Below are 144,179 nucleotides of genomic sequence, written 5' to 3'. Positions count from 1 at the left end.
CGATGATTAGTTTGCTCGTATTGCCATCCTCAGGATCTATAAACATGCTATCATTCAATTTGTAAATAAATTCCCCACACGAGTCCACACAGATTGGATCTGGACTCAAACCGACTGACAAGACCTCATTTGCGTCACAAGGACCCAATTTCTCTTCAAGGACTGACAGATCTGTGAATTCAGGTTTGAGTGCTTCGATGAGAGCAGGCTTGACAACTAGACTTTGATCGTCGACGAATAGCTTGGCAGTGATTTCGTTAATGTGTCTGAAATCACATATATCGGTGCGAATGGTGCAATTTGTCCACATGACGTAACTTGGTTGCTGTTTGGTACCTCGTGAGAAGAATAAGAAGCTGGTGTAGGAAGTGGTATCATCACCAAAATATGTCTTTAGTTTCTCTTTCAGTATGAACAAGAGCTCAGCATCACATATTTTTTCGTCCAAAGTTGTTTGGAAACTAAATGCAGCACGATATGAGATATTCAACTTTTCTAGCTGTGTTGTATCGATCAGGATGTCAGATGTGGCAGATGCTCCAACTTCGTTCAATGCTCGCAGTTTGTACTTGACAGGGTTAACTGGTTGCGTCCGTAACAGGTTGCCATACAGCTCATTACCCGAGGTTACATTGAGTTGCAACCATGAACTGCAAGTAACTGTTAACTTATCCTCATACAACAAACTGTAAGTGAACGAACGTGAATTACCCGTCGCTTCGTCGTGAAATATGTTCTCAGGAATCATGTACTCCACTTGTTTGCAGTAATCGACAGGAATGTTAATTTCTTCCACCAGCACCTTGATGGTGGTGTCTGGCATCGGTGAAATACTGCTCGAAGGTGTAACGAGGGCGGAAGTCGTGGGCGTTATGGTACTTGTGATGATACCACAGTCAGAGTTAATTTGCATTGTCAGCTCTTTTACAGTGAATTCCGGTAGAAATATGAATGCAAACTGTGTTCGACATTTTCCAGATGGGTCCATAATTTTGTCTTTGATCAAACGAGCTAACGTGTTGTTGCATGATGGTCCGTTCACTGTACAATTCGACCAAGAAAGCTGTAAGGAGTTTTGATTGGATGCAAAATCGATTTCGTTGATGAAATATGACCCAGTATCTCCATAATACGACGCGATCTTGGTTTTCAATCGTTCTTTGTAAGCTTTTACATCAGGGATGTTTATTGGAAAGTTTTTCTTAAGGATCAGAGTGAAATTCTGGTTGATTGTGTTTGGTTTAGGGTCGGATAGAACGTCGATTCGAATAACAAGTGGGGATTGGTTTCCTTCCTTATCCATGGCAACTAAATTGTAAATAAAGGATTGGTAAGGGTCTGGGATGTTTGTCAATTTTGCAGGTCTTCCTATGATAGTTTGAGACTGTTGATCGAACTGAATCCAGCTTCCTGATGACAACTTCTCATCTGTCACTGTCATCAACAGCAATGTTAGATTTCTCGTCCAACCGTCTTCATCGTCATAAAACGTCTTTTCAGGGATGGGAAAGTGTAGATTTGCGCAGCGCTTTGTTATGATGGTCGAAATATAGTTGACTACTTTCGGAGGGCTTGGTAAGGGTGTAGTTGTAGGGGCAAGTGTCGTGGTGGGTTTCTGACAGGGCGTGTTGTAAACGTATTCAATACTCTTCACTCTGTAGTTTGGCTCAAAGCTTTTGGCAAATGCTCCGTTTGAGGATGTAATCTTTTGTACCAACAACTCGATTTGGTCTGTTGGACATGTGGTAAAATCGAACGTGCAGTTGGTCCATTTGAATATGATTGTGCCTATAGATCCTGGTTTTTCGAAGAATTTCACTACCTTGATATTGTCCATGTTGTGATCGCCAAAGAAGAAGACAATCTTGTTGATGATTTGAAAAATATCGTTCAGATACGGCGTCACTGCATCAAAGGAACATTCAATCTCCATTTCAATCTCGAACCCTATTCGAGTGATCTGATCCAACTTTTGAAATGGTAGGATTGTGAATACGGAAAGCCCTTGCGAATCAGAAGCTTCCAGAATGTATTGGTATCCAGCGTCAGGTTGTTTCTCGATGTCGCTGCATTTGATCAAACCATAGATAAGGAATAATTTTGGATTGTATTGAACCCAAGATGTGCGATTGTTGACTTCGTTGCCATAGATATCGAAGAATTGTATCCTCAGATTCCTGGTATTGCCATCTTCATCGATGAAAAGATTATTCGGAATGGTGTAAGAGAATGACCCACATTTCTTGAGAGGTATGGGTTCGATGATCCCGTTCACCCTTGGTGGCTGGTTTGTGGAGATGGAAGACATTGCTGGATACATGGAGCTGGAAGGCGATGGAATTGTGGTGGTTCTCGGTAACTTGTCACAATTGGAGGTGTTGACCAATACTTTCTTGACGATGTAGTATGGATCCATAGCTCGTCTGAAGTCATCGTTGATCTGATCTACACCGTTCGTCGCAAATTTGCGAATATTATCTTGCACCTCATTGTTTTGACATGATCTATCAATCAGTCGACAATTTGTCCAAGATAACTCGATAGTGTTTGGAGTACGCTTGTAGGAAATAGCAAGAACGTTGCCAACATTTTGCTCACCTAAATATGTAGAGATCTTGCTTGTTAGAAAGAGTTGTGAGATAAGTTCCGGTGTGTTTTCATCGTAAAATCGGGTGAATTCGGCCTCAATGAAGTAGGGAACGGTGTCCATCGGGGGTGTTTTCATTGTAATGACGGTGAAAGTGTTGAGGCCTGATCTGTCATATGCTCGCAAAATGTAACTGATGTATTTACTGTCCATGTTATTACCCTCTTGACGGAACTGACCGTAAACCACTTGTGTTGATTCCACAAACTGTATCCAAGACGTGCTCGCCAGTTCTTGGTCATTGAACTGACGTAACTCAAGTCTCAAATTTCTAGTACCACCGTCTTCTCGATCATAGAAGGTATCTTGTGGAATGCGAAAGCTGAATAAAGCACATAACGGTACACTATACACAGGTATTTCTTTCATGACACGTGGAGGCGTGTTTAAACCATGTGTCGGTGTGACTGATGGCTGGGGCGTGACCTGTGTACTGGGCGTTGGTACCACAGTTGTGGATGGGTGTGGGTAGCAGATATCTCCATATTGCATTTGTAAGAAAGTAATGACGAAAGATGGAGCCATGAAGGAAATGAATTGTGGGTTCACTATGCTTGACGAGTCAAACATCAACATTTTGGATTTCATTTTCGACAAGGATGAATTCTTGCAGGTTGTGTACAACGAGCAATTCGACCATTCAACTTCCATGTAATTATCTGTATATGATAACTTTTTGAACATGATCTGACCGCCGCTCTTATCACTGAAGAAATGCTCTAACTTTGCTGTGAAGCTGTTCAGAATGTTCAACTTCTGTGGAACAATGTTATATACGTAACTTCGCATAGAAAACCAGTGGCTTAATTCCGCAACGTTGGCTTTTGTGGTGATTACTAAATCACTCGTTGCGCTTCCTCCTTCTGAATCCATAGCTGTCAGTTTCAGCTCAAGGTTGTTTTGAAACAAATCCTTGACGTATCGGAAATAGATAGTCTGTGCTCCCTTGTCGAAATTGATACACAGTTCGTCTACTTTGCTGTCATCTTTGTTGGTCAAAGAGAGTTTCAAGTTCCGCGTGTACCCGTCTTCAACGTCAAAGAAAGCGTTTGCAGGAATTTGATACACAACTTGTTCACAAACATCAATCTCCACTTTCAAAACTTTCATAACAGTAATGGGTATTTGGTTGACTGGTGGAGTTGTTGTTAGGGATGGTGTTCCAGTGGTCGTAGTGATAACTTGGCAAGGTTGTTGTTGCTCCATAGCTCCTGAGATTAAGACAAACTCTGGAACCATCGATCTAGAGAATTGCTCATTCAAACTGTGATGGTTTTTATCATTCAATAATAAGGATTTCAAATGTAAAGCATCTTGCGAACAGGGATCTTGTATGGAGCAATTATACCATTTGATGGTGATTTGAGGATATAAGATTGTGGTTCGCTTCATGTCAATTAATTGGATATTGTATTCTGTTTCTCCGAGGTATCGTTTCATTCTCTTGATCCAGAGCAGTTGGATTTCTGAATCACTCATCATCTCGTTGACGTAGATGTAACTTTTCATAGTGAAATGATACTTTGGCATCATTGGTGTACCACTTGGTAGAATGTAGAACCGATGCTCCACACTCAATCCACCAGAGTCTTGACAAACCAAGTAGAATGTGAAGACATTGTTTGGCGAACCTTCCAAATCACTGATTTTCAGAATACCATAGATCTTTTGTGTTGCGTGGTTCAAGTGAATCCACGACGAATCTCCAACTTCAGTCTTGTTTTCATGAAGAAGTTTGATATGAAGTTTGGCTGTGTATCCATCTTCTTTGTCAAAGCATGTATCATGAGGTATTTGGTAGTCCAGCAATTTACAACCTTCCACAGTTAAAATTGGTATAACTCTGTTGATCGTAGGAGGTGTGTTTGGAGAGGGTGTTACTTTGGTGGGAGTGGTAGTGGTGGTCGTTGTCGTCCTACATTTGGTATCACCAGTGATAGAAACACTAGTCACGTGAGCAGTTGGGTGTAGCAGCACCATGACGTCATAATTAGGTTGTATGTTCTGCACCATGAGAATGCGTTTCAATTCGATATCCACGTTCTGGTTGCATTGACGTTGACAGATGGACCATTTCAAGTTCATGCTTTTTGGATTGGTTGGATAGATGATCATGGAATGTATTTGGAGGCCGTCTACTGAGCCTTGCGTGAACTTTTGTTGAATGTACGAAAGGAATTTCTGATGAATGAGCAACTTGAGTGCGTTCGTTTCTATCTGTTGTAGTATGGTGCCATAAGTTTCGACCAAGTGACCGTCAACCTCGTTTTGAGGTTTTGAAACGTGAATGGTCAACATTTGGAACACTGATAAACCTGCAAAAGAATGATAATTAAATGAGAAGGGCAAGGGCATTTTTGAGAAAAAAATTTACCACTGAATGCTTTCCGTTTTGCACTGTAAAGTAAGAAAAACAGATAAAATTTATTGAAACAGGAAAGGGACTTATTAAAAATATGTTGAATATTGGTTATAGAAGTCTGGTCTGTACCCTAGAAAAAGGAATGGTAATTTGATGTTGCTTTTTAACTTCTTTCTAAGATTTAATTTCGACAACAAATGGAAGATTGAAATAAAAAATGGAACTTAACCAACCTGCTTTATCAGTAGCCACCACTCGATAAACAAACTGGTTGCTATTCACTGCTTCGGTCAGCGTCAACAATCCTCTCAACGTGCGCGTCGTTTCATTGAAAACCAGCCAAACATCTTTTGGTAATTCTGCTCCATCCGGTTCTTGTATGGTGATCGCCAGGTTCGATGTTAACCCGTCTTCCACGTCGAAGAACGAGTTGTTAGGAATCTGAAACTCGAACACCTCACATGTCGTTGCCGTAACTTTCGCAAACAATTTGAAGACGGTGGGAGGGAGGTTTACGTTTGGTGTGGGTGTGGTAGTGGTTGTTGTGGTTACGTTTTGACATTGTTCATTGCTAGCGTACGCTTGTAGTACTTCCATCTCTGGATAAACAAAGTTCTTGAACAAAGTACTAACTAGTGTGTCTACTACAAACTTCCGTCGAAACGTAAAGTATTGTTGCATGTTACAATAGTCGACGATTTGAGTGGATGCTGCGAATTGTACGGACCAGAAATTCCCTTGCATTTTGATGATTGATAAGAGATTAATGACACCACTTTGTCTGAGGTATAGACTCAATTGGCCAATGACGAGTGCAGTAAGGTCTGCGTATTTAAAGAAGGTGTCTCTTGTACGAAACAGAATAGTGATCGAATGGAATTTCTTCTCTAAGACCGGTATTGTGATAGTGACTTGAGAATAGACCGATCCTCCACCATTAGTTGCTTGTAGACGGTACACATCAGAAGAACCACTGGTAATCATATCCTCAATCAACATTCCATAAATGTAATTATGCTGCTTGTTGAATGAAACCCAAGATCTATTTTCCAGTTGTCTACCCTCTTCTGTTAAGAGGTCTAACTTTAAGGGTGAATTCATTGGGTTGTTAAATGCATTGCTCGGTATGTAGTAGATGAAGATGGCACTTTGCTTGGTTGATAATCTTATTGGAAAGATATTTGTGTTAATGGTCGGAGGTTTGGGTATTGGAGTTGTAGGAATGGATGTGGAGGTTTGGAGATGTGTGGTGGTGGATGATGGGGATGGTGAAATGGTGATTTGTTGACATGAAGGCATTCGTTGGATTTCTACTGAACTGACTGAGTATTCTGGCCTCATGATTGATCGATATCCACTTGATGGTTGGCTGTTGGAGACGAATTTGTCGGTGATTAATTGTAATGTCTGCCAAGGACAGATGTCATCGCTGAGATTGTCCAATGCCCATTCAATAATGAGTTGCTTGATCAAGATGCTTCTGGTGAAAGTGATGATTTGAATACCATATCTAAGGTAGGTTGTGATGTAGCTATTGATCTTGGTGATGAAAAGTATTTGCTCGTTCACCAAGCTGGTGGTGGAGTCATAAAACATGGTAATTGTGGTACGAATCTTGAAACTGTACTCTAGTGATGTGCTTGGACGCTCGAAGATGATTGGAGTTGCTGTGAAAGAGCCTTTGGAGTCAGTTGCTCGTAGCATGTAACGGTATTTGTCAAACGGTAACATGTTGTAATCTTGTAAAGTGTACGAACCGTAAATGAGCAGAGTGTTCTGGTTCATTTGAACCCAGTTATCGGGTTGGACTGTTCCACCATTGTTGTGGAGGAGTGTTAATTGTAAGTGTCTGGCATCACCGTCCTCCCTATCTAGGAATGTTTGAGGACTGATGTATTTGAACAACAACCGACCAAAGGAGATATGTATTGGTTGTATAGGTTGGTTGACGTATGGTGGGGTATTCTGTTTTTCTGTTGTGGTTGGTTTAGAGGTTGTGATCGGTCTGTTACATTGCTTAGAAAATTGAACTTCTGTCAAGGAGACTTGAGGGAACAACTCCATCACCATCTGTGGATGGATGTTACCAGGTGTGATGTAAATCTTCTTTTCTAAGGTTCGAAATGCGTTGGATGAGCAGATGTCGCCAATCAGTGAAGCGTCATCCAGGTGCATTGTGAAGGTGGAAGAGCTGTGATAAAAACTGATCAACACTGTCTCTTTACGGTTCGTTTGGTCGTACAAATAAGAGTTGAGTTTTTCCATGATGTAAATGATTATGTCTACTGTACTTGAAATGGATTGGAACTTGTGCACGCCTGTTAGAGTGATTCGTAAAGCGTCGACAGGTGATTGGTTAATGACTGTCACTTCTAAAGCCAAATCTGTGAACTTCAATTGACTGTTGATCACTCGCAGATAGAACTGGTTTGTCCTGGTGTTTGGAAATTGCATGCTAGAGGGTGAAGCTAATATCACTTGGTTGTTGGATAAAGTGATCCAAGAGTCCTTACGAACCTCCGTTTTGTATTGGTCCAAAAGTTTGAGTTGCATCATTGGTGTAAAGCCATCTTTTGCGTCATAGAAAGTCTTTTCGGGAATGGAGTATTGGAAGAAGCCAGCATTGCTGATGACTAAAGGTTGAATCTGGTTCAATATGACAGGTTGAGGGGTGGACGGTGTGGTGGTAGGCAGGTTCAAGCATGAGCCGAAGGTAGTGATGGTGACATGACTTGCCACCGCTTCTGGTAAAAATGCGAACATAAAGTCAGAATTGATTTGCCCTTGGCTCGTGAGCAATATCTTTTGCAAGTTGTACAGTTCGGTGACATTACAATCGTTGGAGGAATCGATGACGCGGTGGTACATGAACCTCATTCGAAAATTCAGTCCAGTGTTCCTTTGGAAAGAGACGATCTCTGTGTTGTATCGATTGCCAGTGTACTGGAAGTAACGTTGAAGAAGAATAGTAAGAACTTGTATATTATTCATGATTTGATTGAAATATTCGCGTCCAGTAAACTCCACATAGAAACCACCCATTGGAAACACCTTTCGACGACATTGAATGTTAATCACCATGTTTTTAGACCTTGCAAAAGAGTTAGTTGCTGTTAACACAAATTGGAAATTCTCCACTTCTCGACCATTCAAGATGTCAACGTATAAGAAAGCATTGATTTCCTGTGCAGCTGCATTGAATTGTATCCAAGAGGATCTTGGGATGGGTTTTCCAGCGTTGGACGACATACTCAATGTGAGGTAGGGTGTATACCCGTCTGTTGAGTCGTAAAACGTGTTGAATGGGATCTATAAAAAAGTGGGAGATAAGTTTCAGCTATAACTGTTAGTTAAAATGAGGTTTTTTAAACCAGAAAATGTTTCTTGAGACCTCCAAGTTATGATTTTTAGCAAAAAGGGCTAAATAGAAACAAAACAAATTTTGATGATGGTGATGATATGGTTCCCCTTGTTGGCATAAAGATGGACCTACCTTATAAGTGAAATAATTGAGAGTAGTGACTTCAAGCGTCGGCATGTTATTGACAATGATTGGATATGATGATCCAATGACTGACGACGTCGGTTGAAGTGTCGACGTCGTCGTGTGTTGGCATTGTGAAGAAGTCGTCGCTCGGATCTCGTTAATGATGTATTGTGGAGATAAAAAGCGAGCGAAGACAGAATTTGGTTGACCGTTGTCGAGAACGACTTTGGACGCGATGGTTGAGACGTCTTTGTTATGACATTGTTGGCCAGTCAAGGTACAATTGGTCCACGCAATGGTAATTTGGTTCTCGTTTGGTTGACGTTTGAAGGAAATTATATTGATCCAAGAGAACTTAGAAGGTAGTCCAAAGTAAGCAGAGATTTTGGTCAGTAGCATGAGTTGTTCATTGATCTCAGGGATGGAGGGTTGATAGAAGGGCGTCACCTTCATGCTGACTGTGTATAAGATGTCTGGGATCTTTTCTGGTAGTTCCACACTAAATCGTAAAGACGTGGATCCTCCTCTGGAGTTTGTGGCCACCAGGTGGAAGAATGTGTCTTTGTTTGCACCTCCACCTCGTAACTCAATATAATCTTCAACTTTTAAATACCCGTAGATGACTTGTATGTCCGAGTCAACGAAAATCCAGGAAGATGTACTGACAGGTTGATGTCCAGCGTCTGTTAAAGATAGTTTCAGTCGACGCGTTGAACCGTCAACATCGTCTTTGAAAAGGTTATCGGGAATGGGGAAGACCATGAAGTCGCAGAAGGTGACTTTGAACGGACCTATCTGGTAAAGAGCGATCGGGCCTTCGATATGAGGTACTTTGCTTGATGGTTGGGTTGAAACAGTACTAGGAGAGATGTTGTCTATAGTCGTACTTGGATGAGGGTTGATCTTAGTTTGCATCATGGTTGGTTGCACCATAGTCGGTTTTACGAAAATATAACCGTTGTAGTTATCGTGTGTTTGACCAGTGATATCTCGAATATATTGTATGGTGTCTGCAATGAACATATTGGACACTGAGCCTTGAGAGAAGAGTTTGGTTTGTGCGATCAGGAATTGGTTGTAACCTTGTGTGTGATGATAAAATGTTTTGAAAGCGAATGAGAAAGTGATGAATTGTGGGAAAGAACCTGTTCGCGCGAATCCCACAATGACGTAATCATTGAAATTCTTCATACTGTTAGTATTCAAATACTTTGAAAACGTTGTCATGACCAGGTTAAGAATTTCTGCATCTGAGCTCGAAAACGAGTAATAGGCGGTAAAACGAAAACTGAAGTAACCAGGAGGCTGAGGTAACGCTCCTTTAAGATTGATGTGAATTTGCAGCTCTGTCTGCTGGTTTTTACTATCGGAAGCTTTTATGGTGAAGGTTGATTTCGTGGAACTAGGATTGCTTTGGATTTGATAAACCGACAACTTCATGTATTGTAAGGTAGCAATAATGTTTTTACTAGAAACAATGGATAGTTTGAGGTTGTTTGTGAACCCTTCCTCGGCGTCGTAAAAAGTGTCTGCAGGAATTTCATACTGCAATGAACCGTAGTTGTTGATGGTGAGTTGCGGTAGGCTCCTCAACGTAATCGGTGGCGAGTGGCCTGAACACGAATCCCATTTCACCGTGAATCCCAAATATTTGAAATTCGGCGGAAAAGCTGAATGAAATGCTGGATTATTTTGCGATGTCGTTTCGATCTGACGAATCTTATTTAAATTACAGGGATTGCAACTAATTGTGCTATCGCTGAAAAGCAAGGAGAATAGTCTTGAATTGATGGCGCTGTGCTGTATCAACGATTGAACTAAATGTTTGGAAAGTTTTGCATCGTTAAATTGAATGGCCAAAATGTTAACCATGTCTCCCAATAAATGTGTTCTTGGTGTATCTGCAATCAAGTTTGATTCCACCAGTAACTCAAACGCGTAGCAAGGTGGTTGCAAATTGCTGTTTATCTTGACTTTGTAGTTGATGGAACCAGTCGCTCCACACGAATCCATCGCAGTGACCACGAAACTGTACCCATCTTTCGGTTGTTTCATGAAAGTCTCATAAGTGGCCCATGTATACATCAGTTGCAATACACCATTATATTGTAGCCAATCAGAATACGTTATGGTGCGACCGTTCGACCATTCCATGTGAAGCTTCAAGGTGCGATGGTCGTCTTCAGCGTCCACAAACATGTTGGGATCGAGTTTGATGTAAACAAACTTGTTGATGTCCACTATGACGTTGTAGGAAGATGTCTTTGCGATCGGTTTGTTATTACTACTACTGCATGGCAAGCTACGTTTGTTTGTGAATTCGAAGAACTACCCAAGTTGAAGAAGTCGAGAGAAAGAACGAGTGAACCTTCGCTTGTAGTATTTCAAATAGTGTTGGCATGTCGAGTATCCGATAATGTCCGTGTACAATGCTACTGTGTTTAAAAGACTTATCACTTTTTCCACTGGTTGATAATCCGAGTGCGATAAGACGAGATATGCAGGACTCTCTTTCCCGTCGGTTTCTCTTTTGATGCATCGAGTTGTTTCGGACATTTTTGTTGTCAGGGTAAAATTCTGATCGAAAATCTTTCTAGCAGCATTGTAAATATTCATAATGTCTTTCATTGGGAGTTGTTTTTAGATCACTAGTTAAGTATATTATCAATATTGGTAACTGGTGCTCGTTAATCGTCTGTTGAACCTCAATATGAACGTTGCCACAGAGCGGGAAATTAGCTTGATTGTGTGTTGGTACGAAAGCAAGTAGTCCGTCATCTTCAGAATAATGGTGGATATGTTCTGTTGCCAATTTTATGTTTGGTGAATGACCCTGAAATGGATGAAAAACACTTTTGAAATTGTGTGATCTTGCAATCATTAATAAGAAATGTCGTTTGTGGCTTCGTGATGAAAGTCTAGTCAGGATAAGTGAGCACTTTTTGGACCTACCCCGGTGGGATAGAGGTCCTATAAATTAACCGTGTTCGTTCGTTCGTCTGTTACCAGCTTTTCTCAGGATTGAATCATAGGAATCTTTTGATTTTTGGTACAAAAGTGAAAAATGATGGTGGGCAGAATGTGACGGAGCCCGATTTTCGAAAAAAAATTTTTTGGGCAAATTTGGGCCAAAAAACAGGTTTTTTCGATTTTGTGAAAAATTGGATCATTAATTTTTTCTGATTTTTTGCATGAAAGTAGGGTACCATCATAGGTAAAATATGGAAGATTTTTGCAAAAAAATTGTGTTGGGTCAAAAAACGCATGTTTATCTATAAGAATCACTATTAATAAGCAGACATCAATGTTCTTAGGCAAATTACTCACTTTTTTATGAGATTGATGTTTTTTTTGCTCATGACGGCTTACTTTTGAAAAATATGTGTGTTTAGAGATGAAATTTTGGTTGCTTGGCGTGTTTTTACAGAAAAACTGGCCAAATTCGATATTTTTTTATAAGCACATTATCAATTATTTAAGTATTAGCTTTTCTCGAGATTGGCTCTTTCATTCTTTATGATTTTTTGCACAAAGATGCAGAACTATAAACCCTCGAAGGTGACGGTGCCTGATTTTCGAAAAAAAATGTTTTTGGGCAAATTTGAGTTTTTTGGACTTTGTGAAATATTGGATCATTCATTTTTTTCTGCTTTTTTGTATGAAAGTAGATAAAAGATGGCTCAAGCAGATATCTGTAAAAAAAAAGAGTTTTTTCAGCTCAAAAAAGGCATCTTTATCTATAAGAATCACTATTAATAAGCATGCATCAATGTTCTTAGCCAAATTACTCAATTTTTTGATGAGATAGATGTTTTTTTTGCTCACGAAGTCTTAAATATGAAAGAATATTTCAAGAGCATGAAATTTTGGTTTCTAAACGTTTTTTGTAAGAAACAAACAACTAATTTTAATAGACCGTCACTATTTGTGTTCTGAATGATTGACTAACGGTCATGCTCACGTATATATCAATTATATATGTGTTTAATGCATAACCAGGTAGGTCCATAAAAGTATCACTTGTTTGCATTCAATGTAGAAACCAGGTCAGTGGCTAATTAATCTATTGCGAAAAAGTTTACACAAACAGCAAAACAGTACAACTTTTAGTTAGACTTGTACATAATTCGCTTTATAAATCACGATGAAAATTAATTTCAACTAATCAGAAGAATAGTTCACCTTGCAAAAATGTTTCGTTTGTTGGATAAACAATTTACCCACGTGTGCTTCTAAAACAATTTTCTTCCCTTCATCTTGCGCATGCGTCACATATGAAGTAAACAACCAAACAAACAGGAACAAATGAAACAATACGTAAACACGATACATGCTGGTCATGAAAAACAACTGAACCAAACAAACTCATTTCAAATATTGAAAATTGTTCATTTGGTTGCGATATTATTGTACATTTCAATGTTTACAATTTCAAATATTCTTCTTATTTTAAAATATGCTTACACAACTTTCCTCTCATCTGCCATATAAAGTCGAATTAGTGCAAGAAATACCTTCTTTCTTCATTTGATTAATAGTATTTCTATTTGATACCTCTTGAATAGGAGCAAACGCAAAGAAGATAGCATAGCTGCATTCAAATACCTTTTCAATCAACGCATTCAATGCTCATTTCAAAAAAATAGAAGATTCCCAATTCATAAAATCGCTGCAGAATAGTCTATTCATCTAGTTGCTATTAGTAACAGATAAAGATCCATACAGACATACAGGGTTGGCGGTGCACAGTTACTGCTAAAGCATTTATGACAAAACGACGAAATTTTGGATAGTGGTTAATTTTTCATAGGAATATTCAAAACCAAATGTTTTATAAGAAAATATCAAAATTGACAAAAACCAAACTCGAAGTCTGTTTCAAGTGCAGAGAAACGTGGAGAAAGTACTAAAGCGCTAAGCCTACTGTTTTAGTTTAACTACCTTGTATTTTTGTTTCGTACCGGATAACTTCTAGAGGTGCTCAGACTTATTCGTCAAATTCTTTTATTAATGTGCCAAAATGAAAAATGACCAATTTATTAAAATCAATCTCCAAAATGTTCTTATAAAATAATGTCTGCTATAAAATAGTATCCTTTGTTGGAATTCTGTACTTGAAGATATGATTATGAATATTTAACCAACTTGTATCGGATATCTTTATTACTCAGTTTGCACGTTGATGTAAAGTCTAGTTGTTCATTTGATTCGAGCGCTGATCCGTTTCGCGCAGTTCATCCTTCCGATATACAGGCATATTTGTCAAGTTAGCTCATCGGTTATTTCCATGTTCTTTCTATTCCTTATCGTGACGCTTAATTTTAGAAAGATTTAAGTTCTAGGCTAGTATAGGCTCCATCCTTTCCATTTTTGAAACAAAAATTTGAGTCCTTCCACTTCTACAACTGTGACACACACACCTCCGACACGCCCCCAGAGAACTAAGAGAAAAATGGGAAAAACTACAGAATTTTGTCCACCCAATTCCAGAGTTGTTTATTCTATGTTATTTGATGATGATGCTTTATCCCTCTAAGGTTTGGTTAGAACGTGTTGTAGAACATGTGTACATGTTTCTTGTCATGTTTTAAAAATGCATAGACGAAAATCACATATAAGACCTATTCGATACACAAATTTCCTCTGACCATTTATATGGATTTCCAAAAACATCCCCATATACCTCCTTGATTAAACTTGGGGGTTAGTTACTGTACTATCCCCTTGCTTATCATTTTTCAATCGATTTAATCTTTTTTATTCATACCGGTGTTCTACAACGCCTTCAATTATTTTTCAATCGTAGAAATGGTAGCACACCCACTTCACTTAACTACACCCACCTGGAGAAGATCTTAGCGATATCGGCTTTGGCGAGTAAAGCCTATAAAGAAATTTGGGAAAAGAGTTGTCAGGTTTTTAATCACTCATTCATTCTATAGTGGCAATGTTGAATCTCTCAACCTTTCAGCATTTCTCTCGTGCTGGCCATCATGGCATTCGTGCTTGCATTTGTTAGACAAACTTCAATATTATTTCGTTTAATATTATGAATATTATGATAAAATTGCTGATGTTTGCTTGGAAAGTCAACATTTCTTCACCTTCAATAAATAAATAAGACGGTTTCGCTGCAGAAAAGATAGAAGGAGAATTTTGCGATGCTAATTCCGTAAGTTAGTTGAATGGCCTTTTTGAAAAAAGTTTTTTCTATAAAACCCAACTAAGAATACTGCTCAACCGAAAATAACGAACAAACAAATCGTCCCCCTCGTTCTTCTAATTTATACCGTTAGAAGAAATACAGAGGAACCTCTAATTAGCGGAAACCATCGGGAAGACAGGTTAGTGTCCGCTAATTGAGGCCCCCCAGCGGTTGGCGTGATGGCGTGATGGAGGGTTTTTCGTAGCGTGATGGCGTGAAATTTTGGAAAAAACGGCGTGATGGCGTGAAAATGAAGTGCCGGTGTGATCGTGAAATCGAGTTTTTTTAGGCGTGATGGCGTGAAATTTGCAGTTCAGCGTGATCGTGAAAATTATATTCATTACTTGAATCATAATTTTATATCCATTTTAGCCAATTAGGAGGGTCTAAATTTCAAAATTTTCTTAGTCGTACTCCTACAGATCTCATTTTAAAACATAAAAGAATATAAACGGTGCAAACAGTTTTATTCATCTGCCATTTATCCTTGTAACTTCCAATTGTCTTTAGCAGCTGCTAGCTAGTCTTCAAAATAAAGTGGAATGCTATGAGAGGGTCCACGGCGATCTTTAATCGGATTCAATAATGTTCAATTTTGGCTATAGAAAATAATGAATGTTGTTTAAAGATAGGATTTTTTCTTTATCTGATACAGAACAATAAAACGAATATCCAGTGAAAATTTCAAAGTTCTACTCATCGAGAATAATTCCAATTCCGATTTTGAGGGAACACACGCGGGATGTGGATCTGAAGATCGCAGTGGTCGAAAATTGAAAACTTCTCCCGTCGGCGCAAACCATGGTTGCGCTTCCTCCATAACTAACATTTTCCTCTCTTTCTTACTAGATGCTTATTCTTAGATGCATCAAAGACATCAGGTCCTTTATTTCAGGAAAATATGTATTTGTAGCAAAGCCTTAAACAGAAAGAAGCAAAAGGTTTATTATGAGGTGTAATTTTGAGCAGATTGGCATTCTGATCAAAGGAATCCTGTGATGTTAAACCATATTTTGGAAAAAGAGAGTAAATGAGGGCAATTTTAGCCATACTAAATTGAAAATTTCTCCCGTCTGCGCAAACCATGGTTGCGCCTCCTCGTTAACCTTTTGAGAACTATTCACGCCAATTCACAATTAATACCCATGGGTCCCGTCAACGGGGGGACCAGGGGACACTTATGTTTTTACCAAAAAAGCTCTTTGCACTTTTAAAAGATTTCCATTATTTTTTTTAAATTGAATTGAAATGGGTCCTAAAAAAGCACTTTGACCTCTTCAAAATTCAAATATTTTCTCCGTTGCCCAACTATGGTTGGCTTTTTCAATTTACTCAAATATACCTCAAACTGGACCCTTTGATGTGACCCACCAGTTGTCAATTTTTGATATGCATAAGTCAAGATTACGTCATTTTTCTTATCGGAAACACCCGAAAAAATTTGAATTTGACCCCTGTGTATTACTAAAAATAGAAAAACAAATCAAATTCCTTCCAGATTTTTCGGGTGTTTCCGATAGGAAAAATGATATATATATAATCTTGACTTACGTGTATGAGAATGCCGAAAAACTGATTGGCGACCAAACACACGCCATTTGTGGGCAAAAATTAAGTTTATATAACGGCATTTTATCCATACCATGGGCCTAAACGTGGTCTAAAACTGAATTTATCCAGAGAATATGAGCGTGAAAACTAAATTTTCTAGGCGTAATGGCGTGAAATCGAAAAAAATTGGTGTGATCGTGAAAATCAAATTTTTCAGGCGTGATGGCGTGAAATCGAAAAAAATTTGGCGTGATGGCGTGAATTTTGGGTCCGCTGGGGGGGCCTCCTAATTAGAGGTAAAGTTTGATCCATATTACAAAGAGACAAAGTAAATAAGCAAAAAGTCTTGAAAAGTAATCTGTAAATTAAATTATTGTGTGACTTCTTATTGAATGAAACCGGGGCCTTTAAAACTCAGTTTTGTCTTGGCATCATCCGGACGAAACTTTCTATCAAAGAAAATATTCTTCCTTCAAGTTTGCTGCCAAGGCAACCATATCATCGTCTACAAACAAGTTTTGTTGACCACTTTACTTGAGCAAATGTTTCTCTGAAAACTTACCTCCAAACAAACTACAAAAGGATTGGGCAATTCAAGATTTATCTTTTGTTCAAATTGTGACTTTGATTGTCTTTGTTTGAAGAACAATGCTCCGATTTCAAAAATGCACTTCTTGGTTTTGTTCATTCGTACGCCATCTTGTACAAGATAAAAGGCGAGACAAGTTTATGAAGATATTATAATTGAGTTCAGCCAAGGCGAGAAGAAAAAAAGAAGAACAGGAATTCCGAATGTAAGCTACTATCATTTTCTAGCTATTTTCATTTCGACCAGAAAATTCACCTACACTCTTTTTTATATAGGAATAATCTTATTAGACAAAGAGGTTTAATTTAAAAATAATGCTGAACTTTGAATTGTTTGAATTTTAAGCAAATTAAGTGTTGTGTATCGGGTATAAAGCCTGAAAAAATACCCTACAAATATTAAAAGGATAATAACAGTATGAAGCTCAAAGTGTCAAAATAAGTAGAAGAGCCGAGCCTGAATGGCGTGTACTGTGATTCTTATGAAATAATGTGTGAATTCTCTATATCGTTCAAATATCTTGACATAAAAACGTTTTTTCCCAAAAGCCGAAAACTAAAAAAGTCTGTTTTGATTTAGCTGTCATGTATGGATATATATCGTGGTCAAAATATATCGTAGCTATTTTTGAATTTATTACACCTTGATTTAAAAATCTTTGGTTTTGCATCACCTCAAAGTAGGGTTCAAAAGTCTGATGTAGCTCTCTGTTGAAATTCTCTCTTGTTTTAGTACCAACATTTGAAGTCATGCTGTTTTTGCAACTATCATGTATCCTACTCCTGCTATCATCCACCCTGGATGTTGGGTTAGCCAAAGACGTGGTCAAACGGTCAGCACTTGCAGTCACCGTTGAAGGCTGTTTCAATTCACTTCCAGGTTCAGGCGTCCATACCAATATGGGTGAACATGCTTCAAATATTCGCTGTCAAGATTTCTGTAGAGACAAAGGCTATATGTTAGCTGCTACAAGAGGTATTGTAATAGTCCATGGTATAATTACAACACATTAGAATCTATTTTGCCATTAGTAAGCTTTATACAACAGAATGCAACTCTTTCTACCACGAATATTAGCACACGAATATGCCATTTTTAGTATAAATTCTTGAAAACTCGTAGAAAAATGAAAGAATTAATTAGTTCCCTTAATTTTCCTTTTCAACATTCTATTCCTCAGGTGGAATTTGTTGGTGTCGCAATATCTACCCACGAGGAAAACAGGTGGCTGACGACAAATGTCGAACGAGATGTAGAACTTACACTGCATGTACCACTGCACAAGAATGTTGCGGAGGTAACGTATATTTATGGATACACTTCAAATTCACCTTTTAGCTAACAAGAATAACGAGAATCAATTTACTCATGCTAAACTGATTCACTTTAAATGCTTTCGTAGCGATACTAATGCAAGATAAGCTTTTCAGGAGGAGAAATTCAAACGTTTTGAAAACGAACCAGAACATTTCTTTTGAACCAATGCTTTCAACAGCATTTGACGCTTTGAAGGCTCATCTGATGTCCCGTCTGCAGGTGGCTGCTCAAGCTCTTAACTTTGACTTACTAGTTGGACTTTACAAGTTCTTTAATTGAACATATCAACTTTGACAAGCATTCTTGTGAAGAGTCCAATTGGTAATTGATTGTGATTTGTCTTAGGTGTTGGTACGTTTACTGTTTCCGTGGTCGGAAATATTGACGTTGCAAAGCAAGTGGTTCGTCGAATTGCCAACATATGGCAAACCAGTGGAGACTATCGAAGACACATGATCGGAAACGTCAGGAAACCATCAGTAGCCACCGAAAATGCTAATTGGTGGAAGTCTTTCGATCACAAAGGATGGTCAAGCTGTCCCAATGGACTCTACATGACCGGTCTGTACCGTAATAATAACCGTAAAGGCGACAAGGATCAAATCTTTTTGCTCGAAGAAGCAGAATGCAAGAGTGCAGCTTCGCACCTGTATTCAGGAGGAGCTAATGATCGCGATTGTTACAAGTTAAACATCTGGGATATTTGGAATAGAAAGAACTGGGCTGTCTGCAAAAACGGTAAGCTAATGCTTGTAACGATTATACCGTATTTCCTGTAATCTTTGCTGTCCCTTAAATTGTATCGCAAAGGGTAGGCTTTGGTATAATAGAATGAGAAAGGAAAATACAAACCTATATACTTCTTGTAAGGGTAAACCAAGGTGGCTCACACTAATTTGTTTTTTTATGATAATCAGGAGCTTTTGGTCCACTATTTAATATCAAAAATCTTTCTCAGTCCCTCCCCTAATACTCTGCTTGTGGACCACAATATACTGTACAATATAAAATAATGAAGTGATAATTTTCTCTAGGATATTACATGCACGGTATTTACAGGACGAGTGGGAACCATCTGCACAACATTGAAGAGTTCATGTGTTGCAAACCAAAGTCACAAGTGTCGCAATGGAAACATTGTTACAACAAAAATGTATGGAAATCCTTCGACCATAAAGGTATCATAATCTAACGTCTGCCCTTTTATACACCCTCATGCTTTGTTTTTATCTCTATTTGAATATTTAGTTTCTAGCCATTTACATTATGATTTGTCTTGTTTTCCATGAAAAATACTCTCACATTTTTCTTGATCTTCACAGGATGGTCAAAGTGTAACAATGGTTACTACATGTCTGGTATGTTCCGAAACAGCTGCAACAATCTCTATTGTATTGAAGAATTCAGATGCTGTAGTATGGGCCCGAACAATGGAAAATCTTTCGCAGAGAATCCAAAAATATCAGTCCGTATTCGAGGCACCGATGGCAAACTGAAGGAGTGTAGTATGGACGCAATTGACCGCAGTGCATCCACAAGCTCTTACAAATGTAAATCGATCACTGACACAACCAATGGAATGTATTTGGAAGCTCGAGAATTCAAAGTCGAAGATAAGGTAGGCTTCATTTGATATTTAACGCCTTTTTGTGGCACTTTCCCTTCTTACAATCATCATCATATGAATCACATGCTAACAGGAGTAGGTTTCAATTGTGGTACAATAACTCAATAACACTTCCTTTAGACACAACCTACAGTTGCTGCACCACAACAAGTAAAGAACTTCAAGCCAGTCATTTGCACTGCGTCCAACAAAGCATACACGTGCAACAAGCGAGTCACCAGCACTATCACTACCTCTTCCACTCTCAAGATTGGATCCGGCTTCTCAATGGGGGTCACCATCGGCACCAAAGTTGGTCTTGAAGCAAGTGCCTTCGGCGTGAAAGCGTCAACGGAGTTCTCGACTCAAATTTCAGCTTCTTCCACTTTCAATGTGGAGCGCAGTAAAACACATGTACAATCAATGGCAGATCAAACACACGTCACGGTTGATGTGCCAGCTAATGAAGGGGTACAGTTATTTTCTTATAAAATTCGAAATCAATCTCACTAGTAATCTCATTTGTAGGAGGTGCAACTCAAATAAAAATACTGCGACAACATCAAATCTTTTTACTATTGTGTTCTTTGAAGGTGATGATCAACCTCCTCCGTAAGAAAGTGGACATTGTGTACAAGTGGAAAGGTATCTTCCAAATGTTGGGCAAGTATAAACTGTCATGGAACAATGGTGATTCCACGTTCCAAGATGTCACCAGTATCCTAACAGGTTCGTTAAAAGGTTTTCCGATTGTTACCACAAGACTTTGTTTTTTCTCGCTGGATTTTCGAAGTCCTCTCAATACTTAAGTCCTTAAGAATCATGAAATTGTTTCTTAAGAAAACCCATCAACTTCTCTGACTCTTCAATCACATTAAACCGTTCTGACCTTAACGGTTCTATATGCAACCAACCTTTCGCGTTTATTTTTTATCGCAAGGAACCAACCGTGAGATTTATGCGTTCGGTCAATGGAACTACCCAGACACTGATGTTTTGCAGGTCATTGTCACCAATCAAAATTCAGGCGCAAAGAAGCTTGCTTGTCAACATAACTCGGGATCTGGAGACAGCAATTGTGCCACAGCTTTCACCAAGTCAACAAAATAAATGACGCAGCGTGCTTCTCAATATTGTTTTTATTTTTAAGGGTTTATTGATTTATTATGTTAATTGATTGGTGTTTATCTTATTTTGTTTCTTATGATTTATTATTGCAATATTATGATCTTATTTTGAACAATGAACTGCTGCAAATCTTAATTTTCGAAAATAATTAACTCCGTGAAAGACGAGAAATTCGATATCGCTCCAGTCGTTATGATAGATTTTCCAAAAGAGCCAAATTCTTATTATCCGTAGCACCTTTCGTGTGACTCAACTGCATGTGATTAGTTCGAAAGTAGGTAGGATTATGAAACTTTTTTGACAGGGAACCCGCGAATTAGACCTGGCAAAAGTTTATATGGCCAAAAAACTGACGTTGTAAGGCAAAACTCCTAACCCTCAAAATAGGCAAAAAAATGACGACTTTTCAAAAGTTGAATTGAACCCGCTTCTATCTACACGCTTCCTGCTTCACGTAATTGTACCTTAAAAAAGTCACGTGGCTGTAATTTTGGCACAGGTACATCATGATTTCAAGAAGCACTATGAAAAAGGCGACCTTTTTTGGGCCATTTTCCCCGATAACGTCACCTTTTCGTACTAAATCACTGTAATGAAAGTTTTCAAAATATTTTCAAGTATAAAGCTTCGGCTGTTAAATGAACCCAATTTCCCTGAGATCCGTTATCTTGACCTGATGTAAGAAATGGAAACTAAAGGGTCCTCTTAAAGTGTTGTGACTTTAAACGATTTGATCTACCTTATTACATTTGTATAACTACTCAAGTTATTAACGCGAATAGATTACCTCGTGTTAATTAAAACTGTGTTTATTAGATACTTGCGTACATTTATCCTACTTTAATTATTGTTCATGTTCAAAAGAAACCTCCCATAATTTCATCCACTCTTTACTGTTGATCTTGAAAATGCTCGCCATTGTCGCACTCAGGGTAGGTTTTTTCATCTTTTCTATCGATTGTCTGCTAGTAGTATCTTACAAAACTTATCTGAGGGGTTTTATTTTGGCCTGGTGAATGGCAAATTTCGCCGGCCTGAAGACTCTAAAAAAATTAACCGGCCGATGAAATTTTGCTGTCATTTCTATCTAGTAAAAAAGTAAGAGTAAGTACGTTCCTAAACTGTTTGTCATGAGGAAATTTCCAAAAATCGCCTGCGGCGCTAAAGCCTTTATAACATTTAGAGAATTCCATATCCCCCTGTTTCTGTTACAATTCTGTCTCAAGGAATGCAACATATTCTTTTACCATTGCATTAGCTGAGTTTTTCTCACTAATTTTCCGTTTGCATGAGCCCTAAGAAATCAACTGTTCCCCAAGTTTCTTCATGAACCATTATTTCATTCATATTACGTCACGTTATTTTTTTTTTCATCATTAATTTCTTGATCTCCAAAAGTATATTGGTTCTTCTTACAAGAAATTGAAATATTTTATGTATATGTTATGTATATAAAATTCTACGATTCAAACTGATACGAAGTGGATAGCTAAGTGAGTAATGGAAGCTTAGTGGGTTGGTCGGCTACATAGTATTGAAATAGTAAATCAATGGGCAACCTAAAGATAAAGGTTAAAGATAGGTTCGTCGGATAAGATGATATAAATAAAAAATCACATAGGTTACACTATTCATGAACTGGATACCCAGAGTATTCTGGTTGACGTCTTGGAATAATGGCCGTTCATCTTTAAAATTTTGAGGATCGAAAATAATTTCCTCAAAGCAACACTTTTGTAGAGAGCCATGTCAACTGAGTATCAAAAAAACCTTGAAAAGTGCCAAATCTTTTGCCAAAAAAACTTGAAAAACCACTTAAGAATGACCAAAAAAACCTTGAAAACCTTGAAATCCCGAAAAATAATCTGTAGACACCCTGCAGTTTTTGTTTCTCTAAAATATGGAAGATTTGCTAACCAGTATTCAGGGAGAATCGTGATGTAGAAATTATCCGTCAAAAATAAAGATGTATACGTAAAGAAAAATAACCTAGGCTTTCTATATGGATTCTGTGATATTTCTTTATGAAAAAACACAACGGGACATAGTATTGGAAACAGACAACACCCCGGTACCAAGACGAATCTAAGTAAGCTCTAGTTTAGACGGTTCACCTTTCGCCCTACCTATATTCTAATCTAAGGCACAAAGCGGGCACAAAGTGGGCAGTTAAATTCTTTGCTTAAAAAAGGTTGAAAGAAGACCTTGCATTGGCGTCAAAAGAGGGCAATGCATTGACTTTAGACAGCCCATTTTATGCACAATTAGAATAGGCAGGCGAACAGTCGGCTAAGAATCAAAAACTATCTTTTCTTTTTTTAAACATTTTGGAGCAAAATATTACGAGGTTACTTATTTTTCGTCTAGACCTTAAGTACCAGCATGTGGTGGTAAAAAGTGTTTGAAAGAAATGCAAAATATTGGATTGGTTGGGAGCAAACGTGTACAATAATTGAATTGCCACCAAAAAGTGGAGGTAAGCAATTTGTAAGCTTTCGTGTTTTAGTTCATTCACTAATATTCTTTCTTTGGAAAATCCAGCAAGTCACAAGCAATAGTTAAATAGGATACATTAAATAGTTTGATTATGAAAATATACAAGATTCCTTTTCATGAAAATTTATTGAGACGAAAATAGATTTTCAAGTAAGAAAAAAAGCAGTGATGGTATCTCAGCATAGTCCACACGATTTCTTGCACATGCTACCGAAACTGGCGCAAACTGATAAATCTTTGCACAGTGTTGCAGCAAAATCCTTGTTGTCTTCACATGGTACTGCCACTGGAAGGGTGGAGAAAAATTACAGTATTAGAATTTAGGGATGCTTTGGACCATCGAATTCAAAACCCTGAAGGGGCTAGAGATTGAACGCGTAGATGGAAAATGAAGCCACTTATCTCCCATAAAAAAACACGACCATTGTGGTTTTAACACAAACGCTGGATTGAAAGTATTATAGTCTCCGGATTTCGAAAAATGGCGTGCGAAAACAAAGAAAGCGCCAGATTTTAACCATTTAAGTGCCACGGTCATTTTTTTCTAAGTTTTTTAAAGAAAATCGCTAGCTCAAACTTTAAAGGCTTGATCTAGAAGGAGCTAGATGGTCGTTTATAGGATTTAGGAAGGACAGGGTGGGCGGCGGCTAAGGGGGGGGGGTAGGTAAGGGAATTAAGTGCACTTAAAGGGTTAAAAGTGACGAAAAACTTTAAGGCTTCAATTTTTTTGCATGGGAAAGGTTAAAGATTCTAGCCCGTCGGCGGGTTTTAAACTCAATGTTTTATACTGGAAATATTTGGATCAACACATTCATAACAGCCCTTTTGTGGTGCTGGTAGAATGGATGGATGGAGATAAACCCCCTTGCAAAGTTTTAAGCTTGATAAGTTAAAGTTTGATGCGTCTATATAAAAGGTTGAATACTGTAAGTCCAGTGTATTTTTCTCATTTTCTGGGGAAGCTTTCCCAGTATATTTTGAGTTATGTTTCTGCTGCTTTTATCGTGACCAGCGAGAAACTGCGAACAAAAGTTCAAACAATGGGTTCCAGATAAGGAGAAGCTAACAAACCTTTCTTAAATCCATAAAATTTTTTGTCATTTTAATTTTGCGATTAGAAAATTCCCCGGGAATGAAAAAGTTTTAATGTAAGCTTAATTTTTTACTGATGAACATTCTTTCTGGAAGTATTTGTTTGTTACTATGGAAACGTCAGTGTGTATTGTTCGTCATTAAGTAATACCTCTTCATAAAGTCGCGCATCAAATTTCCCTTCACGTGCTGTTATCTTTTTGTTGCATTGCTTCTCAAATTATTCATTTTAAAGATTCAAAAAACGACCTGTTTCACCTGTTTCACCTCCACTATTTCTCCAGTTTTTTAAGTTTTCCTATCTTGTGTCTTTTCTGGATAGAGTCTGTCTCTCTCCAACCCGGTACTTATTGCAGGTAGTTAGATAAATTTTACGTGGATAGACCAGTAATTTAGGACTTTTAGATAGTCTCATCGATTGTTTTCACAGGGTACACGGCTGGAACTGAATAGAGAGGTCGGGGGTGTGAACCACGAAGCACTGGTTTGAGGCGCTGACCACTCGGACATTGCATCGTTAATCTAGTGTATAATTGTATCTAGATTGGAAAATGCCTCCAAAGATTAAAGGTCTCTACTACATGCGCCAGTGTTCTTTTTTGCCACAGAATAGGTTTGTAATTGATGTTTGGGGTTTAAACCTGGGACTGACTTATTCATTCATTCTTGATTCTATTCCAACAAGTAGCAGGATGGCTTGCTCGTACTTTTTGTAGTATCAAAAATATGTTTGTTTTTCAAACATCTAGTAAGATATCATCGCATTTTGAAATACTGAGAAATCTGACACTGGCTGTCTCAAAAGGTTGATGAAAAACAAACTACATATGAGAAAAGGCTTGCATGATTGATGGTTTGCAAAAACTAAAAATTCCTCTTTCGTTCATTGTGTGATTGAGTACGTTATAGGTAAAAAAAAAGTTTTATCACTCCTCCAAGAGCATTTTATTATCGAAAATCTTTTAGCAGGTTGCATTGTTTTGAAAAATCAGCCGAAAATTTCCCGTCTTCTCTGTACTTTATATAACTATCAGAAACTTACCAGGTGCTGTTTGTGGTGGTACTGGTACATTGTATTGAAGCGAGGAAACAGTCGCTGTGTTTCCTTTGGGGGAATATCTACAGACAACAATAGATTCACCTCCATTGCTTGCCAAACCGCATCCTACTTTCGTCGTTGATCTCCAAACAAGCTGAAACGTGATATTATGGTTGATTATCAAACTTTTTCTGTTCTTCTTTCATGACTTCAAAAAGGCTTACCTTAAAAATCCTACATAAATCGATTACCATCAAGGTATAGTGCTGTAACTTGATTTGTTACTCGATTTACCATGATTTATCTCTTCACACAAATTTGCAGGCTACTACAGGAGAGATACTGTATCTCAATCAAAAATCTGTATCCGAGAACATCACGATCTCAATGAGTTACAGTTTATAGCGTGAATTTCAGAAAGAAAACTGTTCTTAAAAGTCGATTTAGGCTTTTCGTTTCCATTGTCGAAATCCTATAATATGACCAGTGAAAAAATAACCGGTAACGGAACCCCAACGATTTATTTTACCTGGGTGTAATGAAAGACAGGTTTTGATGTGCTTGTTGAATCCATTTTGAAAGCCCAATCAGGGTCAGCAAAGTTAATGTCTTTTTCCTCTGATTCCCTGTAAAGTTAAGAGGTAGAAAAGTCTCAGCCGCTTACTGTTACCTAATGTATAAAAGGTACATTCCGTGTTGAGATTTTTTCAAAATTTAGTAAACTTTTATTTCGGCGTATTTTAAGCTCGGGCTTTTTGTATGATTCGGTGAAAAAAGGATGTACACGTTTTAAATAGGATTGAGATCATCTTCGAAAAGAGAATGGATTGATATTGTAAAAGCTTTTTAAGAGGTGTTCGGACCATAAGTCAAGGAAAAGTATTGAGACATTTTGTACTAACCATACTCTGAAAGCGCGCTCATAAACTGTAAGTGCTTGCTCTGATGTCCTTCCATCACTTTTGATAGAATAGATGTTCTCTCCTTGTTTGTCTTTGGAAGGATCACAAGGATGTTCAAGAATGTTGTCGTCATCACGGAGCATTTTGAAAGCACAATCCTTCGCTTTGATTGCCAGGAAGAAATCACCAGAGAGATCAGGTGTTCCAACTCTCGTTCGAAGCTTATTGTGCGTTCTCACTACTTCTTTGCTCGAAACTGAGAGAATATAAACCGTAACAGTAACTTCGGATGCTCAAATTTATAAATCGGCCTAGAGGGGGGGGGCTGTTTCTGTTTGGAGGCCAAATTGTTGGTAATAGCTCCTGAAATAAAAGAGCTTTTGCCATGAAATTTTCGGTAAATTCCTAACTTTTATTTAGCTTCAAAATAAAAAAAAAATTTCACACCTTGAGCATGATGACATTTCTGACAGTAAGGTGTCACAAAAATTAACACTTTTCCAATACTAATTTATTTTTTATGTCTAATATATCGTTTAAAAACCGTAATTTAATGAATATTTAGGATAAATTAATCATTTTATACTCAGGCAACTTTTTTCTAAAGCCTTTGTTAGAATACAATAGCTATTTATAAGAACAAAGGACATTTTCGGTTTTTGCTCACTTTGGGCATGATGAGTGACGTCATCAAAAAAAATTTTTGTCAAAAGTTACCTTATGTGACAAGGATCTTGTGTGCCAAATTTCATCTAAAAAGGCCCACTAGATCAAAAGTTAAGGGGTGGAACAGGATCAGCCCCCTCTAGTTCTGAACCGCCCCTAAAAGCCTAGGTTGAATAGGGTTAAACCATTCATTTGTTTTTTGACGTTTTAGTTTGTAATTTAAGACCTAGAATATATTCTTATAAGTTACAGCTATATCTTTAAAGCTAGTAAAACTTTCTGAAGGAAATCACTTACTGATGTGCGTTGTGATGCTTCCATGACAAAGATCTGAAAATTCAAAAAAAGTCAACGATTATAGTTTTGTAACTTGAAACAACTTGAAACAAAACTTTCTCAACTAATTTTGGAATGACTCACCTACAAGAGCAACCAGCAAAGCCAGAAATTTCACTTTAGAGAACATTTTGTTTGTTGCTTACTGTTGAGTCTGTCCCACCTTTATCGTTCAACACTCTGCACTGTACTCTGCACTGTATGTGTACGGAAAATGAATGAATGCATTAAATAGCTGAGATTACTGTCACGCAATGAAAAATAAGAACGGTGTCAAAGGGTGCGATATTAAATGCTCCTATTTTAAAGCAAGAGCAGGTTTATAATGATCCCTTCTCAATCGTTATACAAGAACCTACCACCAGGATATCACTCCACACAATGGCCCTATTATTGCGTTGTGTCAAATCTGTCTTTGAGAAAATCCTAAATGATCCTATTATTGACTTTTCTAATTGATATTCCGTTGGCTAATCACCTTCATTTCACCATTAATCCCTTTAAAAACAAATCTATTGGATTTTATAAACAGACAGGATTTCTCACAGTTGACGATATTTGAATTTGAATGTAACTTTACTAGTCTTAAAGCCCTTACTCGATCTCTGATAGCTTTCACAATGTATGTACTCAGTATGAAATTCTATTTTTTGCGTAGTATCAGCAAGTTGTCCGACAGCCCCTTATTCATATCCAAACTCGAGGATTGATTAAAATGAATGTTCTTTTGAATGGCTAATAAAGTATGTGATATCTTTCGCCAGAAATTCGATCCACAGAGAAAATCTCACTTCAACTATTTGGTCTGTCGGAAAAAAAAAGTTTTACCGTTCTGCAATTAGCAGGACCAGGTTCTCCTTTCTTCCTTTTCAAATTTTCTTCCATTCTGTTCTTTATTTTGAGAACCATTTTCTTTTGTCACCGACACATTTGACTTTTCTCAATTTTTCCTTCTTCATTATAATAGCAGTTCTTTAGCCTAAATGACAGTTCCTTCCCGCCGATTTCCTCCAATGAGAAAGGAATCGGTGAGTTTCCTTGCTTTTGTTTATTCTTTTACCATCCTTTCATTTTTTACTTCAATGTTTCCGTGTCTTTTTTCAATTTTTCTAGTTCTTGAGTCACCATTTTCTTCGTCTTTTTTCCACCTTTGATAATCCTTTAATCCAGTAACTTTTTGTCCACCGTATTCACTGTAATCTAGCTATTCATGTTCTTATGGAAAGTCAAACACAAATCCCGTTTCTTGGAAAAACCGAACGATTATTATACTATCTGCGCCACTGTCAGATTTTTTTCTTTTCATCTAAACCAAATAATCTTCTCTGTACATCCCGCAATTTTCAATTCAATATGTTTTCTCGCTTCGAAAATGTTCAGACTGATACTTTCACCAAAGCGCTACCCTGTCCCTCCATAATGTCCTTTGTCTTCTATTTAGGGTCGAAAAGTGTACTGTAATGTATCTTCAAAGCACTTTTTTAGCTGTCTCGTATTGATGCGGGGGCGTAACTTAAATAAGTGGTCTTTCGCCTAAGAATAGATTTTCATTGGAGGAGTACTATTATTTGACGTCCTCTGTGGTTTTCCCTTACACACAGAGTTGAAGCAAAAACCTCGATTGATTAATGACTGTGTTGTTTTATTAACTTATCCATACAGTCTAGTGTTTCACACTAAGAAAATTATTGAACACATCATAACTCATGCTTTTTGTACACTGGATTCCCTCTTCATGCTTAAAACTCTTCCTTATCCGTCCTTCCAATATTTCCAGGTTTTGTTTGGGTGGAAAAGGGTATATAGATTGAAGTACTGTACGTCGATAAAATGTTAAACACATTTATTTCATGGATAAGTTATTCAACGGTATTCGATTTATTAATGAAAAAGTCCTGAAGGTATCCCTATTGGATATAATGTTTGAACTGGCCCTTGCGACATTTTTGTTCGTTGGGTTTTTGTCTCAAGCATTTTTTCAAGAGTCTGTTAAAAAACATGTCTGGGCACAATTTACAACTCTATTTCTTCTCATAATAAACTTGAACGTTACTGACGTAGAGATCAGATTAAGCTGTCTGTTTTCGTTAAAGAAATTCTCATCATTTTCTCTGACAGCGTGTTCTACACATTGAGTTTCAAGCCCGAAGGGCTAGAGGTCAATCTCTTTGGTAGGATTTGAAGCCAACAAATCCTACCAAAGTTGCGCGGCCTTGAGCGACCCGACTGGTTTTTACACAAATGACAGATTGAAACTAAAATTTACCGCTTAATTTTGAAAAATATATCACTCGAAAACAAAGGAATTGCTAGATTCAATCCGTCATCAAAAATACGGCGCATATTTTAAGGCTTCAATTTTTCTTGCCTGAGAAAGGTTAGAGATTGACCTCTAGCCCTTCGGGCTTGAAACTCAATGGTTCTACACACCCCTTTTCTTTAGCTTTTGGAGTGTTGTCTATCAATGATTTTGTCAATACATATGCTTCGAACGAACGAAAAGAAATGGGGAGTAGAAGAAGTGTTCTGCTCAGAATTCAGAAAAGATATGCTTTCGTAGAGTTTACTTAATTATTAATGTCACAGCCTTCCCGAAAATTTTGAGACCAAAGTTTTGTTTTATTCACAAGACCTGGAAACTTATTTTCATAAGGGTCTTACACCATATTTGGTCAACTCAACGTCATGAAAAAAGATTCTTATTAAAAAGGGATGTTGCGAAACTTGATGCGACTTTGTAAAAATACGTGCTTTTCAATATTTAGAGTATTTGGAAAGCCTGAAAGAATGTTGACTTTCTTATAGACAATGAAATCAAAGCGTTTTTTATTGAACGAAACGGCTTGTCAAAATAACAAAAGTCATTCACAGCTAAACGCAAAGTCATGGGTATCAGACAGCCTGTATATATCCCGTTTATTTAGCGCAAATTTCTGTCACATCTGAAAATTCTTGTTTTCTGTGCATTATTTTATTTGACCGTTTTTAATCATCCTATAAGGATCTCCCTTTCTCAGATGACCTCCCTTCGTGACATCCAACCTCCAATATTTTCTTCCCTTTTATTTTGGAGAATCAAATACCTGTAAATATTGCATTGAAAATACTTTCTTACGGTGCAAGTTACCGCTCAGAAATACAAGAAATTGCATCGAAAATACTTATGCACGGTTTCATACCTGCCGAATCCAACTACCGCCAAGCAATGGGATCATCTGTTAGTTATTACATGTTGATATTGTGAGATTTTATCTCGTCGTTTGTTTTAACCAGTCATCTCTTTTTGGACTGCTAACATTTGATCCTTCAACAATAAGGGGAATAAGGGGGGGGAGCATTTTCTTTATTACCGCGCACGGTTGTCACACATCACAGAACTTACGAACTTATTTTCTGCAGGCACCCAACCAAAGAAAGTACGTTTCTGTTATAATAAACATCCCCTTTAAACTTTTGTTAAAGTCCTTCGCCATAATGAATTAGAGGGAAGGTTTTCGCTGAAGTACGAATGCACAAAAGTACGCAGTCCTGACCGGGTGAAGAAACATCAATATCAACGAACGCTCTTTTAAAGTGGTCCTTTGCTTGTTACCCCTCCCCCCCTCCATTTTTGATTATTCAGAAGGTGTCATTTCTCGTCACTGTTTCCAGCCAAATATAAGGGCTCATGACGCCTGATTATGTCCCTTCGTCAATCCATGCCCCAAATTAGTTGTCCTTATTACAGGGAAACCAGGCACATGGCAATTTACCAAACCCGACATTTTGTTCTTCTGTTAAGGTCAGTGCCACTGATTTTCGTTTTCTGTAGTTTGGAAAGATTTACCCTTGGATTTTCGTTATACAACTTAGGATAACAATTCAAAATTCAATCACGTACATCTTCTCTATTCATAGTTCTTGGCCAACGACGTTAAAACAAGCTTACGTTATGCAAGCGAATGCTTTTCGTTTCCAGTCCCTAGTCGGTTGGTCTTCTTAAGGTAATCTTTTACACCAACATGGAAGGTTTTGAATCTATCATCTTTTCTAATGCACCCTGGGTGAACGATGGAAACGTTGGAACTTTGTTGACAGATTGATAATATTAGAACCGCTCTCTTTTATGCACTGGCCAGTATTTTTTTTAAGTGGATTTTCCAAAGTTTCGAAAAAATGTTGATTTTCCCACCCGCACCCGCACCCGCCCACTTCTGTGATAACCCTTAGATTTGCTTGTCTTACTGTATATGAATTATTGAATATAACTTATATATAACTACCGAGTATGATTATATCCACCAGTGGAGTACAATGATAATTCAAATGGTGAAAATGTTTTATATCAACGTTCGGTAGGATGGCTAAACTTTATCATTCCGGCTCAGCATTCCTGCCACATTTCTGGGATGTTATTGCTGCTTTCCCCGGGCATGGGCTAAAAAACTTTTCTGCCGCTCAGAAATACGGAGACAATACTGGCTGTGACGACCTAACAAGTTGAGATTGCTTTTTTATCTATCCATAGTCATTTTATTACGTTGTAAAGTGGCGATAGGAAAATTTAACCAACCTAGTACCACATTTTCAGGAGTCACTTGATTGCCCCGTGACTTGACAAAGTACCTCATAAAGATTTGCTGATTCATGGTTTCAAGAGCTTAATTTTACGTAACTTACAAACTTTTGAACGCTGAAAAGAATAATTCCCCCAAAAAGCAATTTCAAGCATTCTTTTACTACACAAACTTTACAGTAAGTTACGTAAATTCCTACAGACCAAGATATCAAAAATCAATGAATATAAAATCGAAGGTTGAATATCAAAGATACGAACGATAGAAAAATAATTTTTGAAAGATTCAATCAAAATTTACAATTGCAGTATTTAATACGTGAATTGGGAATTTGCTGGTACACTAGATACCATTCGGTTATGCCCCTTAATTAGCGATAAAGACTGACGTATCCCTGAATTATTTCAAATCTTTACGAAAAACCCTGCTTTGGCTCTCCGTTCAATATTACTTGCATTTCATTGGTACTCTCGCGATGTCAACTTGCTTTATGCTAGCCCTGCCATATTTTTTAATGTCGGGACATTTCAAAATTTACAAGACTTTTTTTCTACGCTGTTCTTTGTCAATAAAGGTCAAGCGTAAGTTTCGAAATAAAACATCTCCTATTCCATCCGGTAACGAAAAATTCCAGAAATGTCTTTTTTTAATTAACCAAGAAAACTGGTGTCAATTTTTAACGCCGTGAATTAATTAATTAATTGTTAGATGAGATTTTGTTGAGTTGTGTAATTCTGATGAGTTTTAGATGTCATTCAATAAAACCAACATCGATTAAGTTTTTGCTTAGGGGTATCAATTAAATTTTTAAGGGAAGTCGCGAATTATGGAAAAGACATGGATTTATTAAAACGCATTTCACTATTCTTTTGCTCAACTCCTTGTTTATACAAGCTTTTGTAAGAGGGGACCAACTAAAATAAATATTGATGCAAGGATCATATATCATCAAGTAGTCCTTTTTTTGTTTTAGGAGGGACATTTGAGAAGATGGTCTGCACCAGATCTCTGGCATACTGTTCTCTGATTGGACAATCAGCACAATGCCGTGATTTGATTGGCCCATATTTAGTGTGTTGGATCTGGTGACAAGTTTGGTGTTTTTGTGGACCACATGTGACAAAAGTTCAATGCGTATCACAAGATAGCTTCTTGCATTAGCACTCAGAGGTATTCTCCTCGTGATAGGCTAATTTTATCCAGAAAGCGAATCTTTTTGAAATATCGTTGTTTTATCGCCAAGAAGAAGCAGTCTTTCGGCAGCAAAGAATACAACAAAATTGTACAGGTAAATAACTTTCTTTTTCATTTTTTTTATCCTCCATTTTTTTGTACGAGAGCAGAATTACAAGTAAAACAGTTATTCAGGAAATGGAACGCCCACTGGTTGTACATATGATCTTTCACATGCACGCATACCCTTGTTCTTAACAACGCAAGGTGGCTAATTTTGAGCCGTCCAGCACATCATTAGGTAGCTTAAAAATAGGGAATAAAGGTCCCAGGAGAAGGGCCCATTAAAGTGGAGCATAAGGAGTGGAGCATCATCTAATGAGTTTAAATTTTGAAGAAAAAGACGTTTCCCGCTGGCGATAGTGTTTTTTCCTGTTTTATTTTTTATTTGATGCTTTGCAGTACATGGTAGTTTCATTATGTAAGAAATTAAATGTTATGAAGATTTCATTATCTGGAAAGTTTGGAATTTCCATGTCAAAGTTTTTCAGTCGTTTGCTTGGTGGCCTCCTTAATTGCCTCTTTGGGGAGTCGCTATTTATTTGCCATCTAGGAATAAATATTTGTTTTCGGATTGTGAGAAAGCCCAAAATTTGTACTCTACAGTAAACATATCTCATTCATAAAAAGTGAGTGAAAGATGCGCTTTCGGTATCTCGTAGCATTCAAACACTTTGGTATTTTCTATCTATGTGTATGTTAGTTTAAAGCGTATTGTCAGCTAGAGTAAACAGACACGTGTCTTCATCAATAGACGCGCAGCTTTGTGTAACCGGAGTAAGCAAATGTTGCAGGTAACTTATTAAATTCCCTTACCCTCTATTCCCATCCCATCAATGACAGATTGAGTTTTATTTACGCATCACTTTCTTTTGTCCCTTTGTCTGTCCAATCTATTCATACAAAGTCCCCCTCATTTTGCTGATACTTTTGTACCAATTTTTTTTGCAAAGTCACCGTTCCCCTCTTCTCAGATTGAACGTTGCGAAATTCTATCCCCTGATTTTTTTCTTTTTTTTATAATACAAATGAAAACATGCATCTCATATAGCCTAAGTGGTGACCCCAGTGTCATCCAAATGACAAATCACTTCACAGTATAATATTTTATCCTTCATTTCTAATGTAAGGAGATATGCTCAATTTTTTACCATGCTGCCTGCATACCTGCCATTCTAATCTTGCAAAGGTTACATCACAAAGCCAATAGATTAAAGTGGAGATAGAACAGAAAGGAAAGACTTTATCTGGCATTGCACTTCGAGTCAGCTTTTCCTAGTTATCACCTAATACAAAATGCCAGTCAATGAAAATATATTAAAAGGAAAATAAATCCTTTTTCCTATATGAAAGTTTTCCAGCGAATTGGCTTTTTACCCTCAAGAGTGTGTGTCAGTTTTGCTTCACGAGCTTTTTAAAGAAGCAAATTTGTAATCCTTCCGTTTGGATGTAGACATTCTACAGTGGGGTACTTGAAGTGCAAAAAAGAATTGCAAAATCATTTTACCCTTCTTAATCAAAACAAATGAATGAGAACAACAACATGTAATAACAATTTGTGCAACGGTAATCTAATACTCGTTGAAGCTTGTATGTCCCCATACTTAAGTATCTCTTTACCACAGAAAAAAACAAGCTCCATTTTTTACTGGGTAGAATAAGAATGGTGAAAGGCCCGTTTTTCTTTCTCCCATCCCCCTTTTCCAAATTGCGTAAATAGTTTCATGCAATTCTTGAATGTCTGGCCTGCTTCACTTTCTCCCTCTTTTTTTAATTTGGTTGATTTAAAATCACGCTTGTTCATGTATTTGGCAATCCATGTGTATGTAAAGTGGAATTCCGATTAACGTTAATTGTACTTGATGCGTGTTATATGCCTGTATACCTATTTATGAAATCATTTTCGATGCTTTGGCAGATTAACCGAGAGATCAAGTGGTTCGTCTGTCTTTACCTCACCTGAACTTCACGTCTTTACCATATTTTCATTTGCTTTCTCATCTAATAAACTGTTTCGTATTATGTATAAGCCGTCGAAAAAATTAAGTTTTGTTTGTGATCGTTTTGGGGTAGATTGCAAACGATGATGACTTCAAGGCGTGATAAATTCTATTAAGTTGAACATATAATTTGAATATTCACAGTGTAACATTTATCTCTTGCTTGGAATTCGACTTTGAAATTTCTTACTTTTAACCGTTTTCAGCGCTACATTAGCACAGAAGAAGAGGATTGACTTTCTTCCACATTGGAAAATTCCCCACTTGGGCATGGTGACAAAATCCTGATCAACAAACAAAGAAACGAGACGAACCAAAACCTCTGCCCTGTTGAAGGGAGAGTGTTTTGAAGAAGATGGCACCTCATCGAAGAATGATCGCCAGGATACTCATTTTATCCATCACTTTAGGTAAGCTTAAGTTTTTTGTTCACAATTACCTTTCGAGTCTGCATGTTTATCACTTTTACGGCTGCGATAGAAGAAAACATGCTGTTTTTCCTATCAACAACTCCTTTGCTTATTCATTTTCTAGCAAATAAAGTTTAAATATCATATGACCCAACGATGCAAGGCTTCCTTTAATATTTGACTTGAGGACCCATTCTTCCAAGGACCATTTGTATAAGGGCTCTCTTCTCGAAATGACATCATACTTATCCTCCAGATGCGAATCTTAAAATATCACCTCCATAGACGAAATATCAATTCATCTCATAGCTTAAGTGTCTGGGTTTGTCTGGCACGATACATGTCTTTTTTTAATGAGATCTTTGAAAGGATAGTGTGTTTCTGTTTAAAAACACCATTCTTGCAAGGGTACTGAGAGGGTACTTATGTTTTTAGTGATTCGAAGTTTCTAAGCAAATTCTATTTCAAAGCAAAGTTTTGAAATTTGAAAATTCCAGAAGAATGTTGATTTTCAGACGTCTTGAAAATTCCTTTCTCGGACCCTTTTTGCCTTCCGATAGGGATGTCTAAATATTTTTTCAAAAGATGATGAGACCTGACTTTTGTTAGCCACTTTCCATATTTCTTATTGACTTGCAAATTGAAATCGAGCTTTAGTAATTTTCTCAAAAGAAAGTTCTGTTCACACGAAAATGACGTTCAAACAAAGATCGTCTCCTTTAACCTCTTTCTTACGTAAAAGAAGGATCTTGAAAGCGAAAGTGTTTTTTTTTTCATCAACTACAGGAAAATACACTTGACAGCATTTTACTCCTACTTAAACTGAATACTTTTATTACACCAGACAAATCAAGTTGAGAAATTTTCTCTGCAACTCCCCCTCCTAAGAATTAATATAATCTAATTATATAATTAATTCATTTTTTTAATGAAGTAATTTTCTTAATTAATTTTATAATTAATCCTATAATTTTGGAACTTTTTTAGTAGAAATGCCTTTTTAAATAAAGCCTTCCCAACATATTTTCCAATAATTCCAGGAGCAATTATTGCACAAAGCTGTGACTTTGAAAAAGATACTTGTGGATGGACACAAGCTAAAAACGACAAATTTGATTGGAGGCGGCAGTCTGGGAAAACTGGTTCCGGAGGGACTGGAGCAAGTAGTGATCATACCTCGTTAGTGAAAAAATTAAATGGTGAGTAAATTTGCTTCTTTGCAATAAGTTCGTCCGCTATTGACTGTGTAAAGTTCTATTTATCTCGCTTACCTATCTATTTTGAATATCTTTATAATAGCCCGGGCTAAATGTCCTCCTACGTGAAGACAGTCTCTTGTCGAAATCATTGTTTCATCAATTCAATGGTCAGCCCATGCTTTTCCTTGTGTTAAAACCTTGTCAATTAGTATAGTCTGATTAGACAGCAACGCTTACGCAACCATTCTATCTCCTTTCGCTTAGTAACGACGACGAACGGGCAAACGTGTGTCTTCCCTTTCACTTACTTGAAGAAAAGATACAACAAATGCATTGCTTCTGGCTTGAGAACGTGGTGCGCTACCACTAGCAATTATGACAAAGACAATAAATGGGGATACTGTAACCCTGTCGGTAAGTGAATACATCATCTGTTTTCGACTTTCACCATGGAATTATCACAGCAAGAATATCACAGAAATCTCTTTCAGCATTGTTATAAGCCTTGCTGACGCATCAAATCCATTTGCTTTTCGAAAGTTGATTTGTGAATTCTATACAAAAATTTACTGTAACTTATTTTATTCGAATGCTCTTTTTCACAAATGTGCATTAATAACTCCATTTCCACTTCCAGGGTTTTACATGTTCATCGAGGCGAGCAGGCCACGACGAAAAGGTGACAACGCCGTCCTCCTTTCTAAACAACAAACAGGCACCAAATGTCTTTCCTTCTGGTACCACATGTTTGGACCACATATCGATCGGCTCGTCATCTCCACAGTCTCTAGTGGCAAGAGAGGAGCTGCATTGTGGCAGATGAAGGGAACCAAAGGAAACCAATGGTTGAACTCCAACGTCACCATCAATGCTAACAAATCAATGACCAGTTACCAAGTAAGTCAACTTTACTCCAACACATCCGACACAACAGAATTACCCAAGTTATTTTTTCACCCAGCGAGGATCTTGGCTATAAAATCAATTTTCAGCGCCCGCCCCCTTTACCTTTTTAATACAGGATAAGTGTAAAGCTCAAACAGCTTGTAATCAACCCAATCGATATATCACATTCTCCATACGTTTGTGTGGTTAGATTCAAAAGCTGACAAACCAACCAAACACTGCTTTATTCATAGATTGTGATCGAAGCTATTCGTGGTGTAGATTACAAAGGCGATATTTCGATTGATGACATTGTGATGACTGATGGTGATTGTAACGCCAACGCTGGTGGTGGTGGAAGCTCCAAAGGGCTGTGTACCTTCCAAAAGGATATGTGTGGCTTCACTCAAGACAAATCTGATAACTTTGATTGGAGGAGACATAGAGGGCAAACTTCAAGCTCTAATACAGGACCTAAGGCTGACCACACTACTGGAACCACTTCAGGTTTGTTCTTGTCTCTCTTCTTTTTTAACCTTGAAGGTGTTGAGACTAATCAAAATCAATGGAACCTTTACTTGGCCTTGGGTGAAAAGTAATCAGAATTTTTGAACAGCCCTTACTAATCCAGCTTCCTCTCGGTAACTGATTTAATCCAAACCCCAATTTATAATCTATATAAAGACTTTCAAAAAACATTTTTTAGGTTATTACGTTTACGTGGAAACGTCAAACACCGGCGTCAACCAACGTGGACGAATCATGAAGGATTACACTGGGTTGAAAAAAGGTGGAAGTTGTTTGACCTTCTGGTATCACATGTTTGGTATTCACCAAGGAACACTGAAAGTGTACACCAATGCAACTAGCACCTCACCCATCTTTTCCGTCACTGGACAACAAGGCAATCTGTGGGTTAAAGGAGAAGCAACCATTACGTCAACTTCTGCCAAGGTAAATGAAAGCTTCCAATTTCCCTTCAGTTACAGGTTGGTGTTGTGAATTATCTTAATATTCGTGGGAGAAGAAACATCTAATTCTTTCATAGGCGTAACTTACCAGTATATCTCATACGAGACTAACTTATGAATAATCATTTATTTGACTTTAGGTAATTTTTGAAGGCATAACAAGTTGGGGATATGCAGGCGATATGGCTTTAGATGATATCCAAGTTTTGGATGGACCTTGTCCTATTCCTGGTAAGCTAACCTGTCTTTACAGTAGAATATGTTCCAGAAAATCTCAACCCACACGTTCGTTAAGGTATGCAAACAATGTTTTATACGATATGTCACAACTCTAGGTATCTTCAGTATTGTTTCAACTAAATATTTCTCAGTGGGTGATTAATAGAGTCACTACTTTTCTTGTTTAATAGGTCAGTGCTCATTCCAGAATGGCTGGTGTACGTGGTATAATATACCAAACTCGCAAGGAGATAATTTTGATTGGATCATCGGGTCTGGCGGCACATCATCTTCTTACACCGGACCCAGTGCTGATCGATTCGGATCAAAAACTGGTAAGTAAAACTTCTACATGATATGTTACGGTTTCCCGAAGTCCCTAGCTTATAATCACACAGAGAATACTTATCTTTCTTCTGAATTAGCGTAGAGAGCAAGGCTCAATCCCATGTTCTTTGAAATTAATCTCCAACCTTCTTTCACTCGCAGGTAAATATGTATTTTTGGAGAGTTCATCACCACGACGTACCGGCGACAAGACACGCTTGGTGAGCGAAGTGTTCAACCAGACCTCATCCAATGGACAATGTTTCATCTTCTATTACCACATGTTGGGAACCTCTATCGGCTCACTCAACATTTACGTCAATGCCAGCGGTACTGAAAATCTCGTCTGGACTTTGAGTGGTAACAAAGGAAACAAATGGCTCAACGGTCAAGTCAATGTTGGACGTGCTCGGGGGTCTTACAAGGTAATTTATTATTTTCATTGATTGTCACTTTATTATTTTTCATTGAAATTGCCCTGAGAGTGACTTCTAGTGGGGTCTTGGGGCTTTGTGGGCTTTGGTTTGTCAACTTTCGGTCACCCAATAACGTCAACCTGATAGCGTCAACCTTTAAATTAGATCATCATTGAGGGAGTGCGAGGAACAAGTTACACTGGTGACATTGCCATCGATGATTTCACCTTCAAGAAAGGATCCTGTTCCATCGTACCGAGTGACGCCCTGCCAGGACAAACTACCACCACTACCACAACTACTACCATGGCACCCACCACCCTCCCACCAGCAAGTAAGATCATGCTTTTTACTCAACAATGATTGAAAGTGACTGGACTGACTGGAATTCCCATTTGTTGTTGTTTTTGTTCTTTTAATGCGAACAAGCTCTATAATCTACCGATGTCTTGGTGTAAACAGAGCATTAATCATTCTTTTTCTAGCTGGATTCAATTGCAACTTTGAGACTGGTATTTGCAGCAATTGGTACCAAGATACAACTGACCAATTGAATTGGTCCTTGGGACAAGGTCAAACGTCATCCTTCGGCACTGGACCCAAAACGGATCACACTCTCAAAAACGGTAAGCTCCTTCGACCTGTTTTATGAATACTTTTATATAGAAGTTTCTTTGAATTAAAGTTTGACAACATGAAAGACTTTTTCGGGGATTCTTTCTCAATTTCGTTTTTCCCTTTGAACAGCATATGGTAAATACGCCTTTTTGGAAGTTTCCGGACAGAAGAAAAATGCTACAGCACGTTTGGTAAGCCAAAAGATGGCGGCAACCAATGCAAACGCAGGGAAATGTTTATCTTTCTGGTACCACATGTACGGACCACATATCGGTACCTTGAACATCTATGTTGCCGTTGGAAGCAAATTGACCGGCCTTAAACCTTTCTGGTCACGCTCTGGTACTCAAGGGAACAAATGGATTCAAGGACTGGTCACTTTACACGCTGGACAACCTTTCAACGTAAGATTTTTTATTTATTTTGTCATTTCACCGTTCTTTGTTATAAACCTGTTCCTTCAAAATTTCCATATCTCGCTCCTTTTTTTCTTCAATGTCCAAACTAAAGAAAAGAAAAATTAACAAACTAAACAACTATAAGTCTAAATGATCATCACAATTTTTTTTTTTTATCTATAGTATATGTAACACGAACAAATAGTACAAAACTAAAGGTTCCTAACCTCCCGCAAAAGGACCACCAGATCATACCGCCAGGAGGAAGGAACCCTAACTAAGCTAACAATGAATTAATAAATAAAATGGAAAAAAACCTAACTACAGAGGATAAATACTAACAGAAATAAAAAACAAAAACAAAAAGAGCTAGGAGAGCAGTTAGAGTAAAAGACTAAAATAACGGTCCCCCAAAACGGCTTGTATCACAGATAAATTTTATTGTTTTACTCAATATATCATGATTTTGGACAACGCTAAAATTGGGGTCGCCATAAAGAAGTATTCTACACAATGTTTTGGCATTAAATGGAAACAAGGTTATGTCAAGTTGAAGAAGGCTGTCAAACATCACAAGTCTGTTGTTAGAGTAATCAGAGCAATGCATCAAAAAATGCTGTGTTGTTTCTACTGAATTTTGTCGACAGTTGCAGATCACAATGATGTATATCCTTCTTACTATTTTAGACTGTGTTCGAGGCGACTGTTGGTACTAGTTACCAAGGTGACATTGCCATTGATGACATCAGCGTCAGTGATGGAAAATGCGTACAACCGTCCACTACTTGTACCTTCGAAAATGATGCTTGTGGGTACACCAACGATAAAGCTGACTTTAACTGGGCCAGAAACTCAAAGAACACCAACTCTTTCGGTAAGTTATTGTTCGTTCCTTGTTTAACTGGCTCAATACCTAAAAAGTACTCTCTAACATCAGCATTCTAAAACCTGTTTGTTTTCAATGCCTTATTTTCAATACTTAAGTGGCTCCGTGCAACCGTCTTTATTAGCACTAACAAGATCTAACTTTCTCATAGACTGAAAATATTTCAATAATTTCAATTCTGCACAGGTACCGGACCAAAGACGGATCACACCTTACAATCAGCATCAGGATTTTACCTCTACACTGAAGCATCTGGTCGGAAATTCAGAGACACTGCACGCATCTTAAGTCCCATCGAAAAACCAACTACCGCGTCTTGTCTTCAATTTTGGTATCATATGTACGGTACCGGTATGGGTACTCTTTCCGTCCTCAAAAAAGACAGCCGTGGGTTGTCAAGGACTCCATTATGGAGGGAATCTGGTAACCAAGGTGATCAATGGAGAGTTGCTTCAGTCACTATATCTTCGCGCTCTGACTTCCAGGTAGGTCTCCACACACTTCGTTAGTTTGTTAGCCTCGATGAGGTGTTAAAATGTCTACGCAAGTGTCTGTTTTAATCCGTTAAAGAGGTGAATGCTCTTTTTTATCTAAGTATAGAAAGAATTTAAAGTAATACCTAATTTTTACATAACAGACCAACACTTTTTTTTTCGTTTCCTAACAAATTAGAGTACCTCTATCCGCAAAAACTTTGAAATTTGAAAATAATTTTTTATTCGCAAGGGATTTTTTACCAACAACTGTTTTTATGAAAATTTAAAAAGTACGAAAAATTTTCTAAGCTTTATTGTATGTACCACTTCATATTTTTCTATTCACTTAATCCAACTTTGCAATCCATTTTCGTTTACAAGATTGCATTCGAAGGAGTGATTGGACGAAACTACCAGAGTGACATTGCAATCGATGACGTCAAATACACCAGTGGTGCCTGTCCTTCTCCAGGTTCGTTCCTTTTTTCACGTTAATGATCGTCTTGTTATGAGCTCTATTTCTAAAATTTCGTTTATCGAACTTTTAAGTCGTTTGTTGCCTTAAAATTTGCAATGATACGAAGTCTTGTTTTGTCATGTGTCGCATTAAGTATCCGATAAAGAAAAAACCTGTTTCCCTCTGATAATGTTGACTGTCAGATCTTGACTTTGACGGATACAATTTTTCGTTTCAGGTTATTGTGACTTTGAGAATGGTCTTTGCACTTACATCAATTCAAAGAAAGATGATTTTGATTGGATCGTTGGCTCAGCTGGCACTGCATCCTTCTTTACTGGGCCTAAATTCGATCACACTACCGGCTCCAAAAATGGTATGTCTATTCTTCACACTCATATTCTAGAATTCTGAATCATTTAACATAAAGTGCCATATTGGATACACATATAGCTCCAAGTTTTTAAGCGAAAGTCGTTTAAATTGAGGAAAAATTATCTTCCTCTGTCATCTGTTTTAAGGCCCCGAAATATTCAAATTCAAATTTTCTCATTTTTTGATAGGATCTTACGTTTTCTTGGAATCATCGAATCCACGCAAAGCAAACGAAACAGCAGTGTTGATCAGCCAACAGTTCAACGCTGTTGCTGGTCAAAAGCGATGCTTGAACTTTTGGTACCACATGTATGGATCAGACATCGGCACATTGGAAGTCGTGTACAGAGTGTATTCCGGTTCACAACCAGAAAAAGTGTTGTGGAGGTTGAGCGGACAACAACACAATACAGAAAACGATCCATGGAAGAACGCCAGAGTTCCCATCGACATGAACTCCGACCATTCGGTAAACAAGTTGTTTTCTTTGTAATTTTAACCATTTAACTTTCCACAAACATTACGTCATAAAAAAGAGATCATCCTGTGAAACTCAAATAATTGTGATAGCACCATCTTAATATTCTCTTTCAGATTGAGTTCCGTGGAAAGATTGGTGGTGGATATCGTGGTGATATTGCCATTGATGACATTCAGATCACCTCATTAGCATGCACCTTGACACCATCAACGGCCGATCCCAACCCTAAACCAACCAATCAACCCACCACAAAACTACCGGTCACTCGCCCAACCACTGTTGGTAAGCTCACCTCTGACGAATTTGTGAAAAATTGAGCAATGATGAATAATTAATATGTCCTTTTTGCCGACCTAGTTTAAATCTATTAATATCATCAGTCCAAACAATGAAATTCTCTGATCTCTTCATCTCTTTGAACAATCCATGGAGAGGCGTTGTCAGAGCAACAACTAAAATGCCTTTAATTCTTCTATTCGTCTGTTTAGCACCTGGTGTCTTGGGTTGTAACTTCGAGACGGATTTCTGTGGACTAACCCAATCAAAGACAGATTCGTTCAACTGGACACGATCGCAAGGTTTCACCAACACTAAAGGATCTGGACCTTCTACTGATCACACTTACGGAAAAGGTAGGTCATTTATTTACCACAACAATGTCACATTGTGTATTATTACCTTGGTTTTAAACATATTAAGTTTAAAATTGCTGCTGAAGTAAAAGTGCTAGTGATTGTGAACCTCCATTTTTATTCTCCTTTCTCAAGGTGCGGTCGGTCCAGCCGGTCCTGGATCTCTCAAGCACTCCAGTGGATTATGTGTTCACGTTAATCAAGGAGCCTGGGTCAAACCGAAAGATAGTACCAAGTTGGTCATTTATACTGGATGTGGTCAAGATCGTTTGGAATTCCAGCTGACCAATGGAAACTTGAAATTGACAATGTACGGCATGTGTGCTGGACCCAGGGGTGGAGCTACTGCACCAGGAACAGAAGTAAGCTAATAGATCTTTCCCTTGTATTAAGCATTTGAATTGCCCGTTTTGAGCACATCAGTGACCAAAGTGTATGTTTAATCGTGCTTGGAACAAAATTATTAAGATATTGCCACGTTACCTTTCATTTACCCTATTTCTCTTCTAAAAGGTTGTGATCAAAGATTCGTGTACAGATAAATGGACTATGCTCAATAATGGTGCATTGCAGCACTCCTCTGGATTGTGTATGGGACCTAAATATGGACGAACTAATGATGGACAGCTCTTTGTTCTATACAATGATTGCACCAATCCCAACAAACTCTTCACTTTCTCACCCAGTAAGTTCTTCTGTACTTTTTTGCCTTGCTATCTCATGTGGCGTTATCACTTTTGAATATAGAATCCGCTGTTAGAAAGGTCATTTCTCGGGATCCGAATTTCTCTGGTGATCTAGTCACTCTTTTTTTCACGCTTAATCGGTGTATATTGCATTTTTAGTCTCGTTATCACACTTCCATTCAACAATAGCGAGCAAAAGCTTGTTCAAGCAATCATGATTTAATAAGAAAGTTACTCAATATGTTCTTGCCTGCTTAATAGCAATGGGACATTATGCATACATCGAAGCCTCTTCACCACGTAAACCGAATGACACAGCACGTCTTGTCAGTCCTGCCACGTCCAATCCGAAATGTTTAAACTTCTGGTACCACATGTACGGAAACCACATCAACCGCCTCAACGTCTACATCCGTAACCCTAACACACAAATCCTTGGAACACCAATCTGGTCCAAATATGGATCGCACGGTGACACATGGAAGCCGGCTCACGTTTATTTGAACTACCGTGGCTCGTATGTGTACGTAATCGAAGCTGTTCGTGGCAATGGTTTTGCAGGAGATATTGCTATTGATGATATCACAGTTACTGATCAATGCCCTGCTCCACGTATGTTTTTTTCTCTTTTCAGTTTAAATAGACGTTGAGAGAGAAGCTAATATGTTTTTGCTATACTTCCGATGAAAATGGAATATCTTTGTACGTTTTTTTGTTGATTTAATTTTTCTCAAGGGTATCGGGGTAAAGAATTCAAAAGTGGATGATCTCACATTTCTTTTACAGTGGAATGTTCATTTGAAGAAACCAACCCAGCTCTCTGTGGATGGGTCAACTTGAAACAAGGCGACAAATTTGATTGGTCTATCGGTCAAGGAGCTACATCTTCCGTGAAAACGGGACCTTCATCCGATCACACATACAACGATGACAAAGGAAAATATTTGTACATTGAGACATCAGGAAACCTTCGTAAAGGAGATAACGCATTGGTTCAGTCCCCTAGTTACCCTGGTAATGGACAAACAAACGGACAATGTTTCCAGTTTTGGTATCACATGACTGGCTCTTCCATCGGAACTATGAATCTTTTTGTGTTGAAAGCAGGTGGTCAGAAAGGCAACGCAGCTTGGTCGAAAACGGGTGAGCAAGGAAACCGATGGCAAATCGGGCAACTCACCATCTATAGTCAACCTTCATATCAGGTAAAGTGAATTCAGAACATGGCCAAGAAATTTTCAGTTGAGCTAGGCTGCCATTATTCTATTCCCCTGTGGCTTTTGTACTGAGTACGCTAAAATTTACAGCTAAGAACTTCTTTTCTTTTATAGCTCTTATTCGAAGGTATTCGTGGCTCCAGTTACACCGGCGATATTGCTATAGATGATTTGAAAATGTTGGATGGACCTTGTAATAAACTTGGTAAGTTTCACCTACTGAGTCTATTTAATTTTGGGACTATTCTTCTTAGCTTATTAACTTCACTACATCAAATTCGACTAATAAATGTTGTTAAAATGTCCCAGTTTTCACAGTCACGTATGTAACCTGTTTGCCGTTAAGTTTTTTCTAATGTGAATATCAATTATTCCTTTAGCAACATGTGATTTTGAGAACGCTGAGAAATGCACATGGAGAAATATGCCAATGGGCGACGATTTCGATTGGATCGTTGGAAGTGGTATTACACCTTCGGGTTGGACTGGACCCAAGACAGACCACACCCTTCTCAATGGAAATGGTAAAAAATTGAATCCTTTTTCCTGACTCCTAGTGGGGAACTCAAACTTCTCTCTAACTTGCAAATTTAAATTTTTTAATATAGTTCAATCCACAACCCCTCTAATTCAAACATATTGCGATAAGATATTGACTGATATTGTTAACGTTCCCCAATTACCCGGACTACCCAGTCTGTTAACAAACCCTAAAATGTTGCTGTCCAAGTCTATATCAATCAATTCAATATCTTCAGGTAAATACATGTATATTGAGGCATCTAAACCACGCAAAGTTGGAGAGAAAGCCAGATTGAATTCTGAATCACTGAACAAGATGTTGAACAGACGCGTACCATATTGTCTGCGTTTCTGGTATCACATGTTAGGAAGTGGTATCGGAACATTGAACCTCTACATCAAGACTGGTGCAGGATCCACCAATGAGAAATTAGTTTGGTCCTTGTCTGGCAACCAACAAAATCAATGGAGAGAAGGAACAGCTCCCATCTACAGCATGCAAGACTTCTACGTATGCTTTGATTTATTGTCTGCTCAATATTGTATATTGTATTAACTCTTAATAAGTTAATCGTAAGTTCCAGATTTGTGATCTTCTATCACTCAATAAAGGATTAGTTTAAACATTCAAAATGAAGATGAAATTCAACTATACACGTTGTGATATATCAACAATCTTTCTGGAATAGAAATCCGATATTTTGCTTTTATTACTTCATTTCACATTAGTTTTCCTCACTTTTTTGTAGTTGGTGTTCGAAGCGGTGATCGGTAGCAACGTCCGTGGAGACATTGCACTTGATGATATCGTCTATTCTATTGGTCGATGTCCCATTCAACCAGTGGAGGCAGACCCTAACTATGTCACCACCCTTCCACCCACAACGCCCACTACCACTGTTTGTAAGTCATGTACAATTGTATTTGGTAATTTTCAATATAGCAGATATTCCAAGTTTTTTGTTAGCTCTCTAATTACGCATATTTTAAAATCATTCACGATAATAAAAAATTGAGAGTATTTCATTTGAAATTTATTCGGTATGAATCCTCTCTTAATCAACCAATCCCTTTTCCAGCACCAAAAGACCTTTTGGGTTGCACGTTCGAGGGTAACACCATCTGTAGATGGACACAATCTGTCAACGATAAGTTCAATTGGACACTACACAAAGGATCCACTTCCACCACTGACTCTGGACCAAGCACTGACCACACCACTGGAAACAGTACGTATCTCTTTAAGCCAGCATCAGTAAATTTCGTCTCTTTTATGAATCTGCAGAAAGCCCACTTTATTCTTTATTTTAACCTTTTAGACACCTAGTTGAATGACTGATTAGCACTTTTCTTTTTACGGGAACATCTCTCAAAACACATCCTGATTTCCCATTATAGAAACGGGTACCTACCTCTACATTGAAGCTTCCTATCCACGAAATGACGGTGACAATGCGCGCCTGGTGTCGCCTATGATGCCATCAGACAAGACGAGTGGCAAATCACACTGTTTCACTTTCTGGTTCCACATGTACGGCCCTCACGTCAACGCCCTCAATGTGTGGAAACTGACGGGCGGTAATTACGTCAAACTGTGGACCAGAGTTGGTGATAATGGAGACGTTTGGAGATACGCACAAGTTGATCTCTCTTCCAATTACCAATACCAAGTATGTCTGCAAAGAATACTCTCTTTTTTGTGACACACTAAAACAACATACCGGAATGCTTCTTCAAATTGAAATGTTTTTCCATAACTGCCATACCTCTATAGCTGAAACCTCACGTGAATCCAAACGGACTATCCATTAAGTCTCTCTATATTGGAAAGTTTAAAAATAATATTGTCATTTTACAAAAACTAATCTAGCTTTAACTTTGTGTCTGTAGAATTGATTTTGTTCATTATCTTTCTTAATGATAGGTTGTGATTGAAGGTCTACGTGGTACCAGTTACCAAGGAGATATTTCCATTGATGACATCGACATCAAAGATGGACTCTGCCCTCAACCAAGTAAATAGAATGCTTTTCTTTAATAAAACGTACAAGATATTTCTTTCCCTGATGTCATATTTGGCGCATATTTATTAGCCAAAAATTAACCTGTCTACAAATCTGCAAATTACTTCATTATTTGGAAACGTGCAATTTAACTTTTTCGATTTTTCAGCATTCTGTGATTTTGAACACGACATGTGCAAGTACACCAAAGATCCTAAAGGAGATTTCGATTGGACCAGAAACCGTGGCGCTACAACGTCTTTCGGAACCGGCCCCTCTGTGGATCACACTCTTCAAACCAAGCAAGGTTATTACATCTACACAGAAGCGTCTGGTCGACGTCGTTTCGGAGACAAGGCTCGTTTGATCGGACCGGCTTTAACAGACAACCAAGCTTTCTGTTTCCAGTTCTGGTTCCACATGCGTGGCTACCATATTGGAAATTTGAACATTTACGTCAAGGTAATTCTTTACCATCATATCCACCAATAGAATTATAGTTTAACTAGGTTATTTAACAGTAAAATAACATGTCTATTTATTACTATAGTATACTACACTAGCTGAAAAAAGATTCATCCAAGAATTCAATTTAAAAATTCAGCATCTTTATATATATTGACGTTCGATTGGTTAATCTGTTTTAATACCTTAAGTAAAAAAAATTATTATTTCAGACTGCTGGTGGTGGTCAAAGCTTGGTCTGGCAACGTAAGGGTAACCATGGAGATTTATGGAAGATTGCGCGCGTCAATATTCGTCCACGACAAGGTCGTCAAATCATCATCGAAGGCGTTCGTGGAAGATCTTTCCTCGGTGACATAGCTTTGGATGATTTGAAACTAATGCCAGGATATTGTCCTCCTCCAGGTGAATGCCGCTTGTTATTCTTTTCATTTGATCAATTAACTTAACAGTGATCTTGGACACTGTTTGTGATTTGGGTATTTCCAGTCTTGCCAATGCATTCATTCAATCTTCAAAAAACGAAGGCTGAATCACTAGCTCCAAGTTCTCCCTTTTAATTGTTTTGGATTACATCTTATTGAATTGTTTCATGCTTGCTTTTAAGGTGATTGTTCATTCGATGGTGGATTGTGTTCATGGAGAAATGTGAAAACGAACGACGACGATTTTGATTGGATCTTGAACAGCGGAAGCACCGCGTCCATTTTCACCGGACCCACTAAGGATCACACCACTGGAAGCGGTAAGGTCAAAGTGCACTGTGCAGTCTCTACCCTTTCCCACTTTTCCTTTAAGTGAATTTTGGATAGTACGAGAAAAACTTTCATCGTGACATCAATAATTTTGATTTATAATTTTGATTGAGGAGACGATTTACATTATGCTTATTGTATGGGGAGTAGAAGGACAGTAGAAGGGAGTAATTTTTTGCTAAGTTTCAAAACTTTTCTATGGTTTCCAGGTGAAAAACTTTCTTATGCTTTCTTTTTCCCAGGTAAATACGTTTACATTGAAGCCTCCAATCAAAACCAGAACGAGAAAGCACAATTGATCTCGGAAGACTTCTACCCAACATACGGACGATGCATCCAATTCTGGGCTCACATGAAGGGGGCAGGTATCGGAGAATTGAGTGTGTACGTCAGAGGACAGAACGCTACTGCAAACTCCATGACCAAGATTTGGACCATGTCAGGTCAACAAGGAAGTGGTGATTGGTTCAGTTGTCAAGCTCCCGTTGCATCCGCTTCTGATTACCAGGTATGGATCTCTATTCTATACTAAATGAAACTAAATGCATTTGTTGTTAACTGACTTTTGAACAAAAAAAGCTTTATTTTTAATCATTTCGATGAAAGTAATAGTTGAATATTAAAGTAAGTTTGGCTTTTCACCTGGTTAGAATGAAAATCTTGGAAGATATTACTAACATTTTTCTGTAATTTTTTTTCTCACTAGATTGTGATCGAAGGAACCCGTGGAAACTCCTACACTGGAGATATTGCTGTTGACGACATCGTGTTCACCAACTTCCGATGTGTGAACCACCCACAAGGTTCTGTCGCCACCACACCCAAACCCACCACGACCACGACCACCCTTGCTCCTACATTACGTACGTACACACATTATTTTTGTCAAGTACACATCAATAAAGCTCTTTTATAGTATTCAGTCTTTAATACGAATTGAAGGTTTTTAAATCTATAAGAAGTACTATGAATGCAATAAAGCAAAGCAAATCAGGGGGAAATGTTCGGCAGATAATTTCAACAAGCTGTCTTCACTCTTCCTGATAAGAAATTCCCGGCCCAGCATTAAAGGCCGTATAAGGGGTGTGCTACAAACTAATCTATTTTGAATGGAATTCTTATAGCACCAAACCACTACACATGTAACTTCACTTACGACAAATGTAACTGGAAGGATGACACCACAGCTCACTTCAATTGGACACGTGCTCAAGGAAAAACAACTTCTGTTGGTACAGGACCTCAAGTCGATCACACTTCTGGTGCAAGTATGTTGTTAGATTGCTATTTTCTACTACGATTCCTTTTTTTGATTACGTGGAACAAGGCTTTCGATGTATTTTTTCAAACATTTTTTAAGGTTGGAAGATTGGAAGAAAGTAGTCTTACTAGAAAACCGTCACTGCGTCTGCTTAGTGTCGAAGCCAAAACAAAATTTATAATTTCTTAAATCGACTTTAGACGGATGGTATGTTTTCATTGAGACGTCATACCCACGTAAGATCAACGACACAGCTCGTCTCATCTCTGATATGATTCCATCCACCAATCAAATGTGTTTGCAGTTCTGGTACCACATGTACGGAGATCACATCGCCAACCTCACTGTTTATCGCAAAGCGTCCAATCAAATGACAATATTGTGGCAGAAAGCTGGTACCCAGGGCCCAAGATGGCGTCATGCAACAGTTGATGTTTCCTCAGCCTCCAAGTTCCAATTGGTACTTGAAGGAGTGAAAGGATCTGGGTACAAGGGTGATATTGCTTTAGATGACATCACGTTAGATCCTGGAGCATGCCCACCACAAGGTGTGTAAAATTTAGTTTGGAAAAATATGAACTCCAGTTTTATGAAGCGGTTGAGATTCAAGTTTGTCTGAGTAGAAATCGACATTCAAAAAGAACAGCTTGGTTTCAGTTAGAAGATGCTTCTTCAGAGCAAGCAGAATTTATTTGATTATCATTCTCTGTCTTCTGTCTTAGCCGAATGTACTTTCGAAGACCCCAACCTTTGTGGATGGACCAACATGGTAGGAGACAACTTTGATTGGACTAGAGATAATGCAGGAACTTCTTCTTCTTACACTGGACCGAGAAACGATCACACCTACGGAACTGCTGCAGGTTAGACTCTTACAATTCCTTTAAGTAGGTCATTGCACTAGAGAAAAAGAGCTATTTTCTTCCTATGAAATTTTAAAAGCTTGATTTACTTGCTTTTATAAAACCCATAACTTTTCTAGGTATAATTTTGTAACGGCAAGTCAAAATGTTATTGACTACCCGGTGTTCCACGTCAAAAGTAATCTTCTTATACTTAACTCATAAACTCCACAACAATTTGCAGGTTACTACATGTACATCGAAGCATCAAACCCACGATCGAAAGGCCACAAAGCTTGGTTGAAATCCAAAGAATATACTCCATCATTGGGACGTTGTCTCTCCTTCTGGTATCACATGTACGGCGTACACATCGGTGACTTGAACGTCCTCATCTACACCAATGGTTCACGATCTGCTCCCATCTGGACGTTGTCTGGCAACCAAGGAGGCTACTGGAGACCTGCACGTGTTACCATCAGAAGCGCCGTTCCCCATAGCGTGAGTTCAAATTTGAGAATTTCTTTGACTTTTATTTCCGCGGAGAAAGTTCTTTCATAGCCACTGAAAAAGTGAGACAAAGGTTTCTAGGAGATTTTATAATAGATAATTTGTTTATGTACCAAAGAACTCGCTGAGTATTAATTTTATGGAGCCTTATGATAAGTTCTTATTCTAATTCGACCCTCTCTAACCTTCAGGTCATCTTTGAAGGACGAACAGGTGTCTCGTACCGTGGTGACATTGCAATCGATGACGTCATGATCAGTGATGGCCCGTGCCCAGACCCTGGAAATTGTGATTTCGAACGCGACTTGTGTGGGTACACAAACAGACAAAACATCGATAACTTCGATTGGATGTTGGGAAGTGGTAAAACATCTTCGGTGTACACTGGACCAAAGACTGATCACACTCTTGGAAATGCTAATGGTAAGATCATTGTTTTCCTTGCTTTCCCCCAACATTCCTACAATCTGCGAATGTCGAACCTCGGGTTGGGAATTAAACTCTCACTGCTTAATTAGTGGCGATGACAAGTAGCAGACAATGTGAAACTAACTAAATGAGAAAACATCTATTAAGTTGAAATTTTCAGACAGTTTATAGCTTATAAACAAGTTGTTTCTATCTTCTCTCGTTATAGGTCGTTATCTATTCGTCGAATCGTCTTACCCACGACTGAGTAACGAGAAAGCCATCGTGCTCTCTGAGACCATCCCTGTCAAAGGGGACGGCAAATGCGTACAGTTTTGGTACCACATGTATGGAACAGACATTGGTGTCTTGAGAGTGCTCATGAGAGTTGGTTTTGCTATCTCCGAAACGGTTGTTTGGGAACTAAACGGTAACCAAGGAGATAGATGGTACCAAGGACAAGCACCAATGCTCAGTAGAGGACAGAACGTCCAGGTAATTTAAAAGTTTCATTTTTCTCCAAATGTTCTCAAAGCTTCACTAATTAGCGGACTGAATGCTAGAATCTCAGATCGCAGAGCAAATATTTTCTCATTGAATAGAATTTTCCTGGATTTTTCCTGAATTTCACTTTATTTTAAAAGAGAAGAATGGGTCATTCCACTTTATATCCATACAGGGGGTTGGACGAACATTTCCAGGGGGTAATACAAGAAGAATTTCCATTCCAGGGGGTCGAAAATAGTTTTTTATTCATTTTCCAGGGGGTAAACGACTGATTTTAGTTTGTCCTGTAAGGCATGAAAATAATTTTTTTCATGAGTTTTTTTTTCAAATTTCACACATTTCCAAAAAAATTGTCTTGACTTAAAAAGGTTCGTCCAACCCCCTGTATGGAAATTTTATGGTACAGTCCAATCAGATTATGCTGATGTTATGTTGCATGTTGTGAATTAAAGCGCAAATTACGATAACGTCATCCTTCTTCTATTTAGATCCGTTTCATGGGTATCCGTGGTTCAGGTTACAAAGGAGACATTGCGATTGATGACATCACTGTGGTTCCATACGGTGCTGGGTGTGGTGTTCGACCATCCTCTGCTCTGCCAAGAAGCACCAACTTTGAACGTGGATTGGATCGATGGAGACAATCGACCACCGATCAATTCCAATGGACCAGGAGTAAAGGCCACACCACCTCGACAGGGACTGGGCCTAGTATTGACCACACCACCAACACAAGTTAGTCTTTTTGATTTTTTAGTGAATGAATTTGCTTTTTCTCATCTACGCATTATGCTGCATCTTCTTACATTCGGGTTTTTCTCGAATTGTTATTACTATTGTCAGAGTAAAAAAATGGAAGCAAATAGATAGAAACTTACTGCACTGAACTAAAAGTATTTTTTTCAACCTCTTCCAGCCAAGGGTTACTACATGTATATTGAGGCATCTTATCCTCGCAAAGAGAACGATACTGCTGCTCTTGTCTCATCAACTTTCATCGGGAACGGAACCAAGGTCAACTACTGTCTCTGGTTCGCTTATCACATGTATGGACCACACGTCGACACCCTGCGCGTGTACACCTCATCCCAAGGACAGAACAAACCCTCTATCTGGCAACGTAAAGGCTCACAAGGACCCAACTGGCGACACGGTGAAGCGCAGATCACGGTCTTACAAAACACACAAGTGGTCATTGAAGCCAAACGTGGTGTATCTTACAAAGGAGACATTGCTATTGATGATTTGGACTTCTACTATGGTGACTGCGTTTCATCGGGTGTTTGTACTTTCGAAGGAGCAAATATTTGTGGATGGTGGGGGTGAACCCAAGGTTGCCATTGAAATGGACACGTGCTAGTGGATCCACACTTTCAACGGCCACTGGACCAAAGAATGATCACACTTATGGAACCCCACGTGGTACGTATAGTTATCTTTTCATTTAAAGCATTTAATTTATTGAGAAAATCTGATTTGGTAGATCCTGGATTCTGTCTGGTTGAATCAGTATATTTGTGTATTTTGTATCTCAAGTTTTCACTCTTAGGGCATTACATGTACATCGAAACTTCAAATGGAGCTGTCAATTCCAAAGCTGAAATGTGGAGTTCGTGGTACTATTCGAGTGGTCAACATTGCGCTCAGTTCTTCTACCACATGTATGGTGATAATATCGGAACATTGACAGTGTTGGTGTCTTACAGTGGAAGTTCTTTGAGATACATCAAGTTCAGAAAGTCTGGCAATCAAAACGATACATGGAATATGGGACGAGTCACCATCAATCGTAAAGGATGGTTCAGGGTATGACTTTTAGTTTTTTCATCAGCAACCTAAATATTTCCTAGAATTTGGGGATAGCAATTTAAATAAAAAAACTTCAAATACAACCATTTCTCTCTTCGAAGATTTCATTCTGGTACTACTGGCCAACAGAAAGTTTTCTATTTTTAATATTGTCACTTGTTATTTTGTAGATGTTGGTGCGAGCAACCAAAGGGAATGGTTACAAAGGTGATATTGCCGTTGACGATTTCCGTATCCGTGATGGAGCATGCCCAGCAGAAGGTGACTGTGACTTTGAACATGCAGATCTCTGTGATTGGCAACAAGAAACCAAAAACGACAAATTTGATTGGATTATCGGTTCCGGCAAAACGGGAAGTTGGTTCACTGGACCAAAGATTGACCACACCACTCAAAGCTCAGGAGGTAAGGAATTCTAATTCCATTCAGAGAAGGATTCTCTGGATATTTGTCGGCTGTTTACAGATTGCATTTACACAGAGTCTTCTTTATGGCGTCTTAAAATCTGCACTGCAGTCCTTTTTGATATTTTTTGCAACCTTTTACTTGTTTTTCCCAGGTTATTATGCGTTTGTGGAAACTTCAGCACCACGCCAACCAGGCGACAAAGCCATCATAAAGAGTATCAAGTTCGATGCTACTTCGGCTACCGGAAAATGTATGACATTCTGGTACCACATGTACGGAAACACTATCGGTGACTTGCGTGTTTACTTAAGAACATTTAATGGTGTCAACACTTTGAAAACTGATTTGATGTGGAAATTGAGTGGTAACCAAGGCAACCAATGGATGCAAGGACGTATGGGCATCCGAATGAACGTTGAATACCAGGTTGGTAAAATAATTCTTCCCTGAAGTGTGTTGAATCTACTCTTTATGCTCTTAATATTGTCCATTATAGTGTTGTAGACATTACTCTGATGAGATTTGTTTGCTCGAGGTTTTAGCTAATGGTCTTAATAATATTTGAGCAGGAGTGAATCAATGTTGTAAAACTTTTATCGGTAAAACGCTTCACGCTGGTTCAGTTCATGCTTCTTGCGTGAAGGCTTTCTCGTATTCCATTACAACCGAAGTAAAACCCGCTCTCTTTTTCAGATTGTGATCGAAGCAGTGCGAGGATCGAGTTTCACTGGTGACATTGCTGTGGATGACATTGAATTCACCAACAGTTATTGCAACTTCATGCCAATGACCGCATGGCCACCTGGCAAGTCGACACCAATCCCTCCAACCACCACCACCACTGTCGGCCCAACCACTGGTATATCATTATTATTGAATTGTAGCAAATGTAGCAGTACCACTTCATTAATGTCTATTTTCAATATTCACCCTACGCCTATGATCCCAAAATGTTTATTGCATGCATAGGTGAATTCGGGTTTGTCTCTTCTTAAAGTCTAAAATTTAAGATATCGGCAAAATATTTTAACGGGCAATATTTATTCGCCTTAGGTAACACTGGAAACGATTGTAATTTTGACGTCAATATCTGTCCTGCATGGAAAACCAACTCCTCTCGCGGAAACTTCTTATGGAAACGTCATCAAGGCTCCACTGCGTCTGCTGGTACTGGCCCTAAACAAGACCACACTAAAGGCACAGACAAAGGTTACTATGTGTACATTGAGACATCAAGCCCAGCACGAGTCAACGATACAGCTTGGTTATACAATGATAAAGTGGACGATTCTATGGATCATTGCATGAGTTTCTGGTATCACATGTATGGACCACATGTTGGCTCTTTGAAAGTCTACTTGTCGGTATGTTTGTTCACCTTTAGCCATTTCTATTTCCTGGATCAGTCTAAATCACAATTTGGTTAGAGGATACCAGCAGACATCAAGCTGGCACATGATGCTCATCTAACGTTAAATGGACGACCTAAACCAGCCTAAACGTTAACAAGAGGCCCAAGGGCATGAAGGCCCAGAGTCTAAAAACCAATAAACAGGGCTTTGTCATATCTAGTTTGTTTTCGCTAGCCTGGTGAACCAAGCAACTTATTCTCAGTGTATTAAAAATGTAACCGCGTGCGTACAAAATCCGTAAATCATATAGCGCATCGTAGCTTTAAAATCATTGTTGCTGTTTGAATTTTAATGTTTGCTTCGAATAATAATACTTATTCAGTCACAACTTTAACCATCATATTTTTACCAAGTGACTGAATGGTAGCTTAGATTTCTAGGCTATGTTTTCGCTTCCTTGAAGGCAGAGTTTCAATCCTTACTCGCACAAATTTCGCACAGTGGGATCGCAAAAATCATGCTTTGGAAAATTTAGAAGGGAACAGGTACAAGAAATGAGAGTTAAATAACAATATCAATGTATTTATTTCTTTTAAACCTAGCAAACTCAAGGAATTCGGATTGGCTGAGAAAGCTGCAAGATGGGTTGAATTCGCTATTTAAATCTGAGCCGAGTAAACCGAGTAGATGCCGAGTATATCAATGTCAGCCGAGTAAATTCAAGTTTAGCCGAGTTTTCCGAATAAATCAGTGTAACAATTAAACGAGTTTGTCGAGTTAATCCGTATAAACTGAATAGATTCAAGTTTAGCTGAGTTTTCAAAGTAAATCCGTGAAAGCTGAATAGATGCAAGTTCGCTGATTTATACTATTGTTGCACTCCACCTGATGATGATGATGATGCAATGACACCTAAAACAGAAAAAATTCAATATATTAAATGTATACATCCCAAGATCTTCAATTAAAAGGGGTGTGTTAAAATAAAGCAACATTGATCTGTTGATGTGATTCTATGCGATTGAGCTCCCTACAAAGAATAATTACTTAATTTTATCACTGCCAAGGAGTTTCATTAATTATATAACATAAATATTTGTTGCATCTCCTTTCTATGAAACTTTTTCTCTCAGACCCCCCTCTTTTGCACTTTAAAGTCTCTTTTGAAGGAGTTTGGACTATGACTGACTAATCTTGAGGAAATAGACCAGACTGAAATAGATGACTTGCTGTCGCACCACTTTTCAATAGAACAATTCTCTTAGTGTTTTTTATTCTCACTGATACGTAGGATTTAGAAATCCACAGGGTTGATGTCGAAAATTTGGAGGTCAGAAGTTCTCATATCTAATATGACCAACTGGTAGGGCTTGAAGAGTAGATGAAAAAAGTGGCCTCAGTACGCTCATAGTAAAGGTCAGGTATGTTTTTGGAAAAAGTGTGATTATTTAGAATCACTCAAGCGTTATCTTCCACTTCAAACCGAGAAAGTGACAGAGAACTCACCTAAAATTGGGTATCAGTATTGATCTTCTGTTGCCCATGTCTTTAAGGTTGATTGAGCAGACCAGCGCAGGACACTGTAAAGAAAACAAAAAGATTAGTATCTGTCTGAAAATAACAGTAATTGTCACTGATTACACCCAAGTCAGTTCTCACCTAAGTTAAAACTTCTCCTGACTTGTTTTGTGCTACTGCTTTTTTGGACGCATCTGGGATTAAAACAAAGGTTCTTAAATTTTAGGGCAGACTCAAACCCACTCCCCTCCTGGGTCACTTTTTGAAAATGGTTTGGTGAGAGGGAATTCTGGCCTCAGAGTACTGTTGCTCTATTGCCACGTTCTTTTGAGAAAAATTGTGACCTGCGTTTCGAACTAGCCAGTCAAACGACAATCAAACCAATAAAATACCAGCAATACTGTAGACCTTTTGATTTTACAGCAACAATATAAAAAATGTTATGCATCCCCTATTTTGTATCCACGCAATAGGGCAGCAAGCTAAAACATGTTCCGTTCGCGTCATCTTCAAATCCAGTCGGTCGGTCAGTAGTAAATTTTGTCGGTTTTTTTAAATCTAGTAAATCCCGAAGAATCAAGTCGGCAATCAACAAAATCTCTTGCCGCCATCTTTAATTTGCCAAATTAAATGTGCGCACGCATGTGAGAACCTTAAAAGCAGACCTTATTTTTGGCTCTCGGGGATATTGGCCCTACCTCGTCGCCGAATTTCGACTTGAAAATTTCAATAAGGGTACATGAAAAAGCTCGAACGCGACTCAATGTGGGTTAAGTAAACAAAAACTCGTAGCGAATGATGATTCAAAGAAGTGCTTAGCTATCAAAAACTTTTTCCGACATTTTGCCGATTTGTACGACTCGGGATTAATGTTTTGAAGGTGAGTCGGTTGGGCGATGTGAACGGAACATATTTTAGCTTGCCACCTAGATAGGAAAATTTAAACCACTATTGGGGCTGTCAACATTGTATTTGTGCACTGAAAATGTCCAAATTTGGGTTCCCCCCACCCCTGTTCCAAAGCGTATGCAAATGTCTACCATTCCAGTCTGTAAATGGGGGGGGCGGGGTAGACGACACAGAATTTAAGTCTAAATGATTTAAGGAAGTCGAATCCGGTGTCGGAGAAGGATATTTTTTCCCACCGGACAATCAAAACACTGGACATGACCAGTCGCCGGTGCGTACGGTGTTTCTTAATTTTTTGTTTCATAAATGTCCGGCGTCCAAAATTTCCTGTATGTAACACCGGACTGACACTGGACTTATTGCGTCCGGTGTAGCGAAAGGATACTTTTTGCCATCAGACAAATACACCAGAGAGTCCGGTGCGTCGGCACGGTCCTATAAAATCTTGAGAATCAATCTTTGATCGATCTCCCAATCCGGATCAATAAGTAATCCATAAATCACATCTCATCCTATTGAGCGCAGGGGTCTGGAAGGAAATTCCAAGGCCCTGATTTTTACAGAAAACTATGTCGTCCGCAGGGGTAAATAAAGATGACGAAGTTTAAATAAAAAGGTCTAAGTGCTATCTATTTTGACAGCAAGGAAAAACCAACATACCTTTCAAACATTATAATCCTTATTGTTCATGGTACTTGGAAGCAGGAGAGATGTTGCCACAACACGGTTGAATGACAAAAAAAATTAAACAGAAATTGTATACAAGCATCCTTCTTCTTTCTCGATATGATTTTGAAAGGAAGTTTCGCAGAAATCCAACCAAGTTGTTGAGAGCTAGTCTGGGCATAGGCTGATTGAATTATAAATAACGAACATTGTGGTCTGAACGAAAATCTAAGTTCTAAACCAACCTGTTAGTCTTTCCCGAACAAAAAATATATAGCGCGAAGTTGTAGATCTCAATTATTGTTTTATTTATCTGTTCAAGCCTCTCCATTATAGCCAAACAGCCTGGATGGTTTTTTATTATATGACGGAATGCGGCAAATAGCTTAGCGTAACACACGAGCACGACTCTCTTGAAAGGCCCAGTACGCTAAAGCTCTGGGCCAAATATGAACGTTAAGCAATGTTGTGTGTGTTATTCTTATTATTTCTCGTAACACCAAAGAAGTTCAATATAACATTCAAAAAGGATTAATTTCTTTTCATAGTATGCTGGCAACAGGTCATTGGTCTGGCAACGTTCGGGAACACAAGGTGACAGATGGCGACATGGTCAAATCTTCGTCAAGAGAAGTACAAGAAACCAACCGTTGACCGTCATCTTCGAAGGTGTTCGTGGTGCTTCTTTTGCTGGTGATATCGCGCTCGATGACGTGGCTTTTGCAAAGAACTCTTGCCCAATACCACGTAAGGGTTTATTTTCATTTTCATTGACTGCTATGTGTTCGATTATGCAATTTAATTCTATACATAGATATGTATCAACATTGATATCGAAGGATTTAAAAACGATCTCTATTAATACAATAATGACCGGTTAGTAAGGGCTGTACTGAGAAATAATGGCTGAAGCTTGCGTAAAACCTTGCATAGACCGTGTCAAAAAACAAACCGGTTAACAGTATTGATTTATCGGACTTGTGTCGTTTGATAAAATGCTAAAGGCCTTAATCATGGAAGTGCAAAGGAATGCTGATGTCAAAAATATCCGACAACAACATCATAGCTCGTTTGACTCTTTAAATATATTCTTTTTCAATTGTTCAGGTGAGTGTACATTCGAATCGGACAGCTGGAATGATGCTAGCGGATCAAACAACATGTGTGGATGGACACAAAGCAACGCGGATGATTTCGATTGGACCATCGGTTCAGCCAACACGCCTTCAGTGAAGACAGGACCACGTGCTGATCACACGTTGAACACCTCTGCTGGTATGGACGTGTTTTAATCAAATCTTCATCATATCTTTTTCGTCACATTTGCTCTTATAAAAAGTTCTCATCGTGAAAGATGAGGTGAAATTTGTATCTGCGCACATAACAAACCTATATATTTCTTTTATATTTCATTATCAGTGGTGTAATTTTTAATAAAATATTCTTACAACTATTCCCATGTTTTCCCTAGGTCACTACTTGTACATTGAAGCATCATGGCCACGAAGATACGGTCAAAAGGCCGATATCATTTCCAAGCAGGTCCAACCGACCAAAGGACAATGCTTCACTTTCTGGTACCATATGTACGGACGAACTGTTGGTAACCTCACCCTCTTCCAAAGAGCTAATGGTGCAGACACACCAATCTGGCAACGTTCATCGAACCAAGGAAATGCCTGGCGACCAGCTATGGCTACAATCAAAGGAAACGCACAGTTCCAGGTAAGATATGGCTGCTTGGTTGTAATCAAAAACAATTCTTCTATGTTTATAAATCAAAGTTATAACTTCTATAACTTTAAACGGTACTATGTTTATTGCGCTACTAATGGTACTACCACCTAAATAATTCAACCTTCTTTTTTCTCTTTGACAGCTGATGTTCCGTGGTACGGTAGGACGTAGCTACGATGGTGATATTGCGATCGATGATATTATTATTCTGGATGGTGAATGCCCTAGACCAGGTCAGTTGTTTATTTATATCGATTTCGTTCCCTTTGATAAATCGTTCTAATCTAATGTTCCCGTACGTTTTTTATTTTCGATTCATTTTGCTCGATCACTACATAGTACTTCATCGCATTTTCTTTTGGATTTAGGTGATTGTGACTTTGAAAATTTCGGTATGTGTACGTACATGCAAGGAAAGGTGGACGAATTTGATTGGATCAGAGCACATGGAGGTACGTCTTCCTGGAGAACTGGACCATCCAAAGATAACACAAAAGGAGATGCTACCGGTCATTACATGTTCATCGAAACATCTGCTCCACGAAAAACTGGAGATCGTGCCGTGTTGATCTCCGAACAATTCCAACCGACCAGTCGAACGAACGGACGTTGCTTGCAGTTCTACCGCCACATGTATGGTCCGCATATCGGAACTTTGAATGTTTACCGACGTATCGGAGACAACCAAGACACGAAGATTTGGACAGACTCTGGTAACCAAGGCAACTCATGGATTCAATCTCAAGTACCAGTGTTCAGTGACCAGCCTTTCAGAGTAAGTACCTCTCTTACGCAATGATTTTTATCGCTTTTATCTTACATCTATATACCCTATTATCAATCCTGAGGACTCAATATCAATAGTAAATATTTTTCTTTTACTTTCTCATCTCATCTCAGCTTGTATTCGAAGCAGTCCGTGGAACTTCCTACCAAGGTGACATTGCTCTTGATGACATCAACTTCTCCAACAACTTCTACCCGTGTTCATACATCCCATCGGATTCTAAACCACCCACTGTTATTCCCACCACCATCACGCCCGCTGACGCCAACTGTACTTTCGATCAAGGTTTGTGTAAATGGACACAAAGAACTGACGATAAATTTGATTGGACATTGAAAAAGGGAAAGACAGGATCGACTGGTACTGGACCGCTTGGTGACCACACCTCTGGAAATGGTAAGGCTCAATAATTTAAGTTTTTCACTGTGCTGCTTCATATTAGATAAAAGCTGTGTGGTTGGATATATTCACCCATTCCAGGTTTGTCAATAAATGACGCTTTTGTATTTATCCTTTACTAGGCTTACATGTGAGTTAACCACTGTTCTTCAAGCGGTAGGGGAAGCTAACCGGAATTATTTTAAGCTAAATATACGCTATCAATTTAAGATAAATTTGCAAAACCTTCTTTATAAAACTGAATTTCTTTTCAACTACCTACCTTGCAGGACAATACGCGTACATCGAGGCCAGTTATCCACGAAAAGAGAACGATACTGCAGTGTTGAGGAGTCCAAAGATTCGACCCATCACAGGCGGTGTTTGTTTCAGATTCAACTATCACATGCATGGTCCACACGTTGGAACATTGAATGTCTACCGTGTCATCGGAAAATCCCGTGTCAAGTATGATAACTTCTTTTTTTATCACCACTAAACTCTTTTCAGAGATGGTATTATAGCTGGCAGACATTTATTCATATTATAAAATAGCAAGATTAAAATCTTCTGATCTCATGGAATGCAAGTTTTCACATGACCGGAATATTTGGAAACCATACCTTGGTTGATGATTAAATTTCTTTTTCATCTTAGGATTTTCACACGTGTTGGAACTCAAGGAAACGCCTGGCGAACCGGACAAGTTAATATTCGGGGTGTCCGGCAAATCTTCTACATCGAAGTTGAAGGTGTCCGAGGTGTCAGTTACGCTGGTGATATCTCCATAGATGATTTCATCGTATCTGATGGATGGTGCAGAAAACCAGCACATTGTGATTTCGAACGAGACCAATGTTTCTTCAGTAACACCCGAACGGGTGACAAGTTTGACTGGAAACGTTCGAATGCAGGCACTCCAAGTCTTGGCACAGGACCACGAACTGATCATACCACTGGAACCAGTCTCGGTATGATAAGATTAACATTAAAGCTTTTTTTTCAAACCTAGATGGTGATGTGAACGATCGGATACCTCTTCTCTCATCTGAAATTGTTTTCTTCTTTTCCAACCATTTGAACAGCAATGCCAATTACTGGGATTTTATAAATTTCATAATTATATTGAAAATTGGTTTACTCTGTTTTGCGACACATGAAACATATGGCCCATTGTTCACACTAACGTTTATCTTGCTTTCTTCTTCAAGGAACTTACTTCTTCATTGAGACGTCTTATCCACGACGAAAGGGAGACAACGCCATCCTTTACTCCAACGTCTACTTCTCTGCCAAGAAGGGAGCACGCTGTTTCAACTTCTGGTATCACATGCAAGGATCCGGTATCGGAACTATGAACATCTTCCAATACAGTAGGCGAACAAAACCAATTTGGACGAAATCTGGTGACCAAGGCAACAAGTGGATCCATGGTCGCGTCACCATTGGTGAAGGAATGAAATACAATTACAGGGTATGTTTCTTTAGTAACTCAACCTTGCTACCTCGTCGGTGTCTCTTTCTCATAATAGAACCACATCTTGCGTATCTACAATCCCCCCAAAAATATCTTGAGACAAAAGAGTTCTAAATATTTTTCCAAGATAAAAATCCGTCCCCGCACCCCACTAGTGTTGAGTCCGGAAATGGCCAAGAACTCTCGCGGAAACAGGAACCAAGTGAAGTGTCTCAGATATAGATTGGGGGGTTGTAACTTGTCAATTTGATCTGCTCAACTTTTGACGTCATATAGTTTTTATGTAAACTTTTTTCGTTTTTTGTTTCCACGTAGCTTTACATCGAAGGTATCCGTGGCGTGAATTACCAAGGAGACATCGCCATCGATGACGTTTGGGTTGATGAATATCCATGCCCAGCTGCTGGTGCTTGTGATTTCGAATCTCAATCGTTCTGTACTTGGTCCCAAGTTCCCAACTTGAACAGCAACAGGACAGGTTACGATGACTTCGATTGGGAACTACAAAGTGGAAGCACACCATCCATCGGTACTGGTCCTAAAGTTGATCACACCAAAGGAACACCTCTTGGTAAGTGATGAGATTCAGAACCGCTCAATATGAAATGAATCGCTACAACTACAAGCTAAGTATTTGAATTTTCATCCAAAATAAATTTATTAGTTAAAGATATTCGTATTGATTGGATCGGTTTCTCTTTTTTGTGATTTTCAGGAACATACGCTTACATTGAAGTGTCGACCATCAAACCTGGCAAGAAAGCTCAATTGATCAGTGAAAAGATGACAGCCACCAAGGGACGTTGTCTCTCATTCTGGTATCACATGTTAGGAACCGGTATTGGTAACATCAATTTCTACATCCAAGATCAAAATGGCCGCCAATTGGTGAAAACAATCTCTGGCAACCAAGGAAGCACGTGGAATGCAGGAGAAGTTGGATTACATTCCAAGAACGATTTCAATGTCATTATTGAAGCTGAACATGGTACTTCTTACAGAGGTACGTGGATGCAATATTCCTTTTAGAATTATAAATAATCTTCGAGAGAATACGAACTCTATTTTGTGTTGAACATCGTCAACCTACCTATTTTTAGTGTTTCAAAATAGAATTTCATCGGTTGAATTGATTATTATTTCACACACATCCCCCTTATTTCAACAGGTGACATTTCACTTGACGACATCAATGTAAAAGAAGGAAACTGTGTCGGATTGTGTTCTTCTGTCCCTGCCACTGCTCGCGTATCATGTGGACCAAGTACTGTTACAGCAAGCACATGTGTCATCAATTATGGTTGTTGCTATGACGACACGATGAAAGACCAAGGATTACCGAGCTGTTTCCAACATCCAGGAACTTGTGCTGCGGTGCCGGTTGTCGCAAGAACACAATGTGGATATGTCGGAATCTCAAGCTACTATTGCGGTAAACGAGGGTGTTGTTATGACGCTTCTGCCAATGGACCCAAATGTTACAACCCACTCAGCAAACCAACTGATTTCCCAACCACCATGGCTCCACCCACCACACCTAAACCTTCCATCTACGATTGTAACTTTGAAAAGAACTTCTGCTCTTTCACCAACATGGCTGGTGATAATTTGAACTGGCAACGCCACAAAGGTGAAACAGGCAGTTGGGGTACAGGACCTAAAGTCGACCACACTCAAGGCAACGAACAAGGATACTATGCTTATGTGGAAACCTCATTCTCCAAACAAAACGCAACAGCTAACCTACGCTCACCAAGAATCGCTTTCACGTCCGGAGGTGATTCCGTTTGCGTGCGATTCTGGTATCACATGTTCGGTCAACACGTTGGCGCATTCAACCTTTACCAAACACAATCTTCCACGAAACTTGGCAAAATGGTCTGGCAACGCAAAGGAGCTCTTGTAGATGATTGGGTCTATGGTCATGTGACTGTACCCAGATCTCCAGCATTCTACGTAAGTTAAGCGGCAGCCGTTTGAGTTTTCAGACTTCTTATTCATAAATTTTACCTGCTTCCTTTGTCTCTGGTCACATTTCATGGAATTGGATCTCAGCTCACCTAATTTCGCTTTCTTTGAATTCTCGATCTCGATTATTATTCAAAGAACTTTTGAGACCTCTAATTTTCATTTTATTCAAAGAGGTTTTGATTTTGATTTTTTCCCTCGCATTGCAGATGGTTTTCCAAGCAGTCAGAGGGCCTGGTTACCAAGGTGATGTCGCTATCGATGACGTCAGCTTTGTGAATGGACCATGTCCACCAACAAGTATGTGTTTTGTTATAGAAAAGAGTTTTTCGTTGTAGATAAAGTCAAAGTTTTTTAGGGTAATTGTCGAAAAAAGATTTTCTTTGAGATTCGCAGTAGGTAGTAGGTGGCCTGACTTAATTATTGTCCACTCAGTTTAGAAAATGAAAAATTTGAGCTTTCGTAAACTATTAACCTCTTTCTTTATGAAGTGACTTGTGGTTTTGAGAACAGTGGTATGTGTGGATGGACACAAGATGCTTCCGATCAATTTGATTGGTCCAAAGGAACTGGCAACACCACCAGTGTACACACTGGTCCTAAGTGGGATAAAACTTATGAAACTGGATTTGGTAAGTAAAACGTTTTAACTCCGACCGAACATTGCTAAACTAAAACAAAACAAAAGCGTTTCTAATGTAGTTGTCAAGAAAAAGTGCTTTGCGGATTTATGTAACTTCGCCAACGGCCCGAGATATTTTTATTTAGTTATTTCCATTATGGCATATTGTTTTGAATTGTTTTAACAGGTCATTATTTGTACATCGAGGGTTCGTATCCAAGACAACCAGGAGACATTGCGCGCATCGAATCATTCGAACACGCTCCAACCAAAGGCAAATGTTTCCAATTTTATTACAACATGTACGGAAATGGTATCGGAACCATGAACATCTACATTCGACGTGGAAAGACAGTGGACCCCAAACCTCTTTGGTCGCTGACTGGTGAACAAGGACGTGAATGGTTGAGAGGTCTGGTGACCGTTGAAGAAGACTCTACCAACTGGAAGGTAACTAAGCTCTATCTTTTTCCCAAGAGAATTATAATTAAATCAGGAATTTTGCAATCGATTTTCAGTAAATCACCCAGGTTTGCTAGGACAATTTCGCGCAAACGCATCTATTATGAACATACAATCGCTTTGTGTTCCAAGGATGTCAAAACCACTCCATTTAACCATCTTTTCTTTTCTTCTCTCTCTCGTCAGTTAATCATCGAAGGTATTCGTGGTGGTAACTTCAACTCGGACATTGCCATCGATGAGTTGATGTTCACTGATGGAGCATGCACACCCAAAGGTGATTGTGACTTTGAAGACAAGAACGCTTGTGGTTATGAGAATGACAAGACCAACAAGGTCGATTGGCTGGTTTACAGTGGTAGCACACCAAGTTATAACACAGGACCTACCGTCGATCACACCACAGGAACAACTACTGGTAAATATATACCTCAATTCACAATATATTCGAACAGACTTGAAAATCTAACATTAGGGGCCTCGATTTGAGGGTGAGGTGCCCTAATATTTCTGGGATAAATTGATGTTGTCACCCAGACCTTGAACCTAAGGTGTCAAGTGTTTTACTTTCAATTATTTCACTGCAAATGTTTTTAGGTATGTACTTGTACATGGAAGCATCGAGCCCAGCACGACGTGGAGACACTGGCAACTTTGTCAGTGAGAAATTCAAAGTCAACCCCAACTTCAAATGGTGTGTGGACTTCTGGTACCACATGTTTGGTGATGGGGCCGGTGCTTTGAGAATGCAGACCAGATATCGGTCCGCGTGGTCCAACAGTCGTTTGATCACTTCCACCAAATGGACTATGGAAGGTAACCAAGGAAATGAATGGAGACACGCCCAAGTCAACATCACAAGCAGTTATGACTTCCAGGTATTTAAACCACGCACTCACTCTATTGTTGACATTTTGATGCACGTAGGTCACACTTTTGACACATTTTTGTACGATACTTTGCACATGCACGTTTCTACACTAATCCTATACAACTTTTCAAAAATCACAATGACACACTAATTTGTTAATGCACGCTCACATCTAGCTAGTAATGCACGTTCTCTCCTAGTAATTGTACGTTCTCGCCTAGTAATGCATGTAAATGCTTGACACACTTTACAGTACGTCAGTTAGCTTCAAAGAAAAGTCAGAATGTCTTAGAAGCTTAGAAGGTTATTAAAGTGTAGTGCAACTATCATGATATAGATGTTCGTATATCATAAAGCTTCGGTTTTAAACTTTTATTGCATGTCCCTATAAACTTTAAAGTTCTGAAAAATATCGAAGTTCAAATTAACAAGCAAGTACAAGATGAGTAACTTTAGCAGGACAGTTTCTTTTTGCTGCATGACATCTTACAACTAAAGACAAGAATGCATAGACATATCGTTTTTTTCTGGAAATTCATTACATTACATGCATGTACCAAAGATGAAAGAATGACGTGTTTTTACGATGATGGTTTTTGGTGTGAGAACGTCTGCTGCTCATGTAAGTATGCTGTCTCAAACCTTTACTATTTATTCTATTGTATTGTGTGTTGTTGTTTTTGTTTTCGTGGATTGAAGGTTTTAAGTTGTATCTTCTACTACGATGTAGACTGTGCGCTTCGTTATTCGTTGTTGTGTTCTTCTCTGCATTGTGTATATTTATGTTTTTCTCTTGTGTATTATTGTTTCTTGGTACTCGAGCATCTCGAAGGAAATAGTCTCTAATTTTCACCTTATTTTTCACTAGCTTGTGTTCCAAGGAGAAGTTGGTACTGGAAAATCTCACCAATCAGATATTGCCCTCGATGATATTGTTGTCACTGAAGGCGTATGCGCCATGCCCAAACCACCACCCACGCTCAACCCATGTTTACGAAAGTGTAAAGATGGTCGATGCATTTCTAGTGAGAAAGTATGCGATTTTTATCCGGATTGTGCTCAAGGAAGCGATCCTACAGATGACTCTGACGAACATGGATGTGATGGGTGCGATTTTGAAAGCAGTGAGTACTTCAGACTGTTACTCAATGTTACTGTTACACCTTGTTTTTGTAGGATCTCCCCCTTGGCTTCTAACATTCTACAAAGTCATATAATTTCTAACATTCTTCAAAGTCAGATAAAAGTGATTTCACTTTAGTAATCTAAATTTCAAAACAATACTGGGCATAGTTTTTCCGGTTAAATTAATTATAAATAATGTTCTTTTAATCTTAGATACGTGTTATTATAAGGACAGCAGTAAAGGTTCCTTCAAATGGTTCCGCAAGAACGGTCGAACTAGCTCCTATCTCACAGGACCAAGTACTGATCACACCAAAGGAACCTCCAGTGGTTATTATGTATACGTTGAAGCCTCCGTTGGAAAGAACTACGATCTAGCCACTTTCAACAGTCCGACCATCAAGCAAGCTTCATCGACCTGTAGAATGACCTTTTGGTACCACATGTACGGTACTAGCATTGGAGAATTGGCCATCTATGTGGTGCAAGGATACAGGTTGACCAATGTGTGGAATTTGAGAGGCGACCAAGGTATGTACTTTCAGTTGAACTATATCTGCATCGTTGTGTGGTAGCCTGTGGAATTACTGCTGATAGTTTTCTCAATGGCAATCAATCAATAAATAAAGATGTCCGTTGTTCTAGTAGTTCTAGTAGTAATTCTTACAAATCTTTGCTGGCAATATATTGTTTAAATACCTCATTTACAAAAGCCATCTATTTGATTCTATGAATAATCCAAATGTTTATTTCTTATAGGTAACCAATGGAAACAGGGTGTGGCATACATTAACCGTCGTGCTGGACCATACAGCATCCAGTTCACAGCCTCTCGATCGAACTCCTTCCAAGGAGACATAGCACTTGATGACATCTCCTTCCAAGGATGTTCGCTCCCTTCACCATCTAAATACTGTAACACTAGGTACTTCTTCCGTTGTCAACAGACCAGAGCTTGCATCAGTCCTCATTTAGTCTGTGATTTCACTGATGATTGCGGTGACGGGTCAGATGAATTGAATTGTAATTACCGAAGATATCCGTTCAGGTATGGTGTTGTTTTTTATCTGCTCGCCTCGGTTATGCTTTTTAGTAAGTCCAATTAATGCCCATAATACCCTCTAAAAATTGAAAAGTAAAATTGTTGTCGATTTTTAGTGGATCATATTTTGTTGGTCGAAAATTGAAAGTTGTTGGGTCTATCTAAAGAAAGCGAATTACTAGCTCTGTGATTTGGGCTTCGTGATTTCCATGGTCACTTTATTTAAATATTGAACTTTTGCGTTTTAGATGTAACTTTGAGTACGGTTTGTGCACATGGCGCAACTTGAAGGACGACCAGTTCGATTTCATACGTCACAAGGGATTCACCGATTCCTCGGGAACTGGGCCCAAGTATGATCACACTCGTGGTACTTCATCAGGTAAATACTCTCTCGGTACCGTTTATTGTCTAAACGTATTTCCTGAATGGTATCCAGTATTCTTCTTGCTCGTTTGAATTTTCTTTCTAAATTAGTAATATTCTTTACCAGATGTGTGACATTTGTCTCTTAAATGGTGTTTTTTTTTTGTTGTTCTTTTTCTCATCCATGGTACGGTCATATTCTTGAACTATTTAACAAGAAATCATTTTCTAATTATATTTTTTATTGACATTCTCCTGTCAGGTTATTACTTGTACGCTGAAGCATCGTGGCCACGAAGGAAAGGAGACAAAGCACGTTTGGTGTCCACTACCATGAACCCAACCAATTACCAACAATGTTACTTGCGAATTTATTATCATATGTTGGGTCAACATGTCGGCGTGTTGCGTGTCAAGACCAGAAAGTGTCAAACGTGCGATGAGAAGATCGTCTGGCAAAACAGTTTGGCTACCATCGATAACTGGGTGCGAAGAACGTTGATCGTTCGAAGTGATGTTGCCTTCCAGGTAAGTGAATATAAAGTTGATGTGAAAGTTTACCTTTGCCAGCTTTTTCCATAAGCTTTTTACTTATCTTTTTACTTATTTGACTTTCCCACAATGTTTTATTACAAAAGAGTGTAATATTTATTATATACATTTTATACATTTTAGGTGATAATTGAAGCAGAAATAGGCGACGGATTTGCTGGTGACATCTCTCTTGATGACATTTCTTTCGAAGGATGTACCCAAGCACGTGGTACACTCCCTACCGCCCTCCCAACCACCCCTGGCACTACCACCACTACGCCCTGCTCTCAAGGTGAAATGTATTGTTCGAAGGATGGGAAGTGTATATCAGCAGCTTTGAGATGTGATCATAGAGGAGATTGTTCTGATGGTGAAGATGAATGGGGTTGTGGTAAGTTTTCTTTATAAACACACCTTTCTACCCAATCACAACCGTAATGAAGTACTTTGATATTTGAGTTGATTATACGAGAACAGCTTGTTTATCATATATGAAATTTAGATTAAATATAAATGCTTGTGTAATTACTTATTCATCTTAGGTTCATGTACATTCGAGAGAGATACTTGCAACTACAACGATGTTAGTACTGGCAAAATTGAGTTCCAACGCTTACGACCAGCCGACATGACAGCTGCACCAGATGTCCCCAAGGCTGACGCCACACTGCTGAGCAAAGCAGGTTACTTCATGATTGCTCAACAAGGAACCGGCAATAATTATGGTAAAGCCACCATGTTGAGCGCCAAACTCTCCGCCACGGCGCCCCAATGTAAATTGTTGTTCTCTTATTACTACAATGGTTCAATGTCGGCCGCGCGAGCTGGTTTTTACCAAGACGTGAAAGGCAAGAGCACTTATAATCAATTGTTTTGGAAGAACTTTGGAAAAAAATCAACATGGCAAGAATCAGTGATTGGTATTGGTTCCAAACCTCAAGGTACTTCATAATGTTCTCATTTTGTAAGCAGGCATTCTCATTTTCATAGATTTTCGATGTCTAATTTTCAAGATTTGAAAAAAATTAAATGTCTAATTACCAGTCAATAATAGAGACTAGTTTATTTCCCGATACTCTGAGTTTCGTGCCGTTTCAGGCAGTCTTCAGTCAGATTTCCTAATCTAAAAATAATAATGTCTAATTACAATAGAAGGTGTGTATAATATTCGTAAAACTTCTTATAGTTCCAATTAATGTTTTTCTCTCAAAGGATGGCAACTACAATTTATCGGTGACAATGAGAATGTCGCTATCGATAATATCGAATTGGTGGACTGTGCTTTTCCCATCCGTACAGCGGCCTGTAACTACGCACAAATCGGATGCACGAGCGGTGGATGTTTCTCGCCAGACCAAGAATGTGATTTCTCGCACGATTGTGGTGACGGGACGGATGAGAAGGAGGCTATCTGCGCTAACTACAAAGAGAGATGCGACTTTGAAACAGATAAATGTAATTGGTACGATGACAATGATGATGACTTCAACTTCCAACGAACAAGATCTGTCAGCCATCCAACCGGTCTTGGCCCTCAATTCGATCACACTTCAGGTACAAATTTCATTTTACACCTTTCATGGTATCTTTGGGTTGGGTGTTACATTTAATAGTTAGAGCTGAAAGAAATCTTATTGTTTATACCCTTAGAAATTTCCTTTCATGTAGATTTATTTCACATATCCCACTCTTAAAGCAGAGTACATGGCATGGCATGTTAAGTATTTTTCGCTATTTCATAATAGTCTTTGAAAATCATTATTATTGCTTATCTTTCAGGTTTAACATCTGGCTACTTCCTCACCATCTTCACCAATGCCAACAGACCAAACGACACAGCTCGCTTGTTATCGGCTGTCTTCTTACCAAGCACTGGATGCACCATGCGCTTCTGGTATCACATGTTAGGTTCTAAAGACTCACCACCTGCCACCCTCAACATCAAAATGAAGACATCGGCAGCTGCTATCTCACCCATGAAGACTCTGTGGACACAAACAGGTGACCAGGGAGATATGTGGACGAAAGCTGTGGTTCACATCCCATCCACCAAGAACTATCAAATGGTCATTGAAGTCAAACGAACATACAACAGACATAACAAAGTCGCCATCGATGACATCTCATTCTCTAAAGAATGTAAACCATCTCTCACCGCCACTTTAGATCCACGCCCAATAACACCCTCACCCGCCCCTGGTTGCAAATCTGGCGAATGGAGCTGTGGTGATGGACAGTGTATTCCATATGACAAGTATTGTAACTTTGTAGCAGATTGCGCTAACAAAGCTGACGAAGCAAGATGTCCTTCCTCGTGTGACTTTGAAGACGGTAAAGGATGCAAATGGTATAATTCCTGGTGGTACGATCAAATGGATTGGGTGGTTCACCAAGGAAAGACTCCTTCCAATAATACGGGACCTCCATATGATCATACTAAAGGCACAGCTGACGGTAAAGAAATACTTTTTTTGTCTTAATCAAATAGTCTGTTTTCTTTCTTCTTTCTACTTTCGGAAATCAAGCGGTAATATGACTAGCTATTCAAGTCATTCCACGTCTCAACATCATAATTAACAAGACCACGTGTTTTTTTCTTTCAGGTCACTACTTATACATGGAAGCCGGCCAACGAAAGCAAGGTCAATATCCGAACGCTCATTTCGTCAGTCCCATGTACTACAAAGGTGCATACGAATGCACGTTCAATTTCTGGTACAATATGTATCATTTCGATCGTAAGACTTCCGACGTCAAGTTGAATGTAATGTACCGACGAAATGGTCGTGATTCGCTGCTTTGGTCTCGCTCAATGACCACAGGCGACAAGTGGAAGAAAGCGACGGTGAAATTACCACCCTGCCCAACTGACTTCAGAGTAAGTAAGCTTTCGTTTAAGAGTTGATTCACTTTCTGAAACAGCTAACTTTTGAAATGACTCACTTAAAAATGCAAAAAGTCCATATCTCCATATTCTTTATCTTTCCGCTTTCTGATACATTTTCTAGATGGTTTTCGAAGGCTTCCACTACTTCTACTCGAAGACTGATGCCGCTATTGATGATTGGTCTTTCGACTGCGCTGAGAAGAAACCGACCGCGTGCGCCAGTGATCAATTCACGTGTAGCAAAACTCAACAATGTGTTTCGAAGAACGATTTGTGTGATAATGAACCGAATTGTTGTGATGGTTCTGATGAAGATATCCAAACACTCTGCAAAGGATACACCAAGTATGCTTTTAATTTTGAATGTCTGAAAAGTGTATCATTTTCACTCTTGGTTAAGTTCGATAACCACAACAAATGAACATTTAAACCATCATAGCGGAAATGCTCTACTTTACATAATGTAGATTCAATTCTGTACCTCTCATTCCTTTATTCCAACTCCACTTATTGTTTTCCAGTGTAGGCTCCCGATTTCTGAGCAGAATTTCTGTAGCCATTTCCCTAAAGGATTTTTTTAAAGAATCACCCTCTAAAACCATGTTCATTCTTTAGATTCGATTGGCAGTACGGTCTTGGCGGATGGACACAGCTACAAAAGAACGACACTTTCGATTTCACGACATACAGTGGACGAACGGCCTCTTACTTCACTGGACCAAAGGCTGATCACACTTACCAAGAAGAACATGGTATGGTTTCTATATTTTTTATTGCCGTCCAGTCTTGGCATTTTGGTATTTTAGTGTTGTTATTGTTACCATCACCCATGCTAATAGCGAGTTTATGTATGTGTGTTTTTCAGCGACGGAGACGGTAAGGTTCTAATTTGACTAGATCCTGACCAGCTGAGGACGACGGTAAATCAGCACTTTTACCGTCCTCGATTTTGCGGGGCGGAATTGCGGGTTTTTCCAAACCGCTTCAGTCACTCTACCGTCCTCAAAAGTGCAAATACATAAACTCGCTAATAGCGTAAATAGTTTGAGCCAATACTGGTCACATCCATTATGGATGCTCCTTACCGATTATCTGATAAACAAAAAAAGGAAATATTAGCTAATACAATCTAAAAAGTTAGTGAATTTAGCTTCTCTATTCATAAATGTTCTATATTTAAGGACGCTATCTATATGCTGAATCATCCGGCAAGAGCAAGAACGATAGTGCAGCATTGGCTTCAGCGACCATCGGACCAACGTCTACTTTGAGATATGCTTCGAAACCATGCATGATGTCTTTCTGGTATCACATGCGAGGCTCCCACATCGGTTCTCTCAACGTCTACCAAGCTAACAATTACGGTAGTATGGACAACTTGGTTTGGGCCAAGACCGGAGATCAAGGTACTGCATGGGTCAAAGGAGCTGTTTCACTGACCAGTGATAAAGACTTCCAAATCATTATTCAAGCCAAGATGGGTGTCTCTTTCCGAGGAGATATTGCGATCGATGACGTCATCTTCAGTCCTGAATGTGTTTTCAACGGAAACCAGTTGCCAGGTGAGTTGCAACCTATGTGTATTATTTCTGTCAAAATCTTCTCAATAAAAGATAGTCGATTCAGGACAATTCTATAAATTTAAAAGTCTCATGTGCATTGTATAGTAAAGCATTTTTCATGAATATCCTTTAAATTGCTTTTCACCAGGTGCACCCAAACCACCACCAGTGGACCCATGTTTACCGAAATTCCAATGTCGATTGAGTGGACAGTGTATCTCAAGAAGTCAAGTTTGTGACTTTGTGAAAGATTGTCCAGGAGGTACAGACGAAGAACAAGCTGTATGTGGATATCCTCAAGGATTCGAGAAGAGCATCGAACCATGGAAACATTCGAAAGATGATTCTTATGAATGGCAATTATGGAAAGGAAACACGCAGTCGGGTGGTACTGGACCTAGAACAGACGCTAGAGGCGATGCTAAAGGTATATAGTGTGTTTATTGATAAGCTAATGTAAACTTCATAACATTGAACTTTAGAATTTCATCGTTGACTGAAACCCCCTTTCATTTTAATGAACTGAGAGTATTTTAGTAGTAAAATTATAAAAGTTTCATTTGCACATTTGCAATTTGGCTTCTTCTGATTCGATTCTCATTCTTCACCAACAGGTGGATACGCATACTTGGAAACATCGAACCGTCAGAAGGATCAAGGAGGAACGTTGATGACACCCACCATTGCTGCATCATACTCTGATTGTACCGTTGAATTCTACTATCACATGTTCGGATCTCATGTTGGTCTTCTTTACGTTCAACTGCAACCTGCTGGTGACTCACAAGGTAAAGGTTGATCAATCTTTCATTTTCATGATCATTTTGCACTAGGTTTATGTTGGAAAATCTTCAAAATATTTTTGCGCTTAGTTTGTTTCAAATCGAATATTTTAGACAAAACAACAATTTTCATTCCGATTTTCTATTTCAGCTGACTACGGGCGATTATTCGAACTGAAAGGTGAACAAGGCAAAGATTGGATCAAAACTTCAATGTATGTTGGACGAAGAAAGACGCCCTTCTATTTGAACTTCACCGCCCTAGCAGGAGGCGGTCCTCGTGGTGACATTGCTATTGACGAGATCAACTTCAAGAACTGTGGACCTCCACCTGTCTGTGGAACCACAGGAAATGACACTGGAGATTATGTGTAAGTGTCACAAATTTATCATCATCCAATCAATTTGAAACGTTTGTAGCATTAAACTTTGACACTTTTTACAAATCAACAAATTAAGGTAGACAAATGAAATAAACAATTTTTTTTTAATTTCTCTAGTTGTGGGAACGCGCGCTGTGTAAGTGAAGATAAGATCTGTGATTTGACGGACGATTGTGGCGATTCTACGGACGAAAGTGTTAACGGAATTTGTCTCGATTACATCGGATGTACTTTTGAGACGCATGATTATGACCCCTGTAACATGACGCAAGATACATCATCTGATGATTTTGATTGGACTTACAATTACCATTACTCACCTTCATACAACACTGGACCAACCACCGATCACACCCTGGGAACGTGGAGAGGTTAGTCTTCTTATACTTATCCTTTCATCGCTCATCACTAACTACGAAATGCATATAATTTTTTAAAATACCCAATCATAGATACTGGCAGCACACGCCCTTAAATCCCCAACTTTTTAAAATGCAAATTGCTGTCATATTATACTTTGGTATTTTAATCAAAAATATATTTCAAAACCAAAAATTTATAAATCCATAACTCGGAGTTTCATGCTCTAAGCAATCATCAGATGTAACTAAAAAATTAAAAAGCTGTGTGAAAACATATATTACAAAATTGGTAAAATGTTGATTAAAAGTCGTAAAAAAGTGATAAAAAGTGATAAAATCGTAAAACTATGAATTGTCACGAGGGACATCAAATGTGTCTGGAGGGACGTCTTTAAAGTTTTTTAAAAGGAATTTGCTCATATGACGGCACGTGGAGATTAGTTCGGTTCTTTTGTTTATAAGTTTGTCTTTGGAAGTAATTATGTGGTACTTTTCGGTCATGCAAAGGTTGCACGATTTGCCCCCATTTGAATAGGGTTTTGCGTGATCGATTACTTTCCAGGATAACAGGGGTAAAATGTTTTTGCGCTGTAGTTTCCATACGTGTTTTGAAAGTTCAGTGGAATTCTCTTTTTCCTCATACCTAAAAGTATGTTTGTGTTGGTTCCATCTCGTTTTGAAGGTATTTTCGGTAAGGCCGATGTAGTTGACACCCTCGTCGTCTGGGGAGGATTTAACCGTACATTGGTATATTAAATGCTTATCCAGACAGTTTCCGTTTAGAGGACATAATTACTTCCAAAGACAAACTTATAAACAAAAGAACCATAATTACTTCCAAAGACAAACTTATAAACAAAAGAACCGAACTAATCTCCACGTGCCGTCATATGAGCAAATTCCTTTTAAAAAACTTTAAAGACGTCCCTCCAGACACATTTGATGTCCCTCGTGACAATTCATAGTTTTACGATTTTATCACTTTTTATCACTTTTTTACGACTTTTTAATCAACATTTTACCAATTTTGTAATATATGTTTTCACACAGCTTTTTAATTTTTTAGTTACATCTGATGATTGCTTAGAGCATGAAACTCCGAGTTATGGATTTATAAATTTTTGGTTTTGAAATATATTTTTGATTAAAGAAGCTCTACTCCTGGTTGGTTTTATCGAGCACTCTTTGAATATGATTTCACCTCATTTGATTGATACTTTGGTATTTTATCTATTTTAGGTCATTACTATTACATTGAATCAAGCGGAAAGAAAGCAGGATCCAAAGCACGTATGCTCTCACTACCAATCGAAGCCAAGAAAGGTGGCAAATGTAACCTTCGATTCTACTATCACATGTTTGGAAAACACGTCAAGGACCTCAACGTGTACACTTTAACTGCTGGCAACTTGGATAGTGTCTTCAGTGTGTCTGGCAACTTCGGCTATGAATGGAAATTCGCTAAAGTCGATTTGTCAACCAAAAATGAGAAATTCCAACTGGTCTTCGAAGGTGAGTATTTCTTCTTTTTACATTTTCCTTTCTTGTAGTTCAAGCTCACCATTCTATTCTTTTCCACAATCTTTTTGGCTTCGTTTCGGAAGGTTAATCCCTTCGATTATTCTGATCAGTCAGGACCTCTTTGGTCTTTTCTAACATTAGTTCGGATAGAATAAAAACATACCTGATCAACACAACCAAACCTTCTGTCTTGCGTTTACTCCTTCCACAACAACTTTCGTTTTTGCTTATGTAGGTTTTAAAATCCACAAGTAATGAACCTCTTATAGCTTTATCTGAATAAATCTGGTTGAAAACCTGCTATCAGGTTTCATTCCGTACGTTTTTTATCCACGTGGTGAACCGGTTTCCCCGATTTCCCGATAATTAAAAATTGGAACTTTCCCGTGGGTGCGATTGGGCGTACCGCCATTGCGAAATATTTTTCGTGAAAATTTACCGGATTCTAACGCTAATATAATCTAGATAGGAAACAAATATCAAATTTGACTCTTTTTTGCTCGTATTTCTAAATTTTACGATAAAAAAGAACTATTTACAAATTATTTTCTTTAACGGGCGTTGAATCGATATTGACATATTTAATGATGTCATAATCAATGCCGTGCATATTTTGTCAGTGTCGTGCATATTATGTCAACATCCTTTTCATTGGATAAATACCACTAAAATATACAAGAAAAGTAAACATAAATTTATCACCCGCGAGCACGGCTTAGCTAAGCGCACCTCTCTTATTCATTATCTAAGAATTGGAGCGGGCAAAGATTACCGCGCGGGCTGATAGCGGGCAAAGGTTATTTGAAGATTTTTTCAGTTATAATCCAAGGTAGAACAAACTAAACATAGAAAGGGGGTATTTTTTAGTGCTCTATACGATGATCGGTATTTTTTTTGAATTCTATGTTTAGATTTTTCTACCCAGCCCCGTTACTATGTACGCGCGCCTTGTTGCTAAGACCTTTGCTTGAAATCGAAAGTGAAACCAAAATAATTTAGCGCAAACTGCCGTTTGCGTAATATCGATAAAGTGAAATGAGGTCCTGACTGATTCTGATTGATTGTTTGAAATGTTTAACTGTGAAAATCCGTACTGACAAATGTCGAATTCAGATACACTTACACACTTACACTTCTTTTACAGGCATCGTTGGTCAATCATTCCTGAGCGACATTGCTATTGACGACATCATTCTTAGTCCTGATTGTCTGACCAACTCTACACGTGTCTATCCCACACCCATCGCTTGTGGTGACAAAGAATTCACATGTCGCACGCTACATCAATGTATCAATAGTACCAAGAAATGTGATGGTACCAGAGACTGTAAGGATGGTTCGGACGAAGAAAGCTGTGGGGGAACGTCCGGTAGATCAACAGGTGGTCTGAACGGACACCAGACAAGCGTGATGGCTGCCAGTGTTGTTGGTGGTATCGTCGTCTTGCTGGTCATCGTCATCGTGCTCTACATCATCGTCAAACGAAGAAAGGAGAAGAAACTTCACCTCTTCTCAGTTTTCTATGATCCCACCAAACAAGGAGAACAAGAAGCTAAAGAAAAGTAAGAAGATTGTTTGCCTTCTTTTGATTTTCTACACTCATCGATGGTGGGAATTTCGAGGCACGTCGACAGGTCTCTTTCGATGCATTGTTAAATTTCAGAAATGAACTTTAGAATTTCCTAGTACTGTATCGTATGCTATCCACCCTATTTAACGAATAAATATCATTTTACCTTCCAGACCATCATCAAGTGGTAAAGAAAAATTAAGCGTGAAAAAATCGACAGAAGGAGTCTCCAACCCAGTTTATGACGAAGACAATATGGCGGAATTCTCCATGGGAGACGTAGATACAGATATGTTCCCTGACGACAATTTCCAAGTAACCATGGATACGAAAGGAGGAGCAACTTCAATGGCAAACCCTCTTTACCAGGACCCTTACATGGAGGACGATGACTCTCCGCTGTCGAATTTCTAACATTAGAAGTTAACTAGAATACCATTCATTTTTAAATATAATTTTCTTTTTTTACAATTTATTTGACAAAAAACTATGGTCTCTACCATTTAGCACGAACTTCTAGGTATTTTTCGTTATTGTGTTTTGTTTTTGTGTTTGTGATATTTTGTGTTTGTTTGTGTTTGAAAGATGTAAACCATGTCTGTATATTTCCCTAGAATAAAACCTTTGTTTTACATTTTTTATTATTGTCAGATGTAGTTTTTTGTACAAGACTTTTTGTTTTTATTTTCTTTCCCTGTGAAACCACTGTTTGTAAATATTTTTAGTTTCAAATTTATTTTTTTTTGTTAGTTTTGTTTTGTTTTACATGATAGAAATGAAAAGAACATGAATATAATACTTACATAATATAATATGAATTCAATAAATTTTAGGTATATTTTTTTTAAATATGAAGAAAATTTCGGTGGAATATTTTTTAATGATTTTGAATTGTAAAGAATTTTGATGAATTACTCTTATTGAATTTTGTGTCAGTTGTTTATTACGTGTTGTTGTTTATTATTTGTACTCTATGTTTGTCTTCCCTAATGTTTCTGTGTTCCGGCCAAAATAATGCCACAAGATGGAAACTTCGTATGCTAGCCATCTGAGGTCTCCTCCTAGCCTTAAAAATGGGAATACGGGTCAAACCTGCCCCACACGGAAAGAAATATAGACTATGTTCGTAATGTAAAAGCAAAATTCTAATACCTCGAAGTTTCTGAGCTGGAGAGAGTGGGCAACAGCTTTGGTTATTACAGCTTATTTTTCAATAGACTGCTAACCCTTCAAATCTCTGGTACGTTTACACCAGTGTGTGATATAATGATTTAATGAAATATTTTGTTTTTACACAATTTATCTTGCAAATGAAAAAATGATAAATGAGAAAATATCATGGTTCGGTATTGCTCTAATTATCAAAAACGATTAATGGAATTAAGTTTTTTCGGTCTCCTTCTCATAAGTTTTGACAATGTGAAACAGTATTCCACAATCTATGAATAGTGAATTACAGGACCACAATAACTTGTTTAATCTGACTGAAATTTGCCAGCATCTTTACTGCGACTTATTTAATAAGAATGAAATAAAGACAATTTCCAGTCCATTTATATTTGAAACCCGGTAGAACATACTAAAAAATTCTCCTTGTATCTTTTATATCAAGAACCTTGACAGCGACATTAATTTTCTGTATAGGAGCATCTGAGATATTCAAAATTTGGTATGCTCAAAATTTAGGTGACCCCTGTGTTTAGTGTTCTTTATTCATTTCTATCACGTAAAACAAAACGACAAAAAAATTTGAAACCAAAAATATTTAGAAACGGTGGTTCTAGAGGGGAAAGAAATTAAAAATAAAAATCGTATATAATCGTACAAAAAACTACATAAATCTACCGATAATGAAAAATGTAAAACAAAGGTTTTATTCTAGGGAAATATCCCTGTATTTAGGTGTCCCAATTAGGCCTAGGCTAGGGGTTAATTGGTTTGCGATGTGACTTGTTGTTAACACAAGTTGTCGGGAAAAAATGAAAATGTAGATCTTTTCTACTGGGAAAATCTTTTAAGAAAAACCCTTTGCCCATTGATTTTAAAAACCCAAAGGGGCTAGATTCGAAACTTGGATGGGAAATGAAATTTTGTACCTAAAACCGCGACCCGCGTAGCCTTTACACAAACGCCGGATCAAAAATAAAATACATCACTATATTTCAAAAAATATGCCACTTATAAATAAGGAAATGGTTCGAATCAATCCTTCGTTCTATAAGCGGCGTAAATCCTAAGGCTTCACTTATTCTTGCTTGAGAAAGGTTGAAGCTTCTTCTCTAGCTCCCTCGGGGCATTAAATTGAATACCTTTGTCCTCCTAGTTGCAGGCTACCGTCAGGTACCAGAGGCTACTCCATCAGGGCAGTTCAGCCTTGTTAATGACGAAGTAAAGAGTCTATCAAAAAATTTCCTCCGAACGCAAGAAAAGCTGAGCTATTTAGCCTGTGAAAATGCGATAGTTCTGGTCTTTAACGTTATCAGTAAAAAAGTGAAGAAAGAAAGTAGCTAATTTGCATATTATCCGACTCATTTAGTTTCACAGCGGAGCCTTTGCAAATGATTAACCAGTGCACTATATGGTATTCGTTCTCCTTAGATTAAAGGTCAAGCTTCCAAGTGAGCTCTTTTCACTTAGAACTAAAGCTAGAAGAGGGACGAGAAACATATTTTTCAAGGTATTCCGTTTTCATCAAAATCTTCTTTCATCTTTCTAGCTTATTTTCCAAGGTGAGATCGGCTCTGGCATTACTCACACATCAGATATCGCTTTAGACGACATTGTAGTCACTGAAGGCGTTTGTCCAATGCCCAAACCGCCACCCACGCCCAACCCATGTTTACGAAAGTGTAAAGATGGTCGATGCATTTCTAGTGAGAAAGTGTGTGATTTTTATCCGGATTGTGCTCAAGGAAGCGATCCTACAGATGACTCTGACGAACATGGATGTGATGGATGCGATTTTGAAAATGGTATGAAATACTGTTAACCCTTTTCGTGCCATTTGACCAATAACGTAGGTTGGTCATTTTGGTGCTTCAAAAAGACAGTAAAATCAAGCATTGAAATTTAGCTTGAAATTGGTAAAGATCTTTTTCAAAAGATAAAAAACGAAGATTTACAACTTGCTGATTTTTAAAACCATTGGTGTAAAACCTTTTAGAAAAACGCTTATTAAAGTTGAAAGAAATTTGAACAGCATAAGTTCAATTTTGGTACGGAAAGGGTACTTTGATTCTCCAGTTTAATATTAGGATGATTATTCGCTATATTTGAAAAAGAATCTTACTGAGGTCTCTTTTAATTGCCTTTACAATTCGTACAAATTATTTCTCCTGTGATCATACCCCTTTGATCCGGAAAAAGACGTTTAATCCATACAATACTTTCAAAATTCCAGGAACCTGTTTCTACCAAGACACAAGTAAAGGAGTTTTCAAATGGAGTCGTAAAAATGGGCGAACAGGCTCCTTCTTAACAGGACCAAGTAGTGATCATACCAAAGGAAATTCCTATGGCTATTACGTGTACGTTGAAGCGTCTGTCGGAAACAATTACGATCTAGCCACGTTAAACAGTCCAACAATCAAGCAAGTTGCATCAACCTGCACAATGACTTTTTGGTACCACATGTATGGCTCAAGCATCGGTGAATTGACAGTGTACATCCAACAAGGATATCGAATGACCAATCTATGGAATATCTACGGAGACCAAGGTTCGATTTCTTCCCTTGAATAGATAAAGAACAACTTCGTGTGTATATCAACTAGGGTGTATATTAGGCTTTATTCATTTTATTGATTGACGTCCTAAGATAACGTTGAACAGCCTCTAAGACGCTGGAAGCGACGTTTGGATGTAGAGAAGTTTCATTTTAGAATCAGCAAACTTTTCTTCACGACTATATACTGTTACAAATATTTTTGGCAGAATACGAGCTAGGAAATCTGTCTGTCAAATGCAAAGATATTGTTCCTGTCCACTTATTCCATTCGATTTACTTTTAAGGTAACAAATGGAAACAAGCAACGGTGTATTTGAATCGCCGCTCCAAACCTTTCTCACTGAAATTCATCGCACAACGCGGTCGAACGTTCCAAGGGGACATTGCTATCGATGATATCACATTAAACAATTGCGCCCTTCCGGCACCTGCCAAGTATTGTAACACCCAATATTCCTTCCGTTGCATGCAGACACGTGCGTGTGTTAGTTTGTACGACCTTTGCGATTACACCGACGACTGCGGTGATGGCTCCGATGAATTGAATTGCAATTACCGACATTATCCTTATCGGTAAGCTTGATTGTTGCCATCGTGTCTAAAGTTTGTAACCTTTTGCAAGTATTCATAAAACAGGTCGAGACAAGCTTACCCAAAGACCTTCTTTGAGATTGATAACTTAGTCAAGATGTTTCAACTTCGAAAGCTTTTACTTCTAGAACCCATTTTCGTTCTTTTATTTTGTTATGTTGCTTTGTGATACAATCAACATACTTGTTAATTAGCCTCTTTGTTAGCCTAAAGTTTTATACCAGTCCTTTTTTTATTATAGATGTGATTTCGAATGGGGTTTATGTCAATGGTACAATATGAATGATGACGATTTCGACTTCAAGCGAACAAAAGGACACACTGATTCCTTCGGTACTGGACCCACTTACGACCACACTACATTAACAGCTTCAGGTAAATGAAAAGAAAAAGATATGAGATAGTTTAAATAAACCGTGCCCAATCACATCAGCAAAGTCAGAGAATTATGCCCGATTTTTGCTTGGATCTTTTAAAACAGCTTACTGATTTGATCCATTGATCTTAACCCTATTATTATCAGGCTTTTTCGGATTTCGTATTCTCAAGGGGGGGTGTTTTCCACCAGCCTTGCATAACTTTTGATCTAGAAAAGATATTGACTTGAAATTTGGCAGAAATGTTCTCTACCATAAAAAAAGTTCATAGAAAAAAATTCGGGTTGATGACGTCATCATAAAGGTGATGACGTCATCACAAACTTTCACATTTATCGCTGACCAATGAAAAAGTACTATTCAATAAAATAGCAATTAAAGTTGAACGAATGGAGATTTTTCAATTCTGTTTTGAATTTCTAAAAGCCAAAATAAATATCTTTAACATATTTGCCGGTTTTTAACATACTAACAAAATTGACGTTTAAAATCCATGCAGAAAATGAGTAAATTTTTTCAAAAAACAATGACGTCATTTTTGATGACGTCACCAGTTTTTGAAATTTTTTTAAATATTTTTTAAAATTTATTATTGATACCTAAAACCTGTCAAAATTTGAAGTCAGTTGGATGCCTAGATCAAAAGTTATGCTAAATTTAAGATTTTGGGATTTTACAGGGTTTTAGCTGGATTTTATGATATGGCTGCACAAAAAAGTCATAAAACCTGATCTGGTCGGTGTATAATTGTAAAATTTGGTATACATGTTTCTAATAGGATTATATTAAAAGTCAAAAACTTTCAGAGTGTTAAAAAAAATTTTCAGTGAGCTATTAGCAAAAGAGTGCCAGCCTGGTGGAAAACACCCCCCCCCCTGATAAAAATAGGGTTAAACAGGTAGAAGATTTTTTCGTAAAACTTCCCTTTATTCTATTACAGGTTATTACATTTATGCTGAAGCGTCTTGGCCACGCAAGAAAGGAGATACAGCACGTTTAGTGTCAGGTACTTTGATGAGCACTGGTATATTCAGTGATTGCATGTTCAGATTCTACTTCCATATGATTGGTTACCACATTGGAACGTTGAGGATCAAAACCAGAGATTGTGTTGGTTGTGTGGAACATGTGTGGTGGAGTACGGACACTGCTTCTGTTGATAACTGGATTCGCATGAGGGTGCCTTTGTACTCATTGAAACCATTCGAGGTATTTGTTTTGCATTCAAAGTTTTCGATAAATTTCGCAGTTTCTACTTTATGTATTTTTTTCAAAGTGCTTTCTTTAAAGTGCAAGCGGTGAAGGATTAGAATCGGGCTTGTACCTCTGATTAAATTATATAAAAAAAGTCTATCAACACAAGTCTAACACACAAAATATCTCCCCACCCTAATTCAGGTGATCATCGAAGTTGAGCTTGGCGATGGATATGCTGGAGACATTGCATTCGATGATTTATCCTTCGAAGGCTGCTCACAATATTTCGGTCCACTTCCCACTTCTCCTCCAACGACAACGACCACCACTCCGTGTCCCAATCATCAAATCTTCTGTTCCGCTGATTCGAAATGTATCGATGGACGATTGAAGTGTGACCATAGAAATGATTGCTCTGATGGCGAAGATGAGATTAATTGTGGTATGTTTTAATTGATTTCCTATTGATTTCTTAACTTGAAATTCTAATCGATAGTACAGAAATAGAAGTAGTACTAGAAATGGTCGACTAAACGGGTAAAGTTTATCATTTTTATTTTTGTATCAAAGGAAATTGTGACTTTGAGAAGGACATGTGTTTGTACACCGACAATAGTTATGGTATCCACTCTTTCAAACGATCTAAACCACTCAATGACGGTACAAAGAATGGTCCGAGCAGAGACAAGACCAAGAATAGCACTCAAGGTAACGTTTGCTTATCCATTTTCAAAATACTTATTCTGCTAAGATAGGTATCGTAGGTCATGTAAGGATTTTCGCTGAAATTGTTTTCTTTAAGGATCACTTCGTTTGGTTTAACAAACATCTTATAACACGTCAACTCGAGCTTTGACACTACGTTTTTTCACGTCCATACAACGTTAGATGTCCATTCTTTTGACGCTATAAAACTTTAATGAGCAGTAAATGTTTTTAAAGTCATTCTTCTAAAAGTTTGATCTAACGTATTCTTTTTCATAGGATATTTCGCAATGTCAGTAGATGGTAGCGGTTATTTTGGACCAGTCGCTACGTTGGAAAGCACCCACCTTCTGCCCACAGCACCTGAATGCAAAGTTCAGTTCTCATACTATCAGAACACGTCACAAGGCCTGGGCATGATGGTCAGAACGGAAGAAGACTGGGGCTACAATACGACAACAGTTGTCAATTCCATGATATATGCTGGTGCAACAGAAAGTGTGGATAAATGGCAACAAATGACGGTTGGAGTAGGTGCCAGACCTCCAGGTAAATTGCACGTTGACTTGTATACCTTCAACAATTTCACTCTTCTTGACAATTATTGCTTTTCACAAATACATACCAACTGAAGTAAATGTCTGTGAATCAGGTTTAAGGTGTTACTCGACCTACTGGTGAAGAGACTGTTTTTAAATTTTGTTCAATGTTTCTTAGTGAGACAGAAATCTGACAAAACAATATCCTCTACAGGTTGGAAATTACAATTTGAGACGAACGATAAATACCTGGCAATCGATGACATCAAACTTGTGGATTGTGCTTTCCCTCAAATACAGAGTTATTGCGGTATGGGTCACGTGACATGTGACAATGGGGCATGTGTTTACGGAGATCAGGTACGTACTGTGAGAAAAAGACTGACGTGTTTATAGTAATGTAAATCTTATAGGATAATGCGATGACTGCTACGGGATAATCTTATGTTTTTGTCATAATTTATCTCTGCTCTCCAAACTATATTGTAAACTCCAGAAAGAAACTCTTACCAATTCATTCAAAGTTATAGGATCATATAGGAATTGATAATGTCTGATAATTACTTTTCATCAAAATTACGTTTTTCATAGATTTGTGATTTTGCCAACGATTGTGGAGATTTCAGTGATGAGAAACCGGAGATCTGTGCCAACAATTATGTTGAACGATGCAACTTCGAAATGGACACGTGTAATTGGTACCAAGATCAAAACGACGAATCTGATTGGATGAGAGGGAATGGAGACACTACTTTCTATAACACCGCTCCTGGTGTCGATCACACTCACGGTTTGTTTATTATCTTTTAGGTTGCATATTCTATAGCAAGCAGAAATTTAAGACCCAGGTCTTGGTTACACATCTGATCGTTTTGAGATCGAAAACTATTCACGAAGATGTTGGAAAAATATGGCCTAAATAACAAATGTTATTGTTAATAGTTTAGAATACCTGGACATTTAATCAGTAGATATTTTTACTTTTCGACATCTCAGGGAACGCTAAAGGTTGGTTCATGTACATGGCCACGTGGTTGGTGTTCAATTCCAATGAAACTGCTCGATTGCTCTCCCCAGTATTCAAGCCAACCAATTACCAGTACTGTGAGATGCGCTTCCACTACCACATGTTTGGTGATGACAAAGATATTCTTTCCATCAAGTTGAGAACGTCTGCTGATCCTAATGCTCCAATGCAAACTTTGTGGAGCAAAACAGGTAAATTGTGTTTTCATCACTTTGTTTGTGATTCTATACAATATTGAGAATCATGTTTATCGTAACGTAGAACGGTCATGAAATTTCTCATTTCGGCTCTTGTACAGTCAACAGTCAATTTTATCCAAAACATGCTTCTTATCTTCTTATTCTTTTCTCGTTCTTTAAATCAATTTTCATTGTGAGTTTTAATACATTTAATTGATTTTTCTACAACAGGTGACCAAGGAAAATTCTGGCATAAAGACTACGCCTACATTCAATCACACTCCACTTTCCAAATTGCTATTGAAGCCACTATGTTCAACCCTGGGTTGTTTGGATTGAATGATGGGTTCATCTCCATTGATGACATTTCATTCTCCAAGAACTGCAGAGTGGATTTCACAGCCACTTTGAATCCTCTACCGTTTACACCAACTCCTCCCCCTGGATGCAAATCTGGAGAATTTAGGTATGTTGGGAAAGCCAGTTCGCTTTTAGTGCGCACTTTTTTTTGCCACCATTTGTTTGGAAAACAGCATCGTGAAAATTAGTCTCATAATGTTGATATGGTTTTCATATTTTAGCGTAAAAAAATGCAAACTTAAAACGTGCATCTCTAATTTACATTTACATTTATTCAATCTATTCCGAGTTTGAATTTTTTTTTACCTGCTACCTTCTTACCTATATGCTAAATCTATATCTGCCTGGATCTTATATTCCCTTGAATCTGCTTGGATAAGATTTCCCTGCAAATTCATTCTCTGTATTTTTACAGCTGTGGAGACGGCAAATGTATCGATTACACAAAAGTTTGTAATTTCGTGAAAGATTGTGATGATGGATATGATGAAGTTTATTGCACCTCCAAATGTGATTTTGATGACAACACCATGTGTTCTTGGTATAATTCCTATTCCCAGCATAACAATATGAGGTGGAAACTCCATCGTGGTGCCGCTTTGGGTGGAAGTGGACCCACCACCGATCATACTAAAGGAACTGACAAAGGTATTAGTTTATTCAAATTTTAGACCTAAGAATTCCAGTGATCAATTTCGCATTCCATTATTGACCTACCATCGTGACGGAGCTACTTATCCCCTCCCCACTGGGAGTAATCCAAATTCGATGTTGAAGGGAGGAATTTTACATCCAATAACTCACATCCATTGCGAGTTTTATTTATCTGCACTTTGAGTACGGCGTAGCGAGCACCTCACCAAAACCGGAATTTTTCATTCCGTGAATTGACGGTGACGTCTAGTGTAGGCTAAGTACGGCGGAGCTATTGAAGGGATTGGCAACAACCCGCAGTTTTGACCCGAATATTTGATGACGGTAATTCACCGTCGTCCTCAGTCAGTAAGAATCTTGAAAAATCAGAAGCTAACCGTCTCCGTTGCAGAAAAACACCAATATATAACCTCGATAATATTGAAGATAAAAAGGTTGGACAAATAATTATGTCCAGAATGTACACGTCATATTTAGTGCGAAACTCGAAGAATTCTGCGGCGTTCATCTCGCGCGTCAGCTCGTTGTTGCTTTGAAATTGCGAGCCTTTTCAGTCTATTTGAGTCTATTAACTGTCGCATAACGATGTTTGAATTACAATTTTCATTGAACTTATTCTTTTCCTTCAAGGCACTTACCTTTTAATGGAATCAGACAAGGGTAAGAACAAGATTTATCCGACAGCTCAAATCATCAGCCCATGGTTTTACCACGGAGCTTACGATTGTACTTTCACTTTCTGGTACAACATGTGGACTCAAAACATGGCATTGAATAGTGACGTTCGCTTAAATGTTTACTATCGAAAGTATGGCAAAGACACTTTATTGACCAGGACCAGACAGCTGACAGGTTCACAATGGAAAGAACAGAAAGTGACATTACCGCATTGTCCAAACGATTTCAGTGTAAGTTCATAGTTGAAAGGAGCAGTGTTTTTCTATTTAGTACCGCCCTCTCAAAACAGCCACTGGAACTAAAGCTGAATTCAAAATCCACGAAGCCTAAACTGTGGTATTGGAATTGAAAGATTTCAGGAAATACATATTTTATTGTTAGTTGTGTATCGCTTCGAATATGGCTACTACATGGACAAGGTCCTTTTTGACTGTCCTTTTTTTTAGTTTCCCTAATCTACCTATATACCCTAGCCTGCAGTTTTATTCGGTTTTATAGAAGAAAAAAAAGAGATAAGTTACCTTTCTATAGCAATAAATAAACATTCATCTATAGCTGGTTATCGAAGGTACTGGCTTCGATGGTTTCCAAACGGACGCTGCTTTGGACGATTTCTCTTTCGACTGCGCTGAGAAGAAACCAACCACGTGCGCCAGTGATCAATTCACGTGTAGCAAAACTCAACAATGTGTTTCGAAGAACGATTTGTGTGATAATGAACCTAATTGTTGTGATGGTTCTGATGAAGATATCCAAACACTCTGCAAAGGATACACCAAGTATGCTTTTAATTTTGAATGTCTGAAAAGTGTATAATTCTCACTCTTGGTTAAGTTCATTAAGCATTAACCCTCTGTAAAGGCTAAACCAAATATGCAAAACTTTAAATCAAGTGGTTTGATAAAGCCTAGAATTCGCCATTAGAGTTCGCGATTCTACTCTCAGATGATTATGAATTTGTCAGTCAATATTATCCACCCAACTTTCACCTTCCATTCCACTTTCTTCAGGTACGATTTCGAGCAAGGCTTAAACGGCTGGGTACAATTACAAAACGACAGTATTGATTGGACCATTTACAGCGGACGTACGGTCGATTCTTCGGGAATGTTCGGACCGCGTGTTGATCATACTACGCAAGAAGAACATGGTATGTTCGTTAGACTAAACAAGTTATTTTTGCCGAAAGCTTTTACTTTGCAAATGATAGTGGAGGCTAGCAAACCTCGTCGCTAAAAAGCTTATAAAGTTTTAAAGAGAGAACATTCCAATAGCACATTTTCTTAAACAATCCATCTTCCAGGTCGCTACTTCTACGTGGATGCTTCCTCTCACACAAAAGGCGACAATGCATCTCTCGCTTCCCCAACTCTCGCCCCGCTCTCCTCAACCAAAGATTGTCAAATGACTTTCTGGTACAACATGCGAGGTAAAGGGATCGGTACACTCTCTGTTTACATGGCAACCAAATATGGCATCCTTGACAACAAGATTTGGGCCAAAACGGATGATCAAGGTGCTGGTTGGAACAAAGCCAAATTGAAACTTACAAGTGATAAAGACTTCCAGATTATCTTAAATGCAGAAATCGGAATCTCCAATCGTGGTGACGTAGCAATTGATGACGTTATTTTCAGTCCTGATTGTGTTTTCAACGGAAAACTATTGCCTGGTAATATATTTTTTTCGATTGTGCAACCTAGTAAAGTTCTTTTTATTGTCATTAATTAGTTTTATGTCATCAGCGTCTTATCCGAAATCAATAGAGGCAAAAGAGGGAAAATTATATTGAAGACTTATGAAGAGTAACTTTCAGTATCTTTTCATAAAATATCTATGGACATTTAAACCTCTTGAAAACCAATTCAAACCACTTTGCCATTTTTTAGGTGCGCCCAAACCACCACCAGTGGACCCATGTTTACCCAAATTCCAATGTCGATTGAGTGGACAATGTATACCAGCCAATCACAAGTGTGATTTCGTGGTCGACTGTCCCGGTGGCACGGACGAAGACTTCGAAACGTGTGGCTATCCTCAGGGCTTTGAGAAGAGCATCCAACCATGGATGGACGATTACACACAAACGTATCATTTCGCACCCAACCAAGCTGGTAATGGAAGCAAACCCAGTGATATCGGTGCGCCTAAAGTAGATGGACGAAACGATCCTAAAGGTATATTCACTTTGTAGAGTAACCCACAAAGTAATGTCATGACTCACAGATCTTCATGTTTCCAGCTTGGAAAAAAATAAATCAACGACATAGCGTAGACCGGAGGAACGCAAAATTTGTGTAGGAAAGCAGATTTTTGTGACAAAGTAATTATATGTTCACGATATAAAAAGATAATTACTGTGTCATAAAAATCTGCTCTCCTACACAAATTCTACGCCCCTCTTGTTAGCGTAGACAAGCCTACACTGTCTACACTTTTTCATTTCAGGATACTATCTGTACTTGGACTCTTCTCAACGAATCAAGGACCACGCAGCTAGCATCAAAACACCTGTTTATGGAGCCGCTTTCTCTGAGTGTGTTATGGAGTTCTCTTATCACATGTATGGACGAAACATCGGTCTGTTCGAGATCGATCTATACAATAATGCAAGTGGTTTTGATACCTACCCAACCAAAATGTTCGAATGGAAAGGTTTGTTACTCTTTTGATATTGAGAATAGAACATTTAGCGAGAAAAGTAAAAATCAGGTCACGGTAGATATTTCTCAATGCTTCTTTGATAGTACCCCACTTAGCATGCCCCATGACTTTATCAGTCCAAAGTTTTTGAACTTCCATCGTCTCTGGTATCAATTATAAAGGCAATAATTATTTCAGCATCATGATTGTTATTTTTTTCAGATGATACAGGTGTTGACGCATGGCAGAAAACACAAGTGTATATTGGACGACGCAAAGAACCTTTTTATTTGATCTTCACTGCGCATGTTGGTGGAAACCCTCAAGGTCTTGGAAACAAACATCAAGGGGATATTTCCTTCGATGAAGTCAATTTCAAAAACTGTGGACATCAGCCTGTCTGCTCGGGAAATTTAACAGGAAAATTTGTGTAAGTTTAGCGCGTCCTTTCTTTTATTTGTCCCATTAGATAATTTCTTTATAAGATGGCAAAGCAAACAACACTTACGAGGTGTGCATCTTCATATGTCATTTTGAATAAAAAAACAACAATTCAAAAATGGACTGCCGTGGCTCTTCTAATTTGAAAGATTTAGTTTCGAGCCGGGCGATGGCTTTAAAATTCTAAAAGTAATCAGTTTCCGTACACCATGGAGATTGCCATCGCCCTGGACTATTAACGCCTGTTAAATATTTTCTAAATTAACTTTGACTTTATATTTCCAGTTGTGGCAATGCACGTTGTGTGGACATGAACAAAGTGTGCGATTTGACGGACGATTGTGGGGACTCATCTGACGAACACATCGCTGGTGAATGCAAAGGCTACCTTGGATGCAACTTCGAAAGTTACGATCGTGATCCTTGTAATATGACGCAAGATGAATCAGATGATTTTGATTGGTATTTAGGATCGAGTTTCACACCTTCTTATAACACAGGACCTACCAGAGATCATACCCTTGGAACAAGTGAAGGTTAGCCTATTTTGATTTTACGAGAATCCTTGTGAAATTTGCTCACTTGAATTTTGTAATTCTGACTTAGAACATGATAAAATAGAAGGGGACTTTAGACTTTAGTTTTTATATTGTTATGGAAGTAACTTTAGTCGGGAGACTTTAATCAGATGTATTTTCGAATGATATCTGATGATAGGATGATAGGACAGAGGCCATAGATGATCAAAAGCCTTTTTTCGCAACCGGAAACTTTTGAAGTCTAGTGCCGAAACCTCTCTTTGATTTCCTTAAATTCCTTTGGTGATTCCCTGTTGACTGCATGATGCGAAATTTTCACTTTGGTGCTAAGTTCGTTGTCGTAGATCTGATAAAATATCTTCAAAAGAAAATTTGCATTGTTTGATAGATGCAATGGACTGAATAAAGATGAAAATTTTCACATTCACTTGTTAAAAAGTTTTCTTATGAATGGGTTCGATTTTCTTCCTTATTTCACGAGAATTTCATCCTCCTATAGTCATACTTCCATCATATTTGAAATGATTTACAGGACTTCCGCCCTCACCTTACTCGATTTCTCAAAAGCACAAGCTTTTTTCTCTTTTTCTTCGAATTTCTATAATTTGAACAACTGTTAAATCCTACACCACGAGAGACACGTAGTCCAAATTAGCCCAAAATACTCCGTCCATGACTTTTAGTCTTTTCTCTTGACCACCCTTTTGTCAAAATGAGTATGAAAATGGTATTTGAAAAATATCAAAATTGGCAGGTTTAAATGCAGTTACAAGCTTTGAGGCCATTTTGAAAATGAGGATCTCGAAAAACAAATTGAATCAATATTAACTTTTTCAAAAAAAAACGAACACATTTTTAAAATAAATCTGGTGGGGATGGTTTTTCAATAATTACTATAACTTATAATAAAGAGATAAATTTTTTAAGTTTGAAAATTTTCTTCATAGGTCATTACTGGTACATTGAAGCATCCTCGCCACGTAAACAGGGTGACCGTGCACGTTTGATCTCACTTCCCGTCGCTGCACGTCCCAACGGCCGCTGCACCTTACGTTTCTTTTACCACATGAACGGAGATTACGATGAAGGTTTACGCGTTTACATTTTGAAGCAAAAAGACGGAATCTTAGATCGGAGGTTTAAAGAAACAAAGAATTACGGGGATATGTGGAAACCTGCTTTCATCGATCTCTCAAACGATACTGATAAATTCCGAATCGTATTTGAAGGTACGTCTCTACTTATTTCTAGGCACAGGTCGTTTTTTAGGCAAAAGGAATACCGGTTTTTGTAATTTTAGTCTTCAAGCGTGTGGTCATTAGAGAGATAGCTGAAACAAAACATCCTATTTTCATCAAACCATATTTTTAGGTGTTGTTGGTGCGACATACAGAAGTGATATTGCCATAGATGATGTGGTTCTCAGTCCAGATTGTTTGACCAACTCCTCCAGAATATTCCCCACCACCATACCATGTCAAAAGAATCAATTCACATGCCGCGCCAGTGGCCAATGTATCTCTAACTCTTCCAAATGCGATGGTTCCAAAGACTGCAAGGATGGCTCCGACGAAGTGGGTTGTGGATCCATAACACCGGCTCCATTTGGAGGTGACCCGTCAAACAAATCAACGAATTTAACCATCATAGCAGCCAGTGTGGTGGGTGGATGTATTTTGTTGTTGGTGCTGGTCATGGTCGTCTATCTTATCCGGAAACGAAGAAATGAGAAAAATTTGCAACTCTTCTCTGTCTTTTATGATCCCGCCAATCCTAATAATGCGTAAGTGCTTAGTGATTTTGTAATATTTTATTACAATTATTTTTTTATCCAGTCAGGATATTTTTTTACTTTAAAATTCTGATATATGGTTGTCCTTTTCAAAAAAGAGAATTGTACGACACCAAGAAGCCAATCTTACTCTCAGAAGATTTAAACCTTTGTCTTTTCTGGCGAATTTAGGAAACCGTCCAGCACCGTGAAGGACTCTTCAATGGACGAAAGCGTATCTTCATCAAAAGGAAAGCAAAAGAAGAAAAAAGAGAAATTAAGCATGAAAAAATCGTCAGAAGGAGTCTCCAACCCAGTCTATGACGAAGACAATATGGCGGAATTCTCTATGGGAGATGTAGATACAGATATGTTCCCTGACGACAATTTCCAAGTAACCATGGATACGAAAGGAGGAGCAACTTCAATGGCAAACCCTCTTTACCAGGACCCTTACATGGAAGACGATGACTCTCCACTTTCAGGGTATTAAACTCGTGCCTGGTGGGATGACTTCATTTCGAACTTTCAAGAACTTTTGTTCATTTTGAACTGTTTAAAGCTCTTTCTTCTAAAGAGCAAGATTGAAGGAGGCGAAGAAAAATGATATTTTCTAGCGTTTTTTTTTAATTTACATTTTTTAGTCATAATATTAAAATTCTATAAATATTTGAAGATAATTGTTGTTTTTTGTTTATTTGTTTATTTGCTAAGGGTTTTGTTTTGTGTCATTCTTTAGGGTTATTTACTTTCATGTACATAGTCCAATACGCATCTATTTTATTTTGGTTTTTGTAAAGAAAATTATTTGTCCTTATTTGTACGTTTGAGTTTGATTTTTAAACAATTTATAGATACGATTTGATAATTCCTTTATGTAAAATAAATGAACTAATTTACTTCATAGACGTTATCCGGTTTGTAGCAAGTTTTTGACGATAATCTGTTAACCATAAATCGAGACAAAAGGTCTGTGCCTTGTGAAAGAAACCAGTGTCCAGGGTAATGTTTCCAATTTAGAATGAAGCAATAATTGGCTAATTCTCTTTCTTTGTTCACTTTTTACGAAAAATGATTTCTTCACCTTTTCGTTGGGTAAGATGTTGCTAATCGACGCAAAGGAGTTCACCTTTTTAACGCTTTATCGTCAAAAATCTTATTTCGGAAAAATTATTTTGAGCTAGAGTGTTATTTTTGGCATCTTCAGTTCACTATATATAACGATATGGAGGAATAATTAACACAATATCAAATTTTCAAATCTGAATCACCATCGATAGCAACAGGTACTCATTACACTTCACCATCAATTTTTCAAATTCTTGAATTTCAAGCCATGCATTTGCTATTAAATTTAATTTGATTTTATAAACTGTTATTCTAACGTACTCTTTCACTTTTCAGGAAAATACATTGAAAATGGAGCTCTTAAGATTGTTCTCATTTTGTGGTAAGTTCTTAGTTTCATGGAATGGATCGATTGTAAACATCGAAAATCGGAGAAATAGTTCTGAAACGTAATAATATGCACTTATAAGCCCTTACGTACCTTACAACTTGTGTTATCTTATCAAAGCATGGGTTTCAGTTCATTCAAGGGGAAAATTTGGGGCAGGATGTTGTCCTGTTCATTATCCACGACTGACAAAATATTTGTTACTTTTATTTTAGCATTTTTCATTGGAGTGTCAAGTCGTAAATGGATAGGTAAGCCCGAACCTTTCTTATCACGACCTGTCCCTACTTTATTGGTTCTTTCTTCCATTTACCGTGTTTATGCGTGCCGTTGGAAGCTACCTATTCCATGCGACACAAGTTTGTTGCTGTGTCTGTTTTCATACTGTGGAAATCGATTGCTTTTGAAAAAACATTATATTTGGGAGTTCTGTCTACAGTTACGTGATTTGCAATGATCCTTAACTTTCTGACAATTTTTAGTTTCACCCACTTTAATCGGAGATTTACACAACAAGATCAGAGAGCAATACGTGGACACACCTCCCTTGAAAGCAGATTACAGACTCTCTGCAGATGCTCAAAATTGTGCGCAATACTTATTAGACAACCCTTCACTTGATATTCTTACTCATCCATGCAACCCTGGACATTTCGGAGAAAACATCTACAAACTTTCCGCCGTCAGTGCCGACAACGAAGTCTTCCAAAGAGCCACTGAAATTTGGTAAATAGAAAATTTTTGATTGTTGCTGTGGTCTGCAAAATTGATTTAAGGCTTTATTTTGGTAAATTTATTTTTGATTTGCCAAACATCAATTATTCACTGCTACGAGAATTTGTATTTGCAGCTAATTCTCGCCAATTCGAATTCGAACTGGACATCTATCTTGTTCGAATTAAAGAAAGTATTTTACAGGGATTTCCCCTTGACGGAAACTGAGTTCTGGCTCAAATGATAAATTCGAATAAGCAAGAGTCCACTAATTAAATATCCCTTCTTCTCAATTTCAGGCATGATGAAGAAAAAGATCTCCCAGACAGAAGCGACAGTCTTTGGTACTTGATGGTCAATTTCAATAATAGAAACAAGCCTGTCGGACATTTCATTCAGGTAAGAAGTCACTTATTTCCCTGTATTTACTTTGAAATGCTTTCGAATGAAAAGTCAGCAGAGTTGAATGAAAATAAGCTAGTTTCTATGATTGCAAAGGGGGGAGGCCCAGAATCATCGAGAAAATTATCAACTAATGCAAATTTATCTAAAAATTATTTTCCAAATTGGAAGACTGATATTTTCAAAATAAGTACAAAAGGATTTTTCAACTTTTCAAACTTGGATTTTTATGTACACAAAAAGAAATTTAGGTTAATTAACTCGAAAACTTGTGTACGAAAAAAAGATCGAGTTGACTAACTCAAAAATATTTTTGTGAGAATAAAAAAATCGAGTTAAGAGTCGAGTGACGTAATAACTTGCACTTTTATGACGTCATAAGTTAGCTAGCTCAAAAATTCCTAACTCGAAGTTTTCTAACTCGATGATTCCGGGCCTCAAGGGGGGGATTGTGCGTTTTAAACAAAAATGGAGGAGTAGCCAATTTGGAAAATTACGACAGGTTTAGTCAAAAGAAGTTACCTTATAATACAAGAAATTAGTAGAACTTTCGCCATAACGAAGTTTTTCTCTCATGAGAAAAAGACTTGTATATTCTTACCTGGTAAAAATTTTCACGGAAAGAGGTCATATTTGTGTTGCTCAGTAAAAATTTGTTCGAACAAACCATTCGCCAACTGGGGGGGGCTACCCTTGCCGACCGACGGGGTGCTCCGCTGAGGTTCGAAAAATGGACCTCACATGTCACTCGATTTTTCGAAAATTTTACAAAGATTTGCAAAAAAATTGACACTGAATAGGACTAAATTCCAAAATTTTCCCAAAACTTTCCACTTTCTTCTCAAAAAAAGGTACCCTACGATGGACTGATTTTTCTATTGTGGTGTTTCTACGACCCTGCCTGAGACTAAAAAGGTACTCTGAGCAGAAGCACATTTGCCAAGTAACCCTTTGGCATCCAGAACTTTCTTCAAAAAGACAAAATTCTGTTCACGAAGTTTCAAAAATATTCTTATTCTAGTGGAGGGTTATGAAAATTAAAGGATATTATGGGAATTTAAATTTATTTTTCAGGAAATTTGGGCTCTCGCAACCAAAGTTGGATGCGGTATGGCATCTGATGACAATAATGTATCAATCGTCGTTTGTCGGTACGATAAAGCAGTCAACCCTTTGGGAACACAACTTCGAGACAACGTTCATTTGAAGAAACAATCAGCCATAAACAATAATTGTCAAGACACACCAAATTTCCCATGCACGCAAGATTTGTGTGCTCATTTTGGAGATTTGTATTGCAAAAAGTCATGTAACAAATGCTAAACTGTTTAAAAGAGACACTTTAATGTATAATATTATTATTCCCGACAAATTGTAAAAGCTCTTCCTTCTCACTGATAAAATAAAATACCTAATTATATAATAACTGAGAAAAAAAGCTATTGAATATTCTTTGAAGACCGGATAAAATTATTTTATTCCCAGTAACCTGTTCCTTCTGAAAGGTCAACCACAGTAGTAAGGTGCTAACCAAAACCCAACTCTGATAAATAGGTCGTTCTTCAGTTCAATAAGGTTCAATTCGAATTGGATTCTTAGGCTCCTCATCAGCTGTATTACGTAAAACGTTACTTTGCAAAGCAACTTCATACTGAGTGCTTGGGTCAAGATTAAACAATTCTTGGATTTGTTCGTCTCGGCTATCTTCCTTATCTGCTTCCTCGACATGCTCAGGAAGAATTAGCTCAACCACTTCCCTCATGATTTGCCTGAAACAAATTTTTTAACAAAGACTTAAATTTCATGCTGTCGTTCAAAACGAATTCAGACTTTCTCTCAATAACATGGTAACGTGCGCCATCCCTCGCATTGTTTTAAGTTAGACCAAAATGAATTTTTATCCAGCATGAAGAATATTTGGTCGATCACATTTTGTTTCTTATCCAACGCTTGCTAAAGAAGACAGAGGGCTGAATATGGAAAAACACCAGACGCAATATCAAACAACTTACTCTCTAATCATCTTCATCTGCTTTCTCATTTCAATAGGTAAATTTTCCAATTGACGCTTTAATTTTTCTTCTTCTTCAAAATCTTCAAGTTGTTGTTCATCAAGTTGCAGGAATACCAGCGCCATCTCCTCTGCATCGCGATTGTTGATGTAATGTTCGTACGTGAACGTATCACGGAAGCGCGCGATGTCCTCGCTCAAATCCCCATTAACAACCACCTGAAAACAAGATGGCGAAAAGTAAGATACAAATAAGTTGTGTACCACTGACACCTCTGTTCTGTTGTTGTGAAGGAAAACTCCTACTGACGGTTTTGCTGCTGGAAACATTGAATTACAAGCCGGATGAACGGATGCACCTCCCTTTGTTTCTGCGTCTGATATTCGTTAAATTCTGTGGCTTCAAATCCTACATGGGAGATCCAACGATAGCACTCGAGTATACTTTTTTGGCTGTGAGCTCAAAAAATGAAAACCCTTTTTCCCACCAAAATTTCAGCCTGGGTTGATTTGCAAATTGATCTCCCAAAAAGCTCGAATAGCTGAAGTTCAAATACCTAGGGAAGTTTTGCGTGAGCTGTTGCTTTGACGAATACTAATTTCAAGAAGTCAAAATTTTCGGATAAGTTTGGTCGAAATACAAAATTCTTCCTGGATAACAATCACTGGGCGAAATAAGAGATTTCCTATCCTGGAAATATCTTGAAAATATATGAAAATATTATTTCCATTTACCATTTATTGAAAATTTAATACGGAAATATGACTTTTCTATATTTCAAAGTTGTGGGAAATACCATATTTCATGATATTTCCAAATCTGAAATATCGCATATTTTCAAAATATTTCCAATTGGAAATATCTTGAAAATCGTGAAATGGATTAGGGCCACTCTGTCGCGAAAAAGCTTCCCTGTGCAGCAGCTTGTGCAAAGGTTTTAGATTAAATATGTCATGAATGTAGAAGATCAAATTTAGAGGGGGCCGGTGTGACACCGTGCATGGAAACTGACGTCTGGTTACTATGACAACCAAATAAAAGTCGGCAAAATTGAAAAATCTGTTCCAATCGAAAGAGCATGAAAAACTGTAAAGAAAAAGGTCACAACCTAGATATGAAATGAATATATCAGAATATAAGGAAATAAGGCAAAATGACGTCATAACGAAGACTCATCGGAAATAAAAATTTGCCAACTTCGAAAATTTTATTTTTTGGAAAGAGACCTCCAGTGAACATAAAAATTATTAGAAAAGTATGAAAATTTTTTTAAGAAGTCATGAGCCAAATTGCTTTTTAAATTTTGCCTGTAAGTGCTCTGCCTGGGCGCGCTCCAACCTTTGACAGGAAAATGAAAATGTCAATTTTGGCCAATAGACGAATTTTCAACTTTCGTAATGATGTTTTATGTTTACGGATGCTTTCTTTCCCAAAAATCAAAAATTTCGGAAGGAAGGGAAACTGGTGAATTTCTCCATGATTATACAACCCCCCCCCTACTGGGATTTCTACAAATTTTCAGGCTATAATTTTTTGGGGCTGGCAGGCATTATGGATGGAAAGACCCATGTCAAATTCAAGCTCATACCTTCCTGGTTAGCTCACAAGTCGCTATTACAAGAATACTAACCTAAGCTATTCCAAAATTTTTTTGGAGGTTGCTAGTATAAGCTGTGGAATGGATAATTTTTCAAATTTCATTCCAGGGGGTCTGGAACCTAAAAAGTGGAAATTTGAGTTTTAAGTCGAAATGGATTTTCTAGATTTTTTCAAAATCTAATTCATTCATCCATAGCAAACCATAAATGGAGCAACTCCTGAAATTTCATGATCATGCTCTTTCCAATCCTGAGAAACGTTGCCAGGGTTTGTGAAAACCCCCTGAAACCTATTTGAGAAAACGGTCCGTAAAGTCAGAAGTAGATAGATCTCTCTATTTCTCTGTAATAAATCAACCGTTTACAAAATTTTTCTGTTTGACTTACTGGAATAAAGTTCTACTTTAATTACTTTAGAAAGCTTTGAAATATCAAAATAGTCCAGAAATTCCAAATCATCACTTTCACGGGATGTGCGCCAATCCTTAAAATTTTGGGCCAAACTCCGTCAACATTGATTTAAGTCAATTTTAAGTGTGTTTAAACATCTCAGGCTTCAACTCCCAAACACTTATATCATTACTAGATACATCATTGATATGCCTTTCGTCTTTTTTCCCTCAAAGTTTTTCGGTAGGTGTCGTCGTCAAACTATAAGTCATATCGGAAACGTTAGTTTGAGTCAAGTCTTTGGTTTTCACAACTCAAGCTTTCTTAGTTGAGAAGAATGAAAGAGTAAAAAAATCATCAGTCAATCCAACATTTCCCCAATAAAAGCCAGTTTTTCATAGTCAAAAACACTGGCTGGCGGCCCCAAAATTTGTATGTTTTAAAAATATCACTTCTTTGGTTACCATCTTTGATATTAGGAAATCCCGCGAAAAAAAAGGCGGTATTGACTTAGCCCCGAAAGGGCGTAGCAAGGAAAATACTTTAGATGAGGGTCTAGAAAAACCTTTCTCAGGTAGTCAGGGAGCAGGGCGCCAAAAAAATCAAATAACACTCGACTTTTGAAAACTTTCAGGATGCTTAGTAGACCTAAAGGTCACAAAACCGTTTACGTGCCCTTCTGAATTTACTTGTGGGGCCTTGCAGTCTTATTTAACCTATGTATTGTTACCTAATCTACTTTTGTGAAATGGGGAATCCCTATTGGTCACAAATTTGAGCTCTGTTTATCCTAAATGAATCAAGAAGAATCAAACATCAAACGTAATTTCGGACCAAAGTCATATCCAAAATTTTAATTGTTTCTTCAATTGTATGAGGAAGCTCAGATAAAGGTTTAAATTCACAAATAAATAACCATATGTTAAAAAATCTATTGTTCATTAGCAGGTTCAGTTCGGATGTCGTTCTTCACTATCGATTCGCTTTCATCACTTATACCAAAAGTCTGCTGCAATTGCAAATCAATATCACTCTCTCCCGAATCATCATCAATCTCCATGGCTTCATCATCTGGCTTGTTTTTGACAAATCCAGTATTGCTATCACAGGCAAAAGATCAGTGGCATTTCAGTCCATGTGACTTCAATACAATGATTAGAATCGCACATGGTTTTTTGCAGTTGCAAGAAATTAAATCAACCAACTCTCCTGGAATGGGGTTGCGAAGCATCCATGGACTTCTCGTTACACATCTTCCAAGATCCAGCTGTTAAACTTTCTCAGGTTCGGAATATTGGGGAACTGTTTCAACGACCGAAGGATGATAGCAGTACGAAATTTACCCTTTTTAGATGACACAGGACGACGTCACGGGTGGTGGTAACTTTTGGGGTCCGGGGTTTTTCTTCTGTCACAGATTTAGATACCGAGCTTCAGAGATTTTCACAGTTTCTCCGTAAAGCTCGAAACGAATCGCTCGATGATGGAAAGTGTTTGGAATTAGGACGAAACGATCTCCGAGTGTAGCGAAGGTGTCCTGGTATTCATCCGATCGCGAGACGATAGTGTATGCCTTCTTTTCCCAAGGCATGAAACGCACTTGTATATCGTTACCGTGAAGGCATGGAGTGCTGGGACAAGAAGACATTTTCACCAATTCTTGCGTATGCTACTGATATCCAAAATCCTTCTGTTGTTGCAACACATCATTTCAACGTACATTCGGATGGGGATTTTTGCAGCAAAATGAAGAGCATAGATCGGAATGTCACTGTCAACCGTTTTGATGCATACGGATGATTCCTTCTCTGCTGCGTGTTTGGCGCATAAAAAGACCTTGGTATCCGCCTCTTCCTGATCTGTTGCCAATTCAGGAACTTGCTCACAAAATAGCTCTCCTCCTGAAGCAGAAATCTTATGAAACTGATTGCCGTGGTTTACGTAGAGAGTAGACGTTTCGAGATACTTCGCGTATTTTTGACCATTTGTTGACCACTCTTTGAAAAGAAACTCAACCAGATTGGGCTACCATCACGTAGGTATTTTGACCATTGTTTCGGGCGAGCCTGATCACGTCTTTCAATGCTGATCTTGACAGTGCCAGACTCCTTTCTCCTTTCACGCTCGTAGGACTTGATCGAGCCAGGCTTGTACTGATCAGTAACGAAGTAGACTACTCTACTTTGAAGAATACGTTTTAGGATATACTCCGCGACATCACCGAACGTTGATAAGGGGACGGATGCCATTTGCTGCAGGAGAACCATTCCATCCCAAATTGTGCAGTTAACCACAGGATTTGTCGTTGTTCATGTAACTTAGGGTTTGTTTATGAGCGGTGTAGACAGGGCCTTAAGTTAAAAAATTAAACAGGGGTCCCCCATAACTATAGGGTTTGTTTTAGAGTGGTGTAGATAGGGCCTTAAGTTAAAAAATTTAGCAGGGGTCCCCCATAACTATAGGGTTTGTTTTAGAGCGGTGTAACTAGGACCTTAAGTAAACAAATTCAACAGGGTCCTCCCATAACTTGGGGGTTTGTTTTGAGAGATAATATTAGGGCCTCAAGTAAAAGAAAATCAACAGGTGTCCTACCCAAATTTAAGCTTTAATATAAACCGAACATGACCATACCATTCGTCCCAAAAAAAAAATGAAAGAGGGGAGGGAAAGGGAAAGGAAAGTGTGAAAGCAAAAAAAACAAAAAAAAAACAAAAACCAACCTTGCACGTAGTGCTGTCGCGTGAGACTTTTCAGTCAGTTTTCTGTAACTTTCATTCTTGTATGAGTTAAAATGAAAAGGACAGGCTTCTTCAGATTCTTCATCATCCATTTCAATGAAAATCTAACACACACAACCAGAGCGCTCACATGTAACTTTGCACTTCGCTTTTCGCGCTATTTTTTTTTTCTTTCGCGCGCTTATTTTCGAATGTTTACATCAAATTATCGAATAAGTCAAAGACGGGGGTTCGAGAATCGTGTTTTGATTTCAAAAACAAAGACAATTGTTGAATGAACAATCTTATAAAACACAAGAAGAAATTGACATAACCAACATATGGTTTCAAATAAGAAAACATTACAATATTTTAAATTTTCGAATGTTTTATTGTGTTACTTTTTTATACTTGAAACCCCCTGATTAGATTGCGAGTCAGTTTGAACGTTTTTATCAGTGGAAAGAAAGATGGCGGCAATTTCAAAAAGTTTCAAAAACAAGAAGTATGAAATGTTTTGATTGTTTGTGGACGCCTCAAGTAATTTCAAGAGGGCACGTAAACTGTTTTGAGTTCTATGAAGCATAAGCTTTCATTTTATGTAGGTTTTGAAAAGTCCCACAACTTTTGGCATTTTTTTTGGCGCTCTGCTCCCTGACAAACGCGCAAAATCCCGAAATCGATAATTTTTTCACCAAATCTCAAAGCTTCATGTGACTCCCACCTTAATGAAGAGAAGTTTTCACATTCACATTTTCAAAAAAATTTTCTCCCCCTTCCATTCTGGAAACTGTCGGATAATCTTAAAGTAAAAAAGGAAAAAGGGGAGCTTGAAAACACATTCCAGTACACTCTAGAAATATCACTCTCCCTTTTTCGTAGGCTCTTTTATTCTGCCCTTTGTGACAAAACTGGACAAAATATTACTTACAAATGTCAAAACAAGTAATTGATATGCAAGAATCATCAAAAGTTTTCTTTTACAAATGTACATTTTTCTGTTCGCGGTGAACAATGTCAAATAATTGAAGCATCAAAAGTGTAGATTTTTCCTTCTTGATTCTGTTTCGAATGTTTTGACACTGCAATATCTTCATCGGAACGTTTTGATGATGATTCGAAGGCTAGCTTCCGCGGCCGCATATCTAAAATTTTTTTTTTTTTTTTTTTTTTTTTTCAGTTTTTTTTATTTATTAGTAATTAAATATTAAATTCAAAGTTAAATAAAACAATGATTGAAATCACGACACAAACAAAACTGAAAACTGAATCGAAAACTGTCGAACTAGCACAACCTAGCGGGTTATGCCAAACTCAAAAGCATAAACAAAGCAATGGTAAATACGGTGAAAGAATTAAGTACTAAAATCTATGAAAAGCTAACATTTCAAATATTGTTATTCAATAAGTCAATCTCATCAAACCTAAGGTTTGGTTTAAGTGTTCGTGTGCCTCGAATACATGTTACAACTGATCTCGTTAAAGCAAACGAAATTTTTGTTCTGATCCAATTTTGGTTTGAGACGCGTGAGAATCTGTCTTATCAGCTAGTAGATTAGCTAGCGCTCCAAAGAAGTGCTCAGCCTCTACACCCATTCCACCATTCATGGAAAATATCAACGGAGTGAATGATCCATGATCAACTTTGATAATTCGTTCGTTGTAGTTTCTCTTTTTTTCCCGTTCGTTTGACGCAAAAGCGCTTTTGAGACTTTGGGCTGTGTATCTCAGAGCATAGGCGTTGAATACCTTTACATCAAAAAATGCTCGTTGTCCACGAACCCAAAAGCCTCCAGCACTGATGTCAGCTCTCGCGTTGTCAGTCGTGATCGCACCTTTGTTTAAACGTTCGCCAGTGATCGGCTCCAACATTGGTTCGATAGCGACATCATGTGTCACTTGATTAACATTTGAGCAATTGTATCCTCAAAATGTTGTGCCGTTGGTAGATGAACCCTCCTTTAGGGCAGGAAAGTGCATGCTCGACAGAGAACGACTGCCACATGCACATGTCGATGGTAGGTGCTTCATGTTCCATCTGTATCGGACGGCAATTGCATCGAAGAACTCTCTTTTGATAGGTTGAAATTTTCAGATTTAGGGGTACAGTGGTCAACCAATTGGATGCACCTTTTGCTTTAGCAAGATCGTTCGGTTTCAGCTCTTGACGTGTCATTTCTCTGCGGAGATTTTCGAGGATGATTGTTCTTCCTTCTTTCGTTTCTCTTGATCTCAGACTTTGCTGCCCTGTTGTCAACTTCGTACACTGGTTTCTGTTCGATGATGTCTTGGGAGAACTTCATTGTAAGTTCTCTGGGAGTTTTGAAATTCTTCCTTCGCCAGAGATGATAAGATGGGTATGGCCAATCCTCCCATACGCACCGGTAGTGACAAGAGTAGTCTTTCTCGGTGCTGCAGTGATGGTTTTCAGTAATTGAAGGAATGAAATAGTTGTCAATAACTTCATCGAGGGCTTCAGATATTCCTCAATTCCGGGCATCACCGTAGGTAGTAGGTGAACTTGCTAACATACCCACCAACGAATGCACAGTAGGCGAGGTGTGGTTCTGATCTTGCGATATCACTCAGTGTTTGGAGCTCAGCTTGCCATTTTTCTATCAATTTCTTTACATATTCCTGTTGGCCACCCTCTTGACCAATGAAACCACCAAGATATTTATGTCCATCAACCGTGATGTTGATTCCTGTGTCTTTGAATAGCACATTTGCTTCTTCGAGCTTCTCCTCCTTCACTATCAAATACGACTTGGAAGCTTTTGGGTTGTAACCTAGGAGAGGTCCTAAGTCATTGACGTCATTCCCACCACTTCTTCAGGGCTTGAAGCTTCCCAGTACCAGCGAGGTCGTCAGCATATGCAGCATTTTTAACTCCTTGTGTCAGCAAATCTTCTTGGAGGATCTCAAGCAGTGGCATTAATCCAATTGCATATGCTGGCATTGCTGTAGGGTCGCCTGTGTGGTACCTTCTTGCGATGCAATCTCCTTTCCTCCCATTAGGAAAAGTCTTGATGGGCGGTGGTAGCAGTTGTGAATATATTGAGCCATAGCTGGACACAATATTTTGATGTTGTGGGAGCAGTGATCTTCTGTTAATGCTGTTGAAAGCATTCGCTGCATCCACTAGTATCACTCCGTCTGTCTCATCTTCTTGGAATAGTTGGTTGATTGCGTGAACTGCCGCTTCACAGCCAGCCTGCTGTCCAGCACACACTTGAACACTACCAGTTGCTTTAAGGATATCTGGCTTGATGGTGTTGATCAGAACTTTTCCGAAGATACGTCCTCATCACTTCTCCAATTCCAATTGGTCGTACCCCTGGGTTTTTGTCTAGAGGTATCAATCTACAAGCAAGTACAGCTTCAATTGATCGTCTTTTAACATCAACTTCTTGTCGGCATAAGATTTTCAGCATGCGTGCCATTGCTTCCCTCAAATCAGAGCTGTATTTGCCATAGTTCTTGGAGGCAAGGATACGTCTCCATTGGTCAGCATCTGTCCTGATGGTCCAGCAGCACCCTTCGTTTTAATGGCTGCCTCTCGAATCATTGTCCCATCAATGGACTCAAAGATGATTGGGTCAACTGGAACTACTTCTTTCTCGAGATGATACGATCGTCGGTGTGTTCGTTTGCATTTTGGATGAAGCGATTAAGAGTGTATATCTAAAATCGAGCTAAGGGAATGGGTTCGAGTTTGAACGGTCTTTGGAATAATATAATAGAGGGCAATGAATAGTCTGAATCGCAGACCTCTACAAAACCGAAGGTGGTAGAGTATAGGTCCGTTAGTGGATGCCAGCAGGCCTAGCGGTGAAAGGATGCGCGGAAAATTTTTTTTTCAACAAAACAACCCATATCTTGACGTTTCGAACCATATTTGGAATCGTAAGGAGAAAGTCAAAAGGTCATATGAAGATCATTTAGAAAACCGATGCTTGCTAATTAGAGAGGGAAAATATATTTTTGAATTTTGATCTAAAGTTATTTTCCGCCAATTGTAGGTAGGTGTCCGATAATTGTAAGTATTTGACTTAAAAATAGCCGGGGAATATATATTTTTTTACTAATCCACCAAAGGTGACAGCTTTCTAGCGCCGATTACCGAAACGAGAACCGAAAAAGACGCCGGAACCAATCATCATTACATCCCACAAATACACCTTTTTAATTACTTGTGAATCAGAGTGTGGTTCCCTCATTCGTTTATACTTTTCGATCCGTCGTTTTGATGAGAAAGACACTTATTATTGCTAATCCAAGGGCAAGGAAAATTTGTGGTAGCACATTTGGAGACTTCAGCAATGGATAAATGGAATGATTTATGCCATGGAGTATTCAAATATTATTATAGATATTTCTTTTCTTTGATATTTATTTACAAGTGTAACAAAAATATACCACAAGTGGTTCCAAAAATTCAGCGACCTTGCACCGACCAAAAATACAAAACTTAAAAATGTTGATAAATTTACAAAATAAAAATGCTCTATAATCTCTAAAAATTTCGACTATAGTCCCAGTCAAAGCAACAATATCACTGAAATAATTTTAATTTAACCCTATTAGCCCCAAGCTTTTTTTTGACTTTTGTATCCCCAGGGGGGGGGGGGTAGAATCTACCACCCTCGATTATTTTCGATCTAGAAGAGCTATGGCCATGAAATTTTGTACAGATGTTCTCCAACATGATACAATTTTCCAGGAAGAAAAAAAAAATTGATGACGTCATTTAAAAAACTGATGACGTCATCACAAAATTTCCACCTGTCGGGAAAAAGCCCAAAAATATTGTGTACAAAAAATGTCTATTGCAGTCGAACCAATAAAGATATTTCAATTCTGTTTAAAGATTCTGAAAGGTAAAAGACTGTTCTTTAACATAATTGCCGGTTTTGCAATTTCCATGAAGAATTTTCTTAAAATCTATGCTGAAGATGAGTAAAATTTTCAAAATTTGATGACGTCATAAATGATGACGTCATTATTTTCAAAATTCTTTTTTGATTTTTTAAATTTGTATTTATCAATGCCTATCACGTGTCAAAATTTGAAAATGATTGAATTAATGGTTTAGAATTTATCAGCACTTTAAAATTTTGAGTTTTATACGCTTTAGCTGGGTTTTATGTCATGTTCACAATAAAGTCATAAAACCTGATCTGGACAACCTATGACCCTGAAAATTTTGCACAAATACTCTTAATAAGATTTTATTAAAAGTCAGAAAGTTTCAGGTCGTTTAAAAATTTTACTCCGAGATATAAACAAAAGAACTCCAGCGTGGTAGATTCTACCCCCCCTGGGGCTAATAGGGTTAAAAGGCAAACCCTAAAGTTCGCACATTTAAATATTTGGATAGAATTCAAGATGAAGGAGATTCTACCTTTCTCCACTCTCACTAAACGAATGACATTATCAAAGCTTATTCCGCTTCTACGCATCCCGCCCAGCAGAGAAGAGTAACACCAAGAGCGTGAAGCGAGCAACCAACCCATGCCAAAATGTAACTCCATCCCCAGCTTTTATCAGCGACATCTTTATATTCAACTGTGTACAAAACCAAAGCTGCTAAAGCCGTCAGAACTGAAAGAAAGAAGAGAAAATGAAGTTCAATTGCCAGTTTGCTAAAGCAAAAAGTCTAAAAAGATGGCTTTTCAGAAAAGCTAGACAAAATCCACTCTTATCACTATGGTATCACGAATAAAGTAACGTTGAACCGTCCTAGCCGATATAAATTCACCAGCCTCCACCTAATAAAGTAAATGCTATCTAGGTTGGTTTTAGGTCTCATTGCACTTTCTGTACACCCCTGTCTCAGTAACCCACTGGGTCTTAAAAGTTCACCGGGGTAACTTTGAAATGAGAAATATCCACCGGGGTAGAGATTTCAGTCGCTGGGTCAAGAAAATCGGTAATTTTTTAATATCGGACAAAGTCAAAAGATTTTTTCCTGGGTTTGCGCTATTTAGCACTTTAGAAAAATCAGATTTCGTCGGGGTTTTTGATTAAGTTCTCGTTTTTTGCCGGTTTGAGATTTCCATTGTTCTTCACTCGATTTTTACACCGGGTTCGACCGGGGCGAATCTGACCGGGCCACTGATACAGGGGTGTTTCTGTCACACAAGAAAGTACACCCTGCCTGGTCTCCAGTAGCGATTGAAAAATATTTGAATAATGAATGTCTTGTAATTTAATGGATGGGAAGTTAGCTATAGCTCGAAAACTCAATGGTGCTCCTCAAACAAAAACTTTCATCCCTGGGAAGAAAGGAGTTTCAATGTTTATTTCGATTCTAAAGATCGATCGGTTTGTAAGGGTGCTTTTTCTTACTGGTTGAATTTCGATCGCGACTGTGAGCTACATATAAAAGGTTCCAAGGGAGATATTATAAGAATTTACTCTTCTGCTATTATGCAAGTCCTAATTATTGATATACCATTATGCGGTAAAAGGTGGAAAGACAAATATGAAGTCATCGGCGGTTATATAAGGATTGCATATTTTTCTGTTTCGACTGTCCATAGCGCAATATGACAAACAAATATAAGGTAATTCAGAAATATCGAAAAACATAAACATTTTGTTGGTATCAAGAAGCACCCGAATGCACTGCATACTGCATACATGAAACCTGTCAAGTTTAAAACCCGAAGGGTGGTACATTTTCAAAATCTAGCGATAGATTTACTTTCAATCAATTGATTTTGTAAAAAGTAAGTGTGCTATGCGTTTTGGATGGGAAATAGTGGCTTCATTTCCCACCCTTTGGGGCTTTAGTAAACAAATACATTCGGAGGCTCCTCTTTCGATGGTTATGTCAAACCAAAGAAAAGGCATCCCCTGGTATCTTGGGCTGAAAAATGCAACGCCAACATTATGAAAGGTATACTTACATGCACCCAAGTCCATCAAGACATAAGCGAAGGAGATATCTTTCTCAATACATGGTGAAATACAACTCAACAGGGTCGCCAAAACAAGTAAACCCATACTGGCAATCAAACATAGACGGGCTGCTTCGGGAACTAAGAAACACAAAAGAAATTGTGATTGAAGATTCATAATTTGTCAGACAAATTATCAAATTTGCATAAAAGAAAATCAAGCTTAAAATGCGTCATTGGCTTTTAGATATTGGCATTTTTTCCTTGTTTGATATTAATGATCTCTTATGACATCAATTAATGGATCGATAAATGAAGGGACGGAAGTTTGTTTGACGTTTGCATTCCCTCACAGTGTCATGCAATCTTCTTATCATCGAAGATATTTTTTCAAATCAAAATTATATGTGTATATGCGATTCAAAATTATTTCAAAACGCTTGAAATTCTCCAATACCAGGCTCAACTTTGTTATTTTTTTGATAAGTTCGAACCTCATTGCTCTTATAAGATTTTGGCGAAAAGCTCATTGCTAAAAATGATGTATTGTTAGAGATTTTCATTCTTCTTTACACTAGATCTTTGCAGTCTTATTTTTACCTTTTGCTTGCCAAAACTTGATGACCGAAGTCTCACATCCACTGGCAAGTATCGAAGCCGGTTCACATTTCTGGAAGATTCCTTGGTGACCATCGTTATTGTTGTTACTCAGCCAGTAAGAAGTCCCTGCGCCAGTAAGCAAACATATCGTACCGCAAGTTAAAATCAACCAGATGAAACAGTAACAAGCTTTATCCATCGATGCCATATTTCTTAACTTTTGAGATGTTTCACACTCATTGATTCAAAAACTAAATACTAAGCGATCTTTACTCTTCTGCTCTGAGAACACTTGTGATTCCATATTCTGCTTCACATGATCATCAAATATTAAATTACAGCATGGTTAAAAGCATCGCTAATTGAATTGTAATTAAAAACTCATTAAAAGGATCACATATTTCTCCACACAAATGACTCTTGGCACAACGTCAGCATATCGTCATTACTGACAACAATATAATTTAATTAAACAGAAACAAAAGTTGCTTAATGACCATACTAAAATAAGTTTCGCTGACTTAAACCTCCTCTGAAAATAACTTCTTAGAAAGTGAAACTTCTGTGAGAATGAATGAATCTTTTGTGTGAGAGCCAGCTGGGTCTGACCTTTTGCTATTTGTGATAGTTCGGTTGTTCTTTTCCATCAAATTATTCCGCAAATTGTTTTTTGTCATTTTGCGAATTAGTATTTTCTACAGTTTCAACGCTCATAACCACCTTACAAGTGCTGTTTTCAACTCTTTTGCGCTTTTGGGTCTTCAAATACGGATGATTGTTTGTATTGTACGACACTAGATATTTATAAAAAATTTCACAATTTATTTCCGAAGTATTCACACACTATCAGCAACTGAGGAATACCGGAAAAACTTATCATATGTGGATCTTTACTTTCACTTTATACCTTAACTTGATATTACAGTATGTATGTCAAATTTGTAGCAAAAAGGGCGAGAATTAAGAAATAGTTGAAATTCTTTCGTTATTAGCGAAACGCGTGGTATACTAACGGAAAAAGGCGACAAAATAATTGATTGATCAACCACACGTAGACTATGTTATAGTCTAAGACGAATCACTATCAAAGAAAAAAGCCCAAAGCCGAAGAAAATTCGCAAACGGGTTTTTTTGCCGAAAAGAGTTTACAGTCGGTAGAGTTGCTAGTCGTTTCTTCGAAACTCTCCCGCCGATTTTTTTTTCCGTATACCGCCATAACGCCATACCGCCATTTTTCCCGCCTTTACTATCACTGTGTAACGGACGATAACATCGTCTAAACCACACGTCGAATAAAAAATCTACTTATATTTTTTAGACCATCTTTTGGATCCGTGCCAGCTTTCTGAAACAAAAAGTTCAAAACACACTGCACATAGGCCCACATAGTCCGCTAAAAGACTGAGATCAAACGACCTTTAAACTGTCATCAAACTTATATATTATATAAGTTTGATGACAGTTTTTTATCTGATGAAGTTTGATTGGTGTTCAATGAGTTTGGTTTAAGAAAAAGTTCCAGCTTTTCTTCCTCGATGCCAGCCCAGGCGATGTCAACCGAACCCTATCAAAGCGATCGACGGGACGATAGATATTTGCCTGCTCTTTAAGCTTTTTAGCGTGGGCGTCTGCTAATAAGCCGTCGGAGATGGGCAACAAGGTAATAAATCAAGCTTCAATATCGAACTTCACCGATCTTGATACACCATTTTCTATTCAGCATTTTTATTTTGAATCATTAACAACTTCCCATTTCCGTACTAAGATTCTTGATACTTTTCTGGAATCTTTTCCTTATATATATTTAACAGTATAACCAGCAAGAAATTGGGGAGGGTTCGTTTAATAGGATGCAGTTTAAAACAGATATTATTTGAAAGGTGGCAGTTAGTGTAAGCTATATCTAGGAACTAGCCATAGCTTTCACTAACGTAACTGCCACCCGCTAGTACAAATGCTTGTAAAAACTAATTAATGCTAATTAAGGCTTTTTAACGCTTTATAGCAAAAGTTTGGAAATGATTTGGAATAGTTAGAATGATTCTTCTCAGCATTTTCTTTGAGATATCAATGAATAAGCTAACATAAATGAAACATATTTTTTTTCTAAAATGTGAATTACTTTTTACAAAGAATAGAATACGAATCTTAAAACATTCATTAGGAAAAGTGTCCAGGTAGAATCAATTACAGACGGTTACAGATACTAAACCAGTCAAAAGACATGCAACTATATTTATTTCAACCAATTTGAAAGATAAATGAAACATAGTAGAACCAAACAGCATAAGAAATGCTATGAGCCAGAAACATAACGAGCAGGAACCAAAAATTGACAGGTAACAATGTACTTAACAAAGGATATCGTGATCCAAAATTGTTTACATTAAATGGATTTACCAGTAATCTAGAAGCTGTAACAGCGTTGTGTAAATGTTGGAAGATGATAGGACGTAACGTGGTAATAGTATCAGTAACGAGGCAATATTGATGAGCAGGAAGCAGGTATTGACAGGGAAAAGCGTACATTCAGGACTTTTTCCAACGGCATGATAAGGGATCTCATGGACAAAATTGTTTACATTAAAAAGATATGCCTGGCGCATTAAATGCCAGTTATCTTGCAGTTGTAACAGCTATATCGTGTAGAAGGATGGAAAATCATGACGTAACGTGGTAATAGTAGCAGTAACGAGGTAATATTGCGTTGTCAAGGTAAACCATTCATAAAAAGCTTAAAGGGAAAATAAGAAACATGAAATTAGATGATATGGCAGTCATCGAAAAAATGCTCTGTTCGCGTCGCAACGGGTGTTAAAAATGCATGCTGGCGGACGGGCGGTCAAAAACATTCCCGGTTTTTTTTTAATCATGCAAGTAACTCAGGGGCGGGTGGTAACGAGAGCAAAACAATTTTTCGATGGTCGTCAGAGCAATTGAGAAAAAAGCTATACTTTAAAAGAACAAATTGCTTTTCCCAGATTTTTTTCCGCATCTCCGCACCAGAAAATCAGCGGAAAATTTGATGCGGCGGGCGGGTGACGCGAATAGAACAATTTTTCGAGAGAGCCGGTAAATCTTTAGTTATTAGTTGTTAGTTGCGAGTTGTGAGTCAAACATTGCAACGTTTCTAAGCTATATAATATACTGGAATTCACGGGACCGAAGTATACTTTCTATATATGATAGAAACCAGGTCATTTTTTGCAGCACAAATTTTCACGCGGGGGATTATTTAATCTAATCGCATTTTTTATAAGAACGTAGGGCAATGTTTATTGTAATAGGTAGGTATAAGAGTAAATTTTTCATTTTATAGTTATGAACTGTAATTATAGTAATTATAATTAAATGTAATGATTTTTTTATCCCTTGAAAAATACATGTTCTATATACAGAAATAAAATGCTCCGTCCCTTCGTTAAGTTTGCTACTTTAAAACTTTCTTATAAAAAATTAATTTTGGCTGCACATTTCTCTCTGATTTGGAGTTAAAACGTCAAATAACTAAAACAATCTTTCAGATTTCAAACTCCTCATTAATCATTCATTTTCACTAATTAGCAAACAATTATTATTTAGTCCATAGGCTCAAATCACTCCGAAGTAACAAAACACAAGTTTTGGGGATTATTATAAACAGAATAAAACCTTCCAGAACCTTTGAAACGTCCTTTGAATTTCCCCACGAGTATGCAGTATAAAAACCAGGCCTATTTATTTTTTATATTTTGATATGTCGGTGCCGTAAATTTATTACAACTAACAACTAATAACTAACAACTAACAACTAATGACTAAAGCCCTCCCTAGACTCTTTTTCGATGACCGCCTATATGGTGAGTGTACTGAAATTTCCTCAAAAAGAGTTCACTAAAGTTTCTTTCAATCTTTGATAATAATTTCCCAAATAGTGCCTGGTAAGTATCAACAAGAACACAGGTTAAACATAAAAGATTAATAAAACCAAGTACACAAAGAAAAAAATATTTGTACTTACTGTCGAAGTACCATAACACAGAATCTTTAAACATTCTTGTTGGGAGAAGAGTATGTTGAATGACAATTGTCGCTTTGTCCATATTCAATCATTGTTCTACTATTATTATCATTTCAATCATTGTTCATTATTGGGGACAAACTGTTTGGGTCGAAAAATGAATCAATCTCCTGAATGTCTAAGACAGGAGACAGATTGTAATTTGACTGTCAGCAAATTCACTGATTGGTATATGTATATATCTTGTTTAATCCGAAAGTCGAAAGTAAATGCGTATAGGTATTTCGACTGCAGGAGGAGAGAGCTTGAAATTAAAAAAACTTCCAGAAAATTCTCCATTCCATTTCCTGCATGTTGACCGATCGGGCAAAATTCTACAAGCGGAATAGAATCTACTGTCGAAAGCTGAGTAAAATGCCCGCGGCGCCTGCTATTATAAAGAAAAAGTTTATAGGCTAGCAACTGCCGTCCCGAAAAAAAAACCGAACATTTACGGAAGAGACCAACTACGGGTAGGCTTGCGCGACAAAACAAAACAAAACGCGCAAAAATTCGAGACTCCAGTCCAATATTCCTTACGCCTGAAACTATAACGGCAATAAGGTATTTAGTAAGGCTGATGAGAAACTAAACCCTTCTGAATCGAAATATCTAATGAAATGAAGTGGAAATGCTGAAATCGCTATTATTGGCCGAACTTTCTTCTAAAAACGACAAAATAACCAAAAAAGAGTCGAAAAACCTCGATTCTGATGTTTTCCACTTCGACGAGCTACCTTTTAAGACCTTTTTATAGCTCTCTAGGAAATAATTATATGTGAGAACTAATTTTCTCGTAATTTTCTATCTGATATAAGGGAGGTTTCAGGTTTTAAAGTACCTTTGTATCTAAAGGGTAAAAAGTTTATTTTACATTTATCAACTAAATTTTCTAAAACTTTTTGAATGTTATTCAAAGAATTACAGTTCTCTGTTTTGTCTTTTCGACGGTATATATCATGTTCTGAGATAGAAAATGATAATATGTGACATCAGTGCAAAAAGATTCATTGATTTCACGGTCACAGGAACCTCAGTTTAATCAAAAAGCGAACATTTACACCTGAAGAACAAAAGTGATTTGAATGATCGAGTCCAAAACCGGACTTTGTTCCCGAATGTACCTCAACTCAAGCAGTATGGAATAGGTAATGAAAGTCGTGAGTTACAATACACATTGAGTACAAAAAGCCCGAAGGGCTAGAGTTCAATCTCTAACCTTTCTCAGGCAAGAAAAAGTGAAGCCTTAAAAAATGCGCCGCATTTTAGACGACAGATTGAATATAGCAATTTTTTTGTTTACGATTGATATTTTTTCGAAATTTAGCGGTAAATTTTAATTTCAATCTGTCATTTGTGTAAAAACCAGGCGAGCCGCTCAAGGCCGCGCAACTTTGGTAAGATTTGTTGGCTTCAAATCCTACCAAGGAGATTGACTTCTAGCCCTTCGGGCTTACACTTTGACAATACAGTCATTAAATCTGGCCTGTGGCTAGAGCGTTTCGGCTCTAGGCAGGCTCGCGCTTTCACGTTTTTTAAATTTTAGGCGGTGCTAAACGCCCGAAATTATTTGAACGCCACGATTATCCCGGGCGGTTTTTTTAGGGGGCTGGTACTGAAATGAGACGCGCGCGAAGGGCATGAATTGAGCGCGAAACAAAAAAAGTTTGTTCACGTACCTTACACTCATGGTTCAAATTGTGTACTGCACTATACTATACTACTGCTGGCATACTCAGAATCCCATAAACTTATGCAAAGATACAACCCAGGAAACAACCAAACCCAAATGATTTGGATGGCGTGTTGTGTGGTGAAGGGGGTTCATTGTTTAGGTCAGTATCTTTAATTTTTTAGGTCAGTATAGGCTATAGCCAGACGATCTCAATCGAACGGAATCGACGATCGAACCAGTCGAACCAAATCGAACGCAACCGATTGAAATTCGAATCGAATCTCGAGCGAATATTACCGCAATTTTCAGATTCGATTGATATTCGACTGCGTTCGATTGATGTTCGATTGCGTTCGATTGCGTTCGATCGTCGATTCATTGACCCCGGATTGTTCATCGCATAATTTCTACGGGAAATCGAAAGTAATTTCATTCGACTTGTGATGTTTGAGAGCTTGGATGTTGGAAAGCTGCAAGAATAAAGCCAGACGATCTCAATCGAACGGAATCAACGATCGAACCAGTTGAACAACAATCGAACCAATCGAATATTACCCAGAATTTTGACGTTCGATTGAGATTCGATTGCGTTTTTGACAATAGACCTTTTTTCAAAGAGACCACCCTGTTGAATAATTATGTAGTCCAGTAGAAAAACAATGATAAAACCATGCATAATTATTACAATATGCATGATACAGTAATTATGCATGGCCCTATCATTGTTTTTATGGCTGGACTACATAATTATTCAACAGGACGTCCTATTTGAAAAAAGGTCTATCGAATTTCAATCGGTCGATTGCGTTCGATTTGTATCGACTGGTTCGATCGTCGATTCCGTTCGATTGAGATCGTCTGGCTATAGCTACATTTAATGTTTTTGTCCAACTACCCTAAAAGCTTCCATAGGGGCTACATATTCAAGAAAGGAGTCTGCTAAATGACGCGCCCTGCGTGCCCATGTGCCTTACTTTTTCCACATGCTCTTCAATCGCATAGACCTTTTTTCAAAGAGGCCACCCTGTTGAATAATTATGTAGTCCAGCAGAAAAACAATGATAAAACCATGCATAATTATTACAATATGCATGATACAGTAATTATGCATGGCTCTATCATTGTTTTTATGGCTGGACTAGTCGCGCTGATGATATTGAAAAAAGTGGCTAGAAAACGATTTTCGTGATACATCTCTGAGATATGATTTTTTTTGATGGAGACTCGCGAATTTGTATGTGTAGATTCCAAAGTCAAAAAGTCTCCACGATATTATCGTGCAAGTAACGAGTAAATCGACTTAAAAGTTGACTTTAATCGATTTAATCGATTTTAATCGATTTAAACGAATTTATCAGTTTGTAGATCATGTATTTTCATTTTTATGACATTCTTTGCTTGTAAATACTCAAACTCGTCAAATTATTCCACTAACAATTGATATAATCGAAGAAGATTTAGAAAAACGGCTAAAACCGATAAAATTATCGATAAAATATCGAATGCGTAATCTGTTTCCCCGATAAACTTCGAATCAGTCTGTAGACTTCAAAAATGGTCAGATTTGGCTAAATTTTTGCAAATACGTCCCTAAGGTTAATATCTTTTGATAGAATTTGTAATTTTTTGAAAGAAATTCAATTTTGGGGGTCTGGAGACGAGTATAATCGTTAAAACGAGGCTGAAACTTCAGGAAAGTCTGTAAGCTTCAAAAATGGTTGGATTTTGCTGAAATTTTGCAGACTTGTACCTTGGGTGAATATCTGTTGTTCTACTTCTCATTTTTTTTTAAATTTTGATTTTGGGGCCTGGGAACGGGTTTTTCCTTAAAAGGGACTAAGTCTGTGGTCAATTTAATTGGAAAATGTTGACAATTGCTATGATATCATCCGAATTATTCCCTGAAAACTAATGAAAATATTGGATAAAAAGATCTTGACGTAAAATAGTAAAATCTAACAAAAATGTCCCAGTATACCTATATTCTTGTTATGAGCAAAATAGTCCCGCTGTTGAGGTCGAAAAAAGTGCCTCAAAATCACCAAAAAATAAGAGCTATTTATAAACAATCCTGAGCCTGAAATTACTCAATTTTAATCAATGTAGGGGCAAAGTAATAAAAATTGAGTATAACGCCTAAAATACCTCACAGTTACACTCTATAAATAAGAACATGATGATAACAATTAGAGGCTCAAAGTACCAAAAAGAATAAGAGTAGCCGAGCCTGTGAAAAATCTTACTGGTTTTTAGAATAAAAGTGTAGGGTTAAAAGTTCATTTGAGGCGAAAGATTGAGGATACCACATTCGATGCCATATCATTGCAACATAAACTTAGTGCCCATCCGAAATATCAAGTCTTCTAAAGAAATGGTATACTACTCATACTCGAGTATAGGAACAGTTTATTTTTAAGAACATTGTACTTTACATGGCTAAAATATTCTAAAAATACACTCTTTTTTAACTAAATAACTTATTTTATAAGAACAATGAGGCTCAAAAATGCCAAAAAAAAACTATTTAAGAACAACCCTCAGCCTGGAATGGCTAAATTTTGATCAAAATAATTAATGTCTTTTACAGCACAGCTGTTATACCTAGTGACAGGCTCATTTATCTCGTTTGTACTGGTAGAGGGAAAGTAATGAATGCTGGAGTAATTTATTATTCATAGATCAATCATTCTCCTAAACAACTCTTATATGATGAGTATAAAAAGTGCCAAAAAAATAAAAACAGCCAAGCGTCAACAAAAATCTAAAATTAGATGGTTCTTATAAAAAAGAGTTTATACTGATATATGTAGAATGTCTAGGCTTTGGAAAAGTTATGTTAACAAATAGACCTTTTCATAAATTACATGCATATAAATCAAATGAGTTTTAATAAAATCTGTTGGAAGTTAATCACCATGGCAATAATTTCAAAATGAGGCAAGTGATGTTTGTGACGTTATTTATGAAAAGGTCTATTGATATACATTTCTTGAAAGAAGATAAGATAGTATTATAGCAAAAATTATAATTATAAACAACAGGAACATAAGAATATTCTTATAAAAATACTGAGTGAGTCCAGATTTTTCCTTTGTTATTATACCAAATACTCCTCTTGGGATTGGTTCAAAAGTTAATCACATGATCAATAAGTAAGCAAAACAAACTAACTTCTAAACCAGAGTTTCAAGTTCAAAACAATACCTTATCGTCCTTATCGGCGAAAACTTTGTTGGCCTTAATTTTAGTCAGCCTTAATTATTATTCCGCCCTAATTTTAGTCACCTCGTCAAAATTTAATCACTAAGGGCCGATTAATAATTAAGACCGACAAGAAATTTGGGCCATTTCTAAATAACTACAAGCAGATGGAAAATAGGAGAAAGCTTCTAATTTGACCCATATTTTTAGTCGACCCTAATTTTAGTTACCAAGCCAAAATTTAGTCGCCCATAAAGTAGAAAGAAACAAAAGTCTTCAAATATACCATATTGACTAAATAAATCCAGTTTGTAGCAGTCTACTTCATTTTGATACCTTTTATAATAATGTTTACTACTGACTAAAAACAAATTGGTGTTTTCGAGATGGTGAAAGTTACCTCTCAGATAGAAAAGTTATCTCAATCAACAGTAATGCAAAACTCGCAAAACCTTGGGATTGCTGCTTAAGAAGCAATTTCTTTTCTACAATTTGGTTCCATCCATTCCATTGCTGGTAAAGAGCTGGTGAAACGACACATGGTAGTGTTTGTTTCTCTCCTCCAAACTTGCCATATTTGTTAAATCACTTGGTATATTTTCCTAGCAACCATCAAAATTTCTTTACATACTGTAGTCCTTGTCTAACATAATTATCATCAGCAGCCTCTCGCTTCTCCTCTGGATGGCAAGAAAAGTTTATTTTGTAAAACAGGGTTTTATCCCACTCACATGATTTCCTTCGAAATGTAGACACAATGTTGACTTTGTTCATTATTCATTACTATTTTTTCATTACAGCTAAAGCAAAAAAAGAAACCATAAATTTCTCATGCTCTATAATATAGCTATCACATTCAAATAAATAGCTCATCGCAGAAAAGAAACTGCTTATTTGCAGTTCATTGCTTATAATTTTTTTTCAGGAAAGAAGTACACACACACTTCTGCTATTTTATAATCTATTTAACAAAGTTCAGATGAAAAAGTACATATAATCTTTACTGAGAAATACATGACTTTCTGTCTCAAACACCACTCATATAAAAATTATAGCCATCACTTTCGATTTTGGAGCGAAACTTTGTTTATATTTTTTTAGATAAATCTCGGAACGTTTTTGTTTCGCCAGAATCACGCGCACTTTTGAATTCCGTTTAATAGTACTACTTTTTGCTTAGATTTCGGAACGCGTGTTTCATTTGAAATCAAAGGCAGAGAAATCGTTCTGTATAATACATATTGATAATCGATTAAACACGAATCTCCTCGATTCCCTCGATAATGCCTAACTTTGAGACTAAATTCTGGCTTACCTGCACCCTTTTAACGTGGAGACTTTTTAGATTTGGAATCAGCACTATCAAATCTACAAGTCTCCATCATTTTTTTTAACATCTCAAACATGTATCACGAAGTGAAACGATTTTCGATATCATCAGCGCAACTAGACTACATAATTATTCAACAGGACGTCCTCTTTGAAAAAAGGTCTATGCCCACGTCAGCAGCCCACCATTTTGACGTGCCCACATGCCCTCTAAAATTTTGTGTGCCCTCTAAATAGACAAGGCACGTGCCTCGTGCCCACGTGGGCACGTGAGCATGACGCAGGGCACGTCATTTAGCAGACTCTTATAAAATTGATGTCACAAAACGAGTTCAATGACAATTGAGCATCTTCTTTTTGACGTTACCATCAACCATAAATGAAAACTATACCGCAATTGCAGTATATGTATATGTATGTGACGTATAGCTTTTTCCTTGATCGTTCTGGCGGCCATCAGAAAATTGTTCTGTTTGTGTCACCACCTGCCCCCGACTTGCAGAAGCAATTTTAAAAAACCTGGGAATTTTTCCAACCGCTCATCCGCCCGCATGCATTTTTAACACCTGTTGCAAAGCGAACAGAACAATTTTTTCAATGACCGCCTATTATTTTTAATGCAATTAAAAAAAGCTGACGCCCACATGACATTTGTTACAAGAGCTCCTTTATCGGAGTACAAGTTCTCAAATCTGATGCCCAAGATACTGCCCATTAAAAAAATGTTTACTTAGTTCCGCTTTCAAGTTGCACAAATAGTATGACAGCAAGAACGCCAAGATGTAGTTAATGGGGCGATGACAAAAGTTTGACAGTCAGGGAAATCCCTCAATTGCAGTAGTTTCATTCATGGTTAGCCTACAGAGGCTTATAACGGCTACATATAGTGCTTGTCGACAAAGATAAACAAACATTGACGGTAAGAAATCGTACGAGAAGATAACTTTTCTTTATTAAAAGAATCTAATCTATGGAAAAAATAGTTTGTCTGTGTGTTAAAAAGATATGATCAATTATGTACAAAAGTTGCCTGTTTTCTCCTTGAATCTTGAATTCTGTTTCTTGAATATACTGCAATTGCGGTATATGAAAAATGTAAAAGTGACATTTATACCGCAATCCCAGTAAAAAATTACTACTGCAATTAAGGGATTTCCCTGACTGTTTGACCCCTCAAATGAACCTCCAAATCGGACCCCCAAATGGAACATAAAATGGACCTCCAAATGGAACCCCAAATGGAACCCCCTTGAAATTAGAAATTAAACTGGTTCAGGCTTATACTCTTGATCCTAAACCCACGCACCCATTCAACCCAAGCACCCAAGCACCCACGCACCCACGCACCCATTCAACCCCCGCACCCACACACCCATAAGCTTCATTAATGTATAATCTTTATCCGTAAGCCTGAATCAGTTTAATTTTTTAATTTCAAGGGGTTTCATTCGGGGGGTCCGTTTTGGGGGTCCATTTGAGGGGATCATTTGTTATCGCCCCAGTTGATGTGAAAAAATAAGTGTGACATACAAACCAATTACTTCTTTTGAAAAATGTACCATTGATGGGTTTGCGTGTGATTACTTCTTTGCTTCTCTTTTGAAAAATCGATTTGTTTTGATATAATCGTGTAATTATAGGACTTAATAACAGTCAAGTCAAGTTTGATGGAAAATTGGCTAATGCTGTAACACACCTATTGTAAGCATAGTTCGTATAAAAGACCCCGGTCTGGAAGCCTTTTGTTTCTTTCCTTTGTTTCTTACTTGAACTTGCGAAATTAGTTTGTTTTGCTTCTTTTTGATTATGTGATTCAATTTTAAACCAATCCCAAGAGGAATACTTAGTAACGTGATCAAAAATTGAGCAAATTGCTTATATCTTTTAATATCAACAAAGGTAAAAGCTAACAAAAAGTCAAAACAATTAGCTTCCCGACCAGAGCTTTTTATACGGACTATATGATACAAGGAAATGAAAAAGCCTCTTTTTCACAAATTTTTATAGATATGTATGATAATGTTTCATTACTTTCCTTGTTTCTAGATGAGCTAGACACTTCCCATACATAGCCATTGATGTAGAAACTATCATACTTTTCCTACTTCAATTACTCTACTAAAATTGGCTAAGTCAGGCTAAGTTTGTAACAAAGTTGTGAAAAATTGCCTGACTTTGTTACATTTTTAGCCAACAATTCCAAATCAACGAGGTAAATCAATGAGGTCAGTTAGTACTAAAATTTTCAGTAAAGTTTTACACTTGTTACCTTATCTTTAAAACTCTAAATCTGCTATTCAATTGCCTCAATTCTGAGCAAATGGCTAACAATGTAACTTTGATATTTCGAAACCGATTCTTGGCTTCACTTTAAGCCATCTCTCCAATTTAAAGAAGATGCTTCAACCATTTTCATAATCTTTTTTGCGGCTCTTTTTATTTTATTTTAATTCAATACTGATTGTCATTGAGAATTTACGTACCATGTATGTCCATGTATGAATTATGTTACTTTTTAGTCAAAGATGATATTTTAATGGACTTTCAACCATTTTAAAGCCACAAAGTATTAAGTTGTTGTAATTTCTTGATTTTTTGAATATCACAGAGCTTGCCTTTTTTTGCAGCTTTTTGATGTGTTATTTTCAACATGTTTCATAATGTTAGAATCAGTTCTTGGATGATTTTTTGACCCAGCACTTTTTGAAAATATACACTTCTTTTGGATCAATGAGAACCAGTTTACTTCAGGATTGGAAATTCCCTTAATGAACCACCTGACAAGAAAAAGAACAAAGAAACTTCAATATAAACAAAATCAAACGCATAGTTTTCACATTTCTTATTAAATTTTCAAATTGGTTTGTTAGATGGTATTCCAAGAACGAATCAAAAGAGGTTCAAAAAACTAAAACAAAAGTTTGTAAAGCAGAACTCAAGAGTCTACTTATATTTCCAATGGATCAGTCATTTTCTACCCCTTGTTTAGATATCAGTTTAAGGGGTCACTTGCATTATGTATTCAAGTCTCCCACAATTAGATTTAAAAAATGTGATGTTGGTATTGAGATGTTGCTCTCTTTTTAGAGAGTCTTTGCCCACTGCGGATTAAGTTTGGAGTATTGACAAGAAAATACTGAATGTGTTTAGAAGGATTTGGAAGCAGACAGTTTGTCTTGGAATTATTAAATATTAGGCGAGACCAATTTAATTTGTTGTTCTACGGCCAGATCGTTAGAAAAATATGGGTCGGTTGGTTGGCAAAATAAGAAAATTTTCCGAAAAGTATCTGGATCAATAATTAACTTTGTTTTTTATCTTGGATGAAGATCATAATAAAATTTTAGTGTATGGAATGCTTTTTATGATTTTCCAATTTCTTGAATTAATTTTCAGCTTTATTCAAGTTTAATTCTTACAAATAACTAGTGTGTAAAATATATTGTAGTGGAAATTCAATATTATTATTTTTTTGATTTTAGCAAAAATAGGGTCGGTCGGGCCCGTAGAACAACAAATTAAATTAGTCTTGCCTTATAAACAAAAGTGAAGACAATTAGTCCAGTCCAGCTTAGAGCAGCATGTTTAATTTGGAGATCTCAGCATTTAACAACACATTTTTTTCATAATTTAGAAACTGAGCTGAGCCAGTCAGATTTGAAATAGAATATTTTCTATAACCCACTAAAGTTATATTTAAATGATAAAAAAAGTCGATCCTGCTGTTACATATACTTTTTAAGATTTGTTTATTTTGCACCTTTTTAATTTCGCTTAGCGAAAGTATTACGATAGCCTTTCTGCGGCGGCGGGGGAGAATATTTTTGGGGCGAAGATTATGGCGTGGGCGTTTGGCTGCGGGCGTACTACGGCAAATATTCTAAAGGTGGACTCACTCACAAAGATAAAAAGTGATAAAAAACAGGACTTTTCTTAATAAATAAAATACGCTAGTGCAAGAAGTGTAACCAAGCCTTTGTAAACATTCATCGTGAGAACTTTTAATGGCTGCTTGATTGCACATGCTTTTGAAAATTTTTATCATATTTTCTGGTCTTTTGTAGAGTGTTTAAAGAGGTTTAATATTTGCTTACTACCTGTTACTACTAAGTATTTTATGTTTGTGTACTTAGTGAATGCACCAATAAATTGATCATGCTCAGTAAGTAGTACAAAAAGAGTTAATTTTCCACAACAAACAACAACATTATTAACCCTCTCTTCTCTTTTTCACCAAAACTACAAACAGCACAGGTATGATCTTTTTTTTCCTTTTTTCACCAGATAGTTATGTGTTAATAGTGAAACCAGTTGTGACAAACAGTCAGTTTTAGCAAGTACTGTGAAGTCGGGTATTAAACTTGCATCAGTGGAAGATACAGTCAAACAGTTGCACAGCCATCAAATGACTGACTGAAATTCAGCAATCATTTTTGTATAATCAAAACGAGCCTGCCTAGACACTGCCGTACATTGTCATTGTACGGTGATTTATCAGTTTATGGGGGGTAAGGTTGGGTGTACAGATAATACAGTAGATTTCAGATTAACCTATTTTCATCGCCGTACAAAAAGGACATTTAGATCCAACAGCCCCACCTTACACCACCGCACAATGTACATCAGTCCCTCGTTAATGATGACAGTTTTTTATCCAATGAAGTTTGATTGGTGTTCGATGAGTTTGGTTAGTAAAAGTTCCAGCTTTTCCTCCCCGATGGGATGATAGATATTGGCTCGCTCTTTAAGCTTTAGCGTGGGCGTCTGCTAATAAGCTTTCGGAATGTAAAAAGAATAGACCTTTTTTCAAAGAGGACGTCCTGTTGAATAATTATGTACTCCGCAGCCATAAAAACAATGATAGAGCCATGCATAATTACTGTATCATGGATATTGTAATAATTATGCATGGTTTTATCATTGTTTTTCTGCTGGACTACATAATTATTCAACAGGGTGGCCTCTTTGAAAAAAGGTCTATGGGCAACAAGGTAATAAGTCAAACTAATCGAGCTTCAATCAAACTTCACCGATCTTGATACACCTTTTGCTAATTAGGATTTTCATTTTGAACCATGGTACGTTGTTTGTATAAGATTTCCATTTCCGCACTAAGATTCTTGTTACTTTTCTGGAATCTTTCCCCTATATATTTTTCCTGGGATGATCGTCAAGAGATTGGGGAGGGTTTGTTTAATGGGATGCAGTTTAAAGCAGTTATAAAGGAGTCAAAGTTTAATCTCAAGGAGTATTATTTCTTTAAAGCTTAAAGTTGGCTAGTTTTTACCTTGCAATTTTCTAGTCCAGAAGCTGGACCTGGAGCTCAACTACACTCATTTTTCTTTTATAAGTATAACGTTTATAGGCATACTGAAGCTCAAATTTCCAGAAAAATTAAGCATATGCTAAGCATACCTTGAGGAAATTTTAGAATCATAATTTCCCAAACTTCAGAAAATAACAGAAGAATGAAGAAGAGAATTACAAACAAAATTCGAATAATTGGTGATTTTATTTTGTTTAATCTCTTACAAATAACACAACTTGGTCTCTTAAGAATGTACACTATCTAAACTTACATATTTTTTTACCAATCAAAAAATTGAGATTTACTTAAGCATAGTGAGCTTCAGCCGAACTTTACTGTATGCTTATAAAAAAAATGAGTGTGCTCAACTGCTTTTTGCTTTTAATGGGCTCTTCCAGAAAATGTCTGTACATGGGGGTGGAGGATATAGCGTCTGGAGGGGAGGGTAGTGAAAAATCTACAAAATTTGCCTTGTCCTGGGGGGAGTAAACTTGCTCTCTATGGGATCAACTAATGCTTGTCCGGGGCGGGGAGGGTTAGACCTGCTGTCCGGGCGATCAAAAGTCACAATGTCCAGGGGGGGGGGGGGGGGGGTTTCCATAAAATTTTTTATTTATCCTTCACCCCCCCCCATATTCAAATTTTTTCTGGAAAAATCCAATGATTTTGATGGTGGTGGGCCATCATTCATATCAGAAAGCGAAGATAGTATACAACAGATTTTTCTGACTAGCCATTTTTCTCAATTTTAGATAAATTCTACTGTTTATAAAAAGAAGTTGATATAAACTTTGCGCAAGTGAAAAAAGTCTTTATCACAAGTTCCTTCAAAGCACAAAATGAGGTTCCTGGCATTCAAAGAATGAAAAGTTCATTATTTTTTTTCTTCCTTTTCAAAAAAATTTAAAATTATTTTTCTCAAGTATATTGCAGTTCTCTTAAAGGAATCTTTTTTTTAATGGATTGAGATTTTTCATTAAAAAAACAGCGGGTATCTATGACCTGTGTGTACAATACATTGTGTATATTCTGTGTAACGCTTCATTCAAAATGCATAATGGTTGATGTTCAAGTACTATGCGAAATTTTCGACTTTAAGTCGTCTTGTTAACATTCAAATAGCTTAACTTCATTTGAATTCGATCAATTGGTTTGGGCTCAACGAGCAGATAAGTATTAATCATCATTGCAAACCTAAAAAAGTTTTCACAAAAGTGACTTTGTGAAGTTTTTCACTCAAACTCTTCAATTCCATTTTCACAGGAAAATTTTTACATTTAAATATCGATCAAAATTTTTGAAAAGTGGTTTATACTATAAGGGTAGAAATTTTAGTAAGGCTTAAATCTGATTGCAATACTCAAAATCCACGCAAGGGAGTAAACAAACCTTTCAATCCTAGAAAAATTACAGAATTAAAAAAGAGCTTGGAAAATCAGATTCTATTGCCCTTTATTGATTACATTCAAATTTGATTCAGACTTTGTCAGCCAACCCCTGGAAAACAAAATCAAACTCCCTCAACAAATTCTCTTGGCTGCTGGAATTTCTTTTTGGGGACTGCTTGGAAATGTTTGTCAACTTTGATTTATGCAGGATAAAAATGGTTTGTGATCAAAGTAGATTTGTCATGTTACAATAATTACTCTGATATTCCACTTAAAGGTGACAGAAAATAATTTTAATAGCAGATTCACATGGCCTGCTAAACGGAGACTACCCTATCAGATAGTTTTGCTGAGTGTGATTCTTCCATTGTAGAAAAACACATTATTGGTTGTGTGGGTTATAGTAAGGTTATATCAAGGGTTATTGTTTTTAAACCCACTTAGTATTCTTATGTAGCACCGACAACTTTTCTCTCAATATGTATTTGTTGCAGGAACTGAATTCATGTGCATATAGTAATATGGATACAAAAATTCAAAAATCAAAATTCTTTAGCTGGATAAAAGGGTGATTTATACTGACTTCATTGGATCTTTCATAAAAGCAACCAATTTATTTGAAATTTAGTTCAGAAGTTTTTTCTTTCACGTTTTAGACCATAAAAGCAGGAAGATACGCTGATCAAATTCAAATCTACATCAAACAAATTGTGATTAGCCAAGATAGAAAGAAAGATTAACATCAATTTGGATAAAAGTGGCATGATTATGGTAAATGGTTGTAAGTTATGTCATAAATCTAGCAAAACTTTAAGTATAAACTTCGATGTAAAATAAGGCCAAAAAAATCTTTTTAAATTGAATAAAATCCAAAAGATTTAATAAATTCCAGGGGCGTCTACTCGAAATAATACGGTAAGAGCACAAGGTGGTGTCATCCTAGGTGATTGAAAATTGAGAGAAAGTGAATCAGCCCAATGTTTAGGAAATATTTTGAAATATCCATATATCAATTCTAGTTTTCGTTTTTTAACGTTTTTATAATCAATTTTTTGGATATGTTTTGATTCCTTTTTAAACACTGCTATTCCCTGCTACCCCTACATAGCTGGCTCCTTAAGTATGACTACTTCCGTATAATTTTCACTCCAATACTTCAGGTTTTAGTGTTGGTTCTATGTATTTCGCTTTTAAAATTAAATGTTAAATTTTTTCTGCATTTTAATTGCAAATTCAGCAACTGTTTTTACATTATTATATTTTGTTTAATGCTTTGATGCTTCCTTAAAAAACTCATAACTGTGACTCAAGTGTTTTAAGTTTCTATGATTCTGCTCTTCTATCAAATATTTGCGAAAATCTTTTTTACCAAATTCGATTTCAATCTGCAGCTGGGTTTGAACTGAATTCCTTTTCGACACCACTCTTCTTAAGATGGCTGATGTATCTTTCGTTATCAAATTCACTTTCGATCTGCAGCTGTATGGGGATCTTGTTGAGATTAATTTTGTATATGGGACGTTAACCCACGGTATTATCTGGCCATACAGAAAATTCTCATATACAAAATGACTTCTCATCAATTTTTTTTTTTCATACTCTGTGGAAAGAGACTGTTGATGGTTGTTTAGTGTTTTCTGTACAGTCTTAACTTTGGATCTGCTGAATTCCTTCTTCGACACCACTCTTCTTGAGATGGCTGATGTATCTTTCGTTCTTTATCAAATTCACTTTCGATCTGCAGCTGTATAGGGATCTTGTTGAGAATAATTTTGTATATGGGACGTTAACCCACGGTATTATCTGGCCATACAGAAAATTCTCATATACAAAATGACTTCTCATCAATTTTTTCATACTCTGTGGAAAGAGACTGTTGATGGTTGTTTAGTGTTTTCTGTACAGTCTTAACTTTGGATCTGCTGAATTCCTTCTTCGACACCACTCTTCTTGAGATGGCTGATGTATCTTTCGTTCTTTATCAAATTCACTTTCGATCTGCAGCTGTATAGGGATCTTGTTGAGAATAATTTTGTACATGGGACGTTAACCCACGGTATTATCTGGCCATACAGAAAATTCTCATATACAAAATGACTTCTCATCAATTTCTGCGTACTCTTTGGCATGCTTTGCTTTATTCCTGAACGCACAGGGTGTTTGGTAAAATGTCAAGGTAAACAAGCATAGGGAAAAAAGATTTGATCTATACGGACTGGAATTTTTTTTAAATCATGTGCTATCTGTACGATAGCCGGGATGCTCATCTTTGAGCTTTCTTGAGCATAGGATAATCCATTCAACCCAGCTTTTGCAAGGCAAATGACCAAAAACTTATGCTGAAAGATCTCAAACTAGGTAATGGTTGACAGTTTTTTTTGTGAAAACTTGTCTGCATAGTTTGATCGATCGTATTAGGTGTAAGCTAGTAGTTTCATTTGAGAAGTGAGAACACTTTTCATTTCCTGGGATGTTGGCCTGATTACCTATAACCTCGATTAGTGCTCGGTTCAACCTGTTCTGTGTATGCATGGTTTTTGTAGATTGTTTCTTTCCATGATCTCTTCTTTCTCACTACTTGTTTACCACTAAATACCCGCCCCATGGTTCTAATGGGGACGGTAACTTCCTTAAGTAGCTGTACTTTCAGCCAAATAACCATTAAACTTAACCGTGGGTTGTGTTCTTTATTGCAAAGTGTACTTTTTTGAACGATTACTTTATTCAAAGGCTATGTTGGGTAGTTATTTTTCTCACTACTAAACTAAACTTAAAAATATGAAGGAATCAATAAAAAGATAATTTACTGTCCTTCTGTCCTTCTCTTCTCGAAACTTAGCGTCGATCTGATTGAATATTTGCACTGTTGTGACAGAGCTGCACCATTCATCATTAGGTTTACTTATTTTGGCTGTTTAAAATGTTAGTTATACAGGGTTATAAAGGAGTCTGGTTTACTACTCGATTAAAGCGATAAAGGCTCTCATCGGAGTGTCTGATTTCAGTAGCTTTTCGATCCTACTTTATCATATACTTAAATAATGATCGAGTCGCCATGGGATCCCCCCCAGGAAGATAGGGGGAGGGGTAATTAACTTTTGTCCTAGAGCGGGAGTGAATATTTTCACCTTGATAGGGGACTAATGCAAATGGAGGATTTCAGGAAATTTTATGGGAAGTGGGGGTAGAAAGTGCAAAAATTAGGTATAATGTTTCAAATATATGATTAAATGTGTTTCAAATATATGATTAAATGTGTATATTTACAGCATTTGAGTTTTCATTGCAGGAAATTGTTATTTTTGTTAAGTTGTTATGCAAAATATAGCGAATCGGTTGGTCACAAAAATATCCAATGGGGGGGGACCAAATGGGGATTTTAGGCCCCAGATGGGGAGGGGGAGGCTGAAAACCTGGAGGACACCATGGTCGCAATCCATTATAAGTAGTAATATAGAACTTTGCAGACTTGAAAATAGTCTTACAGCTACAAAATATAGGAAAAACCTTACCATAGGGAGAAGGGCCTACTTGTTTTCCAGAAAGAAAAAGTATTCATTTTGGGGGATATGATATCACCCAGCCTGAAAAAACTTCTTACTGCTAAAGTGTTTTTTGTATCTCTCATCTCTTTCATGTGCAAATTGAACCTGACATACAATTCTTGAGCGCATTCATTTCTGGCTTGGTGAATTTCAAGTCCAATCTATGGTTGAATCACTACTACATGAGAGCTCAGTTATCAGTCTTAGCACGGATCAAAAAAAAAGGAGGGAAAGGTTAGCGAAATATATTTTAAACACTGAAAGTATACTAGTGTATTGTTTTTTGTATTGCTGTTTTAAATTCAAAAGCTCGATTCTTTTTAGGGAAATCTAAAGCCCTCATATATTTTTCTACCGGGTGCGCCACAAAAAAGTTTCTCTCTTTGAAACTAATTTTTTCGAAAGCTAAAAATTTTAAAAGAACCATTCCTCTTTCATTGGAAAGAAGAAAGATAAACTTAAATTCTGATGGGTCATTTATCAAATTCGATTCATTAGATCAAAAGTTATGCTCAATTGAATAAAAAAGTTACTTTTGGAAAGTGCTCAAAAACGTTAAAAATCGACCTATCAAATTAAACAGAAGCATAATTACATGATACATCAGTATTTTCGCTTCAGTCATTAAAAATCATAATTAGCTGTCTAAACGACCTTTTGTTATATAAAGGAAGATTGAATTTCAATGAAAAGAAGAAAATTCGTCGAAAAAGCCCAAAAATCTGGTAAAATTCATAAAAATACATCAAATATGGGTTTCGAGGTAGATCCAGTCTTACAAAGACTTTATCCAGTCAAGAACCAAAAACCTGAGGAAAATTTCGGTAAAAGTAAATTGAATTGATTTTGATGAAGATTTTAAACCCTTTCGACCCTTCAGTTTCAAAATTGATGTGTTTAGTTACTGAAAAACGCTCTTAAACATGCAAAGGCTAATGCGATTGCCAAATTTAAAATAAAAATTTGATAGGTCGATTTTTAACGGTTTCGGGCACTTTCTGAAAATAACTTTTTTATTCAATCAACGGATTAGAATAGGTGGATTAAGAACTCATAGAAAACACTCCTCGTTAGGTTATCAAACTTTTTTACGAGTTTGCTAGCAATTAAAACTTGATAAGTTGTAAAAAAGTTGTAAAAAATCATTACTTTCAACATTTTCATTGGTCATTACGTATCACGTGGGTACATTTTAAATAAGAAAATGCACTTTTTTAGCCCTTTCTATCCAATGCAGAAATTAGCCAAATAATTTGAAATTTATTTTCCTAATTCTAAATACAGTCTTCTTTCACCAGTATGCAACCCATTCGTGACCCATCGATAGTTTCTTAGTTATAGACCATACGTTAATTTTCACTTATCTGAAGATTGCCATTGACAAAAGATTAAAAATTTACATTAAAACTGGTCTAGCGTTTGTTGATGCTAAAACTTAAGTGCAGGATTTAAAATATTTGCAAAATCATCAAAATTGATCGAATCATAGGACAAATTCGTTTTCGAAACTGTATAAATTGGAAAATTGTTCTTATAAAAACAATGAAAAAACTAAACGAGGAGTGCGCAGAGTCATTTACAGATTTTTCTTGTAACAATGAGAAGACAATGGATCTCTCTTGGGAGCAACGAGAGAAGTTAATCCACCTATTCTAATCCGTTGATTCAATTGAGCATAACTTTTGATCTAATTAATCGAATTTAATAAATGACCCATCAAAATTTAAGTTTATCTTTCTTCTTTCCAATGGAAAAGAAATGGCTCTTTTAAAATTTTTAGATTTCGAGAAAATTAGGTTCAAAGAGAGAAACTTTTTTGTGGCGCACCCGGTAGATGTGAAGAACACTCGCTTTAAATGTGTATAAACGTATATGGACTGTTTGAGGAAGCAGTTTAAAAAGTCAATCCAAATCAGGTAAGTGACTTGTCACACGAAATAGTCCCAGAGGTCAACGCTTGTACATTATTGTTATGTTTTTACGATGTAACAGGGCTAAACTCTCTTTTTTGCATGATATTAAATTTATGTTAACGGGTTTTTAGTCAACACAAATGTTTAATTAGAATGTTTTAGTTCGTGTTGATGTAATTAAATAAAGTTTTAAAAAGACTTTATTATTGAGTATTTCATGAAAATATTTTTTGCTCTCGAATTTTAAGCCTCATCAAGTGATCAAAACCGAGAATATTGTAGTCACGATTTCTTTAATCTGTTCATGAGGCGGGCCATCCCACTATCTTTAAACTTGATCAATTGATGTAAAAAACAGTTTCAAATTTCTAAATCCCATCCCTAATATAAAGATGGTCTGTTTCACTTTTTCTTATAGTTTTGTCTTAACAATTTCTATAAGTTTGAAGGAGGTCTTCGATGATTAATCTTTTTGTTTTGTTTTTAGCATGTGTACACTCTTGGTCGTTACAAGGTTAGCTGGAGCTTTTTGGGCCTCATTTGTTGGTATGTTTTATTAGTTTTTTTTCTTCAGAGACTGTCATGCTCTTATCACCAGTGGCAATCACACATATTCCAAAGTGTTGTTACAACAGACAGATGTAATTTACCTCGGACAACTACTTACTTTGAATATCCATTTGCTTCAGTTTTTTTAACTCGTCTATATCACATGACCTGGAAGACGGTAGCAGACTGGCAGATTACATGGCGAGTGGAGTTTTTTTCATTGTAGAGTACTTCCTCGTTTTAGAGCACTTAGTTTTGTAGGATCGGGGATCGATGTTTTTCACCCACCGTAGCATTGTTGTGTTGCACTGTCAGTTTTCTCGAGTGTAAAGATCTTTTGACGGTACATGGTTCTGTAAGAAGTACCCTGTCTTCTTACTAGAGATCCTGATTGCATGATAATCCAAAATTCCAAACAATAATTTTGAAGTGAATATCTTTGATGTTAGCTTATACTTTTAATTTTTCCTTAGATTCTTTTCTTATCTTTCGAGTTTTCCTTGTTGGCCATCCAGTTTAGTACGATTTTTCTTCTAAATTTTCCCCAACTTATAAATTTTGTAGAAGTCCTGAGCTTGCATTTCTTTTGTTGAGTTTAATTGAGACACTATGTTTCAGTACTGTTGGGAGTACAGGCTCCGACAGTTCTGGCTAAATGATTGCCAATTCGCCTAAAACAACTGCCTTTTCCTGACATAGCCGTTATGTCGTAATTGATTTTATCTCTCTGCAATTTTACTGCTCTTGCCAGTGGTCGTACGTGTTGGTATATTTCTGTGTAATTTGAGTGCGCAATCGTAATGGCTTCACTTTGAAATTCCATTTTGTCAGTTCATAATAGTAAGTCTCTGTCATTCCCCCGTATTTCTCGATAAGTAGGCCAATTATCATTGATTTTAAAGTTACATCTGTTCGTCTAATAACATAAAATCGAAAGGGTTTTGCATTCAAGAATTTCCTGTGTTGCAGTCCCGATCTTGATTCCATAGTCTCATGGAAACAACCATGGACCATGGGTGTTCTCGATAACTTAACCCTATTCAACCTAGGCTTTTAGGGCCGGTTCAGAACTAGGGGGGGGGCTTTTCCTGTACCACCCCTTAACTTTTGATCTAGTGGGTCTTTTTGGGTGATCATGCTCAAAGTGAGCAAAAACCGAAAATTTCCTTTGTTCTTATAAATAGTATTCTAATATTGTATTCTAACAAAAGCTTTAGAAAAAAGTTGTCTGAGTTTAAAATACTTATTTTATCCTAAATATTCAATAAATTACGGTTTAAACGATATATTTGACATTAGAAATAAATTTGTATTGGAAAAGTGTCAATTTTTGTGACACCTTACTGTCAGAAATGTCATCATGCTCAAGGTGTGAAAATTTTTAGGTGTCAAATTTTATTTCATTTTGAAGCTAAATAAAAGTTAGGAATTTACAGAATATTTCACGGCAAAAGCTCTATTATTTCAGGAGCTGTTACCAATAGTTTGACCTCCGAACAGAAAGAGCCCCACCCTCCCCTTGGCCAAATAGGGTGAAGAAGTTGTCTTTTTTTCAAAATTTTGATTTTTTAGGGCGTGGTCACGACTTTTTCGCCAAAACGAGGCTAAAACTTAGGGCAGGCTTGAGACTTAAAAATTGGTCCGATTTGGCTGAAATTTTTGGCTGAATATCTCGGGGTGTTCTTTTTCTTCATTTTTTCAAAATTTTCATTTAAAGGGCGTGGTCACAAGGTTTAACCAAAAACGAGGCTAAAACCTTTTGGACCTACCCCGGTGGGGTTGAGGTCCTATAAATTAACCCGTGTTCGTTAGTTCGTTCGTTAGTACGTTAGTTACCAACTTTTCTCGAGATTGGCTCATTCAATTTTTTGCACAAAGGTGCATTACTATAAACCCTCGAATGTGACGGAGCCCAATTTTCGAAAAAAAAATTTTTCCGGCCGGTAGAACCGTAAATGTCCCGAAAAAAGCGGTTTTTTGAGATTTTCTCGAGATTTTATCATTAGTTTTTTGCGATTTTTTGCACATAGATGCACATTAGTACTGCCGAAAAGGTGTCGAAAACCGTTTGCCGAAAAAAATTTTTTTCCGGTCTGTAGAACCGGAAATGTGCCGGAAATCGTCGTTTTTTTCACATTTCCGTCACATTTTTTCAACTTATTTAATTGTTTCTTTACAGAAAAATGTTCTGTATGATGATGCCCAAAACTTAGCATCGTTTGATTTTCAAAAAAATCATCCTTTGAATCCGGAACTCCTTAAAAATCGCCGGAACAGCCGAAAACCGGCGTAAAACGGTTTTCCTTCATTTTTTCAACTTATACTCGACAGATTTTCATGATTTTTTGCACAATGATGTAAAATGGCAATGCCCAAAATGTGACAGAGCCCAATTTTCGAAAAAAAAATTTTTTCCGGCCGGTAGAACCGGAAATGTCCCGAAAAAAGCGGTTTTTTTTGAGATTTTCTCGAGATTTTATCATTAGTTTTTTTTGCGATTTTTTGCACATAGATGCACATTAGTACTGCCGAAAAGGTGTCGAAAACCGTTTGCCGAAAAAAAATTTTTTCCGGTCTGTAGAACCGGAAATGTGCCGGAAATCGTCGTTTTTTCACATTTCCGTCACATTTTTTCAACTTATTTAATTGTTTCTTTACAGAAAAATGTTCTGTATGATGATGCCCAAAACTTAGCATCGTTTGATTTTCAAAAAAATCATCCTTTGAATCCGGAACTCCTTAAAAATCGCCGGAACAGCCGAAAACCGGCGTAAAACGGTTTTCCTTCATTTTTTCAACTTATACTCGACAGATTTTCATGATTTTTTGCACAATGATGTAAAATGGCAATGCCCAAAATGTGACAGAGCCCAATTTTCGAAAAAAGAAGTTTTTCCGGCCGGTAGAACCGGAAATGTCCCGAAAAAAGCGGTTTTTTGAGATTTTCTCGAGATTTTATCATTAGTTTTTTGCGATTTTTTGCACATAGATGCACATTAGTACTGCCGAAAAGGTGTCGAAAACCGTTAGCCGAAAATTTTTTTTTTTATATTTAATAGATCGTCATTATTTGTGTTCTGAATGATTGTTTATTGGTCACGCTTATGTAGATATCAATTATATATGTGTTAAATGCATAACCAGGTAGGTCCATAAAAGTCACTTGTTTTTATCAACAATTTTATTTTTCAATTTTCTTATTCTAATTTCAGTTCTTTTATTGATGAATGATATAAGGATTTTTTATTGGGTTAAAGCCATTTCTTGCATCGCAATCATTAAGCTTAGATCTAGATAAGGACTTGTTTATTACGTTGTGGATTTCGAAACTTTCCCAAAAATGCATTGATGAATGTTTAGATGTCGTAAAACTGGTTAGAAGAATGTTGATTGATGTTTTCTATTTGTAAAATAGTTAAGTTGCATTGTGACTGATGACCAAAATATTAGAAGAATCTTGTAGATCTTTTGTGTTTCGTAATATGCTGAGTTTATGATTTTATAAAATATATACATCCGAAAAGCTATACACTACATATCTCTACCCTAAGAATGACGGTCTCCGTCGTTGAAATTAAAATTAATACAAATATAAGGATAATGAATTCAGAATATAAAATATATTTAACAAATAAGATGAAGATAATCTATAATATGAAATATGTAAGATGGGTGAGGTTTAACGATGAACTTCGTCGACGTCTTCATTTTGTCGTTCGTTTTCTTCCTCCGTATCGGATTCTCCTATCTCTACTGCTATTTTGTAAGGTCGTTCTTCGGTTAACTCCAATTCTCTTGGGGGTCGCATATAGGTGTATGAACCGAATTAGTTCCGTTATTCTTTCACTTTGTGTCACTCCCTAGCGGGCCTCCTTCATCTGGTTCTGGATGATTCTTCTAACGGCTGGATCGAGGTTTGCTGGGTTGCCAACCACTGCCAACGTCCTTTCCAGGGCAAGTTGTTGTAGCTCATCACAAAAGATGGCGTGACGTTGTGGATTTCCATCTTGTTCTCTTAGTAGCGCCGTTGTCATGTCGAATAATTGGTGTACCAACATCGAGTTATACACCATTACATAATTGGTGACGAGAAGGTCACTGTCAGCGTTTATATCTATATATTAATAGCGGTATTCTGTATGTCGTTTTGTCTGTCTGTTATACTTTCGTTTTCGCACGCAATGTTTTTGTTCTTCCAAAAGATAACTTTTAGTTCTTGCTCCACAAATGTGTTAAATCAGATTCGCGCCGTTTTATAAAGACTTTGTTTTGATTGATAGATTAGACTTTTTCTTTTTTTTTTCTTTCTTTTCTTTTGCTTTATGTTTTCGAATGTAATTAACGACCTTATTGGTCAGCCTAAGCTGAGCATTCAAATAGGTAAAATTTTCCAGTTCCTCCATAAGACGGCAAAAAAAAAATCCGATTTTCCGATCTCACTTTGATTGCTAAACTTTCTTCCGATCGGGTTAACTTTTTGGGTACTTTTAGCGTGCGTTTTTTATACAGATCATTATGTAGTTTCAAGATGGCGGCTCGAGCGATAGTCAGATGTGATAAGTCAGTGTTGTACCAAAGTATTTCCAGTGCAAATCTGTTGCAAGATTCAATTTCTGTCATTTATTTTTTTAAATCGGCAGATCAAACACATGATTTTCATCAAGGGGATTCTTTTTCTACATCCTTTGAAGGTTTAAAGCCGTTTTGCTCAAGTTTTTGTTTATGTTGAATTTTCTGATACTTTTTATTGCTGCTTTTACCTGCTTTTTAATAGTTTTTGCAATAACAACATATTTTTCTTGTTTGCCTCTAGGGGGATTGATGGTGTTATAATGTTATTGGAATTTGATAAAGTTTACAAAAGTACAGCTACTGTATAAATTTGATATAAAGACTGGATGCAATCGTGCTTTTTCTGGACTTGGACGTGTTTGTGATAAAGGCGAATCGCAAAAAACTGTTTGGTTCCAGTCATTTCTACTTTAAAAAGTGGGAGTCGTTCGGCCGGTCAGTCGAAAATATTTTTCTGTTAAGAAGCAGCTATACATCTTGTTGAAAGGGAATTCGTGTGGACTGATCCGAATTTTAAAATTGAGAAACCGTGGATAAACTGGTGTTTTCGGTTTATATACTCTCCATTAGCATGCAGCTCTCTACTTCAATTTGAAAACTTTTAAACACAGAGCGTGCAGAGGTCGATAGTGGAAATCCAGCAAAGCAGCGGAAAAGCTTTCCGACTCTCCAGCTCCACCTGCTTCAGGTCAGGACCGTAAATCAGATGACGGGAACCAAATGATGACATCACATCTCCTATTATTGGACTTGCAAAATTATGACAAATGGTCTTTGGAATTTGATCATTTATATTTATATTAATATATACAGTTCTTGTTGAAATTGATCAAACTATTTTTCACGCAGTTCCGGATGCAGATTGTGTTTTTCTAACATTTTTCTAACCTTGGCGCACATTTTGACTGAATGATGGAATGGAATGAATGGCGATAACAGTTTATAGATATCTCTTATCAGACTTGCAGAAAGCGGGCTGCCGCCAAGTTACACAACATGCACACTCTCGTCACAACTTGCACAGCCATAACAAACAGATCAATCTGGTCTTCATTTAACATTGTTTTAAAGTTTAAAAAACACTGCCAGTGCTTGGCACAGAAGAGAGGACTCCCAGTTGAAATTAATTGCTACACCGCTGCCCTGTTGAATTTATTTATTATGGTTGTGTGTTTATTCCGCCAAGGCGGTAAATCAATCGCCCAAATTCATAGACCAATCAAAAGCGAGTTTAAAGCAAAACGGGGGGAAAATGAGCTTCCCCGCATAGTTATGAATTTTAAGTTTTGCTTTCGATTATCATTTGCGACCAGCAAAGTCTTCAAGATGGTTGTGTGTATGTTGTGTAAGTTGAGGGTACTAAACTACAAAATTTATTTACCCAGACTGGAGGCGCCATCCATATAGTACGTACACAGTGAAGGGGGGAGAGGGGGTTTAGCAAAAGCGTACATCTATTGTTTAAACAAAGTCATTTCTATTGTTCTCTGCGTACAAGGGGGGAGGGGGTGTCAAATATTTGGAAAATCTTTGCGTACGTACTATATGGACAATGCTAGAGAGAAGTATACTTTGAGCTTCTTGTGGGGGGGGGGGCTGGAGGAGCTCTCAGGCTTGTTTTACATAATTTTAAATCAAGTTATCAAATGTTTCACATTTTGTACATTATTCAACATATTTAGTCTACTCTGTTTCAGTGCATCTCTTACATCTGTTAACCCACTTATTAAAACTATCTAGCTAAGCTCTATTGGCTGACCTTCCAGCCTCGGCTGGTTTATTTGATTTGAGACATTCGAATTCTTTTTAAAACAAAAGAAATCTTTTAAACAGAATCTGTTAAAGAAAAGAACAAATATAAAATAAAACACAAGAATCACATAACAAGTTTGTTAGAACAACAGCAACATTAAAAATACAAGGCGGTAAAAACTAGAATTTATTCTTCGTAAAAAGGGACCTTTAAACATATATGTCGATAATTATTTTGCTGTAAATATAAGTCATTGTTGAATTTGAAAAATTATTGAAGTTACGACGAAGTTATTTTATAAAAAAACAACATAAAATTGCGCTATTACGCTTTTTTGTCTGTGTGTCCTAGCTGCCTTCCGGGGGGGGCTGGTTGCGAGCTGACTTTCGGCCCTGCCCCTCGGACCCTTAGCAGAATAAAGAGGAGAAGAAACAAGGGAAATTGTGTGAATTTTAATTCACTTTTTGGAACTAATTTGACCAAATTTCTATCTTTCTGGGGGCAAAAAGTTGAAATTCTTAGTGGGACTGTAGTTTGATTTGCCGATTTTTCAAACTGCCATGTTTCAAAAAAAGCACCCTTAAGGCTGGCACATACCCATACCCTTCTCTTGCCTAAGTACCTCCCCTCCCTGGCTGCCTTTTTTCGACGAATCGCGTGTCATGTCTATTATATCACTCCGCTTATCTCTTGACATCAAAGTTTTCCTAAACATCAAGAACTACGGCAATTATAACAAGAGCGAAGCGAGAAAAAAAATCTAATTGCAGAGCCGTCTCGGACGTCGCTGGTTGCCGGTATGGTGTAATTTGGGAATGACGCCCTTTCTGTTTTCTGATCATTTTTGCCACAAAAATCTTTTTCAAAATACGGTTAAAAGATACGTCACCCGGGAGGGATAGAGTCAAACTTTGAAGGGAATTCTTCCCTTTAATTTTGATTTCATCGTGTTTAAGCCACCTTCCCAACATCTCAAAGGACTTTAAACGCGTTCAGCAAACAGCTAAACCGGCGTGCGACGCCGGTACCGGCTAGTTCATTTCTATTTCTTGTCGATATGTTTCAAGATTAAATCCATCTCTCGGGAACAAATTGGCCATGTTAAAACTTTATTTTTCTTTTCTTTTGCAGATATATCTTCTCGTTTTATTTTGTAGAATTTGACTTACTGTTAGTATTTCGTGCCATATTTATATCATTGGCACCCATATTTTTTAACCAGGGTTATTTTGGATTTATTGCACGGATTATAATAATTTAACTTAATATAGTTTTACTTCTTTGTGTTATGCTGTCGATATAAGTCACTATAATGATTCTGGTTCTCTCATTAACATATGATTATCTACATTGTTGTATAACTTGTGTGTAGAGAGGAGCATAGTTTAGTTGATGTTCTTTGATCGTGGGATAGATAGTCATGATATCCTTCTCATCTTTATGTAGAGGATATCCCATCATAGGGTTCTGCTCTTCCTTATACAAGTTTTTGATCTCAATCTCTTGTTCCACTGCTTTGCCTCTTTTTAATTTTTCTGTAATGAAATTTCGGATTGATGGGTTGTTCCATAATAAATATATAACAGCTAATAGTATAGATATAATGAAAATTAACTGTATTAAATTCCACAATCCTCCAAATGCTGAATGTACCAGACCTCCTGCCGCTTCGCTTGTGTCTTTTAATGCTTGACCTGCTGCAGGAAGCACTTCTGCTGTTGCGTCTGCTAAAGATGATAGATACTATAGCCTTGTCTAGATAACCGACTCCATTGAGTGACGAGTGAATTGCCTCACCAAGAGACTTGATTATCTTCGATCCACCGTCTCCAATGCCTGCCAAGGCAGATCCTAGAGATTTTCCAATACTGTCAATAAAATTTGAATCAGGTTCTGCTGACACTACTTCGTGCATGTCTGTAATAGATTGGCTTGTTGTAGTTATCAGTTGCAAGATCGAGTATTGATCTAGCCTTGGGGGTCGTGATTTACATAGTTGTGAATCAAACCCAGATATGAATTCTTCAGGGTTAAATGGCTTTTTATGTATTAAGTACGACAGTTTGGCTGGCACTATCTTCCCTGTAGAACCTATGGAGTAGGCTTTGTTCAGCTCGTCTACCACGTACGTACCACTTGGTCTGTCGTCACAATTTATTTTGCTACTTGTGTGTAACAGTGATCGCGTTGCTATGTTTAAGAAGTATAGACTTTTGAGTATGTTATGTAGATAGGGAAGTGGAAATAGCAAGAACCATTGTGTTCTCTACCCCATGCGACGGTGTATGAAGTTATTGGGAAGCATTCCCCCGTAGATATTCCATCACCAGAAATGCTAACGTGGCTTCCTGTAGTGTGTCCAAGTAAATTTGTGCTACTGTCGGGGAAAGTTGACAACACCTTCGCTCAACGTTTTGAATCCTTTGTTCGTCTTTACAAGTTGTATTCC

General features: G+C 37.5%; 8 protein-coding genes and 1 long non-coding RNA gene across 9 annotated transcripts in view; 4 read left to right on the top strand and 5 right to left on the bottom strand.

Annotated features, from left to right (window-relative positions):
• The window catches only part of LOC136808198 (uncharacterized), a 20,959-nt gene extending 7,906 nt beyond the window's left edge, over positions 1 to 13,053 (bottom strand). The window contains exons 1-4 of the mRNA XM_067064735.1: positions 12,679 to 13,053; positions 8,503 to 11,329; positions 5,243 to 8,318; positions 1 to 4,962 (exon numbers count right to left, since the gene is read on the bottom strand). The exon at positions 1 to 4,962 is cut by the window's left edge and continues 6,123 nt beyond it. Coding sequence (XP_066920836.1) covers positions 1 to 4,962; positions 5,243 to 8,318; positions 8,503 to 10,695 — 10,231 coding nt within the window. The 5' untranslated portion in view covers positions 10,696 to 11,329; positions 12,679 to 13,053. The remainder of the gene's footprint in view (positions 4,963 to 5,242; positions 8,319 to 8,502; positions 11,330 to 12,678) is intronic.
• A 3,883-nt stretch (positions 13,054 to 16,936) lies between these two features.
• LOC136808201 (uncharacterized) lies at positions 16,937 to 21,068 on the top strand. The gene is made up of 9 exons (XM_067064738.1): positions 16,937 to 17,046; positions 17,574 to 17,816; positions 18,022 to 18,138; positions 18,504 to 18,896; positions 19,193 to 19,336; positions 19,481 to 19,776; positions 19,906 to 20,235; positions 20,358 to 20,493; positions 20,705 to 21,068. Exons 2-9 carry the CDS (start codon positions 17,591 to 17,593, stop codon positions 20,872 to 20,874), a joined length of 1,812 nt encoding a protein of 603 aa, XP_066920839.1. The 5' UTR covers positions 16,937 to 17,046; positions 17,574 to 17,590; the 3' UTR covers positions 20,875 to 21,068.
• Positions 21,069 to 23,385: 2,317 nt separating this feature from the next.
• On the bottom strand, positions 23,386 to 28,910 carry LOC136808209 (Golgi-associated plant pathogenesis-related protein 1-like). The gene is made up of 6 exons (XM_067064745.1): positions 27,508 to 28,910; positions 27,385 to 27,417; positions 26,422 to 26,677; positions 26,049 to 26,145; positions 25,523 to 25,673; positions 23,386 to 23,674 (listed from the first exon to the last, which is right to left on the bottom strand). The coding sequence occupies exons 1-6, from the start codon at positions 27,551 to 27,553 to the stop codon at positions 23,565 to 23,567; spliced, it is 693 nt and encodes a 230-aa protein (XP_066920846.1). The 5' UTR covers positions 27,554 to 28,910; the 3' UTR covers positions 23,386 to 23,564.
• A 6,580-nt stretch (positions 28,911 to 35,490) lies between these two features.
• On the top strand, positions 35,491 to 81,182 carry LOC136808197 (MAM and LDL-receptor class A domain-containing protein 1-like). Its single transcript, XM_067064734.1, is given in 86 exon segments — positions 35,491 to 35,622; positions 36,663 to 36,821; positions 37,086 to 37,235; positions 37,459 to 37,718; positions 37,961 to 38,213; positions 38,413 to 38,660; positions 38,818 to 38,908; positions 39,088 to 39,231; positions 39,386 to 39,648; positions 39,805 to 39,973; positions 40,125 to 40,265; positions 40,387 to 40,661; positions 41,343 to 41,529; positions 41,728 to 42,026; positions 42,399 to 42,489; positions 42,713 to 42,850; positions 43,038 to 43,318; positions 43,444 to 43,612; positions 43,819 to 43,962; positions 44,098 to 44,324; positions 44,476 to 44,647; positions 44,910 to 45,260; positions 45,435 to 45,853; positions 45,980 to 46,070; positions 46,246 to 46,389; positions 46,624 to 46,898; positions 47,137 to 47,290; positions 47,467 to 47,616; positions 47,786 to 48,057; positions 48,312 to 48,402; positions 48,560 to 48,852; positions 49,068 to 49,260; positions 49,463 to 49,600; positions 49,853 to 50,118; positions 50,317 to 50,473; positions 50,735 to 50,878; positions 51,072 to 51,419; positions 51,594 to 51,734; positions 51,958 to 52,214; positions 52,415 to 52,646; positions 52,861 to 53,126; positions 53,627 to 53,873; positions 54,055 to 54,473; positions 54,476 to 54,560; positions 54,688 to 54,944; positions 55,118 to 55,352; positions 55,507 to 55,781; positions 56,049 to 56,214; positions 56,409 to 56,719; positions 60,349 to 60,547; positions 60,908 to 61,075; positions 61,272 to 61,525; positions 61,680 to 61,770; positions 61,906 to 62,312; positions 62,438 to 62,720; positions 62,993 to 63,170; positions 63,360 to 63,673; positions 63,914 to 64,176; positions 64,495 to 64,750; positions 64,895 to 65,182; positions 65,348 to 66,135; positions 66,357 to 66,447; positions 66,639 to 66,779; positions 66,957 to 67,219; positions 67,418 to 67,649; positions 67,829 to 68,109; positions 68,971 to 69,226; positions 69,441 to 69,758; positions 69,987 to 70,275; positions 70,518 to 70,651; positions 70,898 to 71,163; positions 71,311 to 71,560; positions 71,712 to 72,110; positions 72,382 to 72,723; positions 72,949 to 73,623; positions 73,773 to 74,047; positions 74,178 to 74,401; positions 74,672 to 74,808; positions 75,238 to 75,618; positions 75,767 to 76,045; positions 76,233 to 76,406; positions 76,552 to 76,771; positions 76,901 to 77,154; positions 78,385 to 78,657; positions 79,811 to 80,228; positions 80,410 to 81,182. Coding segments are annotated over 86 exon segments (20,595 nt in total). The 5' UTR covers positions 35,491 to 35,567; the 3' UTR covers positions 80,651 to 81,182.
• Positions 57,536 to 59,885, bottom strand: LOC136808212 (uncharacterized). The gene is made up of 3 exons (XR_010846842.1): positions 59,795 to 59,885; positions 58,214 to 58,287; positions 57,536 to 57,619 (listed from the first exon to the last, which is right to left on the bottom strand). It is a non-coding gene; the product is annotated as an uncharacterized lncRNA (long non-coding RNA).
• Positions 81,183 to 81,250: 68 nt separating the features above from the next.
• On the top strand, positions 81,251 to 96,157 carry LOC136808154 (MAM and LDL-receptor class A domain-containing protein 2-like). The gene is made up of 25 exons (XM_067064696.1): positions 81,251 to 81,271; positions 82,953 to 83,208; positions 83,637 to 83,954; positions 84,248 to 84,536; positions 84,796 to 84,929; positions 85,872 to 86,140; positions 86,330 to 86,570; positions 86,699 to 86,836; positions 87,113 to 87,382; positions 87,587 to 87,732; positions 87,964 to 88,162; positions 88,369 to 88,590; positions 88,810 to 89,044; positions 89,354 to 89,586; positions 90,223 to 90,500; positions 90,826 to 91,049; positions 91,281 to 91,420; positions 91,574 to 91,942; positions 92,160 to 92,447; positions 92,719 to 92,925; positions 93,136 to 93,343; positions 93,640 to 93,890; positions 94,841 to 95,122; positions 95,265 to 95,676; positions 95,857 to 96,157. The coding sequence occupies exons 1-25, from the start codon at positions 81,251 to 81,253 to the stop codon at positions 96,155 to 96,157; spliced, it is 5,931 nt and encodes a 1,976-aa protein (XP_066920797.1).
• An 865-nt stretch (positions 96,158 to 97,022) lies between these two features.
• LOC136808181 (cysteine-rich venom protein-like) lies at positions 97,023 to 99,650 on the top strand. The gene is made up of 5 exons (XM_067064720.1): positions 97,023 to 97,114; positions 97,336 to 97,371; positions 97,603 to 97,846; positions 98,134 to 98,233; positions 99,311 to 99,650. The coding sequence occupies exons 1-5, from the start codon at positions 97,084 to 97,086 to the stop codon at positions 99,557 to 99,559; spliced, it is 660 nt and encodes a 219-aa protein (XP_066920821.1). The 5' UTR covers positions 97,023 to 97,083; the 3' UTR covers positions 99,560 to 99,650.
• Positions 99,651 to 99,796: 146 nt separating this feature from the next.
• LOC136808180 (uncharacterized) lies at positions 99,797 to 106,001 on the bottom strand. Its single transcript, XM_067064719.1, has 3 exons — positions 105,885 to 106,001; positions 100,249 to 100,466; positions 99,797 to 100,005 (listed from the first exon to the last, which is right to left on the bottom strand). Exons 1-3 carry the CDS (start codon positions 105,945 to 105,947, stop codon positions 99,804 to 99,806), a joined length of 483 nt encoding a protein of 160 aa, XP_066920820.1. The 5' UTR covers positions 105,948 to 106,001; the 3' UTR covers positions 99,797 to 99,803.
• A 4,160-nt stretch (positions 106,002 to 110,161) lies between these two features.
• LOC136808271 (uncharacterized) lies at positions 110,162 to 112,782 on the bottom strand. Its single transcript, XM_067064813.1, has 3 exons — positions 112,459 to 112,782; positions 111,868 to 111,999; positions 110,162 to 110,557 (listed from the first exon to the last, which is right to left on the bottom strand). The coding sequence occupies exons 1-3, from the start codon at positions 112,664 to 112,666 to the stop codon at positions 110,397 to 110,399; spliced, it is 501 nt and encodes a 166-aa protein (XP_066920914.1). The 5' UTR covers positions 112,667 to 112,782; the 3' UTR covers positions 110,162 to 110,396.
• Between the last annotated feature and the right edge of the window lie 31,397 nt (positions 112,783 to 144,179).

The sequence above is a fragment of the Clytia hemisphaerica genome, unplaced genomic scaffold, assembly GCF_902728285.1.
Source record: "Clytia hemisphaerica strain Z4C2 unplaced genomic scaffold, Clytia hemisphaerica genome assembly, whole genome shotgun sequence".
Lineage (NCBI taxonomy): Eukaryota > Metazoa > Cnidaria > Hydrozoa > Leptothecata > Clytiidae > Clytia > Clytia hemisphaerica.
The sequence above is the reverse complement of the archived record's forward strand: the minus strand, read 5'-3'. Positions and strand labels throughout refer to the sequence as shown.

Bases quoted from the DNA above. Each gene is read 5' to 3' on its own strand.
- LOC136808201 (XM_067064738.1), top strand. From the start codon at position 17,591: ATGCTGTTTTTGCAACTATCATGTATCCTACTCCTGCTATCATCCACC. The intron at 17,817-18,021 runs GTATTGTAATAG...TCTATTCCTCAG, and splicing joins TATGTTAGCTGCTACAAGAG to GTGGAATTTGTTGGTGTCGC. The intron at 20,494-20,704 runs GTTCGTTAAAAG...TTTTATCGCAAG, and splicing joins TGTCACCAGTATCCTAACAG to GAACCAACCGTGAGATTTAT.
- LOC136808209 (XM_067064745.1), bottom strand. From the start codon at position 27,553: ATGTTCTCTAAAGTGAAATTTCTGGCTTTGCTGGTTGCTCTTGTAG. The intron at 26,678-27,384 runs GTAAGTGATTTC...ATATTCTCTCAG, and splicing joins AAGCATCACAACGCACATCA to TTTCGAGCAAAGAAGTAGTG. The intron at 25,674-26,048 runs GTAAAATAAATC...ATCACGTTTCAG, and splicing joins CTGTCTTTCATTACACCCAG to CTTGTTTGGAGATCAACGAC.
- LOC136808154 (XM_067064696.1), top strand. From the start codon at position 81,251: ATGCCACAAGATGGAAACTTC. The intron at 83,209-83,636 runs GTATGAAATACT...TCAAAATTCCAG, and splicing joins TGGATGCGATTTTGAAAATG to GAACCTGTTTCTACCAAGAC. The intron at 88,591-88,809 runs GTAAATTGTGTT...TTTCTACAACAG, and splicing joins AACTTTGTGGAGCAAAACAG to GTGACCAAGGAAAATTCTGG.
- LOC136808181 (XM_067064720.1), top strand. From the start codon at position 97,084: ATGGAGCTCTTAAGATTGTTCTCATTTTGTG. The intron at 97,847-98,133 runs GTAAATAGAAAA...TCTCAATTTCAG, and splicing joins CAAAGAGCCACTGAAATTTG to GCATGATGAAGAAAAAGATC. The intron at 98,234-99,310 runs GTAAGAAGTCAC...TTTATTTTTCAG, and splicing joins CTGTCGGACATTTCATTCAG to GAAATTTGGGCTCTCGCAAC.
- LOC136808180 (XM_067064719.1), bottom strand. From the start codon at position 105,947: ATGTACATTTGTAAAAGAAAACTTTTGATGATTCTTGCATATCAATTA. The intron at 100,467-105,884 runs GTAAGTAATATT...TCTTGTTTTCAG, and splicing joins AATTACTTGTTTTGACATTT to GTGGTTGTTAATGGGGATTT. The intron at 100,006-100,248 runs GTAAGTTGTTTG...AATTTGTTTCAG, and splicing joins CAGATGAAGATGATTAGAGA to GCAAATCATGAGGGAAGTGG.
- LOC136808271 (XM_067064813.1), bottom strand. From the start codon at position 112,666: ATGGCATCGATGGATAAAGCTTGTTACTGTTTCATCTGGTTGATTTTA. The intron at 112,000-112,458 runs GTAAAAATAAGA...TGTGTTTCTTAG, and splicing joins CAAGTTTTGGCAAGCAAAAG to TTCCCGAAGCAGCCCGTCTA. The intron at 110,558-111,867 runs GTAAGTATACCT...TCTTTCTTTCAG, and splicing joins CTTGATGGACTTGGGTGCAT to TTCTGACGGCTTTAGCAGCT.